Here is a 144,179-nt window from a genome sequence, read left to right as displayed (position 1 = left end):
CATCCCAGAGTGCTAAAAGAAATGGCTAGGGAAATTTCAGATGCACTAATGATGATTAACCAAAATTCACTAGACTCTGGGGTGGCCCCGGTGGATTGGAAATTAGCAAACGTGACACCACTGTTTAAAACAGGAGGTAGGCAGAGAGCAGTAAATTATAGGCCAGTGAGCTTAACTTCGATAGTAGGGAAGATGCTGCAATCTATCATCAAGGAAGAAATAGCGAGGCATCTGGATAAAAATTGTCCCATTGGGCAGACGCAGCATGGGTTCATAAAGGGCAGGTGGTGCCTAACTAATTTAGTGGAATTTTTTTAGGACATTACCAGTGCAGTAGATAACGGGGAGCCAATGGATGTGTTAGATCTGGATTTCCAGAAAGCCTTTGACAAGGTGCCACACAAAAGGTTGCTGCATAAGATAAAGATGCATGGCATTAAGGGTAAAGTAGTATCATGGATAGAGGATTGGTTAATTAATAGAAAGCAAAGAGTGGGGATTAATGGGTGTTTCTCTGGTTGGCAATCGGTAGCTAGTGGTGTCCCTCTGGGATCCGTGTTGTGCCCACAATTGTTCACAATTTACATAGATGATTTGGAGTTGGGGGACGAAGGGCAATGTGTCCAAGTTTGCAGATGACACTAAGATGAGTGGTGAAGCGAAAAGTGCAGAGGATACTGGAAGTCTGCAGAGGTATTTGGATAGGTTAAGTGAATGGGCTAGGGTCTGACAGATGGAATACAATGTCGACAAATGTGAGGTTATCCATTTTGGTAGGAATAACAGCAAACGGGAGTATTATTTAAACGATAAAATATTAAAGCATGCCGCTGTGCAGAGGGACTTGGTTGTGTTAGTGCATGGGTCACAGAAGGTTGGTTTACAGGTGCAACAGGTGATTAAGAAGGCAAATGGAATTTTGTCCTTCATTGCTAGAGGGCTGGAATTTAAGACTAGGGAGGTTATGTTGCAATTGTATAAGGTGTTAGTGAGGCCACACCTGGAGTATTGTGTTCAGTTTTGGTCCCCTTACTTGAGAAAGGACGTACTGGCACTGGATGGTGTGCAGAAGAGATTCACTAGGTTAATCGCAGAGCTGAAGGGGTTGGATTATGAGGAGAGGTTGAGTAGACTGGGACTGTACTCGCCGGAATTTAGAAGGATGAGGGGGGATCTTATAGAAACGTTTAAATTTATGAAGTGAATAGATAGGATAGATGCGGTCAGGTTGTTTCCACTGGCGGGTGAAAGCAGAACTAGGGGACATAGCCTCAAAATAAGGGGAAGTAGATTTAGGACTGAGTTTAGGAGGAACTTATTCACCCAAAGGGTTATGAATCTATGGAATTCCTTGCCCAGTGAAGCAGTTGAGGCTCCTTCATTACATGTTTTTAAGGTAAAGATAGATAGTTTTTTGAAGAATAAACGTATTAAGGGTTATGGTGTTCGGGCCGGAAAGTGGAGCTGGGTCCACAAAAGATCAGCCATGATCTCATTGAATGGCGGAGCGGGCTCGAGGAGCCAGATGGCCTACTCCTGCTCCTAGTTCTTATGTTCTTATGTTCTTATGTTCTTATTACTAATCCAGTACTGCGGACAGTATTTTATTAGACTATTGTCGTATATCTTATGCTAGAGTGTTTGTGAAGAACAACGTGGAGCTTCGCAAATGACACTCAGAGCTGTCCTCCTGGAATGTAGCTGTGATATTCTCCTAACCCAGTAGTACAACTCCCTCATACCTTTTAAAACCGCCTCTATCGCACCTGAAACATTTGTATGTTGGATTGTTCAACTGCCAACCCTCTCCTTCCCTCAACCAAGTATTTGTGATGGCAACAAAATCCTAGTTTCAAGTACTAATTGAAGCTCTAAATTCATCTCACTTACCTGTTACAATTCTCGATTTGAAACAAATGCACTTCAGTCCACCTCATCCTCTGAGCCTTACTGGCCCTACTCTCTTGGTCCCCTCCAGTTAATTAACTTTTGATTTACTTACCACCGCTGTCAATGTAGTTTAAATCCCCCCTTGTGGAAGTGCAGACCTCCCGTCAAGAAAATCTGTGGCCCTCCAGTTTAGATGCAACCCATCGTTATTATACTGCTACCATCTCCGCCGGACGACACCCCAGTGGTCCGGATATGTGAAATCGTTCCTCCTACCCCAACTGTTCAGCCACTTGTTGTGCTGTACTGTCTTCATATTTCTAGCCTCAGTGCATGTGTCACAACGAGCAGTTCTGACAAAACAGGGAGTAGATAGATAAATAGATAGATAGAGAAATACAGCACAGAACAGGCCCTTCGGCCCACGATGTTGCGCCGAACTTTTGTCCTACGTTAATCATAGAATTTTGGTCAATTTATCATGGCCAATCCACCCAACCTGCACATCTTTGGACTGTGGGAGGAAACCGGAGTACCCGGAGGAAACCCACGCAGTCACGGGGAGGATGTGCAGACTCCACACAGACAGTGACCCAAGTCGAAATCGAACTTGGGACCCTGGAGCTGTGAAGCAATTGTGCTATCCACAATGCTACCGTGCTGCCCTTAAGAAGTTAACCTACACTCCATTATTCTACCCTAATCCATGTACCTATCCAATAGCTGCTTGAAGGTCCCTAACGTTTCCGACTCAACTACTTCCACAGGCAGTGCATTCCATGCCCCCACTCCCCTCTGGGTAAAGAACCTACCTCTGACATCCCCTCTATATCTTCCACCATTTATCTTAAATTTATGTCCCCTTATAATGGTGTGTTCCACCCGGGGAAAAAGTCTCTTACTGTCTACTCTATCTAGTCCCCTAATCATCTTATAAACCTCCATCAAGTCACCCCTCATCCTTCTCCGTTCTAATGAGAAAAGGCCTAGCACCCTCAACCTTTCCTCGTATGACCTACTCTCCATTCCAGGCAACATCCTGGTAATTCTCCTTTATACCTTTTCCAAAGCTTCCTCGTCCTTCCAAAAATGAGGCGACCAGAACTGCACACAGTACAGGGCAGCACGATAGCATGGTGGTTAGCATAAATGCTTCACAGCTCCAGGGTCCCAGGTTCGGTTCCCGGCTGGGTCACTGTCTGTGTGGAGTCTGCACATCCTCCCCGTGTGTGCGTGGGTTTCCTCCGGGTGCTCCAGTTTCCTCCCACAGTCCAAAAATGTGCGGGTTAGGCGGATTGTTTATGCTAAATTGCACCTATCCCTCTCCATAACTAAAGTGAAAGTCACAGAATTGTGGCCACTGCCTCCAAAATGCTCCCCCACTAACAAATCTATTACCTGCCCTGGTTCATTACCAAGTACTAAATCCAATATGGCCTCCCCTCTGGTCGGACAATCTACATACTGTGTTAGAAATGCTTCCTGGACACACTGCACAAACACTACCCCATCCAAACTATTTGATCTAAAGAGTTTCCACTCAATGTTTGGGAAGTTGAAGTCACCCATGACTACTACCCTGTGACTTCTGCACCTTTCCAAAATCTGTTTCCCAATCTGTTCCACCACATCTCTGCTGCTATTGGGGGGCCTATAGAAAACTCCCTAATCAAGCAGTGATTATTTCTGACTTCAACCCATATTACCTCAGTAGGCAGATCCCCCTCGAACTGCCTTTCTGCAGCTGTTATACTATCTCTAATTAACAATGCCACCCCCCCCCCACCTCTTTTACCATCCTCCCTAAACTTGTTGAAACGTCTATAACCAGCGACTTCCAACAAGCATTTCTGCCCCTCTTCTATCCAAGTTTCCGTGATGGCCACCACATCATAGTCCCAAGTACCGATCCATGCCTTATGTTCACCCACCGTATTCCTGATGCTTCTTGCATTAAAGTATACACACCAACCCATCTCCTTACCGGCAAGTACTCTCCTTTGTCAGTGTTACCTTCCCCATTGCATCACTACGTGCTTTGGCATCCTGAATATCGGCTTCCTCAGTTGCTGGACTACAGATCCGGTTCCCATTCCCCTGCCAAATTAGTTTAAAACCTCCCGAAAAGTACTAGAAAACCTCCCCCCCCCCCCAAGATATTGGTGCCCCTCTGGTTCAGATGAAACCTGTCCTGCTTGTACAGGTCCCACCTTCCCCAGAATGCGCTCCAATTATCCAAATGCCTGAAGCCCTCCCTCCTACACCATTCCTGCAGCCACGTGTTCAACTGCACTCTCTCCCTATTCCTAGCCTCGCTTTCACGTGGTACCGGCAACAAACCAGAGATGACAACTCTGTCTGTCCTGGCCTTTAACTTCCAGCCTAACTCCCTAAACGTGTTTATTACCTCCACACCCTTTTTCCTACCTACGGCGTTGGTACCAATGTGCACCACGACTTCTGGCTGCTCACCCTCCCCCTTCAGGATCCTGAAGATACGATCCGAGACATCCCTGGCCCTGTCACCCGTGAGGCAGCATACCTTTCGGGAGTCTTGCTCGCGACCACAGAATCTCCTATCTATTCCACTAACCATTGAATCTCCTATTACTATTGCTTTTCTATGTTCCCCCCTTCCCTTCTGAGCCCCAGAGCCAGACTCAGTGCCAGAGACCTGGCCGCTGGGGCCTTCCCCCGGTAGGTCATCCCCCCCAACAGCATCCAAAACGGTATTCTTGTTTTGAAGGGGAACGGCCACGAGGAATCCCGGGATTATCACGATCAATCAACAGGATAAGACCCAGAGTGAATCTTGGGAAGATAAATGATATTGAATTAGATTGTTTGTTGTCACGTGTACCGAGCTACAGGGATAAGTATATTTTGGCCAGCAGCTCGAACAGATCATTTAGTACATGAAAATGAAATATTAAATAAAGAAAATAAATAACAGTGCAACACTGGGTCCACAATGGAAATGAATAGACACCGGCATCCCGTGAAGCATACAGGAGTGACCCAGCTCGGGTATCTGCACCTCTAAGTGAAGGTAAGAGTTTCATAAACGTTTTCCAATAATTTAATTGATGATAGAAATGTCGGTCAGTGGCGTTAAGTGCTGTAATTCTGAGATGTGGGAGATCCGTGGCACTTCCAGTGTCTTGGATGACTACATATACAGGAATTGCACACAATTGCATCTCCTCGCAGACCACAAGGATAAGTTGGAGCAGGACTTGTATAACATAGCAGCATGAAATGGCGTAAAGCGTCATAGGTAGGAGTTTTGGTGATTTGGTGACACCCAAGCTGCAGGCAGGTAGATGGGTGGCCGCTAGAATGACAGAGAGTCAGTGCAGGAATCCCCTGTGGTCGTCCCCCTCTCTGACATGTGTACCGTTTTGTATGCAGATTGGAGGGATGGGCTATTACGATATAAAAGCAGCAGCAGCCAGGGCAGTGGTCCCACGGCTGGCCCTGTTGTTCATAAGGAGGAACAAATACCACTAGAGCAATAGATATAGGAGACCCTATTGTTAGCGATACAGGCAGGCGCTCCTGTGGATGTGAAAGAGAATCCATGATAGCATGTTGCTTCCCTGCTGCCAGTGTCCACCATGTCTCTGAACGGGCAGTAAGTGTTCTGAAGGGAGAGGGTGACCAGCCAGAGTTCTTGGCACATGTCGGTACTAACGGAATAGTTAGACAGAGTTACGAGGTCCCACAGCAGCAGGTTCGGGTTAGGTTAAAAGTTAAAAAGCAGGAACACAGGAAATGATGCCATCTGAATCCACCCCTCGGGGCTTCCTTCCAACAACAAATAGAGTACGTGTTTGTCATACTTTGTAAGTGCCGATGTTTATTGTTTGATAAAATTGTTGAAACAAGTGAATTTGCCATTCTACACATCAAGTCTGCATTTTCTTCCTGCAAGAAAAAATAAAAAGCCCCATTCCATTTACTTGATGGAAGAATGAAGGGGTGGATTGAGATGGCAACATTTCTAATGGTTCAGCATAATCGTCTGTTCCGTGGGTGGGGGTGGGTAGAGCTCCGAACCCAGGGGGACAGGGCCCTCAGGTGGTAGCTCCAAGCCTCCTAACTTGTGCCTTCTAGATGGTGGGCAGGCTTTGGGCACTTTGGAACGTCCAATGCATGTAGGAACTAGACAGTAAATGGTAGAACTCTTGCGAGTACTGACCGGCAGAGAGATCTGGACGTGCATGTCGACCGATCACTGAAAGTGGGTACGGTGGTCAAGGCAGCATACGGCATGCTGGCATTCATCGGTCAGGGTCATTCAATATAAAAATTGGCAAGTCATGTTGCAGCTGTATAGAACCTTAGTTAGGCCCCATTTGGAATATTGTGCACAATTCTTGTTGCCACACTACCAGAGGATGCGGATGCTTTGGGGACTGTGCAGAAGCAGTTTACTGGGCTGTTGCCTGATTTTGGAGGGCATTAGCTATGAGATGAGGTTAGACAAACATAGTCTGTTCTCACTGGAACGGCAGAGGTTGAGAGGCGACCTAATCGAGGTCGACAAGACTAGGGGCAGCACAGTAGCGCAAGTGGCTAGCACTGTGGCTTCACAGCGCCAGGTACCCAGGTTCGATTCCTGGCTTGGTTCACTGTCTGTGCGGCGGCTGCATATTCTCCCCGTGTCTGCGTGGTTTTCCTCCGGGTGCTCCTGTTTCCTCCCACAGTCCAGGTAAGGTGCATTGGCCATGACAAACTGCCCTTGGTGACCAAAAAGGTTAGGATAGGTTATTGGGTTACGGGGATGGGGTGGAAGTGAGGGGTAAGTGTGTCGGTGCACTCGATGGGCCGAATGGCCTCCTTCTGCACTGTATGTTCTATGATGATCTATAAGTGGAATGGAGAGTGGACAGTCAGATATTCTTTCCTAGTGTAGGAGAGTCAAGCACGAGGGGGACATAGGGTTCAAAGTACGCGGGGTAAAGTTTAGAACAGTTGTGTGAGGCAAGTTTTTTAAACAGAGCGTGGTAAATATATGGAACACGCTGCCTGGGGAGGTGGTGGGAGCAGGTACGATAGTGGCATTTAAGGGGCATCTGGGCAAATATATGAATAGGATGGGAATGTAAAATACGGACTCTGTAAGTGCAGACGTTTTTATTTTAGGCAGGTACCATGGTCGGCGCAGGCTTGGATGGCCGAAGGGCCTGTTCTGTGCTGTATTGTGTCAAAGGGTTTCCCAGCCTCTGACCTGCTCTGGTAACAATCACTGCGGTATGTGGACAAGTCCATATTGAATTATTGGAAACATGTACAGTTACAGATTCCGACTGAACCCATTGGATTCTTTCTATTTTTTTAAATAATCTTTACTGTCACAAGTAGGCATAAACTGACACTGCAATGAAGTTCCAGCGAAAATCCCGTAGTCGCCGCATTCCGGCGGCTATTCAGGTACACACGGGGAGCATTTAGAATGTCCAAATTGCCTCATAGCCCGTTTTTCGGGATTTGTGGGAGGGATTTCCTCCCACAAAGCACCCGGAGGAAATGCACGGCAGACACGCGGAGAACGTAAGGACTCCGCACAGACAGTAACCCAAGCCGGGAATAGTACCTGGGATGCTAGTGCTGTGAAGCAATAGTGCTAAACACTGTGCTACGTTTCTATGTGATAATATCGCACCAAGTGGCCTTGGACGCAGAATATATTCCAGGTTCATGTGGTTGGTACGTGGTGCCGGTGCAAGGCTAGCTCTGGATAATGTTCAGGACTGATTTGCCGAAAGAAGAGAGAAGCCAAGCCCATTATGGATTGCAAGATATTTCCCCATTTTCAGATATTTCTTTCACCTAAGCTAGTAGAAAAGCTAAGCGGCTGAATGGCAATTTGATATAACATTGTCAGTGATCGGTGAGGTTGGAAACCAGTGTTCCTCTGGCAACGTCAACAATTTGCCTGGAGCCGATTCTTCACAAAATGCCTTCAAGTGAAGTCACGTCTTTTCATTCCTCAGGAAGGAATATATGTTTCCATTTTGACCAGTTACCAGAAATGGCTAAATGTAGCAGTGCGGGAGGACAAAATGGTTTTCTTTTTTTGGAAGAGAGCAGTGGATATTTTTTAACCATCGAACCGGCTGAATGGATGAGAATATTCCAGTTTCCAAAGCGCAGAGGTGAGTGGAAAAGAAAAATTGAAGTGAACTGATTGGTAAAAGAATCAGAGGAAAGTGAGGGTCCGAATCTCAATGTTTGTGACACAATTCCTGGACATATTTAAAGTCTCCCGACATATGAATCCAGAGCCCAGGAGCTGTAAATTTACTTTATCTGAAAAATGTCTCTTCAGATTGTCAAGAACATGAGGTGGCAAATGGCATCCTTTTGCGACTTAAATGTTTTCTTGTTTTTATTGTCGTTTTATATGGATAAAGTCTCTTCCGTTCTGACAGATTGTTTATTTGTTCGAAATAATGAAAAGAGTCTCAGTATTCAATGCAAATACTTACACACACATTACCACATAACATGACAATAAAGGTCGATTACCTGGCTGGTCACCTTGACAGTCCGCAGGTTTGCCTGAAACAAGATTTTAAAAATTAGAGTTCGCTGGCGCAAGTCACGATTGAAGCTTTCAAACAGTCAAGTCAAAAATGCAACAATATGTACGGATGGCAATGTCCATCAATTTGTGGAACGGATTCTAGACAAGGAATTGTGGTCGCATTTGCTTTACTATCTGTATAATTTCGACGATATGAAAACAATTTCAACTCTGACCTCCCGCAGAACCGGTTAAAATGCATGAGGAATCTATCCTGGGCGCGCTGCGTAACAAATATTGGACACGTTTTTCTAATTAGCTTCAACAGTTGGTGATCAGCGTGTTGCATCCAACACGTCAGAATATTTAATTTGCCTTACTTATTTTCTAATATGTGCAACATTTATAAAGGAGGGAGACAAAGTGTATAGACACACTTGATTATAATATATTCTGAAACGGACTTGATGGACCTGTCATGATTAATTAGAAACAGCATGAAATAATGGTTCTGATAATAAATCGGACAGAATAAATTAGACGGATTGGCATGCTTTGCTTTAGAGGTGATTTAGAGGGATGGATGCGATGTAGACTAGAATACTCATAGAAGTCGGGGCAAAATTAAACGATATTTTGCCCATCCGTTTCCAATCCTCAGGTAGTGCTGAGGAAGTGGGGAGGCTGCAGAAGGATCTAGACAGTTTGGGAGAGTGGTGCAGGAAATGGCTGATGCATTTCAACGTGAGAAAATGTGAGGTCTTGCACTTTGGAAAAAAGAATCCAAGCATAGACTACTTTCTAAACGGTGAGAAAATTCATAATGCCAAAGTACAAAGGGATCTGGGAGTGCTAGTCGAGGATTCCCTAAAGGTAAACATGCAGGTTGAATCCGTGATTAAGAAAGCGAATGCTATGTTGTCATTTATCTCAAGAGGGTTGGAATATAAAAGCAGCGATGTGCTACTGAGCCTTTATAAGGCTCTGGTTAGGCCCCATTTGGAGTACTGTGTCCAGTTTTGGGCCCCACATCTCAGGAAGGACATACTGGCACTGGAGCGTGTCCAGCGGAGATTCACACGGATGATCCCTGGAATGGCGGGTCTAGCATATGAGGAACGGCTGGCGTTCCTGGGATTGTATTCATTGGAGTTCAGAAGGTTAAGGGGAGATCTAATAGAAACTTACAAGATAATACATGGCTTAGAAAGGATGGACGCAAAGAAACTGTTTCCGTTAGGCGAGGAGTCGAGGACCCGTGGGCACAGCCTTAGAATTAGAGGGGGTAAATTCAAAACAGAAATGCGGAGACATTTCTTCAGCCAGAGAGTGGTGGGCCTGTGGAATTCATTGCCGCAGAGTGCAGTGGAGGCCGGGACGCTAAATGGCTTCAAGGCAGAGATAGATAAATTCTTGATGTCGCGAGGAATTAAGGGCTATGGGGAGAATGCTGGGAGGTGGAGTTGAAATGCCCATCAGCCATGATTGAATGGTGGAGTGGACTCGATGGGCCGAATGGCCTTACTTCCACTCCTATGTCTTATGGTCTTATGGTCTTAAATGCAAGTTCGGTGCGTCAGAGTGCCAGCTTTGTTTAAAAATATCGTGAGGGGAGTTCACAGAATTACAACCACCATAGCGAGCAAATAATTTCAATCAATTACGGGAGACAGGAAAAATTGTTTCTTTGAAGGAACGGCCAAAAAAAGACGGTCAGCAGAACTTTTTCTTTAGGAAAATAGTGACAGATTCACGACTGACGCTTTTAGGAGAAAATGAACAGGAATTTTAATGAGCTTAATGCAGGTTTTTTGAATTACTTGGGCGGTATCAAGGTTTTTTCAAACATCCGCATGGAATGCTGGTTGGAAACTATAAGTCAATGGGATGAAGAAGAATGTGCCAAGCTCGATAGAAGATTCACGTAGTGTCAGGAAAATACTGTAATTGCTGACGGATATGGCTAATACTTTTCTCTGTGTGATTCCACACAGTTGAATAACAGATCCCTAGCGTTTTCTTGCATAAATTAATTAAATGGACTTTAGTGTCGTGGCTTGATCAAGAGGTTTGTGGACAAGTCAAACTGTCGTAAGGTTCATGGTGAGGAATAGACATGCAGAATGAAATGAGATTCCTTTAAATGTCCCCGTGTGAAGGTAAGGGTGAATACAATTGAACGCGGAAAAGTGGGGTGTGATGCATTTAGGATGGTCGAGCTACGTTAAACAAATGCGCAGAAATGAGATAATACTGATGTTTAGGTGAGGTGTGGGACATTGAAGCTCAGGGCCAAGGAAGGTAGATTATGCGGTTAAGAAGGCATTTGCGATATTTTTCTTTGTAATCAATGGAAAATGTTGTAGATACTTAAAATCTGAAATGAGCAAGGAAAATGCCGGAAACGCATCGTGTGGCGGCATCTGTGAACCGAGAAATAGAATTAATTATCTCAGTCCAAAGTGACTCTAAAAGAGGGGAACAATATCCATTTTACTTCTTTAATCAAGGCATAAACCATAAGAATAAAGAGGTTATAATGGAGAGACATATAAACTTAAGGCCACAATGTCAAAACTGATTTCAGTATTTGTCACCTCATCACGAAAAAGTTGTCGTTGTGCAAGGGAGGGTCCAGATGAAATTTACGCGGTCCTCCAGAAGTAGAAAGTTGGAACTCTGATGAAAGGTTGCAGGGGCTGGTGCTGTTTTCCTTGGAATAGAGGATTCTATGATGGGTTTACATTGAGGTGGCTAAGGTTGCAAGTGGTGTGGATATAGTGAATGGGGTCCCTTTAAAGAACGTTAAACGATTATTGTCCATATATTTGAAAGTAATCCCCGAAGGATGATAGCAAAACGAAGCATTTTAATGTTTTAGAAACTGGGGGCTTTGAGCTCGACATAATTCCCTACATTAATTTAAATGTAGCCAGCACAAGGCGCTTAGCACAAAAAATACACATTGCTTGGCTCGGGGCTGGGAAATTGGATTATTCTGGCTGGCTCTTTGTTCTTCTTGCGCAGATAAATGTTTTCCACGTTATCAGATTTTCTAAACATTTGAACGCGAGGAACACGCAAGCATCTGTAGAGAGAGATGGGGACAGGCATTGCTGGAATATATTCTTAATAGAGATAGTAAGAGTACCATTTCCCGAATGGCCTTGAGCTCTACTGTACAAACTACATTATTCTATGATTCTGGAAAATGTGCATGGTGATAGTAGACCCGCAGTAAATATCTCACTGAACGTTATAGCACATCATACCACCGAAATGGGTTAAGTTTCAGGACACTGAAAAACTAATCGCCAATATGTGAGACTCTACATACACCGTTCCAAATTATTAAGCATAATGTAACTGACGAAATTGACTGATTAATAATGATGACGAAAAGCAACTAAACTAACAATTCAAAGGGTTCATGGCGACACAGGAATTTTCACTATAATTATTCATTGAAAGATAATATGCTGATAATTGCTAACAGGTAATATTAATTGAAGTATTTTGCCCCCAACGTAATCAATGATTAGCAATGCAATATTAACAAGGAAAGGTTTTACTTCGAATGTCTGCATAGACGGACAGAAAACACACTAACTGTGCCAAAACCGCCTGCTGGATTTTGTCGCCCAGGTTTGACGTTTGGTTTTGTGCGATCCATTCAGTGAATTCACTGAGACATACGAACTTGGCACACACTATTTTAAAAATGTGTAGATTTCAGATGAAACAAAGCCGGCTTAAGGGCTCAGATTAATGGTTAATTGCATGCGACTTTGTCCATGCAGGGCAACGTACTATATTAATGACCATCTTCATATTAATTTATGATTACATTTAGGGATTAAATATAAGCTTGAGACAAATACAAAGAAAGATGAGTTCAACAGATGCTAAAAGAACACAAACAACAAACGACATATGAATTTAATGACAGTTGTATTACTTCAGCTAACAATTTAAACGTTAACGTCAAAGTATACCCAGAATGCCCAGTTTTAATGTGTTAATTTGAATGTATCCATTGTATATGAGCTTTATTTTTGTGACGCTGTTTCGCGGAATGGCATACATATCACGTTTTGTGCACTGCAGTATGATTTGAAGTGAAACAAAACATGCTTTAAATGTTTAAAAACCAGAATATGAGCGTCAAAGTGGCTTTATGTAGTATACATAACAATTGTTAAAAGTATGAAGTATGCGAACTTGTTTCACCGTCAGTAAGCAACATAAAATCCTTGCCACCGATTAACATTCGTAAATATGACGAAAACGGAAATAATGACCCGAGACGTTAGAACACATTCAGATTACACTCTCGAGCAGGTCGAAGTACATTCAAAAAATACATCATAAAATCTCATTAAACGTTGCCGACTATTCAAGAAAGACTGTGGCATGTTTCAGGAGATCTATAAGCATTCATTCCTATATGATCTTCCACATAAAATGAATGGACATGTAATATTAATATGGCACCAATCAGCATATTGGGAACTTGGCGCTAATTATTAAAAAAAACTAACACAGCACGCGCGGATGTCTACTGGATTTCGGACACATGACTTATTTGGTGATTGTGCCTGACAACCATGATCGGAAAGCTTAATGTAAAATGAAGCATGTATTGTACAGTATTCTGTTCCTAATTATCTCGGGAAAAAATATTGCACATGTTCGACAACAAAATGGTGAATGAAGTTATTTTTTCCGGCTCAGCTGTCTGCATCAAACAAGGATCGGGCTGTGCATCAACTATTTCAGACAGAAATGTGTATGTGGGTTCTGCGAGTAGCAGGTGCAGCTTTGACTGATGTTCAGCTCTCAGGTTGTTGTTACATACAGACTTTAAACACTTTATGAAACAAAAACCGTACTCAACATGTAACCAGGAAGATTTCAACTTTCCGATTAAAATGTCACTCCAATGGGATTTGCCTCCGTAAGACAACAAGGGACTGTTTGAAACAAATTACTTTAGCTCTTGTCTAATTTTTGGGGAAATCAATTTCGGTAGGAACCTCAAACAGACATGTATAGGCAAGGCTGATCATAATCAAACCATTCATATTATGTTTACTGGCAGCATCAGAATGGACGGAGTAATCTGTTTTTGCACTGAATAGAATTAAAACGAAAACAATAACATCCAAAATATGTTTTAAGGAACGTGCACTTAAGCTAAACTCTGCTGGAAATCTCTTAGCGATTTAAATTACAGCCAAATGTGAATAAATTATATCTGTCTGCGAAAATTAATTTTGATCAATGCCCTATTGGCAAAAAATATTCATCCAGCAATATACATTTTATATGAATTCATTTATATACGATTTGGCAGAGCTGTTTCTGAAGTTGTCGACAAAGGCGCGACTTTATGACTGATCAGTTTCATATATTAAAAATACACGAATCACAGAAATATATAATCATAGAACTATATTAAAAAATCGCCGCTAAATACACAAAACTCTGGACATTTCAGAATTATTTCGAACAGCAAGTTGAACAATAATATTAATGATTAATACGAGAAGGAATGAAATGGATGTTCCGAAAAATAATAGTAAACAACCAGTTTCACAAGTAGCCTTACATTTACACTGCAATGGAGTAACTGTGAAAATCCCCTAGTCGCCACACTCTAGCGCCTGTTCGCTTACACTAAGGGAAATTCAGAATGTCCAAGTCACCTAAACGCACGTCTTTCGGGAGCTTTGCGTGGAAGCGGAGCACCCAGAGGAAGCCCAGATACGGGGAGAAGTGCAGACTCCGCACATACAGTGTCCCAAGCCGGAGTCGAACCTGGGTGCCTGCCGCTGTGAAGCAACAGTGCCACCGTACCTCAAGTTTGTATGTATTTATGTAATATTCTTTTGAGCTGTGCAACATCGGAACCGGTAACAAAGAATTTCGGCAATCGTCAGTTGTATTCGCTTAATCAACCGGGGTAACAAACAGTCCTTCTGTCAAATCCCAGGAGTACACAATTGTGCCAGATTCAGTCATTGGTTCACATTCAGGGGCTGGTTTAGCTCACTGAGCTAAATCGCTGGCTTTTCAAGCAGGCCAGCAACACGGACAGGCGCCGGAATGTGGAAACTAGGGGCTTTTCACAGTAACTTCATTGAAGCCGACTCGTGACAATAAGCAATTTTCATTTTAAATTTTCATTTCATCAGCAAGTAAATCTTGTCTGATGTTCCACACTCAGTGAGTTAACTAACAACCCATACTCTGCTGCAGGATTTCTCACACTGACAACTGCAATGATTAAAATTTGAAACTGCTCTGACTGCGAAATCGCCTCAGGGGACAGAATGAAGCCAAATGAGTCCGGATTTCCATTCCAGTTTCCAGGTTTTGCATATACCACATTTGGGAATATAAATTGTGTTAAACAGAGCGTGGTGAGGGCCTCGAGCGCGTTCCCGGGAGAGGTGTTGAAAGCAGATATGATCGTTGCATTTAAGAGATATCTTTTTAAAAAATAAATTTAGAGCACCCAATTCATTTTTTCCAATTAAGGGGCAATTTTGCGAGTTCAATCCACCTAACTTGCTCATCTTTGGGTTGTGGGGGCAAACCCCATGCAAACACGGGGAGAATGTGCAAACTCCACACGTACAGTGACCCAGAGCCGGGATCGAACCTTGTCTCAGCGCCATGAGACTGCAGTGCTACCACTGCGCCACCGTGCTGCCCCATTTAAGAGATATCTTGACGAATAAATAAAGGATGGGAATTGAGGACTCCGAAAGTTCAGAAAGTTTTTGTTTAGTCAGGTATCATAATCGACGAAGGCTTGGAGGATCGAAGGCCTTGTTCCTGTGCTGTACTGGTCATAGTTCTTTACGTGTTCAATGTTACTTATTTTTTTTACTGACAGAATTTCGGAATAATTTCGGCCCCCTTAGCGTCCAGCGATGTGCAGCTTCGGTTATAGAGATAGGGCGTGTTGCACAGGGAGTGGATCTGGGGAAAGTGCTTTTCGGAGGGTTGCTGCAAAATCCGATTCTATGTATCTAAAGCTCGATATAACTGCACAGAATGGGAAGTTGATTTAATAAATAAAATAACATTAAATCTATCATCACTAATGAAGATTTATCAAAACTAAAAAACATTTGTTTATAAAGTGTACGTGATAATCATGAGTCCACTAGTTAGTGCTTTTCAGACAATTTTGATTTTACCTTTAGCCGAGATCTTTTGAGAAAATATTGAAGAAAATACGCTATAATCTTTTTAATGATTTAAACTATGTTGTCTTTATTTGTGTTTGCCACATGGAGCAGACATTTGAAGAAAGATCTGTTAGTAAATTGAGTGCGTCTATCAGCAGCCAAAACAGATTTCATTGCTTTTCCACCGCCAGTCATTAACGTAGAGGATTACCAACCAATGCTGTTCTCGACGCAACCGTGCTCGGCTGCAAATGTACAAGTTGCCAGCTCGGCGAGAATTGAAAAACAAGTCTGATATCTCAATATATTCTGATGGACTGATTACAATTGCTGATTATGTTCATTGAACATTCTCCTGCACTTTCCTGTCTTCATACATAAACAACGTAAGACCATAAGACATAGGAGCCGAATTCGGCCACTCGGCCCATCGAATCTGCTCCGCCTTGCAATCATCCTCATTCTTCTGCCTTATCCACATTACCACTGATAACCTTATTAATCAAGACCTTATATATCTCTGTCTTAAAGACACTTAGTGATTTGGCCTCCACAGTCTTCTGTGGCAAAGCGTTCCACAGATTCACCGCCATGGCTGAAGAACTTCCTCCTTATCTCTGTTTTAAAGGATCGCCTGAGATGGTGTCCTCTTGTTCTAGTTTTTCTTACAAGTGGAAACATCCTCTCCACTTCCACTCAATCTAGGCCTCGCAGTATCCTTTAAGATTCAGTAAGATCGCCCTCCCCCCCCCCACCCTCATCGTTCTAACAACAATTAATTTAACGGTACATAAATTTTAACCGTAATCATCTTTTCAAAAGACAGCCATCCAGATTCAATGATACCACTCACAGTTTGGAAGTTGTAGAAGAAATAGGATCAGGAAGGAATGTGACATCATTCCGGACGCGGGTTACAGCGGACAGACCTGACCTTTAAACAAATTCGGCTAACTGATACTGAGCTGTCCTTCCAGCATCGTCCAAATGACCGACTGATGTGAGCGTTAGTTATATTTTTCGAATAGTTAGGGCAGAAACTGGCGTTTCCTCATCTCTAACCAATAGATTTTCACATGCATGAGTCACAGTCAGGTGAAATGCACCAACGAGAAATTATACGACCAGAAATAGATACATTGGACCATGTTCCAACCACCAGCCTACCATGAGAGGAAATTACTTTTGACACTGAAATAAGAATGAGTCCTCGATCTGGTTCGCAGATCAATGAGTCACTCAAACATAGGAGGAGGTTTTTTGATTTCATTTTTGAAATGTTTTTTAAGTTTTATTTAGTGCATGTTGCCTTCATTTGGGCAGCACGGTAGAATTGTGGATAGCACAATCGCTTCACAGCTCCAGGGTCCAAGGTTCGATTCCGGCTTGGGTCACTGTCTGTGCGGAGTCTGCACATCCTCCCCGTGTGTGCGTGGGTTTCCTCTGGGTGCTCTGGTTTCCCCCCACAGTCCAAAGATGTGCCGGTTAGGTGGATTGGCCATGATAAATTGCCCTGAGTGTCCAAAATTGCCCTTAGTGTTGGGTGGGGCTCCTGGGTTATGGGGATAGGGTGGAATTGTTGACCTTGGGTAGGGTGCTCTTTCCAAGAGCCGGTGCAGACTCGATGGGCCGAATGGCCTCCTTCTGCTCTGTAAATTCTATGAATTCTACTTAGACCAAATTCGACTTATTCAATTATCGGTCCAACTGCCTGGGAATATATGCTCTGGATCCTCCAGCACGTCTCCATCACCCCGCCTAAGAAGGGACAAACAAGGCTAGAAAAGAAACGGAAATAGGGCTACAGAGTGCCAAAATCAGGGTCTCGAAACAAGGAATCGCTGCAAGCATCCAACCAGTACGGTCTATGGGCGAAGGGAGATCTCAGAGTGCAGGGTGCCACACGTGGGGCGGACGCACAGTGGGCGGCCATGTCGGGTGCCTCCTGGGCAAATGGAAACCCCGGAGGACAGGGCCGTGTCCACCAGTTACGGTTAATCCCACAGGAGCGAGGTGACAGAAGCCTCCCACCACGACAGTCACCTGGAACGTAAGGGGACTCAACGGCCAAGTGAAAAGATCCAGAGTCCTCACCCACCAAAGAAATATGAAGGCCTATATAGTCTTCCTCCAAGAGGCACACCTGAAAGAGCAGGAACAACTGCGGTACCGAAAGGGCTGTGTGGGATAGACCTACTATTCCTGTTATGGGATGAGGGCCAGGGGGTGGCAATACTGATCAGCAAAAGGACAATGTTCAGGGCAACAAAGACGGTTGCAGACCTAGGGGTATAGTACTTCATGGTCAGCGCGGCCCTAAATGGGGCACCAGTAATATTAGTTAACGTGTACGCGCCCAACAGGGACCACACAAGCTTCATCAAGACGACTGTGGCAGAAATCGCAGACATAGCGACGCACCGGCTAATCATGAAGGCCGGGGGGTGGGGGGGTGAACCTTCAACTGTGTCCCGGATCTAACGACCGACAGATCAAACCCCAGCACGGGGAAAACCTCAAGCATGGCACGGGAGCTCGGTCACTTATGGAACACATGGGAGCGGTGGACCACTGGAGGTTCCCCCACCCAGGGGAGAAGGAGGTCTCCTTCTTCTCCCCAGCACACAATGTATACACAAGAATTGACTTCTTTCTGGTGGGGAAAATTATGCTTCCAGGGACAGCCAGAGTGGAATACTCCGCAATTGTGATATCAGACCATGCTCCACACTACATGGACGTGAGGCTGGAGATGGGCAAGGCCCAGCGCCCCACATGGAGGTTGGACGGTGCCTTACTAGCTGACAAGGCCTTCAACGAAAAGATATCGCGGGCTGTAGCGGAGCACACGCAGAACTACGAGAACGGGGAAGTCTCACCCTCCACGTTCTGGGAAGTGCTAAAGGCCGTACTAAGAGGGGAAATCATCGCTTTCAAAGCGAAGAGATAGGGAGCAAAGGGGGGCTGGGCAGCAGCTGGTCGACTCCATACTGGAGGTAGACGGTAAATACTCTGAGGCCCCGACCGTAGATCTGCTGGCTGAGAGGAAAGAGTAACAAAGGAACTTTGATCTGCTCTCCACTAGGAAAGCAGTGCACCAACTCCGCCAGGGACGTGGGAACCTATACGAACACGGAGGCAAAGCCAGCCGCCTGATGGCACACCAGCTGAGAAGGCAGGCAACCACCACAGAAATTGCACAAATCAGCGATACCAGAGGCATTTAGGAAACAGAACCAGAAAAGATCAACAAAACCTTCAAGGCCTTTGACCAAGGGCTGTACACCTCAGAGCCCCAATGGGGGAATCCGGGATGAACCGGTTCCCTGATGGATTGTACATACCAGTCGTGGGGGAGGGCAGAAAACGGGGCCTCGAAGCACCACGAGCTCTGGGAGAGATCATGGACAGCATTGGCTCCATGCAGGCGCGGAAGGCGCAGGGACCACACAGGTACCCAGCGGAATTCTACAAAACAATTGCGACGGCACTGGCCCCGCACCTGCAGGAGATGACCTGCTGGGTCACTGTCTGTGTGGAGTCTGCACGTTCTCCCCGTGTGTGCGTGGGTTTCCTCCGGGTGCTCCGGTTTCCTCCCACAGTCCAAAGATGTGCGGGTTAGGTGGATTGGCCATGCTAAATTGCCCGTAGTGTAAGGTTAATGGGGGGATTGTTGGGTTATGGGTATACGGGTTACGTGGGTTTAAGTAGGGTGATCATTGTTCGGCACAACATCGAGGGCCGAAGGGCCTGTTCTGTGCTGTACTGTTCTATGTTCTATGTTCTATGTTTACAGTCTCGCTGGCTCGAGGTGCACTGCCACCCACGCGAGCACAGGCCTCAATCCTGCTGATACCTAAGAAAGATAAATTCCAATGCAATGTGATTCATACAGACCCATCTCACTGCTGAACGCTGATGCCAAAATACTGGCCAAAGTTCGAGCCAAAAGGCTAGAAGACTGCATACCAGAGGTAGTCGCAGAGGACCAGACGGGCTTTTTCAAGGGTACACAGCTTACCTCGAACATCAGGCGCCTGCTGAACGTGATAATGACCCCCTCCGGGGAGAGAACACCAGAGGTGATCGTCTCCTTAGACACAGAAAAGGCCTTCGACAGAGTCGAATGGAAGTATCTCATAGAGGTTCAGGAGCGGTTCGAGCTTGGAACAGGATTCACTTCCTGGGTGAAACTCCTATATAACGCTCCGATGTCGAGCGTAAGGAACAATAACACCAACTCCCGATACTTCCAGCTGCACAGGGGCACGTTCTCCACTGCTGTTCGCTCTAGCGATCGAGCCACTGGCAATTGCGCTCAGAGCAGCAAAAAGCTGGAGGGGGATCCAAAGGGGTGGCAGAGAGCACAGTTTCACTCCATGCAGATGACCTGCTCCTCCACATGTCGGACTTACAAAGCAGCATGGACGGAATCATTGCGCTCCTGAATGAGTTTGGCACCTTCCCTGGCTATAAACTCAACATAAGCAAAAGCGAGATCTTCCCAGTACACCCACAAGTAGGGGTGTGGGGTGGGGGAGGGGGGTGGTGGCAGCACTAACGGGACAGCCGTTTAAACAAGCCCGACACAAATTCCGCTACCTGCGCACCCAAATAGCCCATGACTGGAAAGGGATCCAAAAATGGAACCTCATCAGTCTGACGGAGGAAGTAAAAAAGGACCTCACGAGGAGAGTTCAGACGATCAAATTTAACGTGCTGCCCAGGTACCTGTTCCTACTCAGATCCATACCGATCAACATAGAACATAGAACATAGAACAGTACAGGCCCTTCGGCCCTCGATGTTGTGCCGAGCCATGATCACCCTACTCAAACCCATGTATCCACCCTATACCTGTAACCCAACAACCCCCCCCCTTAACCTTACTTTTATTAGGACACTACGGGCAATTTAGCATGGCCAATCCACCTAACCCGCACATCTTTGGACTGTGGGAGGAAACCGGAGCACCCGGAGAAAACCCACGCACACAGGGGGAGGACGTGCAGACTCCACACAGACAGTGACCCAGCCGGGAATCGAACCTGGGACCCTGGAGCTGTGAAGCATTTATGCTAACCACCATGCTACCCTGCTGCCCAACATCCCCAAGGCCTTTTAAAAAGCACTAGAGAAACTAATCATGACGTTCGTATGTGGGTGGCTGGGGGGGGGGGGGGGGGAGAGAATGCTAGGATCCCGAAGAAGGTCTTACAAAATACAAAATCCGGGGGGGTGGGGGGGGGGGGGGCTAGCGCTCCCAAAGCTACAATTCTACCACTGGGCAGCGACGCCCCATCAAAAAAGGGGGTGGATCAAGGAGCTGGAAGCCGAATGTGTGCACGAGGAAGAGGCCTCCTGCATGGGGACTACCCTCCGGGCCCTCACAACGGCCGCACTCCCATCCCCACCCAAAAAGCACTCCAGTAGCCCACTGATGATAGCCACCATCCAGTACTGGAACCAACTACGGCAGCAATTTGGCCTGACGAAGATGCCGGTCAAAGCTCCCATCTGTAACAAACATATGTTACACCAGTGTTGACTGACGCCACCTTCAAAAGGTGTGGCAGGATGGACGAACACTGACAGTCAGGGACCTATACACGGACGGCAGAATCACAACACTGGACGTACTGACAGAGACATTCCAGCTGGCCAGGGGGAACGAGCTAAGGTACCTGCAACTCAGAAACTTCGTACAAAAGGAAACAAGGACGTACCCACAACCACCACGACAGAGATTTCTGGAGAGTTAAGGAAGCAAACATACTAGATTAAGGAAACAGTAGCGACATGTTTGACTGCTTGGTAGAAAGGGCTGACACCATACTGGATGCAACTAGAACAAAATGAGAGGAGTACCTGAGGATTGCAATAGGGTGTGGACTCTGGAGCGAAGCACTGCATCGTGTCACCTCAACCTCCACATGCGCAAGGCTCAACCTGACGCAGCTAAAAGTGGTACAAAGAGCCCGCTTAACAAGAGCCTGCATGAATAGGTTCTTCCCGGAGGTGGAGTACAGATGTGAACGGTGCCAAGGAGGCCTGGGCAACTATGCCCACATGTTCTGGTCTTGCCGCAGACCTGTGAGGTACTGGACAGCCTTCCTCGAGGTAATGTCCAAAGTGGTGGGGGTGAAGGTGGAGCCATGCCCGAAACTGGCGGTCTTCGGGTTTTCAGACCAGCCAGATCTATTCCTGGGGAGGAGGGCGGACGTCCTTGCCTTTGCCTCGGTGATCGCCCACCGCAGAATCCTGTTCGACTGGCGGTCAGCCGCACCACCCAGAGCTGCAGACTGGCTGTCCGAACTCTCAGAGTCTCACCAAATGGAGAAAATCAAATTCGCCATCCGAGGGTCAGACGACGGCTTCCACAGCACGTGGGAGCCATTCACCCAATTCTACTGGGACCTGTTTGTGGCCAACGAGCAAGCAGAAGAATAGCCAGGTAGCCAAGAATAAGGCGAAAGTAGCCAAAACATGAAGGGGAGAGATCGACCGGGAGAGGGTGGCGTGGGCGGAGAGCTAAAACTATGAGGAAAGAAAGGCGAACCACCGAAGCGGGGGAGGGGGCTGAAGCGAGAGCAGGTGGGAAGGGAGAAAAGCTAGGGAACAATAAAGGAGAACCAATGAGGCGGGGTGGGGGGGCATGGAAATGATAACAAACTTGGCATCCTTAGGAACAGAGAAAAAGGAGAATAAAGGCGGAAGACGGGAGGAATGGCTGAAGCGGAACTGCTTGCGAGACGACAACGGCATTGAAATTTGTCCGGGAGTAGCAAATGACAACAGGAGCACCAGACCCATTCGAGTATTGCCCTCTGTAATTGTTTCTCCCGCACCCAAATGTATTTCGACCCACCCAGTCTCCACCCACCACCCTGCCCACAAACAGATGCTTACTTCTGTATTGTAAATAATTTTGCTAAGTGTACAGAGTTGCTGCTGTTGAGCTGGTGCTTAATACCTTACCAGTTACTTTATTTCATTTTTTATTTCTTTCTTATTATTAGTTTGTTTTTTGTGATATGATTATGTGTGCCCTTCCCTTCTATATATATGTATCATGTCCTTTGTACATAACGGCAAATATACTTTGTTCAAAAACCCAATGAAAAACATTTTAAAACAAAGAATTTGAATGCTGAATACAGTGTTTAAGGCATGTTTCTTGGAAGTGTGAAGGAACAGAGGAATCTTGGGGTCCACGTCCAGAGATCCCTCAAAGTTGCCACCCAGGTTGATAGTGCTGTTAAGAAGCCATATGGCGTGTTGGCTTTCATTAACAGGAAGCTTTATAAAACCCTAGTTAGGCCACACTTGGAATATTGTGTCTAGTTCTGGTCGTCTCATTATAGAAAGTATGTGGATGCTTTGGAGAGGGCACAGAGGAGATTTACCAGGATGCTGCCTGGACTGTAGGGCGTGTCTTATGAATAAACATTAGGGAGCTAGGGCTTTTCGCACTGGAGCGAAGAAGGAAGACAGGTGACTTGATAGAGGTGTACAGGGTGATGAGAGGCATGGATAGAATGGATACCCAGAGAGTTTTCCCGAGGGCGGAAATGGATGTCAGGAGTGGAAATAGTTTTACGGTGATTGGACAAAGGTATAAGGGATATGTCAGAGGTAGGTTCTTTACACAGAGAGTGGTGGGTACGTGGAATGCACTGCCAGCTGAAGTGGTGAAGTCTGAGTCATTAGGGACATTTAAGCGACTCTTTGACAGGCACATCGGCTGCATTAAATTGAAGGGGTGTATAACAGTTAAGTTGACCTTAGATTAGGGTAAATGGTCGGCACAACATCGTGTGCCGAAGGGCTGATACTGTGCTGTACTGTTCTATGTTCTATGTTCTAACTGCCCCGCGAAACCACCATCCCCTTCCTCTCCCCCTCCATCCCACCAAAGGACATCTGCCCCATTCTTAGCCAGGTGTAGTTCGTCCAGTTTTTCCAGATCATACTTCACCCAGTACCGGTCCCAATATCGCAATAATCTGAAACCCTCTTCAGCCAGGTATTCATCCTATAGATCCTGCGGTTCACACTCTGACAAGCACGTGACAGAGGTATTAATCCAAGATAACTGACTTTTATGTCCGTCTTCTCGCCTTCCTTCCTATCTCCCCATGGAGTTAGGACCAGATCCTTTTTTATCTCCGTCGTTGATATCAACGGGTTGGTCCCCTTCCCCATCCAGACTATCTTGCATCTGCTCCGAGGCATGTTTGTCCCTAGCAGCAAGGACATGTGTATTTCCCTTCTCTGTTTTTGTCGCTCCCCTCCCGTCTCCTCTGTTCCTACTGTCTCGCAACTTCCCATTCCACTTTACTGCTTTACACCAAATAAACTACATCCATACCTTAGGAGGCAATCAACAAGTACATCTGTTTGTTCCCTGCGAATTTAATTTTTGCGCATTGTCATTATTTTCAACTAAATTTAGTCTATCATAACTTACTGTACTGTTATGTAATTCTTTGTTCCTTCTGTTCTCTGAAATGTTCTTGCTTTCGTATTAAGTTCTGCAGAACTGGTCTGCAATTGAAAGAATATTGAGAAAGGTTTTCCTGAGGTATTTAAAAGTTTTATGTTCTCTCACTCTCTCTATCTCTCTTCCTCTATGACCTATACTGTACTCACAGTCTTTCTGCCTCCCTCGCCGCTTTCACTCTTTCACATCTTATGCAGATGTTCGAGTTCGCTTCCCTCTCTCAGAGGTTCACTCTCACTGTGGCTTCTTATCCCTCCAAGATATGCATTCCTAATCTCTGCCGCCTCTGCTAGAACGTCCTGTGGTAATAATTACTCTTTCCTTCCTCGAAATTAACATTCTTTGAAATACCTTTCCGTGCGCCCACCTCGATTTCTTTCTCTTCATCTTCCACAGCCAACACATTTCCTTCTTTCCAACTCCCAGTGAGTATCTCACCGTTTCTATTTTCCTGACTGATGTTTTCCCTCTCTTTCTCATACTCACTCTCTCCCTCTCTCTTTTTCTCTCACGCTCTCTCTCCCCTCTCTTTTTTCTTTCCTTTTACCATTCCTTCAATCGGCAGATGTTTATCTTACCTCCCTCTCTTTAACTCTCATCCATACTTTTGCAATTGCTAATCCCATTACTCGTGCGGTGTCTCGCAATCTCGTTGTCTTCTGTCGTTTTGCACACCTGACGTCGATAAAGAGACATGTACTGATGCCATTCCCCTCGTTTCCACTGTGTTTTGCACGCCTCTCACTCTTAATCAACACCGCCTCCACATATATACATACCAACCTGTGCCATTGCTCCCTCTGGTTAGAGTTGTGTACAGGGACCCAGAAATCGAGAGGATATTCGTACTTCCTCAGCACGAAGACAAGTTTCGCCCATCCGAAGATCACACCCGTGAAGCCAAGACATTCGAAAAGCCCAATGGCAAAGTACAGATACCACGAGAACTTACATGCGAATTAAAAATGAACTCCATTCTCCCGAAGCCTAGACTATTCTGTTCAATACGTTAGGGCCTTCCTGCCGATGTGGTGAACATGCTTACAAGTTCTCACACCCTCAATCTTCCTCACAAATAAACCTCTCCAATTCACTTTCGAGAAAGGAAGTATAATTACATAGATTTTGCATGCAGAAGGAGGCCATTCGGCCCATCGAGTCTGCACGGGCTCTTGGAAAGAGCACCCTACCCCCTCCCAAGGTCAACACCTCCACCCTATCCCCATATCTCAGTAACCCCACCCAACACTAAGGGCAATTTTGGACACTAAGGGCAATTTATCATGGCCAATCCACCTAACCCTGCGGGAGGAGACCGGAGCATCCGTAGGAAACCCACGCACACACGAGGAGGATGTGCAGACTCCGCACAGACTGTGACCCAAGCCGGAATCGAACCTGGGACCCTGGAGCGGTGAAGCGATTGTGCTATCCACAATGCTACCGTGCTGCCTTTTAAGTTATTTTAAATTGTAGCTGTTATTGCACCGATGTAACACAGCCCGTGATTTGGGCAAAATAAATCCACACATGTCCCAATACTAATGGAATGGCACTATTTAATCGAAGCTCAATATGACATAGATCGTTGCCCCAGATTAGTTGTCGAACATTGACCTCCAGTACTGCAAGTTTTATCATCCAGTCCAGCTCAGCTATTACTAATGTCAGAGATATGTTGTCATGAGCATTGATGTTTTAACATTTCTTAAATCTAATGTACCAAATTCATTTTTATTCCAAATCAATGACGAGAGAGTGTTGCCTATCAATCTACCCTGCACATCTTTGCTTGTAGGGGTGAATGTGGAAACTCCTCCCGGGCAATGGCCCTGGGCCTTGATCGACCCCGTAACGGGTTCGAACATTGAAAAAATAACACTTCCAAGTTTGAAACCTTGCATCAGTTCTGAACATATATAAAAATATTATTTCCTCTGTGTAGAATAACGAACAAGTGAGCGTTTCTTCACTTCAGTGCTCCTTATTTATCGAACCTGAAGTAATGCTAAGTTCTCAGAATCCTGATGTTCAGCCCGTGCAGCACAAGCTGACGTGTGAGCATGTAACCATTGCGATTTCCCTGCGGAGTAACATTCTGCCAGTTCAGCTGCCGAACAGTCCTGATGCAGTTCAGGACAGCCTTCCCCCTGCCCTGAAAGAAAGGCTTTTCATATCTGCTTCTGTGCTGAATCGCACATGGGACTATTCTCTCTCAGTACACACATTCCAGTGTGTTGGGAATTTTAGGCTCTGAAAACTTGTCCAATCGTCAGGGTGGTCAATTTGCAGAAAGGAATGCAGTTTTTCTGGGTTTCTTAACTTCGTGTCAAAACCACTCCAGTATCACGCTGCAGGCCATGGGATGGGTTAAAATGTATTCAGGTATGTGAGGGGAATGGCACGAGAAGTACAGATCAACAAATGAGACAAGAAGAGGAGAGAAACATAAAAATAAGAACAAGAAAGTGAGATAGACACGCATTCAAAAGAATGTGTAATCAAATCAGTACGTCCAGAGGAGCTACACAGAATGATAACCACGTTGTGACGTGCACTCCCATTTGCAATGTAAAAAAGTGTCAGATAATTTACCTGCAGCATTTTAGCACAAACAACCATGAAGCAAAATCACCTCAACTGGTTGTAATTTCAAGGAGCTCCCGAAACGCTGCTGACTCGCCCGCCCACTCAGCCTGTAACTCTTCCTAACCTTAGGGCACTAAGGGACGAATTAGCATGGACTGTCCACCTATCTACACATCTTTGTATAATGTGAGGAATCCGGAGCACCCGGAGGAAATTACATAGATGATTTGGAGTTGGGGACCAAGGGCAATGTGTCCAAGTTTGCAGATGACACTAAGATGAGTGGTAAAGCGAAAAGTGCAGAGGATACTGGAAGTCTGCAGAGGGATTTGGATAGGTTAAGTGAAAGGGCTTGGGTCTGGCAGATGGAATACAATGTTTACAAACGTGAGGTTATCCATTTTGGTAGGAATAACAGCAAACGGGATTATTATTTAAACGATAAAATATTAAAGAATGCTGCTGTTCAGAGACACTTGGGTGTGCTAGTGCATGAGTCACCGAAGGCTGGTTTACAAGTGCAACAGGTGATTAAGAAGACAAATGGAATTTTGTCCTTCATTGCTAGAGGGATGGAGTTTAAGACTAGGGAGGTTATGTTGCAATTGTATAAGGTGTTAGTGCGGCCACACCTGGAGTATTGTGTTCAGTTTTGGTCTCCTTACTTGAGAAAGGACGTACTGGCGCTGGAGGGTGTGCAGAGGAGATTCACTAGGTTAATCCCAGAGCTGAAGGGGTTGGATTATGAGGAGAGGTTGAGTAGACTGGGACTGTACTCGTTGGAATTTAGAAGGACGAGTGGGGATTTTATAGAAACATTTAAAATCATGAAGGGAATAGATATGATACATGCGGGCAGGTTGTTTCCACTGGCGGGTGACAGCAGAACTAGGGGACATAGCCTCAAAATAAGGGGAAGTAGATTTAGGACTGAGTTTAGGAGGAACTTATTCACCCAAAGGGTTGTGAATCTATGGAATTCCTTGCCCAGTGAAGCAGTTGAGGCTCCTTCATTACATGTTTTTAAGGTAAAGATAGATAGTTTTTTGAAAAATAAAGGGATTAAGGGTTATGGTGTTCGGGCGGGAAAGTGGAGCTGAGTCCACAAAAGATCAGCCATGATCTAATTGAATGGCAGAGCAGGCTCGAGGGGCCAGATGGCCTACTCCTGCTCCTAGTTCTTATATTCTTATGTTCTTATGAAACCATTGGGCAGACGTGCAAGCTCCACACAGAGAGTCACGCGAAGCTGGAACCGATCCTGGGTTCGGGAGGTTGAGAGACAGCAACGCAAACCGCTGCGCCACCTTCTCACCCATCTGTGGTGGTATGACACAAATAAAAATCGCTGTAATTCTGCAGGCTGCCCATCTTACTCGGACATCCGTGCAGCAGGTCAGCAGGCTTTTGGGTCAAACGATCTTCAGCGGTTTCTTCAGAATTAAAAGTAAAATCTCAGATGTTCATCAATGCGAGTTTTGCTCATTGGAAAATGAAGCAGCCAATTCCTGCACGTGGAAAGACAAAGGGAACACAATGGCTTCTGCTGATGGACGGAGAAACCGAATTGCCTGACTGTCGACCTTTCTTAATGGCTCCAATTAAAGAGGAATTCAGCAGAGCCAAACCGCCACCCTGCAAATCTTTGCGTTGTGAGGTTGAGACACATGCCGAAAGAGGAAGGATGTGTCATCTCCACAGGGACAGTGATCTGGGGCCGGGATCGAACCCAAGTCCTCTGCGCTATGAGCCAGCAGTGCTAACCACTGCTCCACGTTGTAGCCCGACTCTCGACCTCATAGAAGCTCACACCGCATTGTGGCACGGGGGCAGAATTGTACACAAGAAACAGTGTAATAACGGACCAAGTGTCTTTCAGTAGTACACTCCAGTCTCTCTCTCTCCCGCTCATCCTCTCTTTCTCTCTCTCGCTATGTCTCTGCATCTGTCTATCTCATAGTTTACAATCAGAAGACAAAGATAGTGGACAGAGACAGAGAGAGAGGGGAAGGTGTTGGTGGGGAACAAAGAGACAGGGAAATTCTCCCACACCCCCTCAGATCTTCATAGATGCTGTTCATAGAATTTACAGTGCAGAATGAGGCCATTCGTCCCATTGAGTCTGAACAGGCGCTTGGAAAGAGCACCACGTCCCCGGAACCCACCAAAACTTGTTCGACACGAAGGGCAATTTCGAATGGCAATTTAGAGACTGCACCGGCCCTTACAAAGAGCACCCCAGTGAAGCCCACCTATCTACCCTATCCCCGTAACCCATTAACCCCCAGAACATTTTTTTGACACGAAGGGCAGTATCGCATGGCCAATCAGACCTAACTCAAACATCTTTGGACTGTGGGAGGGAACCGTAGCGCCCGTAGGAAACACACGCAGACATTGGGAGAACGGGCAGATTCTGCACATGCAGTGACCCAAGCCAGGAATCGAACCTGGGACCCTGGAGCTTTGAAGCAACTGTGCTAACCACAATACTACCGTGCTGCCCATCTGTCTCCATCTCTCTCAGGGTTTCATTCCCTCAGAAGGCATGTTCACGTCGACTGTCTAAGGATTGCAGTTTTGTGAGACAAAATGTAACTGGACAGTGGTTGCACACAGCGGATCGCCACCTCTAGGCCCTGAGCCTGGTGGCAAGACGTTTCAGCCCGGCAGTTCTGCATTGTTGCTTCGGTTAAGATGGGCTTCCGGACACGCGACAATGCAAAATTGCCGAGCAGAAAATTGTAGCCAAGTTCCGCACACATGAGTATGGCCTCAACTTTGGATTCATCTCACATCACATTTACCCCCACTATCTGGCCTGGATTTGCGAAATCCAACAACTGTCCAGGCTTGAGATAATTCAACCTCTTTAACCTGTGAGTATACCTCTCTCCAGTTGCTCCGGCTGGACCTGAAATACTTAATCACCTGCAAAGACTCGCATTCAAAATATCTTCTTGAATCATTGACTTTGTCTACAAATATGGTCCTGGAACCCAACTCTTCATTCACCTGAGTAATGATCATTTCTTCGAAAGCTACTGATTCAAAACAAACCTGTTGGACTTAAATCTGGTGTTGTCAGACTGCTTACTGTGCTCACCCCAGTCCAATGCCGGCATCTCCACATCTAAAAATGAAGTGAAACCTTTAAAAAAATATATTGGTACTCGCCAGCAGCGTTGAATGTCTTTTAAATTTGGGAACAGATTATACAGACAAATTGAACGAGGCAAAGAGAGGGGCTAAGCCAGTTAAATAAAGCCCCCCCCCCAAAAAAAAGCATCTCTATCCCCTCACCCGGGACACTGAGAATGACAATAACCTCTGTTATTTTGCATTCAAAAAATAAATTAGGCACCTTCAGATTTCACGTTCCACATCTTCCTCACTCTCATTCTCCTTCACATATTACAATGAAACCTGGTCAGGGTAATTCCAGACATACACTCATCCTGGATGAAGCCTGTGGAATAGGCCTCAGTCCAGATATCCATGCTCTGGAGAAAAGCCGTTCTCCAAGGATTCTTAATCACATTTCAGTCTTCAAAACTCAAATTTCTGGGGAAAAGAGGGAGACAATTAACTAAATCACTAGCAAATGATGAGCATAATTAACACAACAGAAACCAAATTCTCTTTTTCATTTAAACAAACTCAAAGCAACATCTAAATACAAAAATGTTACAGCTTTCCACCAGATGCTAAAAGAGATTGACAGACAGTTCCCCCTTCACTTGTATTTCTATCTGTACATCATTCATATTTCTTTCTCTGACTATCCCTCACTCACACACTCTTTATCCCTCAGATATCAAAACTAAACCTCGGTCAGTGTAATAACACATCCTGGCTGAAGCCTCTGCAATAGGCCTCAGCCAGCATCTCCTCTGGTTTAATTTATACTTACTCCACCTCGCCAACTTCCTGTCTTTGGATTCCCGGCCACCTATCAGTTTTACAAATAAAAATCCCTTGGGATCAAAATAGTTAAAATTGAATTGAGACAATAAGAGGGACATTTGAAAAAATACTCAAAACAGCATTTCCACTCTCCAGTCAAACTCAAGAAACATGCCAATACATACACTGCACAGGTGAAAAACAAACAGATTGAGACACACAACAACATAGTCAAACACACACTGACACACATACACTCTGAACCAGAGGTGCGATGTTTATAGTGTAGCTGGAGGAATGGTTTGTGAACTGGAGTCCCTCAGACACAGATTTATTCTCAGTGGACTTTTTGAAAACTCCACTACTGGTCTATGAGATGTGTGGATTACTGTCTCTGAGCAGAGGTCTCTTGAATTGGAAATGCCTTGACAAGAGATTCGGATCTCCTTAGTATTGACGAACGACATAGCAATCGACCCAGCAAGCTGCTGTCTTCATTTATTTATCTTATTTAACTTTTATATATATGTATTTCTCCCTTTGGTAATGTTCCTCTAGTTCAAACCATTGACCTCTACACAAGCTGTAAAATATTTCCAGCAAACTTGGATTGGAACAAAACCTCCTTTCTGCCTCAATTTTTAAAGAGATTCTGGTCTTTCTCACAGCAGTATTGTTCACTGAGCAGTCCTGACACATTTGGCTTGAATTTGATTATTAAACAGGGAAGTTCTTATTTTTCCTACTGAATTCGATAACCTCACATTTATGCACATTATACTATATCTGCCATGAATATATTCACTCACTCAGCCGGTCCAAATGACGTCCCCATACCACACGTCTAGCCCCCTCACATCCAGATCCCCGCACGTCCAGATTCCCTCTCGTCCCAACACTTCACTTCCAGATCCCCTCATGTCCAGATCCTCTCATGTCCAGATCTCCTGACGTCCACACACCTCACTTCCGGATCCCCTCATGTCCAGATCCCCTCTCCAGATATCCTCACGTCCCCACACCTCACTTCCAGATCCCCTCATGTCCAGATCCTCTCATGTCCAGATCGCCTCACGTCCGGATCCCGGCGTTTCCCGATCCCCTCACGATTAGATCCGGTAACGTCCAGATCTCATCACTTCCAGATCCCCTCATGACTAGATCCCCTCGCTTCCAGATCTCCTCACGACTAGATCCCCTCGCGTCCAGATCTCCTCATGACTGGATCACTTCACGTCCAGATCTCCTCATGACTTGATCCCCTCACGTCCAGATCCTCTCATGTACTGAACCCCTCATTTCTAGACCCCTTCGTATCCTGACACGCTCACCTCCTGAAACCGAAGCGTCCTGGCCCCCTCACATCATCTCACCCTTATGCAAACACACCCTCTCATCCGAACACCATCAGACCCTCAAGTCATCACACTCTCACTTCCTGACCCACTCAAGTCGTCACCCCCTCACATCAAAACGATCTCACGTCCTCACACTTTCTCGCCCTGACACCCTCCGGTCGTGATTCCCTCACAACCTGACACCCACACATCCTGACCCCTCATGCCCTGATCGTCTCATGTATTGAACCCAACAAAATCTGAGCCACTGACGTCGTGAGCCGCTCACGTCCAAAGGCCCTGGCCTCCTGGTCCCGCTCACGTCTGTCCCCATCACATAGTGAATCTCTCACATCATGACACCCTCACGTTCCCACGCCATCATATCCTGAGCCTCTCATTCAGAAATATTCTCACGTCCTGAGACCTTCATATCCTCACGCCCTGACACCTAACGAATGACAGCCTCATATCCTGACCCCGCTCACATCCTTACCCCCTCACATACTCATCCAACACATCCTCCGCTCCTCAACCGAGATACCTTAATCCATTCACACTCCCAGGTCCTCAGACGCTCAGGGCTCTCCCACCACACACTTATGCACTATACCCCTCACAGCTTTCCCCCTCAGGTCCTGACCCACCACACAAATTGAACCCCTAACCATGCCACATACTCATGCCATGACCCTCTATCATCCTGACCCCCTTACGGGTTTGTTCCCTTAACACTTCGCCCTTCACCCCCTCAGGTCCTAATCCAGCAAGTCGGCACCCTCTCACACCAGTAGGCCCTGACCTCCTCACATGTCAATTCGTCACACCCTCAGGTCCTCACACCCTTACGACCTCACAGAGCCACAACATTACGGGCTCCCCCTAACACCTTGACCGCTTCATGTTCTGATCCGCACACCTATTCAATCCCTTACCTGCCACATCATTACTACTGTCTCTCCCACATGTTAACCCCCCTCAGAGAACGTGCTGACTCCGCACAAACAGCGACCATAGCCGGGAATCGATTCTGGGACCCCGGCGCTGTGAAGCCACTGTGCTCCCGTGACAGTTCCATGTCCTTGATCCTCTCACGCACTGACTCCCTGATATATTGACACCCTCACTTCTTGACACACTCACTTGCTGAAACCCTACCCTCCTGACTCCCTCACGTCCTGACACCCTCCCGTCCTGACTCCCTCACGTCCTGACACCCTCCCGTCCTGCCTCCCTCACGTACTGACACGCTTACGTACTGACGCATTCACGTCCTGACACACTCACGTCCTGACGTCCTCCTTTTCTGACATGTCCTGGCGCAATCACGTCCTGTCACCCTCCCGTCCTGACTCCCTCACGTACTGACACCCTCACGATCTGAGCCTCTCCTTCAGCAATATCCCCACGTTTGAACCCCACACATCCTCACCTCTTCGCTACTCATATCATAACCACCGCTCACGTTCTGAGCCTCTCACGTCACACAGACACACAAGCAAACTCACGCAGACACACATTTTTAAAAAAAATCACCGGACCCAATTTTTTTTCCAGTTAATTTAGTGTGGCTAATCCACCTAACCTGCACGTCACTTGGGTTGTGGGGGTGAGACCCACGCATATATGAGGAGAATGTGCAACCGACACACGGACGAGGATCGAACCCGGATCTTCATCGTCGTGAGGAATCAGTGCTCACCACTGCGCCACCGCGCTGTCCTTAAACACAGTTTTTAATGGTAATTTGATAGAATATTGCACGTCCTAGCTTGCCAGTGACAAAAAGCATTAATCAGCATTGTAATCTGCATAGCTGGAATAATCAATTTTCAGAGGGATATTAATATCTTGTGCATTTATAAATGTGATGGATGAGTTTCAGATCAGGGTTATGTAAGTTGAAGCACTTTAGTCTAAGAACGCATACAACCGTGTTCTTTATCAACGATGATCAGACATAAACAGTGGATGTTCAAAATGTTAGGACCTGATGCTGTGAAAGGGGAGAAGATCTGACGGGTGAGGGGTAAGGACGTGAGGATTTGGGTGATTCGAAACAGACATGTTAGACGTTAACATGCCGTTGTAAGACTTTATACTACGCCCACCCCAGTCCAACGCCGTCATTTCCACAACATTGTAAAGTATGAAGTAAAGCATTGAAATTAGCGATGGCGTTATGGCCAAGCATCTCTTCAAACGGAAGCAGAGATGAAGTTGTGTTTAGCTCACATTCTGTGATTTTTTGCTGGTCTTTACTCATTCCATGGAAAATCATCCCAAGGGGCAGTCAAATCGACATCCAAAAGATGTCAGAAATTCAGAGTAAAATAAATGTCAGGCTAAAGGTAGTTAGGGCAACACGGTAGCATTGTGGATAGCACAATCGCTTCACAGCTCCAGTGTCCCAGGTTCGATTCCGGCTTAGGTCACTGTCTTTGCGGAGTCTGCACATCCTCCCCATGTGTGCGTGGGTTTCTTCCGGGTGCTCCCACAGTCCAAAGATGTGCAGGTTAGGTGGATTGGCCATGATAAATTGCCCTTAATGTCCGAAATTGTCCTTAGTGTTGGGTGGGTTACTGGTTTATGGGGATAGGGTGGAAGTGTTGACCTTGGGTAGGGTGCTCTTTCCAAGAGCCGGTGCAGATTCGATGGGCCGAATGGCCTCCTTCTGCACTTTGAAATCTATGAAATAAAGAGAGAAATAGGGACAGGATTTCGCTGGATCTGTCACTGTCCCCTGAATGTTTTTTTCTTTTTAAATGTTATTGTACCCAATTATTTTTTCCAATTAAGGGGAAATTGTGCTGGGCCAATCCACCTATCCTGCACATCTTTGGCTGTGGGGGTGACACCCATGCAAACACGGCGTGAATGTGCAAACTCCACACGGACAGAGAACCAGAGGCGGGATCGAATCTGGAAACAAGGTGCATTGAGGCTCCAGTGCTAACCACTGCGCCACCGTGCTGCCCCAGTCTCCCTTGAATTAACATAACAATAGACAGGACAAGTGTCATCCTTTACAGGCACACCTACAGAAAACACACCAAGGGTTACGTCAAAAGATGTGCCGGTTAGGTGGATTGGCCATGATAAATTGCCCTTAGTGTCCAAAATTGTCCTTAGTGTTTTGTGAGGTTACTGGGTTATGGGGATAGGTGGAGGTGTTGATCCTGTGTAGAGTTCTCTTTCCAAGAGCAGGTGCAGACTCGATGGGCCGAATGGCCTCCTTCTGCACTGTAAATTCAATGACATGACATGTTCATCACAGAAGGTGATGTTCGCGTCTCTACACAGATCAATGAGCACAAAGAACAAAGAACAAACTGAAGCACAGCACAGGAACAGGCCCTTCAGCCCTCCAAGCCCCTGCAGACCATATTGCCCGACAAAACTAAAATCTGCACTTCCTGGGTCCGTATCCCTCTATTCCCATCCTATTCATGTATTTGTTAAGATGCGCCTTAAACGTCACTATCGTCCCTGCTTCCACCATCTCCGGCAGCGAGTTCCAGGTACCCACTACCCTCTGTGTAAAAAACGTGCCTCATACACCTCCACTAAACCTTGCCCCTCGCACCTTAAACCTATGCCCCCTAGTAATTGACCGCAGGTCTCAGTCAAAACTGTTTCTAATCATTTCCCCATGCTATTTTAAATTTCGACTCAACCTATTGTACAGATATGTTGTCACTGGGATGATACTTTCTGAGTAACGTTGCAACATTGAGCTACCATAAGCACTGCGTGGTTTCAACATTTGCAGCAGTTCCAAAATTTGAGATGCATTCGTTTCTGTATTGTGTGAATCCAGCTCTGAAATATCAACACTTTTGGTACTTTAATTGTTTCTATCTTCTCGTCATTTATAAAGAACACGGTTCTATCCTGTTTAAGTCTAACGTGCTTCAACTTACATTTTCCTGCATTGAAACTTAACCACCAGTTTTCTATAATCACAAAATATTAATATCTCTCTGCAATTTGTCGATTCCAACAACGCTGCATACAATGCTCTCTAATGTTTTATATTATTGGCAAACCAGGATGTGTAGCATTCCATGAAATTGTCTTAAAAACCTATGTATCAGTGCGTGTGAATGTGTTTCCATGTCTTTGTGACGTGTGAGGGTCAGGAAATGAGGGCAGTCAGAACGTGAGGGGGTAATCAGGATGAGGGGTTCAGTAGGTGAGGTGTCAGATACTGAGGATGTGAAGGTCTCAGGACGTGATGATATTGCTGAATGAGGAACGCAGGGCATCAAGGTTTTCGGTCGTGAGAGGTCAAGACGTGAGGGGGTCAACACGTGATAAGCGACACGGTCGGATAGGGGTTAGCACTGTTGCTTCATACCGCCTGGAAATGGATTCCTTTCGAGGTTGGGTCACTGTCTGTGCGGAGTCTGCATTTTCTTCACGTGACTGTGTGGGTTTTCTCTGGGAGCTCCGGTTTCCACCCACAAATCCAGAAATACATGTTGTCAGGTGAATTGGACATTCTGACTTTTCCCTCAGTGCACCCGAATAGGTGCCGGAGTGTGCCGACTGTGGGATTTTCACAGTAACATCATTGCCGTGCTAATGTAAGTCTACTTTTGTCACATTAAAGCGATTATTGATGAAAAGAGAGGGTGAGGACGTAAGAAGGTCAGGACGTGAGGGATTCAGCACATGGGGAAGGCAGGACTTGAGGGCGTCATCCATGAGTGGTTCATGATGTGAGGGAGTCAGGACGTGAGGGAGTTAGGCTGCGAGGGGAACAGGACATAGAACATGCAGTGCAGAAGGAGGCCATTCGGCCCATCGAGTCTGCACCGACCCACTTAAGCCTTCACTTCCAACTTATCTAGCGTCCTAAAAAAGTAAGGTTAAGGGGGGGGGGTTGTTGGGTTACGGGTATAGGGTAGACACGTGGGTTTGAGTAGGCTGATCATTGCTCGGCACAACATCGAGGGCCGAAGGGTCTGTTCTGTGCTGTACTGTTCTATGTTCTATGTTATCTCCATAACGCAATAGACCCTCCGAACCTTTTTGGTCACTAAGGGCAATTTAGCATAGCCAATCCACCTAACCTGCACGTCTTTGGACTGTGGGAGGAAACCGGAGCACCCGGAGGAAACCCACGGACACACGGAGAACGTGCAGACTCCGCACAGGCAGCGACCCAGCGGGGAATCGAACCTGGGACCCTGGCGCTGTGAAGACCAGTGCTAATCACTTGTGCTACCGTGCAGCCCCTCACGTGAGGGGATCAGGACATGAGGGTCCATTGACTAACGTGTTCAGGAGGTCAGTGGCTCACGATATCACGATATCAGTGCATGAGGGAGTCAGTGCATCAGGGGACAGGATGGCAGGCCTCGATGGCTCAGGACGGGCAGCACGGTAGCATAGTAGTTAGTACTGTTGCTTCACAGCATATTGATGGTAGATGCAGGGTGATGTGAATAAATGTGAGGGTATGCATTTCCGTCACAGCAATAAGAACCTTCTTTTCTAATAATTACATTTAATCCAAATTTGTCAGGCCTGCTCAGTGAACAATACTGATGATAAGCCGAAAATCTCTCTTAAAATTGAGACAGAAAGGTGTTTGTTGAAATCACATTCTTTCTGTATGGGGCAGAGCAGCAAGTCTCAGCCGTGGAATTAGTTCTGAAAACAGACAGACAGACACAATGTGTGAGATTAGTAACATCTCCCCCATTTTTGTGCACACCCTGTGTTGTGGTGAGTAACAGAGAATGAGATAATTCTGGAAATAGATTATGGGCTTGTGTGTAGGTCAGTGTTTTAAACTAGACGAACATGACAAACAGGGTAAATAAAGATATGTGTGTTTAAATAAGTGAAATAAATATAGCTTAATGAATCGATTATTGTGTCATTAATCAATCGTAAGGAGATCAGCATCTTTTGTGGAGGAATTTACAGTTTAATAGAGAGCACTCCTCTGAGACACACATTGCACACATGTCAAAGACCAAGGATGGCGTTTGTTCACAGCTCACTGAGGATAAATCTGAGGCTGAGTAACTTCAGTTAACAAATAATTATGTGTGTGTGTGTGTGTGTGTGTGTGCTTGCTGAGTGTCCCAATCTGTTCGTTTTTCAATTTTGGATTGTGTGTGTTGGCATGTTGCTGAGAGATTGACTCGAGGGTGGAAATGCTTGACACCTGTTTTGTTATTTTCTGTATTTGTTTTAATGTCCTTATTAGAGAACAAAGAACAAAGAAAATTACAGCACAGGAACAGGCCCTTCGGCCCTCCCAGACTGCGCCGATCCAGATCCTTTATTTAAACCTGTCTCCTATTTTCCAAGGTCTACTTCCCTCTGTTGCCGCCCGTTTATATACCTGTATAGATGCCTCTTAACTGATGCTATCGTGCCCGCCTCTACCACCTCCGCTGGCAAAGCGTTCCAGGCACCCACCACTCTCTGCGTAAAAAACTTACCACACACATCTCCCTTAAACTTTCCGCCCCTCACCTTGAAATCGTGACCCTTGTAACTGACACCCCCACTATTGGAAAAAGCTTGTTGCTATCCACCCTGTCCATACCTCTCATAATTTTGTATACCTCAATCAGGTCCCCTCTCAACCTCCGGCTTTCCAACGAAAACAATCCTAATCTACTCAACCTTTCTTCATAGCTAGCACTCTCCATACCAGGCAACAACCTGGTGAACCTCCTCTGCACCCTCTCCAAAGCATCCACATCCTTCTGGTAATGTGGCGACCAGAACTGCACACAGTATTCCAAATGTGGCCGAACCAAAGTCCTATACAACTGTAACATGACCTGCCTACTCTTGTACTCAATACCCCGTCCGATGAAGGCAAGAATGCTGTATGCCTTCTTGACCACACTATCAACCAGCGTTTCCACCCTTCAGGATAAAATGTACCTGAACTCCTAGATCTCTCTGTACATCAATTTTCCCCAGGACCCTTCCATTGACAATATAGTCCGCTCTTGAATTTGATCTTCCAAAATGCATCACCTCGCATTTGCCTGGATTGAACTCCATCTGCCATTTCTCTGCCCAACTCTCCAATCTATTTATATTTTGTTGTATTCTCTGACAGTCCTCCTCGCTATCTGCAACTCCACCAATCTTAGTATCATCTGCAAACTTGCTAATCAGACTACCTATACCTTCCTCCAGGTCATTTATATAGGTCACAAACAACAGTGGTCCGAGCACGGATCCCTGTGGAACACCACTAGTCACCCTTCTTCATTTTGAGACACTCCCTTCCACCACTACTCTCTGTCTCCTGTTGCCCAGCCAGTTCTTTATCCATCTAGCTTGTGCACCCTGAACCCCATACGAGTTCACTTTTGCCATCAACCTGCCATGGTAAACCATTTCAAACGCCTTACTAAAGTCCATGTATATGACATCTACAGCCCTTCCCTCATCAATTAACTTTGCCTCTTCCTCAAATAATTCTATTAGGTTTGTAAGACATGACCTTCCCTGCACAAAACCATGCTGCCTATCACTGATAAGTCTATTTTCTTCCTGATGTGAATAGATCCTATCCCTCAGTATCTTCTCCAACAGTTTGCCTACCACTGACGTCAAGCTCACAGGTCTGTAATTCCCTGGATTTTCTCTGCAACCCTTCTTAAACAAAGGGACAAGATTAGCAATTCCCCAGTCCTCCGGGACCTCACCCGTGCTCAAGGATGCTGCAAAGAAATCTGTTGAGGCCCCAGCTATTTCGACCCTCGCTTCCCTCAGTAACCTGGGATAGATACCATCCGGTCCTGGGGACTTCTCCACCTTAATGTCTTTTAGAATACCCACAACTTCCCCTTTCCGTATGACAACTTGACCTAGAGTATTTAAACATCCATCCCTAGCCTTAACATCCGTCTTTTCCCTCTCCTTTGTGAATACCGATGCAAAGTACTCAGTAAGAGTCTCACCCATTTCCTCTGAGTCCACGCATAAATTCCCTCTCTTGTCTTTCAGTGGGCCAATCCTTTCCCTAGTTACCCTCTTGCTCCTTACAAATGAATAAATGGCTTTGGGATTTTCCTTCCTGTTAGCCAAAGATATTTCATGACCCCTTTTAACCCTTTTTATTGCGCATACGAGATTCGTCCTACTTTCCCCATGTTCCTCCAAAGCTTCATCAGTTTTGAGTCGCCTCGATCTTACATATGCTTCCTTTTTCATCTTAGCTAGTCTCACAATTTCACCCATCATCCATGGTTCCCTAATCGTGCCATTTCTATCTCTCATTTTCACAGGAACATGTCTGTTCTGCACTCTAATCAACATTTCTTTAAAAGACTCCCCCATTTCAAATGTGGATTTACCCTTAAACAGCTGCTCCCAATCCACATTCCCTAGCTTCTGCCGAATTTTGTTATTCTCTGCCTTTCCCCAATTTAGCACTCTTCCTTTCAGACCACTCTTGTCCTTGTCCATGAGTATTCTAAAACTTACGGAATTGTGATCGCTATTCCCAAAGTAATCACCGACTGAAACATCAACCACCTGGCCGGGATCATGCACTGCCTTCCTGCTCTTTCTCTGCCTTTTGGTCACCCATTCCCTGTCTCCCTTACTAATCCTTATCTGCGGTGTGACCAACTCACTGAACGTGCTATCCATGACCTCCTCAGCATCGGGGATGCTCTAAAGTGAGTCCACCCGCAGCTCCAGCGCCGTCCTGCGGTCTAACAGGCGCTGCAGCTGGACACGCCTTGCGCACATGAAGGAGTCAGGGACATTGGCCCCATCCCTAAACTCCCACATTGAGCATGAGGAGCATAACACGGGTCTGGGGTTCTCTGCCATTTTTACCCTTTGCCTTAACTGACTACAAAATATACTATCAAATAATTAATAAGTGAAAGGAACAAAGATTTTACTTACCAATTACAATACTTACCAACACACTAATCGTTAAATTTCTCCCAGCTGCTGCTAATTGGAGCACTTACCTTACCAGCCAATCAGATCTCTGCTTTGCTGTGATGTCGCTCTTCCAGGTAAGTTTTTAAAGTTTTAAAGAGGTAAACTTGCCTTCGCAAAGACCCCTCGCCACTGCTCCCGCCGAGAATTTGATGACCGCTGCTCCTTTTCAACACAGTCTTTTTTTTTGGTTAGAGGAGGAGGGCGGGTGGGAGACACTACACGTATAGTGTATCGAGTTTAGCCGCTGCACAAATATATCAATTCACTCACCTTCCCAGAGCGCATTCGGCTCCTCCCACTCACTGCAAAACTGCAAGTTACGTTTTTTTTTAAAGTAGGGAATCTTACCGCTCCCTTTCAGTTCTTCCCACGCACTGAAACTGCCAGATGAAATCAATTCACTCACCTTCCCAAAGCGCATTTCAGCTCCTCCCACTCACTCCAAAACTGCAAGTTACGTTTTTTTTAATGTGGGGAATCTTACCGCTCCCTTTCAGCTCCTCCCACGCACTGAAACTGCCAGGTGAAATCAATTATTGTGTTTTAAACCAAATGTATCTCTTGTTCTCCCAAGGGATTTTCATTTGGAAAACTGGGTGGATGGGAATCCAAAGAGGGGAAGTTAGTGAGGAGGTCTGGTGTGTGGAAATTCTCTGAGAGAGAACGCTGGCTGAGAGATGTTCCGCAGGCTTCACCCAGGGTGTGTTGGTTATGTTATTACCCTGATCGTGGTTGAGTTTGAATATCTGAGGGATAAATAGAGGGAGGGGCGAAGGAGACAGAAATATGCATGAGACATGGATCGGGAGACAGTGGGCAACACAAGGAAAGGGCTAACTCTCGCTCAATCCCTTTAAACATCTGGTTGAAAGTTGTGATATTTGTATGTTCCTGAGAGTTTATTCAAACGAAAGGATCGTCTGGGCTACTGCTGTGTTAATTATTTTAAACGTTTCCCAGTGTTTTAGTTAATTTTCTACCACTTTTCACCAGGAATTTGAGATTTGAAAATTCTAATGTGATCACGAACCCTTGGAAAATGCTTTTCTCCAGATGATGGATGTCTGGAATGAGGCCTGTTCAACAGGCTTCACCAGGGTGAGTGTGTGTCTGATTATTACCCTGACCGAGGATTAATTTTAATATCGTGAGGGGCAATGAGTGTGAGTGTGGGAAGGAGGAAGGGAGAGAGACAGAAATATGAATGAGACGGCTAGAGAGACAGATTGAGACAGGGAGATTGAGAAGCACAGAACAACCCAAAGGAAGTGGGAACTGTCTCAATCTTTTTATTCCCTGGTTTACAACTGAATTTTGTGTCGTTTTGATATTTCTGAGTTTGTGTAACCGTGAGAGGAAATCCTGGGCCTTTGCTGTGCTCCTAGCTTTTCTGTGCCTTAATTCAATGTCTCCCTCTTCTTTCCAGGAATTTGAATTTTGAAGAGTGCAATGTAAACATGAACCATTGGACAAGGGCTTTTCTCCAGAGGACGTATTGATGGACTGAAGCCGATTCCACATGCCGCACTCACGTGAGATGTCACTTTATTGCCGCCAGGGCCTCGCATACAGTCACAAACACGTTAATCTTGTTGGGCGCCGAAGAGTGAATTCAAAATCTGTCATAGGAAGCTGTATAATGTATGTTTAAGAATGCAAAATAACAGGGATTATTTTAATGCTGTGCATAGCGGGAGGAGGTTGTGGAGGCGGGAGGGTCGATTTCATGGTCTCAGGCCCTCTCTCGGCATCGTTCACTCTCTATGTATAACCTGTGACCAAATTTAAGAGACAGTTAGCTCTGCTTACTTCATATTCTGGGATCTTTCTGCGTACCAATGGATCACAAAAAAAATTATCAATATAAGAAGTATTAGAACACCAGGTTAAAGTTCAACAGGTTTGTTTCAAACACGCGCTTTCACGAGCTGGTGTTGTAAGACTTATTTCTGTCCCCACCCCAGTCCAACGCCGGCATCTCCACATCATAGCTTTTTCAAAGTATTGAAAGGAATCCTCCACACTGGCGGTCGGTAATAGTGGTGGGTAGGTTCGGGGGTGGGGGGGGGGGGTGGAAATGAGTGTGGAATTACAGATATTTAGCGTGTTCACTGTGATGGGGGCGTGTATTACACATGGGAAGGTCGGATATTTTCAGAGGACGTTTCATCCAGTGCTCACAAAGGGCCTGAATCGAGAAACGATGCGATTGGGGCATGCTTTCATTCGCCATTGCACGGTGCCCCTGTTTTACTGTCATTATTGTAGTGGTTCCGTGTGAAAGTACAGTGGAGCGTTTGAATCCACATTTACTGAGTTTCTGCTACTAAGATTCTCTCTCTCTCTTAAATACAGACATTGGTTGGGAAACATAAGAAATTACTACTGGGAGGGGAATTTTATATTGTGTGGCAACGTAATGGGCAGCTGTGTTCCCAGTTTGAGGAGGGGAGGATTTAGTGAGGACATATGGAATGTGCCTCCAGACTCCGCATACACATGGTGTTCCGGGGTGGGGGCTGACAGGGGGGTTTGGAGAGTGGGTGGGATAGGTAGGAGGGAGGATCACATCAGGCAGAGGAAGATAAGTGTGCTTCCCCATCCAAATAAAGGATCACATAGATGTCTGCGGTCCCCTGTCTTGCACAAATGGCCTGCAGACTTACCTAAACTGTCAACATAGTGACCACACACAATTTAAAATTAAATGAGATTACATACTGTAAAGCAGTGAAGTGGGGGAGAGGCGGGTATGGGTAGAGAGTTGAAGGAATAAATTGGTGCTGAATATAAATTCCCGTCCTGGATCCTGGTTAATAGCTTGTTTATCGATGCGAGGGTGGTGTTTGTGTTTCGCAAGGCGGTAGGATTGAAGGATTTCTGAAGAGTGGGGGATATGTGGAGGGAATGGGTCCCATTTCCATCTGCCTTGTAACCCTGTGTGTGGAAGTGTGCGGAGGGCTGGGGTGTGGGTGTTGCGCTGCAGATGGACAGCATTGTTATGTTTAACTCGGTGTATTGGAGATGAAGGTCTGTTCTTCTTTTCCTCAGACCAGGTTTAATGCAGCCTATCTGACTAGGCCGTAATTCAAGACCTAATCTCAGCTTCCCGATTAAGGTTTAAATTGATGTGAGAACGTGAGAGTTTGTGGATTCCAACCAGGCAGCAAGTCACAGAAACAGATAGAAAGAGAGACATTGCTGAAGGTGGCAGATGAAACTCAGAGGGACAGACACAGCCTGTTAGTGCTTGTAAGGATTCAATGGGCAACGGTCTCTAGTTTAAATCAATTTTCTGAGGAAGGAGGGAGGCTTTACTCTATCTGCCTCTCTGTCTGCATCTCTCGTTCATTCTCTGTCTGAACACTTGTCGAAATGTAAAAAGTGCTCAACACTGCTGACTTTCGACACAACAATGAATTGAGGCTTGAGCTAAATGTGGAGGAAATATTTTGAATTGAGGGACTAAATTGGCATGTGTGCCTTTTTTCATCTCTCTCAGTCTGTCTCTTCCTCTTTTTACCTCTCTCACGCTCTTTCTCTGTCTCTCTCACTCTCTCTCTCCCTCCCTCGACCTGCCTCCCTCTCTCTCTTTCCCTGTCTCTGCGCCCGTCTCTCCCTCTCAGCCTGCCTGGCTGTCTCCCTCTGAATAGGCAGTAAAGCGCTCTCTCCAGCCCTGTCTGGAAGGTTTCAGTCTGGGGCTGCTCCTGGGATGGTTGCACTGAGGCCTGATAAAAGATTGTGTTGATTAAGATTGTATTAGCTGCAGTTCATTAAAGTGAGTGTGGACCTCATAGAAACCTATATAATTCTAACAGGACTGGACAGGGTAGATGCAAGAAGGATATTTCCGATGGTGAGTTTCTTCAGGATCAGGGATCTGTCTGAAGATGCGAGGTATACCATTTACCTCAAAGATGGGGAGACATATCGTCTCTCCGAGAATGGTGAGCCTGTGGAATTCGTTACCAATGAACGCAGTTGAGGCAAAAAACATTGCATATTTTCAAGTAGTTATGTACAGCACATCCAGAATTGGAAAGATCATTTAAGACAAATGAAGCAGTTGTTCATTCATTTGAAAATGAGTCGGCGTGACTTGGATTGATATTGAGAAATTTAGCAAAGGTACATATTCTGGGACATGAAAAAATGGCACAACGGAATTCAAAGGAGCGAGCCATGTGGATCATTCCTTAACACCCCCCAGTTAAAAAGGACAGTGTGAGTATCTGAGTTTGCAATGAGTGCTGAGCTTGTTTCATTTGAGTGCTACAGTGAGAGTTTGGTGACTGAGGGAGTATAAGGGTTCATTTTTATTTAAAGTCTAGTATTTATTTTATTTAGTTAATTAACTTAAACGTTGGTGCTTGGTCAATAAGAAGGTGAATTTTGAAACAAGGTCCTACTTGTACTTACTTGCAGCTGGAGCTTGTTAATTAGTTAATTGGATTAGGCCAGTTTTCAGAGGCTTGAGTCACAGTATAAATATGAGCTAATTATAGTGCAGACTTAGTTTGCACTGGAGTGCTGAGCTTCTTGCATTTGAGTGTTACAGTGAGGGTTTGGTGACTGAGGGAGTTAGGTGAGTAGGGAGTAATGTGCTCCTTACATTTAATTTCCTATATTTATCAAAGAGCGTGAAGGGAGCCAGGAGTTTCGTGTACAGCTGACTGGAAGCTGAGTGGGAGGGCGGAGGTCCAGTTGGTCCACGGGGCAGAAAATTATGTTAAGTAAGAGGGGATGGAGGCTAGGGCAGTTGTATGCTCCTCCTGTAGGTGGTGAGGGATACCACTGGTGTCCCCGCTGACTATTCCTGCGGGAAGTGCACCCAACTCCAGCTCCTCAAAGACCGTGTTAAGGAACTGGAGCTGGATGAACTTCGGATCATCCGGGAGGCAGAGGGGGTTAGAGAGAAGAGTTACAGGGAAGTAGCCACACCCAAGGAACTGGACAAGAGTAGCTGGGTTACAGTCAGGGGAAAGAAAACTAAAAGGCAGACAGTGCAGGGATCCCTCGTGGCCGTTCCCCTTCAGAACAAGTATACCGTTTTGGATGCTGTTGGAGGGGATGACCTACCGGGGGAAGGCCCCAGCGGCTCTGGCACTGAGTCTGGCTCTGGGGCTCAGAAGGGAAGGGGGAGCAGAGAAAAGCAATAGTAATAGGAGATTCAATGGTTAGGGGAATAGATAGGAGATTATGTGGTCGCGAGAGAGACTCCCGAAAGGTATGTTGCCTCCCGGGTGCCAGGGCCAGGGATTCTCGGATCGTGTCATCAAGATCCTGAAGGCGGAGGGTGAGCAGCCAGAAGTCGTCGTGCACATTGGTACCAACGACGTAGGTAGGAAAAATGGTGTGGAGGTAATAAACAAGTTTAGGGAGTTAGGCTGGAAGTTAAAGGCCAGGACAGACAGAGTTGTCATCCCTGGTTTGCTGCCGGTGCCAATGATAGCGAGGCTAGGAATAGGGAGAGAGTGCCGTTGAACACGTGGCTGCAGGAATGGTGTAGGACGGAGGTCTTCAGGTATTTGGATAATTGGAGCGCATTCTGGGGAAGGTGGGACCTGTACAAGCAGGACGGGTTGCATCTGAACCTGAGGGGCACCAATATCCTGGGGGGAAGGTACTCTTCGGGAGGGTTAAAACTAATTTGGCAGGGTAATGGGAACCGGATTTGTAGTCCAGCAACTAAGGAAGCCGATATTCAGGAGGCCAAAGCACGTAGTGATGCAGTGGGGAAGTTAACACTGACAAAGGAGAGTACTTGCAGGCAAGGAGTTGGGTTGAAGTGTGTATACTTTAAAGAAAGAAGCATCAGGAATAAGGTGGGTAAACTTAAGGCATGGATCGGTACTTGGGACTACGATGTGGTGGCCATCACGGAAACTTGGATAGAAGAGGTCCCTGGTTATAGATGCTTCAATAAGATTAGGTAAAAGACGTGGGGGGTTTCATTGTTAATTAGAGATAGTATAACAGATGCAGAAAGGCAGTTCGAGGGGGATCTTCCTACTGAGGTAATATGGGTTGAAGTCAGAAATAGGAAAGGAGCAGTCACCTTGTTGGGAGTTTTCTATAGGCCCCCCAATAGCAGCAGAGATATGGATGAACAGATTGGGAAACAGATTTTGGAAAGGTGCAGAAGTCACAGGGTAGTAGTCATGGGTGACTTCAACTTTCCAAACATTGAGTGGAAACTCTTTAGATCAAATACTTTGGATGGGGTAGTGTTTGTGCAGTGTGTCTAGGAAGCTTTTCTAACACAGTATGTAGATTGTCCGATCAGAGGGGAGGCCATATTGGATTTAGTACTTGGTAATGAACCAGGGCAGGTGATAGCTGTGTTAGTGGTGGAGCATTTTGGAGGTAGTGACGACAATTCTCTGAATTTCACTTTAGTTATGGCGAGGGATAGGTGCGTGCAACAGGGCAAGGTTTACAATTGGGGGAAAGGTAAATACCATGCTGTCAGACAAGAATTGAAGTGCAGAAGTTGGGATCATAGGCTGTCAGGGAAGGACACAAGTGAAATGTGGAACTTGTTCAAAGAACAGGTACTGCGTGTCTTTGATATGTGTGTCCCTGTCAGGCAGGGAAGAGATGGTCGAGTGAGGGAACCATGGTTGACAAGAGAGGTTGAATATCTTGTTAAGAGGAAGAAGGAGACTTATGTAAGGCTGAAGAAACAAGGTTCATAGAACATAGAACAGTACAGCACAGAACAGGCCCTTCGGCCCTCGATGTTGTGCCGAGCAATGATCACCCTACTTAAAACCACGTAACCCGTATACCCGTAACCCAACAATCCCCCCATTAACCTTACACTACGGGCAATTTAGCATGGCCAATCCACCTAACGCCGCACATCTTTGGACTGTGGGAGGAAACCGGAGCACCCGGAGGAAACCCACGCACACACGGGGAGGACGTGCAGACTCCACACAGACAGTGACCCAGCCGGGAATCGAACCTGGGACCCTGGAGCTGTGAAGCATTGATGCTAACCACCATGCTACCGTGAGGCCCCTGTTCAGACAGGGCGCTGGATGGATACAAGATAGCCAGGAGGGAACTGAAGAAAGGGATTAGGAGAGCTAAGAGAGGGCATGAAAAGCTTTTAGCGGGTAGGATCAAGGAAAACCCCAAGGCCTTTTACACATATGTGAGAAATATGAGAATGACTAGAGCGAGGGTTGGTCCGATCAAGGACAGTCGCGGGAGATTGTGTATTGAGTCTGAAGAGATAGGAGAGGTCTTGAACAAGTATTTGTCTTCCGTCTTTACAAACGGGAGGGGCCATATTGTTGGAAGGACAGTGTGAAACAGACTGATAAACTCGAGGAGATACTTGTTAGGAAGGAAGATGTGTTGGATGTTTTAAAAAGACTTGAGGATAGACAAGTCCCCCGGCCCTGACGGGATATATCCAAGGATTCTATGGGAAGCAAGAAATGAAATTGCAGAGCCCTTGGCAATATTCTTTTCGTCCTCGCTGTCAACAGGGATGGTACAAGAGGATTGGAGTGGCGAATGTCGTGCCCCTGTTCAAAAAAGGGAAGAGGGATAACCTTGGGAATTATAGGCCAGTTAGTTTTACGTCGGTGGTAGGCAAAGTGATGGAAAGGGTACTGAGGGATAGGACTTCTGAGCATCTGGAAAGACACTGCTTGATTAGGGATAGTCAGCACGGATTTGTGAGGGGTAGGTCTTGCCTTACAAGTCTTATTGACTTCTTTGAGGAGGTGACCAAGCATGTGGATAAAGGTAAAGCGGTGGATGTAGTGTACATGGATTTTATTAAGGCATTTGAGAAGGTTCCCCATTGTAGGCGTGTGCAGAATGTAAGGAGGCATGGGGTAGTGGGACATTTGGCCAGTTGGATAACAAACTGGCTAACCGATAGAAGACAGAGAGTGGTGGTGGATGGTAAATATGGTAAATATTCAGCCTGGAGCCCAGTTACCAGTGGCGTACCACAGGGATCAGTTCTGTGTCCTCTGCTGTTTGAGATTTTAATTAACGACTTGGATGAGGGAGTTGAAGGGTGGGTCAGTAAATTTGCAGATGATACGAAGATTTCTGGAGTTGTGGATAGTGAGGAGGGCTGTTGTCGGCTTCAAAGGGACATAGATAGGATGCAGAGCTGGGCTGAGAAGTGGCAGATGGAGTTTAACCCTGACAAGTGTGAGGTTGTCCATTTTGGAAGGACAAATATGAATGCGGAATACAGGGTTAACTGTAGTATTCTTGGCAATGTGGAGGAGCAGAGAGATCTTTGGGTCTATGTTCATAGATCTTTGAAAGTTGCCAGTCAAGTGGATAGAGCTGTGAAGAAGGCCTATGGTGTGTCAGCGTTCATTAGCAGAGGGATTGAATTTAAGAGCCGTGAGGTGATGATGCAGCTGTACAAAACCTTGATCAGGCCACATTTGGAGCACTGTGTGCAGTTCTGGTCGCCTCATTTTAGGAAGGATATGGAAGCTTTGGAAAAGGTGCAAAGGAGATTTACCAGGATGTTGCCTGGAATGGAGAGTAGGTCATACGAGGAAAGGTTGAGGGTTCTATGCCTTTTCTCATTAGAACGGAGAACGGTGAGGGGCGACTTGATAGAGGTTTATAAGACGATCAGGGGAATAGATAGAGTAGACAGTCAGATACTTTTCCCCCGGGTGGAACACACCATTACAAGGGGACATATATTTAAGGTGAATGGTGGAAGATATAGGGGGGATGTCAGAGGTAGGTTCTTTGCACAGAGAGTAGTGGGGGCATGGAATGCACTGCCTGTGGAAGTAGTTGAGTCGGAAACGTTAGGGACCTTCAAGCGGCTATTAGATAGGTACATGGATTAGGGTAGAATAATGGAGTGTAGATTAGCTTCTTCTTAAGGGCAGCACGGTAGCATTGTGTATAGCACAATTGCTTCACAGCTCCAGGGTCCCAAGTTCGATTTCGAGTTGGGTCACTGTCTGTGTGGAGTCTGCACATACTCCCCGTGTGTGCGTGGGTTTCCTCCGGGTACTCCGGTTTTCTCCCACAGTCCAAAGATGTGCAGGTTGGGTGGATTGGCCATGAAACATTGCCCTTAGTGTCCAAAATTCTATGATTAACCTAGGACAAAAGTTCGGCACAACATCGTGGACTGAAGGGCATGTTCTGTGCTTATTTATCTATCTCTATCTGAGGAATCAGAAACCCTTATGGCAAATTTCAGTGAAATTCCAAACTTGTCGTATATCCACTCACCGAGAGGCTGAAAAATAACAAACCTGTAATATGGGCTCCCATCTGTAAAACAGTATTTTAACCCAGAGTGTGGTGGAAGACTCGAATTCACGTCCTGGGAGGGTACGAGAGGCGAGACCCCTCGCATACTCTGAAATGAACGGTGGATGAACTCTTGAAATGTCATAACGTTAAAAACTGCAGGCGGAGTGCTGGAAATTCGGATTAGTTCGAATTAGCATAGTTTTATCAGTAAATCCACCTCTTCTGCACTGAATGAAACTATAACTCCCCGACTCTCTCTTCCCGAATTGAAGGCCCTGTCTATGGAGTGGACTATATAGCGCCTTGGTCCGTTATTACGCTGCATCCTGTGTGCAGCAAGCAATTGTACCACGATGCGGAGTGAGTTTTGCTGAGGTCGAGAGTCGGGCTGCAAGGTGGAGCAGTGGTTAGCACTGCTGCCTCCTGGCGCAGACATAGAACATAGAACAGTACAGCACAGAACAGGCCCTTCGGCCCTTCAATGTTGTGCCGAACAATGATCACCCTACTTTAAACCCACGTAACCCGTATACCCGTAACCCAACAATCCCCCCATTAACCTTACACTACGGGCAATTTAGCATGGCCAATCCACCTAACCCGCACATCTTTGGACTGTGGGAGCAAACCGGAGCACCCGGAGGAAACCCACGCACACACAGGGAGGACGTGCAGACTCCACACAGACAGTGACCCAGCCGGGAATCGAACCTGGGACCCTGGAGCTGTGAAGCATTGATGCTAACCACCATGCTACCGTGAGGCCCCTGACGACACAGGTTTGGTCCCAGATCCGGATCACTGTCCCTGTGGACATTATACATCCTCCTTGTGTCTGTGTGGATCTCACACTTAGAGTACAAAGATTTACAGGGTAGGCGAATTGGCCGCTCTGAATTGCTCTTCAATTTGAGCCATTGAAAAGGGCATGAGTCAGGCAAGTTAGTTCATCAGCAAAAACCGTGTGTCCCTTTTGTTTATCAGATGCAGAAATGGTCGGCTTCATTTACAAATGAATGAATCTCACATTGGTGAACATACGAGATTCTTACCTTCAGTTTGAAATAAACCATTGAAGATACTTTAACTCGAAAAAGCCTGCTGACCTGCTGAACGGATGTCTGAGGAAGATGCACAGCCTGCGGAACAACAGTTATTTTCATTTGTGGCATACCACAACAGATGGGTGGGAAGGTGGCACAAATGCTCGCCATGCTGTCTCTCAGCCTCCCGAACCCGGGTTCGATTCCAGCCTCGTGTGACTCTGTGTGGTGTTTGCACGTTGTGCCCGGTGGTTTCCTCCGGGTGCCCTGGTTTCCTCACATAGAACACATATGTGCAGGTTAGGTGGATTGAAATTAGAATGAAAATCGCTTATTGTCGCAAGGAGGCATCAAATGAAGTTACTGTGAAAAGCGCCTAATCGGCACATTCCGGCGCCTGTTCGGGCCATGCTAATTAGTTCCTTAGTGTCCATAGATTAGCTAGAGTTACAGGGACGGGTGAGTGAGCAACGTTTCGGGTGCTATTTCAAACCACAACCAATTGATGGTGTTGTTCTTCATGGCTTCAATGCGAAATTGTTGCAGGCAAGTTATCTGTGACGTCATAACGTGGTCACCATTCTGTGCAGCGCCTCTGGACGTTCTTTATAAATGTAAGACTGTCTCACTTTCCTTCTTTTTTGACTTTATTTTCCTCTTCTTGTCTCATTTTTTAAAATCTCTACTTCTCGTGCCATTCCTTTCACCTACCTAAATATATTTTGACCCAGCCCATGGCCTGCGGCGTGTCCGGCTCCTTATTCTGGACTGGTTTTCACACGATGTTAAGAAAGCCAGAAAAAAATGCGTCCCTTTCTGTAAATTGACCAGCCTGACGATTGGACAAGATTTCAGAAGCTAAAATTCCCAACAGACTGGAATGTTGGTGCTGAGGGAGAATAGTCACGTGAGAGATTCAGCACAGAAGGAGCTGTGCAACGTCTTTCTTTAACCCCAGAGGGAAAGTTTCCCTGACGTAGATCAGTACTGTTGAAGGTTTTGGAGTCCAGTTGGCATATGAATACCCGTGAGATATTTGGTGAAATATCAAATAAGTAAATTATTCCGTTAGCGCAAGGACGTTTCATTAAATATAACTATTCTTGTGGGCGGATGTTCGCCGAAATGATAGAGGACAGAATATCATGTGGGAACGATGTTCTTCTCTTTCCGTGAAAGTAGTTCAGGATGGGGATTGATTCCAGAATAACTTTCCGGCACTTTTTTCAACATAAAATTTCCAAGTAGGCAGTGAAACGTGAAGCACAGGAATGAGTAAAAAAGAAATAAATGCATGAAAGTGGCCCGCTTCGGAGGACACAATGTACATCCTGAAATCATCAGACAGGGCAGCACAATTCATGGCGATTACATATCAAAGTCGCAGGTTGTGAGCGTTGATATGGAGAGGCAGGAATATTTGAATTATTTGTAGTGAGGTAACAGGAGATGGACATGAGATATTTGGCCACCTATTTTGGGGCGTAGTACGGGTGATACGAAGGAAAGATTTCAAGGAACGAATAGGTGAAGTCCGACACTTGTAAAAACCTGAGGAAAATTAGCTCTTAATATTCTTTGAATTGCAGGCCAGTTGTGCGGAATTCACACGCAGGCAAGAAGAAATTAGAGAACAGAAGGAACGAAGGTATGTACAAACTTAAGGGACTTATGATTGACAAATTTATTTCTGCAAAATGTTATAATGCGAATTAGAGACAAGTCCAAAAAATCATTCGCAGAAAGAAATGTGAATTTGTTTTATTTCGTGGCTGAAAGTAGAGAAATGGAGTTCAGGTTGTGAGAGGGAAGGAACATAGAATATGGAACATTAGAGCGCAGTACGGGCCCTTCGGCCCTAGATATTGCGCCGACCCGTGAAACCATCTGAAGCCTATCTGACCTACACTATTCCATTTTCATCCATATGTCTATCCAGTGACCACTTAAATGCCCTTAAATTTGGCGTCTACTACTGTTGCAGGCTGGGCGTTCCACACCCCTACTACTCTCTGAGTAAATAAACTGCCTCTGACATCTGTCCTATATCTACCACCCCGCAATTTAAAGCTATGTCCCCTCGTGTTGGTCATCACCATCCGAGGAAAAAGACTCTCACTGTCCACCCTATCTAACCCTCTGACTATCTTATATGTCTCTATTAAGTCACCTCTTAGCCTTCTCCTCTCTAACAAACACAACCTCAAGTCCCTGAGCCTTTCCTCGTAAGACCTTCCCTCCATACCAGGCAACATCCTAGTAAATCTTCTCTGAACCCCTTCCAAAGCTTCCACATCCTTCCTGTAATGTGGTGACCAGGACTGCACGCAGTACTCCAGGTGCGGCCGCACCAGAGTTTTGTACAGCTGCACCATGACCTCGTGGCTCCGAAACTCAATCCCCCTACTGATAAAGGCTCGCACACCATATGCCTTCTTAACAGCCCTATTAACCTGGGTGGCAACTTTCAGGGATTTATGTACCTGGATGCCGAGATCTCTCTGTTCATCTATACTACCAAGGATCTTGCCATTAGACCTGTACTCTCCATTCCTGTTACTCCTTCCAAAGTGAACCACCTCACACTTTTCCGCATTAAACTCCATCTGCCACCTCTCAGCCCAGCTCTGCAGCTTATCTATGTCCATCTGCAACTAAAATGACGAAGAAGGACACCATATATGACCTCCCTGCTGTTCGGGTCAAGAAAGTCTCGGAGCAGTTACAGGATAATCTGTGGGGGAAGTGCGATCAGCTCGTTGTTGTAGTACACATGGATACCAACGACATAGATAAACTGGTATGGTTCTAACAGCAGGTTATAGGGAGTTAGGAGGCAAGGTGAGGGTCGGACCTCAAAGTTAGTTATCTCAGGACTACTATCACGTGCTCGTCTGATTGTAAGTAGCAGGAGATGTAGGATGAATGCATGGCGTCGGAGTTGGCTTCACATTCCTGGGTTATTGGGACAAGTTCATGGGGAGCTGTGACCTGGACAATTTGGACCGCTTACACTGAGGTAGAACCGGGACTGATGTCATTGCGGAGGGGGGGGGGGGTGGGGGGGGAGAGGGGTGGGTGGGGAGCACTTGGAGAGGGTTCACACTAATCCAGGGGGATCGGAATCTATGTCAGGATTCAGGGAAGGGGGAAACAAGAACAGGAGAAAAAGACAGCAAGGAAAATAGGAAAAGTGATAGGTGGAGAAACCAAAGGTCTGTGTCAAATAATGACACAGTAAAATAAAATGGAGGGATACGATAAGGAACGTTATGAGGATAAGCGTTAAGGATTTATTTCTGAGTACACGGTGCATTCAAATAAAATAGATCAATTAATTGCACAGATAGATGTAAAGGTGTGTGGAATCAGTCGCATTTTGGAGGCATGTTTCCAAGATTACCAAGGATGGGAAGAAAATATTTAGGGCTAATCACTTTTTACGAAGAACACAATAGGAAGGAAAATGAGATGGAGTTGCGTTTGTGGCAGGAAGTCAAATATAAAGGAATATCTGGCATCACGGGTATACAGGGGCTGTTTAGCACACGGAGCTAAGTCGCTGGCTTTGATAGCAGACCAGCAGCACGGTTCGATTCCTGTTACAGCCTCCCCGAACAGGCAACGAAATTTGGCCACCAGGCACTTTTCACAGTAACTTCATTGACGTCTACTCGTGACAATAAGCGATTTTCATTTTTCATTTCATTTTATGGGTGCCTGAAATCTGGTGTGGCTACCAGCTGGTTTTCTTGACTATTACGTTGAGGAACCAACAAGGGAACGGGCCATCTTGGGCTTGGAATTCTACATTGAGAAATGATTAGTTGGCTGAGAGAACATTTGGGGATGAGTCACCATATAATTAGAGAATTCTTTATGAGGGTGGATAGTGAGCTAGTTGATTCTAGAGGGTATAAACCCTCAATAAAGGTAACTATGATGGTTTGAGCTGGGTCTGATGGAGTGGTAAACATTTCTGTAAAGGTAGGGAAAATGCGATCTCAGGCATTCAAGGACGGGTGAACTCGAAAAGTTGCATATTCCTTTTTGATACAAGATTAGCAAGGTAAGTGCTATCAAACCAAGGGTTACAAAGGAAAATTTATGTAGTATTAGATTCAAGTTAGAGGCATATAAATTAGCAAGAAAATCATTGGAACTAAGGATTTGGAACAGTTGATTATTCCGCAAAGGTAGAACAAGGGATTGGTTCAGAATGGAAATATAGAACATGAAAGTAAATTAGCGCGGAAAATGAAAACTGGCCATAAAAGTTTGTTTTGGAATGTAAAGAGAAAATTGATTGATAAAACGTGATTTCGGTGCATTACATTCACAAACATGGGGGGGGGGGGGGGGGGGGTCAAAACTGCGATAAAGAAATGCCTGAGGTTCTAAATTCGTACTTCTTCACAAAGGAAGACATGAATAATGTACCGGAAGTTCTAAGCTGCATAAGTTTTAGTGAGGAGCTGAAGGAAATTAGTATTAGGAAATGAATAGGTTGGAGGAAATTAATGGAAATGAAGGCGCATGACTTCCAATGCCTCATAATCTTCAACCAAGGTTACTGAAGACAATGGTTATAGAAATTGTACATCCATTGGTGATCATTTTCCAATGTGAATTAGACTCTGGAATGGTTTCTACAGACAGGTGGGTCGATTATATAACCCTGCTATTCAGACATGGAGGTAAAGAGAAAACAGGGAATTATAGACCCGTGAGCCTAACATCGGGAGGAGGAACGTTGCCCGAGTCCATTATCAATTAATTCACAGCATAACGCTTGGAAAACAGTAGTAACATCAGACAAAATCAGCATGGACTTCTGAAAGGAAAGTCATGATTGACAAATCTACCTGAATAATATGAAGCTGTGACAAGTAGAGCTGACCAGGGATACCTGGTGGACATGGTCAACTTAGACCTTAATCAGGCTGTCACGTTGTTAGAAAACATCTGAGCAAACAGCTGTCGATCAAACGTATCTTCACAGTGAGGCAAATTATCGGAATGAATTTATCATGGGCTTTTGTTCTGGGCAGAACATAGATGATAACTTTTCCTAATATCGACATGTCTGCCATGTGTTATTTAAACTACACACGTGGGCTACATTGAAACAAGAACGTCGGTTGTTCTCCCAGGCCATATTCTCCAGGGATCACCCTTGAAACGACAACATGACAGGCAAGATAAAATATCTGTGAGCAGATGGTGTGATCTTGCTTTGCAAACAATGACTACTACATTTCCATGTTGCAATCGCGACTATTCTTCGGAGAGGGAGAGGTGGCGCTATATTTACCGTCCACGTTTTTGAAGCCAGATACTATCGCAGGTTCTTCAGAAGAGCAAATATTCGTCACGCTCTTCTGTTCTATCATACTCTTTTACTATTCTTCTCTCTCATCTTGTGATGTGTCAGCCTCTGTTCTGAAACCCTTTGTTCCTCGACATCACATATCACAGCAACTCTGGTGCCCTATTGTCTGTTTTGCATTTATGCTTTGCTTTTATTTACTATATACAATTTATTTTTCCAATTAAGGGGCAATTTAGCGTGACCAATCCACATACTCTGCACATCTTTGGGTTCGGGGGCGCAACCCACTCAATCACGGGGAGAATGTGCAAAATCCACACGGACAGTGACTCAGGACAGGGATTCAACCTGGGACCTCGACGCCGTGAGGCAGCAGTGCTACCCACTATGCTACCGTGTTGCCCCTGTTTTATATTGATGTTGGCAAAGGTTTAAGTAAATCAGAATCCCAACTTTCCGTTCATGAGACTGATTTCTCATTGCGATTGGATTGCACTCCAGTGTCTGTGCCAACCAACGCTCAAGAATGCTTCTGCTGAAGTAATTTTACACAGATCGAAATTCAGAGCTCAGGAGGCTGAACTGTCGGTGGTTCAGCTCACAGGGAGAGCTGCGCTGTCCGCACCTCAGCAGCGTGTTGACGCTGTCCGAGTAGACTGTCAATACTTTAGTGACGTCTGTCGGGACATTGAAAAGAGCGCGAGAGGTAAGACAGCCGGGACATTCAAAACAGCGCGAGAGGTAAGACAGCCAGGACATTGAAAACAGCGCGAGAGGAGAGACAGCCGGGACATTGAAAAGAGCGCGAGAGGTAAGACAGCCGGGACATTGAAAACAGCGCGGGAGGAGAGACAGCCAGGACATTGAAAAGAGCGCGAGAGGTAAGACAGCCAGGACATTCAAAACAGCGCGAGAGGAGAGACAGTCGGGACATTGAAAAGAGCGCGAGAGGTAAGACAGCCGGGACATTCAAAACAGCGCGAGAGGTAAGACAGCCAGGACATTGAAAACAGCGCGAGAGGAGAGACAGCCGGGACATTGAAAAGAGCGCGAGAGGTAAGACAGCCGGGACATTGAAAACAGCGCGGGAGGAGAGACAGCCAGGACATTGAAAAGAGCGCGAGAGGTAAGACAGCCGGGACATTCAAAACAGCGCGAGAGGAGAGACAGTCGGGACATTGAAAAGAGCGCGAGAGGTAAGACAGCCGGGACATTCAAAACAGCGCGAGAGGTAAGACAGCCAGGACATTGAAAACAGCGCGAGAGGAGAGACAGCCGGGACATTGAAAAGAGCGCGAGAGGTAAGACAGCCGGGACATTGAAAACAGCGCGGGAGGAGAGACAGCCAGGACATTGAAAAGAGCGCGTGAGGTAAGACAGCTGGGACATTGAAAACAGCGCGGGAGGAGAGACAGCCAGGATATCGAAAAGAGCGCGAGAGGTAAGACAGCCGGGACATTGAAAAGAGCGGGAGGGGACACATTGAGAGCGGTGGGGTGCCAGTGGGAGCAAAGATAATATAAGGCGGGAACCGGACGTACGACCTGCGGACTTCTGGGAAGGATTTTCTCCTAGCCAATAAATTGTGGTGGAGAGGATACCCGAGACACTACACGTGTAGTGTCTCCCACCCGCCCTCCTCCTCTAACCTAATAATAAGACCAATTGGGGTGAGCAGGTAAGTGCTATATTATATTATTTATTTTTTTTATTTGTTTTATATTTGTTTACCAGAACTTGGTTGAAATTAAGTGGGATGGCAGGGAAGGTAGTGCAATGTTCCTCCTGCAGGATGTTTGAGGTGAGGGATGCTGTTAGTGTCCCTGCTGATTTTACCTGCAGGAAGTGCAGCCAGCTCCAGCTCCTACAAGACCGAGTTATGGTACTGGAGCTGGAGTTGGATGAACTTCGGATCATTCGGGAGGCAGAGGTGGTCATAGATAGAAGCTTCAGGGAAGTAGTTACACCAAAGACTGGAGATAGATGGGTAACTGTAAGAGGGACTGGGAAGAAGCAGACAGTGCAGACGACCCTGCGGTCGTTCCCCTGAGTAACAAGTATACCGTTTTGGATACTTGTGGGGGTGCGACTTACCAGGGGTAAGCCATGGGGTGCGGGACTCTAGCACGGAGTCTGTCCCTGTTGCTCAGAAGGGAAGGGGGGAGAGGAGCAGAGCATTAGTAATTGGGGACTCAATAGTCAGGGGCACAGATAGGAGATTTTGTGGGAGCGAGAGAGACTCACGTTTGGTATGTTGCCTCCCAGGTGCAAGGGTAAGTGATGTCTCGGATCGTGTTTTTCGGGTCCTTAAGGGGGAGGGGGAGCAGCCCCAAGTCGTAGTCCACATTGGCACTAACGATATAGGTAGGAAAGGGGACAAGGATGTCAGGCAGGCCTTTAGGGAGCTAGGATGGAAGCTCAGAGCGAGAACAAACAGAGTTGTTATCTCTGGGTTGTTGCCCGTGCCACGTGATAGTGAGACGAGGAATAGGGAGAGAGCAATTAAACACGTGGCTACAGGGATGGTGCAGGCGGGAGGGATTCAGATTTCTGGATAACTGGGGCTCTTTCTGGGGAAGGTGGGACCTCTATAGACAGGATGGTCTACATCTGAACCTAAGGGGCACCAATATCCTGGGGGGGAGATTTGTTAGTACTCTTTGGGGGGGTTTAAACTAATTCAGCAGGGGCATGGGAACCTGGATTGTAGTTTTGGGGTGCGAGAGATTGAGAGTAGAGAGGTCAGGAGCACAGATTTGACTTCGCAGGAAGGCGGCAGTGTTCAGGTAGGTGGTTTGAAGTGTGTCTATTTCAATGCCAGGAGTATACGAAATAAGGTAGGGGAACTGGCAGCATGGGTTGGGACCTGGGACTTCGATGTTGTGGCCATTTCAGAGACATGGATAGAGCAGGGACAGGAATGGTTGTTGCAGGTTCTGGGGTTTAGGTGCTTTAGTAAAGTCAGAGAAGGGGGCAAAAGAGGGGGAGGTGTGGCGCTGCTAGTCAAGGACAGTATTACGGTGGCAGAAAGGGTGCAAGATGGGGACTCTTCTTCCGAGGTAGTGTGGGCTGAGGTTAGAAACAGGAAAGGAGAGGTCACCCTGCTGGGAGTTTTCTATAGGCCACCTAATAGTTCTAGAGATGTAGAGGAAAGGATGGCGAAGATGATTCTGGAAAAGAGCGAAAGTAACAGGGTAGTTGTTATGGGAGACTTTAACTTTCCTAATATTGACTGGAAAATATATAGTTCGAGTACATTGGATGGGTCGTTCTTTGTACAATGTGTGCAGGAGGGTTTTCTGACACAATATGTTGACAGGCCAACAAGAGGTGAGGCCACTTTGGATTTGGTTTTGGGTAATGAACCAGGCCAGGTGTTAGATCTGGAGGTAAGTGAACACTTTGGAGACAGTGACCACAATTCGGTGACCTTTACATTAGTGATGGAAAGGGATAAGTGTACCCCGCAGGGCAAGAGTTATAGCTGGGGGAAGGGCAATTATGATGCCATTAGACATGACTTAGGATGTGTAGGTTGGAGAAGTAGGCTGCAAGGGTTGGGCACACTGGATATGTGGAGCTTGTTCAAGGAACAGCTATTGCGTGTTCTTGATCAGTACGTACCAGTCAGACAGGGAGGAAAGGGTAGAGCGAGGGAACCGTGGTTTACCAAAGAAGTGGAATCTCTTGTTAAGAGGAAAAAGGAGGCCTATGTGAAGATGAGGCGTGAAGTTTCAGTTGGGGCGCTTGATAGTTACAGGGAAGCGAGGAAGGATCTAATGAGAGAGCTAAGACGAGCAAGGAGGGGACATGAGAAGTCTTTGGCAGGTAGGATCAAGGAAAACCCAAAAGCTTTCTATAGGTATGTCAGGAATAAAAGAATGACTAGGGTAAGAGTAAGGCCAGTCAAGGACAGTGGTGGGAAGTTGTGTGTGGAGGCTGAGGAGATAAGCGAGATACTAAATGAATACTTTTTGTCAGTATTCACTCAGGAAAAAGATAATATTGTGGAGGAGAATGCTGAGACCCAGGCTATTAGAATAGATGGCATTGAGGTGAGTAGGGAAGAAGTGTTGGCAATTCTGGACAAGGTGAAAATAGATAAGTCCCCGGGGCCTGATGGGATTTATCCTAGGATTCTCTGGGAAGCCAGGGAAGAGATTTCTGAGCCTTTGGCTTTGATTTTTAGGTCATCATTGGCTACAGGAATAGTGCCAGAGGACTGGAGGATAGCAAATGTGGTCCCTTTGTTCAAGAAGGGGAGTAGAGATAACCCCGGTAACTATAGGCCGGTGAGCCTAACATCTGTGGTGGGTAAAGTCTTGGAGAGGATTATAAAAGATACGATTTATAATCATCTAGATAGGAATAATATGATTAGGGATAGTCAGCATGGTTTTGTGAAGGGTAGGTCATGCCTCACAAACCTTATCGAGTTCTTTGAGAAGGTGACTGAACAGGTGGACGAGGGTAAAGCAGTTGATGTGGTGTATATGGATTTCAGTAAAGCGTTTGATAAGGTTCCCCACGGTCGGCTATTGCAGAAAATACGGAGGCTGGGGATTGAGGGTGATTTAGAGATGTGGATCAGAAATTGGCTAGTTGAAAGAAGACAGAGAGTGGTGGTTGATGGGAAATGTTCAGAATGGAGTTCAGTTACGAGTGGCGTACCACAAGGATCTGTTCTGGGGCCGTTGCTGTTTGTCATTTTTATAAATGACCTCGAGGAGGGAGCAGAAGGATGGGTAAGTAAATTTGCAGACGACACTAAAGTCGGTGGAGTTGTAGACAGTGTGGAAGGATGTTGCAGGTTACAGAGGGACATAGATAAGCTGCAGAGCTGGGCTGAGAGGTGGCAAATGGAGTTTAATGTGGAGAAGTGTGATGTGATTCACTTTGGAAAGAATAACAGGAATGCGGAATATTTGGCTAATGGTAAAATTCTTGGTAGTGTGGATGAGCAGAGGGATCTCGGTGTCCATGTACATAGATCCCTGAAAGTTGCCACCCAGGTTGATAGGGTTGTGAAGAAGGCCTATGGTGTGATGGCCTTTATTGGTAGAGGGATTGAGTTCCGGAGCCATGAGGTCATGTTGCAGTTGTACAAAACTCTAGTACGGCCGCATTTGGAGTATTGCGTACAGTTCTGGTCGCCCCATTATAGGAAGGACGTAGAAGCTTTGGAACGGGTGCAGAGGAGATTTACCAGGATGTTGCCTGGTATGGAGGGAAAATCTTATGAGGAAAGGCTGATGGACTTGAGGTTGTTTTCGTTAGAGAGAAGAAGGTTAAGAGGTGACCTAATAGAGGCATACAAAATGATCAGAGGGTTAGATAGGGTGGACAGCGAGAGCCTTCTCCCGCAGATGGAGGTGGCTATCACGAGGGGACATAGCCTTAAATTGAAGGGTAATAGATATTTGACAGAGGTCAGAGGTGGGTTTTGTACGCAAAGAGTGGTGAGGCCGTGGTATGCCCTACCTTCAACAGTAGTGAACTCGCCAACATTGAGGGCATTTAAAAGTTTATTGGATAAGCATATGGATGATAAGGGCATAGTGTAGGTTAGATGGCCTTTAGTTTTTTTTTCCATGTCGGTGCAACATTGAGGGCCGAAGGGCCTGTACTGCGCTGTATCGTTCTATGTTCTATGTTCTATGTCTGGACTTTTGGTCACGGAGGTCTTCAGCCGACCTGCACAGTCTGAGCTCCAGAAATGAAGGATTACTGCCTGGATCAACGTTCAGGACAGGGGTGTTCAACGTTGCGAGGGATTCAGGGCTCAGGAAACGCTACTGTGGAGTACTTTCAAGGCCTAGTAGTGTCGCTTTGTCAGTAGGCCAGGCCTGAGGTATCCGCGGAACTTTTGTATATAGAGCGTGTGGGGAAGAGCGTGTGGGGAACAAGACATTTTAGCGGCTCATGGCTGATGGAGCGCTGCCCAAGCGAAAAAGCTCTCTTTTCAGAACTAATTAACCTTTAATCTCGAGTTTCCTCTGCTGTATTTTAAGATCCCACATTCTGAAATGAGGAGAGGAGCAATGGAGCTCTGTCCAGTTAATTTGGGCCCATTGTTCCTCACTTGTTTAGATTGATGTGAAGAGAATGATCGTGCACTTTATTATTGCAAATGTGTGGGATGGGGTTTTGTCCAAATTGCCTGCTCCAATAATAACTGCACTTGGCAAATGCGTGCACTCTCTGTTGAGCTATTTGCAATGTCCTGTCGTGGTGATAGATGTTGTGTAAGTGGAATTCCTGTTCCTATCAACCAGAGTAATGGAACGTTTCTATGTTATTGAAGGAATTTCACCAGGTGATCGGCCGAATGGAGTCCCTGGGAGATCGGTGCAGATTGTACTTTTGCTTTGCCACTGGGCTGTTCGAATGTCTCGGCTTCACGGGTGTGATCTACGGCTGGGCCTCACTGGTCTTCGTGCTGAGAAAGGAGGAATATTTCCTCGACGTCTGTGACACACTCCACAACACCAGCAGTGAAGGAGCGAGGAATGTCTCTAGTAAGTGTGTGAAACAAAGTGTGGGTGTATGGAATTTGGTTATGGCGTGGGTGGGATAGAGCGGGATACAGAGAGATAGGGAGGAGAGACCGAGGGAAAGAGAGACAAAGCTTGAAGTGTGCTGAGGCTGAGTCCATGTCATGCTCAGATAAAACTTGGGTTTAATTTAGCAAGGACCATTCGCTCAGTATCTGTGACTTCAAGTAATAGCCCATTCCACATCCATCCGTGTCAGAGATGTGCGTCCTGCTCTTTTTCAACGAGGACTTTAAGTACAATGAAGAACGTTAAAATAAACCGGCATAAAATACCATTTGGGCAATATTTGGAGGTTTTCTTTCTAATATCGGGCACCGCACTTGTGAAACAACGTGTTGCCCTTGATTAATATCATAAGAGATTTCGTTGGATTATGGCAGTGACAAACAGCCGCAATTAAATGCCGGTCGTTCTCCACGGTGCAGAGCCTGTTAAGAAGACGGTAGAAAGAGGTGTTCAAACGTTGTAGAGAGAAAGGAAGTGTAATCCGTGTCAGCAAGCAAAAATGGTCATTTATCAAAGGCGATGATTTGGACGATCAAGCCAAGCTCCAGACTTGGTAGAAACGAGGAAAACGTAACCCCAAAAGGAAGGGTGAGTTCGGAGAGAGAAAAATGGGAAAGAGACAGAGTGTACAAGCATCAGTACACTCCAGAACACAGGCCAGTCCAGCGGTGACATAGAAAGCAAGGTGGAAGGAAAGAGAGTTGGAGAAATCGCATCAATAGATCAGATCGTGGAGAGGAATGAAAGGAAGAGAGGGGCATCAAGGAGTACAGACAAAAACGAACAGACAGAGTAAGGAGACATGTGGGATGGGGAGGATGTGTATGAAGCAACGGAGAGTGTAACCGAGAGAAGGAAGTGGGGAGAGAGTACTGACTGAAGGCAGGTAGGCAAGTGGGAGATGTAGTAAAGAGGTCGAGAAGGTGGTGAAGAGGGAGAGACTGGGGGAGATTACAATGCACAATGTAGAAAGAGGGATCGATCAAGTTGATGACGGATATATAGACGAAGAACAGGTATCGAGAAATGATGGGGAATGTGGTAGGCGAGTAAGGGATGTCATTCGGAAGAGGCAGTGGGAACGGCAACTTGATAGATGAGATACATGCAGAGTAGAAGATACGGAATAAGAGCGAGGCATATAGAAGGGGACAGGGAGAAGAGACATAGAAGTAGCGGGTGAAAAAGGGTGATGCAGATAGGAAGAGAGGAGGAGGAAGAGGAGGAGAGATAAGGGGCGATTGAAAGACTGCAAATAGGTCAGATGGGAGAGGTGGACAAATCGAATAGATAGATAAATAGGAAGAGTGTGTTAGATGGAGAGGCTGGGGCCTTGAGAGACATGGAACGGCATGAGAAGTCTGAAGAGTGCACGGTGTTAAAGAAACCGAGAGCGCCAGTAGAAAGCGAGGAGATCATGGGGATGAATCAGATTGCAAAGGGGTCCCTATGGGATGGGAGAAAGGGGTCCCTATGGGATGGGAGAAACAGGAATGTGGAACACAAAAAAGGACAGCACAGGAACAGGCCCTTCGGTCCTCCAAGCCTGTGCCGACCATGCTGCCTGTCTGAATTAAAATCTTCTACACTTCATGGGTCCGTATCCCCTTGTGCACCACAATCTCTCTGACTGTCAATATTCTTGAGGGTTCCACCGTGCACTGTATATTCCCCACCTGCATTGAACCTTCCAAAATGCATGACCTCACATTTGTCCGGATTAAAAGCCATCTGCTATCCCTCCGCCAAAGTCTCCAAACGATCTAAATCGAGCTGTAACCTCTGACAGTCCTCATCGCTCTCCACAATTCCATCAACCTTTGTGTCATCTGCAAACTTACTAATCAGACCAGTTACATTTCTCTCCAAATCATTTATATATGCTACGAACAGCAACGGTCTCAGCACTGATCCCTGCGGAACACCACTAGTCACAGCCCGCCAATCAGAAAAGCACACCTCCATTGCTACTCTCTGCCTTCTATGACCCAGCCAGTTCTGCATCCATCGTGCCAGTTCATCCCTGATCGCGTGTGACTTCACCTTTTGTACCAGTTTCCCATGAGGGACCTTGTCAAAGGCCTTACTGAAGCCCAAATCGACAACATCCACTGCCTTACCTGTGTTAATCATCTTTGTGACAGCTTCGGAAAACTCTAACAAGTTAGTGAGACACGAACTCCCCTTCACAAAACCATGCTGCCTCTCGCAAATACGTCAATTTGCTTCCAAATGGGAGTATATCCTGTCTCGAAGAATTCTCTACAGTAATTTCCCTACCACTGACGTACGTCTCACCGGCCTGTAGTTTCCTGGATTACCCTTCCTACCCTTCTTAACCAAAGGAACAGAATTGGGCATTCTACAGTCCTCCAGGACATCACCTATATGCAGTGAGGATCCAAAGATTTTTGTCAAGGCCTCAGCAATTTCCTGTCTAGCCTTCAATATTCTGGGGTGGATCACATCAGGCACTGGGACATAACTACCTTAATATTTTTCAAGACGCCCAACACCTAGTCTTTTTGGATCTCAATGTAACCGAGGCTATCTACACACCCTTCTCCACACTCAACATCCGCCAATTCCTTCTCTTTGGTGAATACTGACGCAAAGTATTCATTTAGTTGCTCTCCCATTTCATCTCGCTCCACAAAGAGATTCCCTTGCCTGTCCTTCAGGTGGCCAACCGTTCCCATGGCTACCCTCTTGCCTTTTATGAACGTTTAAAAAGCTTTGGGATTTTCCTTAATCCCATTTGTCAATGACTTTTCGTGACCCCTTTTAGCCCTCCTGACTCCTTGCTTAAGCTCCTTCCTACATTCCTCATATTCCACACAGGCTTCGTCTGTTCCCAGCGTCAAAACCCTGACAAATACCTCCTTTTTCGTTTTCACGAGGCCTACAATATCTCTCATCATCCAAGGTTCCCTAAATTAGCCGTGTTTATCCTTCTTCCGCACAGGAACATGCCGGTCCTGAATTCCTTTCAACTGACTTTTGAAAGACTCCCAAATGGCAGATGTTGACTTACCCTCAAACATCCTCCCCCAATCTAGGTTCTTCAGCTCCCGTCTAATATTGTTATAATTAGCCTTCCCCCAATTTACCACATTCACCCTAGGATCATTCTTATCCTTGTCCGCAGCACTTAAAAACTTACTGAACCGTGCTCCCCTACTGAAACTTCCACCACCAGGTCAGGTACAGCCCCTTCCCTAGTTGGACTGTCTACATATTGTTTTAAGAAGCCCTCCTGGATGCTCCTTATAAACTTTGCCCCATCCAAGCCCCTCGCACTGAGTGAGTCCCAGTCAATATTGGGGAAGTTGAAGTCTCCCATCACAACAACCCTGTTGCGTTTACCCCTTTCCAAAGTCTGCCTACCTGTCTGCTACTCTATCTCCCGCTGGCTGTTGGAAGGCCTGCAGTAAACCCCCAACATTTTGACTGCACCCTTCTTATTCCTGATCTCTACCCATATAGCCTCGCAGCCCTCTGAGGTGTCGTCCGGTAGTACAGCTGTGACCTTCTTCCTAACCAGTACCGTAACTCCGCCAGCACATTTACATGCCCCTCTATCCCCCTGAAACATCTAATTCCTGAACGTTTAGCTGCCAATCCTGTCCTTCCCTCGACCAGGTCTCTGTAATGGCAACAACATCATAGATCCAAATACTAATCCAAGCTCTCAGTTCATCTGCCTTACCTGTTATAGTTCCTGCATTAAAACATATGCACATCAGGCCACCAGACCCGCTGTTTTCAGCAACATCTCCCTGTCGACTTTGAAAGCAGACCAAGCAGGCCAGCAGCACGGTTCGATTCCCGTAACAGCCTCCCAGAACAGGCGCCGGAATGTGGCGACTAGGGGCTGTTCAGAGTAATTTCATTGAAGTCTACTCGTGACAATAAGCGATTTTCATTTCATTTTTCATTTTCACTCAGTAAGCTTTGCGCAGGTGAAGGAGACACAGCCGGAGTGTGTGAGAAACATCCTGAGTGGGAATTCGAATTTGGTAATTTGGTGCAGTGAGGTAATTTGGTGAAGAGTGGAATAAGATGCCTTTTCCCGAACGTTTTTTCTCATTCTTCTGGCCTGTAACTGCTAATATGCAGGGAGAGAACCAGAGAACCAGAGGTGACATCACAGTAAAGCTGTGATCTGATTGGCTAGTTGGGAACCTGTTAAGTTTGAAACAAAAATAGCATTGCAAAACAAATCTAATTGATCAATTAGACAGTGGAGTATCTAAACCTGAGGACAGTGATCGATATTTAGCGTTTAAATTTACAGCAAAAATCATCGAGCGTCAGGGCCATACAGTTAATTGTAACTCAATCTAATAACAATTCAAGTGTTTATATTAAATTAATTAATTAGTGCTGAAATGTCACTCAGCGGGGTGCAGTGCTCGAACTGTGAGATGTGGCAGATCTGTGACGCTTCCAGCGTTCCGGTCGAATACATCTGCAGCAAGAATAGGCAGCTCCTCAGCAACCGCATGGTTCGTTTGGAGCAGCAATTGGATGCACTCAGGAGCATGCAGCTGGCGGAAAGCGTCACAGAAAGGAGTTAAAGAGACGTGGTCACACCCAAGGTGCAGGCCGAGAGATGGATACCCACCACAGGGGGCAGGCAGTCAGTGCAGGAATCCCCTGTGGTTATCCCCCTCTCGAACAGGTATACCGCATTGGATACTGTTGGGGGCAATAGCCGATCAGGATAAAGCAGCAGCAGCCAGAGCAGTGGCACCATGGCTGGCTCTGATGTTCAGCAGGGAGGGTCAAAGCGCAGAAGAGCAATAGTCACAGGGCACTCTATAGTCAAAAGCGATTTAGCCCAGTGTGCTTTCTGTCTCTCTTTTATACAGACCTCAGCTAACCAGGGTGACTCAGACTACTTTAGCTTCAAACAGTAGAATACAACGTACACCCTTTTGCCATTAAGCAGGCTTCAGGTGACTGACAGATAACTGCCTGCCAGCAATTATAGTGGGGCATCTTAGGCCAATCAGACACTAAGCTACACACTGCACTTTGTACTGAAAAACGGCAAAATTAGACTTACCACATACCTTTTCTGATTACCTCACTGCACCAAATTACCAAGTTCCAATTCTGATTCTGCATGTGTCTCACTCACTCAGGATGTGTCTCCTTCACCTGTGCAAAGCATGGGGAAAGGTAATTGTTGAAACTTAAATCTAAATAATGTGATGAAGACATTTAGAAAATAAAAATCAGAAGGGAAGCAAACATGAAAATGGGGAAGAAGAAGTAACGGGGTAAAATCACGGGCCCAATGAGAAATGGATAGATGGTTATGAACGGAGAGAAGGGATTCTAGGGGAGAGAGAGAATGAAAATTCAATGAATTATAGTTTTGAGGCAGTATGAGTGTGCTAAACAGAAACAGAGAGGGATATGATGGAGAGATGGCAGGGAATAAAGCCAGGAAGTTGAGAATTGGACAGGAGAGAGAAAGAACAACGGAGAGTCAAACAAACGTATATAAAGGAATTAGAGATTGAGAGGCGAAATGGAACAGCGTTCACAAAGAAAGAATATGGTGAAGGAGACAAGAAAAGAAAATTACGAGTGTCGTAGAGGAGATGGTGGAGCAATGAAGTGGTAGAGAATTAAGGAGAGTGAACAACGAACAGGGAAGAAGAGAGGTTGAAATGAATGAAAATCGCTTATTGTCACGAGTAGGCTTCAATGAAGTTACTGTGAAAAGCCCCTAGTCGCCACATTCCGGAGCCTGTCCGGGGAGGCTGATACGGGAATGGTTGGGGATGGTTGTGGGGAATGGTGGTAGTGAGAAGGGAGGGGAGTGGATGTAGTGGAGGTATTTAGAGGAAAATAGGGAGTAAGAGATAGAGGAAAGGTAAATAAGCAAGGAAATAGGAAGAAGAAATAATGCGATAGGCAGTTCAGAAATGGGGACAAAGCGGAGGAGTAGCGTGGTGCAAAAACAGAGACCGGATAGAGTGAAAGGAGTGAAGGTTGTTGAGCATTAAGGATAAAAGGGGGAACATTATATGGTGATAAAGAGAGAGATCACGGTAGACCAGGATGATTTTGGGCGGGGTGAAGAAATGAACAGAAATAGAGAAAATTAAAGCGAGGTATAGAGAGAGAAGGGAATAAAGCGGGTGGTGAAAGATAGTGAAAGTGATGGGCGTGTTGTGAGAAAGTTAGAATCGAGGAGCGGAGAGACAGGAGGAGGAAGAGAGTTGGAGCGAGAGAGAGAATGGGTGTATAGATTAGAGGGCGTGAGAAAGGAATGTCTTTGAGGAGTGGGATTGAGGTAGAGAGCTCTAAGAGGTTAAAGAAAGAGAGGAAGGAGCTAATTCAATCTCCAGACTCATGAACACAGGTCAAAAGTATTGCAACTGCAGTAAAGCCATTTGGGACATCCTTATGTGTTTTCTTCGTGGGCAGCACGGTGGCGCAGAGGTTAGCACTGTTTTTTAAAAATATATTTAGAGTCCCTAATTCATTTTTTTCCAAAAAAGGGGAAATTTAGTGTGGCCAATCCACCGAACTTGCGCACCTTTGGGTTGTGGGGGCGAAACCCACGCAAACACGGGGATAATGTGCAAACTTCACACGGATAGTGACCCACAGCCGGCATGGAACCTGGGACCTCTGCGCCATGAGAGAGCAGTGGTTAGCATTGCTGCCTTAAGGCGCCGAGGACCGGCATCTTTCCAGGTCCCTGATCACTGTCCGTGCGGAGCATGCACAGTTTATCCGCGTATGTGTTGATATATCCCCCCTCCCCCCCCCCCCCCCCCACAGCCCAAAGATATGCAGGATAGGTGGATTTCCCACGCTAAAATGCCCCTTAATTGAAAACAAAGAATTGGCTACTCTAAATATACTTCTTAAAATAATGTTTTCTTCGTCTTTCGATTGCTCTATCTCACTCCATCTCCTATTATTCTTCCCTCAGTTGGCTGCAATCTCCAGCACGATCGTTTCGCGCTGGTCTTCACCATCGCCGCCTTCGCCTATGGCTTCTCTGCTTTTCCCGGCGGTGCCCTCTTTGATTACCTCGGGACTATGGTAACCCGTCTCGTGGCCATGTAAGTTCTCGAGCTTTTCCTCATTATTACAGGTTCGAGGTCACCGGGTGGGAAGAAAGCACGGGCTGGATTTAGAGGTCTAGGAGTATGTGGATTAAGATCAGCAAGATAATGGGTGTGAAGGGAAATGAAGGAGATGGTCAAGGTGGAAGTCATAGAGTGGCAGGAAGAGGAAGGAGGACTGGTGGAGAAGAGGGGCAGGAGGCGGGCGAACATGGCGCAGTAGAGTCGGGACAGGAAGTTGGGGCAAAACAGTGCGAGGAAACGTAATGGCAGAAGCGAGACGTATGAAGGAAAGCATGGAAGGAAGGGGAAAGTGCAGGGAATGGCAGGGGTAACATGAAGGAGAACATGGCACCGAGAGATCTGAGAGAGGAAGAGGTCTCATTGATTTCCGAGGCCAAGCTTCCATCATGATTGTCATCAGGCCCTTGGTAGAAAACCACATAATTAAATTGTTCAGAAAGATGGAGCGCAGTTAACAGAAATATGTACCGTGGGTACAGAAGAGCGAAAGGATAGAATGCCAAGGAGAGTGGTGAAGAGAAGCATCATTGGGCGGAGTTGTAGAACATAGGATATAAAACATAGAACAGTACAGCACAGTACAGGCCCTTCAGCCAACGATGACCATTGATCCTAATCCAAGATCAAACCTCCACCCCTTCAATTTATTACTGTCCATGTTCCTGCCCAAGAGTCGCTTAAATGTCCCTAATGACTTTGACTCCACCTCCTCTGCTGGCAGTGCATTCCACACACCCACCACTGTCTGTGTAAAGAACCAACCTCTGACATCCCTATACCTTCGTCCATTCACCGTAAAACTATGTCCACTCGTGGCAGTCATTTCCTCCCTTGGAAAAAGTCACTAGCTATCCACTCTATCTATGCCTCTCTTCACCTTGTGCTCCCCTGTCTAGTCATCTCTTTCCCTTCTTCGCTTCAGTGAGAAAAGCCTCAACTCCCTCAACCTTTCTTCATAAGACATGCCCTCCAGTCCAGGCAGCATCCTGGTAAATGTCCTCTGCACCCTCTCCACGTCCTTCCTGAGGCGACCAGAACTGGACACAATATTCCAAGTGTGGTCTAACCAGTGTGGTCTATAAATGTGTAGCCTAACGTCGAGTCACTTATACTCAATCCCCCTGTAAATGAAAGCCAACACAGCATACCCCGTCGTGCGAAGCCTATGTCATGGGAGTGCCCCTTCAAGAAATGATTTTGTCTTATCACATGGCTTCAGTCATTCTGTGGCTGGAGCTAGGCTGTGGCTCTGAGTTTTAGTTTCCTTTGTTATGGTGGCTCTGAGTTTTTTGCTTTCGTTTTCACATTTGGCTGCTCTATTCAGACAGTCAGGTATCGTGAAGTGTCTCTCTGTAGCATCGGTTTAAAAGCTGTTTCCAGACTGCTTGATTAGTTGAAAATAAATAATTTGTTTCTGCAAAGAATTCAAAACTGCTGTTTTTGAAAAGGGTAAAAGAGCATTCAAACTAGGTCTTTGAGTGCTATGTGCTGGGCCACACCTTTGAAAGGGGGTTTCTGGTTTATGGGATCTTGTTATTAAACAGATTACCGGGGGAATTCATTGAGGTGCAAACATAGATTACTGTAGCTAAGTGGGGTGTTTATGTTTGTTGTTGATCAAAATGCTTCCTATGTGTGTTCATACAAATGTTAACAAAAGTCGCAGAATAAAGCTTGTTTTTGATTAAAAGTGTTGAAGGCCTCTGTTGAATAACACCTGAAAGGCTTGTGCTCCTCGTAACTAAAATCAATAACAGGTCAGTCGAACTCCATGATATACTTTGGCGTTTTCCAAACCCTGGCCCATAATGCCTATCAACCTGCGTGGAAACATTAAGGGATCTATATATGTGGACCCTAAGATCCCTCTGTTCCTCCACACTTCCAAGAATCCTTTAACCCTTTATTCAGCATTCAAATTTGACCTTGTAAAATGAATCACCACATTTATCTAGGTTAAACTCCATCTGCCACTTCCCAGCTCAGCTCTGCATCCTGTAAATTTCCTGTTTTAACCTGCAACAGCCCTCAACACTTTCTACAGCTCCACCAACCACGTGCCATCGGCACGCTTACTAACCCACCCTTCCATTTATGCGTTCATCCATCATCGCGTTCGGGTCTTTGCTTGTTTCGCCTTTAAAACACATACACTGTAGTTTGCCTGGGCAATTATAATGTTTGGTTTCGTTAAAAAACTTAGTAGTTAAATGAGAACTATAATCTTTGTTGTCACAAGTAGGCGTACATTAACAGTGTGATGAAGTTACTGTGAAAATACCCTAGTCGCCACATTCTGGCGCCCGTTCGGGTACACAGAGGGAGAATTCAGAAAGTCCAAATTGGCACGTCTTTCGGGACTTGTGGGAGGAAATGGGAGCATCCGGTGGAAACCCACAAAGACACGGGGAGAACGTGCAGACTCCGCACAAATAGTGACCATGCCGGGAATTAAACCTGGGACCCTGGAGCTGTGAAGACACAGTGCAAACCATACTGCTACCACGGTGCCCAAAGTTAGACGTCAGAATGACACGGTGTTCTCCTTTGCGCAACTGATATCTGGCAAATACAATTTAATGTTAACAATTAAGAAGAATGCAGTTTTGAGGATCAATATGGAACGGCAACAAATATGTTGACTTGACGAGATTGCAACAATAGAGAAATTTGACGGAATTAGTCAAAAGTCTTTAAACGTATCAGTATGAGTTCAAAGTGCAAATTAGAATGCATCTGGATCATATAGATTTTCGATGAAGAGATAATGATTAGAAAATAAAATCTTGCATGTCACAATAAACATCAACAAATCTTTGGATAGCACCCAGAGGCTGAAATTGACTGCAAAGTGTGTGGGTATGTCGGTGAGTGGGTGTGTCTGTGATTTGGTGTGTCTGTGATTTGGTGTGTCTGTGAGTGGTGGTGCCTGTGAGTGGGTGCGTCTGAGTGGGTGTGTCTGTGAGTGGGTGTGTCTGTGAGTGGGTGCGTCTGAGTGGGTATGTGTGAGTGGGTATGTGTGAGTGGGTATGTGTGAGTGGGTATGTGTGAGTGGCTCTGTCTGTGAGTGGGTCTGTCTGTGAGTGGGTCTGTCTGTGAGTGGGTCTGTCTGTGAGTGGGTGTGTCTGTGAGTGGGTGTGTCTGTGAGTGGGTGTGTCTGTGAGTGGGTGTGTCTGTGAGTGGGTGTGACTGTGAGTGGGTGTGTCAGTGAGTGGTGGTGCCTGAGTGGGTGTGAATGTGAGTGGGTGTCTGTGAGTGGGAGTGTCTGTGAGTGGGTGTGTCTGTGAGTGGGTGAGTCTGTGAGTGGGTGTGTCTGTGAGTGGGTATGTCTATGAGTGGGTATGTCTATGAGTGGGTATGTCTGTGAGTGGGTATGTCTGTGAGTGGGTGTGTCTGTGAGTGGGTGTGTCTGTGAGTAGGAGTTTATGTGAGTGGGTGTGTCTGTGAGTGGGTGTGTCTGTGATTGGGTGTGTCTGTGAGTGGGTCGGTCTGTGAGTGGGTCTGTCTGTCAGTGGGTCTGTCTATAAGTGGGTCTGTCTGTGATTGGTCAGTCTGTGAGTGGGTGTGTCGGTGAGTGGGTGTGTCGGTGAGCGGGTGTGTCTGCGAGCGGGTGTGTCTGCGAGCGGGATTGTCTGCGGGCGGGTGTGTCTGCGAGCGGTTGTGTATGCGAGCGGGTGTGTCTGCGAGCGGGTGTGCCTGCGAGCGGGTGTGCCTGCGAGCGGGGGTGCCTGCGAGCGGGGGTATCTGCGAGCGGGGGTGTCTGCGAGCGGGGGTGTCCGTGAGTGGGGGTGTCCGTGAGTGGGGGTGTCCGTGAGTGGGTGTGTCCGTGAGTGGGTGTGTCTGTGAGTGGGTGTGTCTGTGAGGGGATGTGCCTGTGAGTGGGTGTGCCTGTGAGTGGGTGTGACTGTGAGTGGGTGCGTCTGTGAGTGGGTGTGTCTGTGAGTGGGTGTGTCTGTGTGTGGGGGTGTCTGTGAGTGGGGGTGTCTGTGAGTGGGGTTGTCTGTGAGTGGGGTTGTCTGTGAGTGGGGGTGTCTGTGAGTGGCTGTGTCGGTGAGTGGGTGTGTCTGCGAGTGGGTGTGTCTGCGAGTGGGTGTCTGCGAGTGGGTGTGTCTGCGAGTGGGTGTGTCTGCGAGTGGGTGTGTCTGCGAGTGGGTGTGTCTGTGAGTGCGTGTGTCTGTGAGTTGGTGTGTCTATGAGTGGGTGTGTCTGTGAGTGGGTGGATACGAGTAGGTGGGTCCGTGAGTGGGTTTGTCTGTGAGTGGGTTTGTCTGTGAGTGGGTGTGTCTGTGAGTGGGTGTGCCTGTGAGTGGGTGTGCCTGTGAGTGGGTGTGCCTGTGAGTGGATGTGGATACGAGTATGTGGGTCTGTGAGTGGGTTTGTCTGTGAGTGGGTTTGTCTGTGAGTGGGTTTGTCGGTGAGTGGGTGTGTCGGTGAGTGGCTGTGCCTGTGAGTGGGTGTGCCTGTGAGTGGGTGTGTCTGTGAGTGGGTGACTGTAAGTGGATGTGAATACGAGTAGGTGGGTCTGTGAGTGGGTTTGTCTGTGAGTGGGTTTGTCTGTGAGATGTTGAATCTGTTAGGTGGTGTGTCTCTGTGTGAGTTTGTCTGTGAGTGGGTGTGACTGTGAGAGGGTGTGTCTGTGAGTGGGTGTGTCTGTGAGTGGGTGAGTCTGTGAGTGGGTGTGTCTGTGAATAGGGGTGTCTGTGAGTGGGTCTGTGAGTGGGTCTGTCTGTGAGTGGGTCTGTCTGTGAGTGGGCCTGTCTGTGAGTGGGCCTGTCTGTGAGTGGGTCTGTCTGTGAGTGGGTCTGTCTGTGAGTGGGTTTGTCTGTGAGCGGGTGCGCCTGTGAGTGGTGGTGCCTGTGAGTGGTGGTGCCTGTGAGTGGTGGTGCCTGTGAGTGGGTTTGTCTGTGAGTGGGTTTGTCTTGGAGCGGTTGAATCTGTTAGGTGGTGTGTCTCTGAGAGAGTATGTGCGAGTGGGTGTTTCTATGGGTGGGTGTGTCTTGAGCGGGTGTGTCTGTGGGTGGGTGTGTCTTGAGTGGGTGAGTCTGTGAGTGGGTGTGTCTGTGAGTAGGCGTTTCTGTGAATGGGTGTATCTGTGAGTGGGTCTGTCTGTGAGTGGGTCTGTCTGTGAGTTGGTCTGTCTGTGAGTGAGTCTGTCTGTGAGTGGGTCTGTCTGTGAGTGGGTCTGTCTGTGATTGGTCTGTCTGTGAGTGGGTGTGTCGGTGAGTGGGTGTGTCGTTGAATGGGTGTGTCGGTGAGTGGGTGTGTCGGTGAGTGGGTGTGTAGGTCAGTGGGTGTGTCGGTGAGTGGGTGTGTCTGCGATCGGGTGTGTCTGTGAGCGGGTGTGTCTGCGAGCGGGTGTGTCTGTGAGCGGGTGTGTCTGTGAGTGGGTGTGTCTGTGAGTGGGTGTGTCTGTAAGTGGGGGTGTCTGTGAGTGGGGGTGTCTGTGTGTGGGTGTGTCTTTGAGTAGGTATGTCTGTGAGTGGGTGTGTCTGTGAGTGGGGGTTTCTGTGAGTGGGGGTGTCCGTGAGTGGGGGTGTCCGTGAGTGGGGGTGTCCGTGAGTGGGGGTGTCCGTGAGTGGGGGTGCCCGTGAGTGGGTGTGTCTGTGAGTGGGTGTGTCTGTGAGTGGGTGTGTCTGTGAGTGTGTATGTCTGTGAGTGGGTGTGTCTGTGAGTGGGTGTGTCTGTGAGTGGGTGTCTGTGAGTGGGTGTGTCTGTGAGTGGGTGTGTCTGTGAGTGGGGGTGTCTGTGAGTGGGGGTGTCTGTGAGTGGGGGTGTCTGCGACTGGGTGTGTCTGCGACTGTGTGTGTCTGCGAGTGGGTGTGTCTGCGAGTGGGTGTGTCTGCGAGTGGGTGTGTCTGCGAGTGGGTGTGTCTGCGAGTGGGTGTGTCTGCGAGTGGGGGTGTCTGCGAGTGGGGGTGTCTGTGAGTGGGTGCGTCTGTGAGTGGGTGCGTCTGTGAGTGGGTGCGTCTGTGAGTGGGTATGTGCAAGTGGGTATGTGCGAGTGGGTATGTCTGTGTGTGGGTCTGTCTGTGAGAGGGTGTGGATACGAGTAGGTGGGTCTGTGAGTGGGTTTGTCTGTGAGTGGGTTTGTCTAGAGTGGGTTTGTCTGTGAGTGGGTTTGTCTGTGAGCGGTTGTATCTGTTAGGTGGTGTGTCTCTGAGAGAGTGTGTGTGCGAGTGGGTGTGTCTGTGGGTGGGTGTGTCTTGAGTGGGTGAGTCTGTGAGTGGGTGTGTCTGTGAGTAGGCGTTTCTGTGAATGGGTGTATCTGTGAGTGGGTCTGTCTGTGAGTGTGTCTGTCTGTGAGTGGGTCTGTGTGTGTGTGGGTCTGTCTGTGAGTGGTTCTGTCTGTGAGTGGGTCTGTCTGTGAGTGGGTCTGTCTGTGTGTGGGTGAGCCTGTGAGTGGGTGAGTCTGTGAGTGGGTGTCTGTAAGTGGGTCTGTCTGTTAGTGGGTCTGTCTGTGAGTGGGTCTCTGTGTGTGGGTGTGTCTGTGAGCGGGTGCGCCTGTGAGTGGTGGTGCCTGTGAGTGGTGGTGTCTGTGAGTGGGTGTGTCTGTGAGTGGGTGTGTCTGTGAGTGGGTGTGCCTGTGAGTGGGTGTGGATACGAGTAGATGGGTCTGCGAGTGGGTGTGTCTGCGAGTGTGTGTGTCTGCGAGTGGTTGTGTCTGCGAGTGGTTGTGTCTGCGAGTGGGGGTGTCTGCGAGTAGGGGTGTCTGCGAGTGGGGGTGTCTGCGAGTGGGGGTGTCTGCGAGTGGGGGTGTCTGCGAGTGGGGCTGTCTGCGAGTGGGGGTGCCTGCGAGTGGGGTGTCTGCGAGTGGGGGTGTCTGCGAGTGGGGGTGTCTGCGATTGGGGGTGTCTGTGAGTGGGGGTGTCTGTGAGTGGGGGTGTCTGTGAGTGGGGGTGTCTGTGAGTGGGTGTGTCTGTGAGTGGGGGTGTCTGTGAGTGGGTGCGTCTGTGAGTGGGTGCGTCTGTGAGTGGGTGCGTCTGTGAGTGGGTATGTGCGAGTGATTATGTGCGAGTGGGTATGTCTGTGTGTGGGTCTGTCTGTGAGAGGGTGTGGATACGAGTAGGTGGGTCTGTGAGTGGGTTTGTCTGTGAGTGGGTTTGTCTCTAAGTGGGTTTGTCTGTGAGTGGGTTTGTCTGTGAGCGGTTGTATCTGTTAGGTGGTGTGTCTCTGAGAGAGTGTGTGTGCGAGTGGGTGTGTCTGTGGGTGGGTGTGTCTTGAGTGGGTGAGTCTGTGAGTGGGTGTGTCTGTGAGTAGGCGTTTCTGTGAATGGGTGTATCTGTGAGTGGGTCTGTCTGTGAGTGCGTCTGTCTGTGAGTGCGTCTGTGTGTGTGTGGGTCTGTCTGTGAGTGGTTCTGTCTGTGAGTGGGTCTGTCTGTGAGTGGGTCTGTCTGTGTGTGGGTGAGCCTGTGAGTGGGTGAGTCTGTGAGTGGGTGTCTGTAAGTGGGTCTGTCAGTGGGTCTGTCTGTGAGTGGGTCTCTGTGTGTGGGTGTGTCTGTGAGAGGGTGCGCCTGTGAGTGGTGGTGCCTGTGAGTGGTGGTGCCTGTGAGTGGGTGTGTCTGTGAGTGGGTGTGTCTGTGAGTGGGTGTGTCTGGGAGTGGGTGTGCCTGTGAGTGGGTGTGGATACGAGTAGGTGGGTCTGCGAGTGGGTGTGTCTGCGAGTGGGTGTGTCTGCGAGTGGTTGTGTCTGCGAGTGGGTGTGTCTGCGATTGGGGGTGTCTGCGAGTGGGTGTCTGCGAGTGGGTGTGTCTGCGAGTGGGTGTGTCTGCGAGTGGGTGTGTCTGCGAGTGGGTGTGTCTGTGAGTGGGTGTGTCTGTGAGTGGGTGTGTCTGTGAGTGGGTGTGCCTGTGAGTGGGTGTGCCTGTGAGTGGGTGTGCCTGTGAGTGGGTGTGGATACGAGTATGTGGGTCTGTGAGTGGGTTTGTCTGTGAGTGGGTTTGTCTGTGAGTGGGTTTGTCGGTGAGTGGGTTTGTCGGTGAGTGGGTGTGTCGGTGAGTGGCTGTGCCTGTGAGTGGGTGTGCCTGTGAGTGGGTGTGTCTGTCAGTGGGTGACTGTAAGTGGATGTGAATACGAGTAGGTGGGTCTGTGAGTGGGTTTGTCTGTGAGTGGGTTTGTCTGTGAGATGTTGAATCTGTTAGGTGGTGTGTCTCTGTGTGAGTTTGTCTGTGAGTGGGTGTGACTGTGAGAGGGTGTGTCTGTGAGTGGGTGTGTCTGTGAGTGGGTGAGTCTGTGAGTGGGTGTGTCTGTGAATAGGGGTGTCTGTGAGTGGGTCTGTGAGTGGGTCTGTCTGTGAGTGGGTCTGTCTGTGAGTGGGCCTGTCTGTGAGTGGGCCTGTCTGTGAGTGGGTCTGTCTGTGAGTGGGTCTGTCTGTGAGTGGGTTTGTCTGTGAGCGGGTGCGCCTGTGAGTGGTGGTGCCTGTGAGTGGTGGTGCCTGTGAGTGGTGGTGCCTGTGAGTGGGTTTGTCTGTGAGTGGGTTTGTCTTGGAGCGTTTGAATCTGTTAGGTGGTGTGTCTCTGAGAGAGTATGTGCGAGTGGGTGTTTCTATGGGTGGGTGTGTCTTGAGCGGCTGTGTCTGTGGGTGGGTGTGTCTTGAGTGGGTGAGTCTGTGAGTGGGTGTGTCTGTGAGTAGGCGTTTCTGTGAATGGGTGTATCTGTGAGTGGGTCTGTCTGTGAGTGGGTCTGTCTGTGAGTTGGTCTGTCTGTGAGTGAGTCTGTCTGTGAGTGGGTCTGTCTGTGAGTGGGTCTGTCTGTGATTGGTCTGTCTGTGAGTGGGTGTGTCGGTGAGTGGGTGTGTCGTTGAATGGGTGTGACGGTGAGCGGGTGTGTCGGTGAGTGGGTGTGTAGGTCAGTGGGTGTGTCGGTGAGTGGGTGTGTCTGCGATCGGGTGTGTCTGCGAGCGGGTGTGTCTGCGAGCGGGTGTGTCTGCGAGCGGGTGTGTCTGCGAGTGGGTGTGTCTGTAAGTGGGGGTGTCTGTGAGTGGGGGTGTCTGTGTGTGGGTGTGTCTTTGAGTAGGTATGTCTGTGAGTGGGTGTGTCTGTGAGTGGGGGTTTCTGTGAGTGGGGGTGTCCGTGAGTGGGGGTGTCCGTGAGTGGGGGTGTCCGTGAGTGGGGGTGTCCGTGAGTGGGGGTGCCCGTGAGTGGGTGTGTCTGTGAGTGGGTGTGTCTGTGAGTGGGTGTGTCTGTGAGTGTGTATGTCTGTGAGTGGGTGTGTCTGTGAGTGGGTGTGTCTGTGAGTGGGTGTCTGTGAGTGGGTGTGTCTGTGAGTGGGTGTTTCTGTGAGTGGGGGTGTCTGTGAGTGGGGGTGTCTGCGACTGGGTGTGTCTGCGAGTGGGTGTGTCTGCGAGTGGGTGTGTCTGCGAGTGGGTGTGTCTGCGAGTGGGTGTGTCTGCGAGTGGGTGTGTCTGTGAGTGGGGGTGTCTGTGAGTGGGGGTGTCTGTGAGTGGGTGCGTCTGTGAGTGGGTGCGTCTGTGAGTGGGTGCGTCTGTGAGTGGGTATGTGCAAGTGGGTATGTGCGAGTGGGTATGTCTGTGTGTGGGTCTGTCTGTGAGAGGGTGTGGATACGAGTAGGTGGGTCTGTGAGTGGGTTTGTCTGTGAGTGGGTTTGTCTAGAGTGGGTTTGTCTGTGAGTGGGTTTGTCTGTGAGCGGTTGTATCTGTTAGGTGGTGTGTCTCTGAGAGAGTGTGTGTGCGAGTGGGTGTGTCTGTCGGTGGGTGTGTCTTGAGTGGGTGAGTCTGTGAGTGGGTGTGTCTGTGAGTAGGCGTTTCTGTGAATGGGTGTATCTGTGAGTGGGTCTGTCTGTGAGTGTGTCTGTCTGTGAGTGGGTCTGTGTGTGTGTGGGTCTGTCTGTGAGTGGTTCTGTCTGTGAGTGGGTCTGTCTGTGAGTGGGTCTGTCTGTGTGTGGGTGAGCCTGTGAGTGGGTGAGTCTGTGAGTGGGTGTCTGTAAGTGGGTCTGTCTGTTAGTGGGTCTGTCTGTGAGTGGGTCTCTGTGTGTGGGTGTGTCTGTGAGCGGGTGCGCCTGTGAGTGGTGGTGCCTGTGAGTGGTGGTGTCTGTGAGTGGGTGTGTCTGTGAGTGGGTGTGTCTGTGAGTGGTGGTGCCTGTGAGTGGGTGTGTCTGTGAGTGGGTGTGTCTGTGAGTGGGTGTGCCTGTGAGTGGGTGTGGATACGAGTAGGTGGGTCTGCGAGTGGGTGTGTCTGCGAGTGGGTGTGTCTGCGAGTGGTTGTGTCTGCGAGTGGGTGTGTCTGCGAGTGGGTGTGTCTGCGAGTGGGGGTGTCTGCGAGTGGGGGTGTCTGCGAGTGGGGGTGTCTGCGAGTGGGTGTGTCTGCGAGTGGGGGTGTCTGCGAGTGGGGTGCCTGCGAGTGGGGTGTCTGCGAGTGGGGGTGTCTGCGAGTGGGGGTGTCTGCGATTGGGGGTGTCTGTGAGTGGGGTTGTCTGTGAGTGGGGGTGTCTGTGAATGGGGGTGTCTGTGAGTGGGGTATCTGTGAGTGGGGGTGTCTGCGAGTGGGGGGGGGTGTCTGCGAGTGGGGGTGTGTCTGCGAGTGGGGGTGTGTCTGCGAGTGGGGGTGTGTCTGCGAGTGGGGGGGTGTGTCTGCGAGTGGGGGTGTGTCTGCGAGTGGGGGTGTGTCTGCGAGTGTGGGTGTGGTTGCGAGTGGCTGCGCCTGCGATCCTATTGTCATTATCTCTTCAAACTGGCAAATTTGATCATCTTAAATCAGGGAGGACATTTTGCAATAATTTCTACTTATTTAAATGACCCGTGAATGAATAACGCAAGGGCTCTTGGAGCTATTGTTCCGTTTCACATGAAATGTAACTGACATTTGAAGAAGCCAGGACATTGAGGGCAGCATAGTGGCGCAGTACCTTACGGCTCACGGCTGCCTCAGAGCAACGAAGCCCCAGGATCGATCTCGGCTCTAGGTCACTGCCCTTGTGGAGCTTGCACAGGAAACATTTGATCCTGGTGAACTATTTACACAATGTCAGGTGGTGATTGATCCCTTTCAAGAGGACGTTTGCCTTGAAATTTGGTGAGGAGGCATCAACTGCTTCCGTAAAGGACCTAATAAATTCCGACACTCGCACTCTCAAACACCACGAATTTGCAGTCGACAAAAACGTCGCTCATCCGTAAAATGGCGGAATAGTTCCCATTTGTTTCCCAGACAGGCAAACTCCATTTCAAGGACTCCACAATTTATATTTTTGTCTGAACGTTTGACTTTTCAACACTTGGCAGAACCCCTGTAGTGTATTGCATTTATTTGTGGCGTGTGGTTAAGGTTCTTCGAAAGAGCAATTGTTGGATGTTACTACCTCAAATTGCATCCCAATAGGCTGTGCCTTTCTACCTAGAACCATTTAAAATAGGAGCAGTATGTGCATCGTCCTTCGAGCCTGCTCCACCATTCTACATGACCATGGCTCATTTCAATCTCAAAGTCGTGCTCCACCTTTCACCTTGACACTTCTAGTGCCCACACATCTATGCATTTCCCTGCTTAAATATATTCATTGACCTGGCCTGCATATCCTCTGTAGTAGTTAATTCATATTTTCACCACACTCTGAGTGACAACACGTCTACTCTGCTCTGTCTGTATCCGGAAAGGGCGACTCCATCCTGTCCCCCTCTGAGCCAGAGTAAACAAGACTCCTACAGCCATTTGTTCAAGAACAGTCATTGTTATGTACTTGTCAATTAGATACCCTTTCAATGTTCTGTATTCCAGTGAAGTCAGACAGCATTGATTCAACTTCTCCTCAGGGGTCAATCCTACTATCCCAGGAATCAGTCTGGTGGGCATTGGACGCTTCTCTGAACTCATTATATTACACGTTATTCCTTTCTTAGATAAGGAGACTAGACCTGGACACAAAACTCTAGATGTGGTCTCATGGAGGCCCTGCACAGCTGCAGTAAGACATTCTTTATCCTGAACACAAGTCCCCTTATAATGAAGGGCAGCATGCCAGATTTCTTCTTAAATGTTTTCTTTACCTGCACAACTGCTTTTAGTGACTGGTGTACAGGGGCACCATGGTTCCGTATACGTCAACATTTTCACTCGACCACCATGGTTTAGCACAGGGCTAAATAGCTATCTTGCAATGCAGAACAATGCCAGCAGCGCGGGTTCAATTCCCCTACCAGCCTCTCCGAACAGACGCCGGAATGTGGCGACTGGGGGCTTTTAACAGTAACTTCATTGAAGTCTACTTGCGACAGTATGTGATTATCATTATTATTATTTTAATCACACTCTGCCGTTCCGTTCCCCATCCGAATATAACTTCACATTCACCCAAGTTATGCTATATAGGCGTCTTTACTCTATATATGTGTCAACGATGTGCAGAATTAATTGCCACTTGGTGTCCATAGGTTATAATGTGGTACAGCGACAGGGTGGGGGAATGGACCGAGGTACGTTGCTCTTTCTGAGGGTCGGTGCAGATTTGATGGGCCGAATGGTCTCCCTCCGCACTGCAGGAGTTTCATAGAATTTACAGTGCAGAAGGAGGCTATTCGGCCCATCGAGTCTGCACCGGCTCTTTGAAAGAGCACCCCTCCAACCCATAACTCCACCCCATAACCCAGTAACCCGACCCAACACGAAGGGCAATTTTGGACACTACTGGCAATTTGACATGACCAATCCACCTAACTTGCACATCGCTGGACTGTGGGAGGAAGCTGGAGCACCCGGAGGTAACCCACGCACACACGAGGAATGTGCAGACTCCGCACAGACAGTGAACCAAGCCGGGAATCGAACCTGGGACTCTGGAGCTGTGAAGCAATTGTGGTAACCACCATGCTACCGTGCTGCCCACCCATGCTACCGTGCTGCCCACCCATGCTACCGTGCTGCCCACCAATGCTACTGTCCTGCCCACCAATGCTACCGTGCTGCCCACCCATGGTACTGTGCTGCCCACCCATGCTACCGTGCTGCCCACCAATGCTACTGTCCTGCCCACCAATGCTACAGTGCTGCCCACCCATGCTACCATGTTGCCCACCCATGCTACCGTGCTGCCCACCAATGCTACTGTCCTGCCCACCAATGCTACCGTGCTGCCCACCCATGCTACCGTGCTTCCCACCCATGCTACAGTGCTGCCCACCCATGCTACCGTCCTGCCCACCCATGCTACCGTGCTGCCCACCCATGCTACTGTCCTGCCCACCAATGCTACCGTGCTGCCCACCCATGCTACCGTGCTTCCCACCCATGCTACAGTGCTGCCCACCCATGCTACCGTCCTGCCCACCCATGCTACCGTGCTGCCCACCCATGCTACTGTCCTGCCCACCAATGCTACCGTGCTGCCCACCCATGCTACCGTGCTACCCGCCCATGCTACCATGCTGCCCACCCATGCTACCGTGCTGCCCACCTATGCTACCGTGCGGCCTACCCATGCTACTGTGCTGCCCACGTTCTATGATTCTATGGTTCTGTGTATCATGTCGAAACGCCATGAAGCGTCTGAACACCCTCCTTATAATTCACCTTCCCCCAAGTGCTCTGTCACCGATACATGTAATGTTATCAAAGTAATTGTTGTATATCGTGAATAACTGGTTCCCGAACAGTCATCCTGGCGTTCACCGATTGGGCCCTACCTGCTAATTCGGAAGATGCGCCTCTCTTGTAAGTCTTTGTTTCCTGTCTACTTGGTCGGTCATTTTCTTTTATTGCACCTCAATCATTGTGTTGTTCATTGAATAAACCTGGAAATAACTGGTTGTTCTGAGATTCGCAGTTAAAAAACATAATTGGCCGTATAGTTAGCTGTGAAAAATGGTTAAGCATATGCTGTAATCAAAGATACAGGACATGCAGGAGGGCAGTGCACTCCTTCCACCATGGCTATAATACTTCGTGTCTCTGTCTGAGTGTGTCTTTCTCATTGTTATTGTGTGTGTTCGTGCGTGTGAGTTTGGATGCATGATTACATATGTGAGAGTCAATTCAAAAGTGTGTTTGTGTGTATGTGTGTGCGTGGGTGCATGATTGCATATGTATCTGTACATTTGTCTATGCATTAGTGAGAGTATATGTCAGTGTGCTTGGCAGGCGTATTGGCACGGCAATGTAATGGCAGAACTACACTGAATCCAACCGTCTAAGAATACGGAGCATGTGATGACATGAGATACAACGTATGGAATGCGCTGCCATGGTCATGTAATAGGCTCTCTGACAAATTTAGAACACATACTGTACGGATTGTGGTATCCCAGTAATGTCACACCCAGCATAACCTGGGGGACGCAAGTCAGCCTCAATGGCCGGTGATTGGATTAACGAAGTCTGCTGTGCACAACGAATCTATTTGGGCCTCTGTGTCTTTTCTGGTTCTTTGAAAGATGTTACTTGTTTTTTACGTCACTTGTAAACATTCCTTCCTCTAAAAAATATTCTTCCATCTATATATCCAATTATTTTATGCAATTCCCTATGCACTGGGTTTTATCACACTTTTATCACTCATTGTACACTTCCTTTTGTAACCTATTTATTTTCAATCCGCTCCTTTATTGACTTACCCTCCAACCAGGCAACAGCTTCTCTGTTCGTACATATATGAACTTCCTGGCTGCAGAGCCTCAGAACACACAGAACACAGAACAGTACAGGCCCTTCGGCCCTCGATGTTGTGCCGAGCAATGATCACCCTACTCAAACCCACGTATCCACCCTATACCCGTAACCCAACAACCCCCCCCCCCCCCTTACTTTTTAGGACACTACGGGCAATTTAGCATGGCCAATCCACCTAACCCGCACATCTTTGGACTGTGGGAGGAAACCGGAGCACCCGGAGGAAACCCACGCACACACGGGAAGGACGTGCAGACACTGCACAGACAGTGACCCAGCCGGGAATCGAACCTGGGACCTAAGCCTCCTTGAGAATATGTTTCGTGCCAGTGAGTTCAACGCTCTGATGAGTAACACTTGCTGTGGGGAGACACTCTGGCTGGGCAGATATTATCGTCTTCGCTGAAGAGGCACCTCGGAGACTCTGGTTTCCAGAATCCGTCACAGCCCCTTCTGCTTATTCCATCTATCCATATCCATCCATGTTCTAAGAATAAGTACCGACTGTCTCCGCGTCAAATAAAGTCCATCGTCCATAGCACAATTGTGGCAGGTCTCCTCTCACATCTCCCTAAAGCCTTCAGGAATAATTTCCTCACTCAGATGGCGGGAAAGGTTTGTAATTTCTAAACCCAGTGCTGTGGAAGATTAATCAATAAGTACGTTCAAGACAGAGGATTTCTATATAATTCCATCTGATGATATGGGGAGGGTGATGGAATATTGAATTCAAGAGTCGGCTGGAGGATTGGCTTATTCTGGCTCCTCACTCCTACATTTGAAATGTCTACGTTTCTACCAAAGAAATGGTCAGAGACAATACTCAAATAAAGATCGTCAATGACATTTACAAGTGATTGATCAGCTTGTTTCTGTATTACGTAGCCTAAGTCCTTGTTTCTAAATCCAATTGGCTGTGAAGAACTTCGGTAATCCCGGATGCGATAGGAGACACTAAATAAATAACAATTGGTATTCAGCAGGTGGGGTGGGGGCGTGATGGGAAGGTGAATGGAGTGCACAAATGATGAATTTTACAGCAAATTTCTTTTTAATTCTCCAGAACTCTTTATACCGCAGCCACACTGATGATGGCCCTCTCAAGTGAGTTTACATTCATCCTATGTTTCCCTGTAGGAAATGAGAAAATAATGAACTGATTTACTTAGGAGAGGAGATCGGAGATAGAGGGATTGACAAATTCAGAATGTTACATAACGAGACAGACAGATAGATAGATAGTTGGATAGATAGATAGATAGATAGATAGATAGATAGATAGATAGATAGATAGATAGATAGATAGATAGATAGATAGATAGATAGATAGATAGATAGATAGATAGATAGATAGATAGATAGATAGATAGATAGATAGATAGATAGATAGATAGATAGATAGATAGATAGATAGATAGATAGATAGATAGATAGATAGATAGATAGATAGATAGATAGATAGATAGATAGATAGATAGATAGATAGATAGATAGATAGATAGATAGATAGATCGATAGATCGATATTTGGTTTTATTTATTACCACATGCACCGAGGTACAGTGAAACGTATTATCCTGCGTACATTCCAGACAGATCATTCCACCAATCAAAAAGCAAAACCAGGGCATACATAAATATAAAATGGAAATCCATAGAAACATGCTGAAGCATAGAGGAGTGCAGTACAATGCAGTGGAGAAGATATGTGAAGTGATCAGATCAGTCCAGAAGAGAATAATTCAGCAGTCTGGTAAAAGCGGAGAAGAAGCTGTTTTTGAAGATGTTGTGCATTTTGTCGAACATTGTTCACCTCCTGTCCGATGGAAGAATTTTGAAGAGTGAATAAGCCGTGTGAGAGTAGTCTTTGATTATGCTGCCCGCTTCCCCAAGGCATTGGGCGGTACACATTGAGTCAATGGATGGTCGACTGGTTCGCGTGATGGGCTGGACGGTGTTCACGACTCTCTCTAGTTTCCTAAGGTCTTTGGCCAGGCTGTGATTCAGCCAGAAAGGATGTTTTCTATGGCGCATATGTAAAAGTTGACAAGACTCAATGTGGACATGCTGAGTTTCTTCATTTCCTGACAAAGTGAAATGAAATGAAAATGAAAATCGCTTATTGCCACGAGTAGGCTTCAATGAAGTAACTGTGAAAATCCCCTAGTCGCCACATTCCGGCGCCTGTCCGGGGAGGCTGGTACAGGAATCGAACCGTGCTGCTGGCCTGCTTGGTCTGCTTTAAAAGCCAGGGATTTAGCCGAGTGAGCTAAACCAGCCCCTAGGCGCTGTTGTGCTTTCTTGTTCGCAGTGTCGACGTGGCTGGACCAGAACAGATTTCTGGTTATGTGGACGCCAAGGAACTTGAAGCTGGTCAACCATCTCCGCCTCTGCATCATTGATGTGGATATTGCTTTGCTTCCAGAAGTCAATGACCAGCTCATTAGGTTTGCTGACATTGAGGGGGCGATCGCTGTCGTTCCAACACTCCTCTAGTTTTTCTATCTCCCTCCTGTATTTTGACTCCATGTTGTTGGAGGTCCGATCCACTGTGGTCGTGCCATTAGCAAACTTGTCGAGGGATTGGAGACAAATTTTGATGGTGGCACGACAGTGTGCGAGGAAGTTTAATGAATCACACAATATCCTGGTGTGCTTAATTAAATGCGGAGTGGGGTACAGAACAATGGAATTCATTTCCAACACATACAAAATACAGGTGCAGCCCTCAACTGCAATTCCGTCTCTAATTCTGAGCGATATACTTTTGGAAATATGTGAACGAGTGGCGATAAAGAAATTTACATCGATCATACAGTGCAGAAGGAGGCCATTCGACTCATCGAGTCTGCACCGACCCACTGAAGCCCTTACTCCCCCCCCCCCCATATAACAGGGGCGGTTTAGCACACTGGGCTAAATCGCTGGCTTTGAAAGCAGACCAAGCCTCTCCGAACAGGCGCCGGAATATGGCGACTAGGGGCTTTTCACAGTAACTTCATTTGAAGCTTACTCGTGACAATAAGCGATTTTCATTTCATTTTCGTTTCATAACCCAGTAACCTCTTCTAACCGTTTTACATCATTAAGGGCAATTTATCATGGCCAAACCACCTAACCCGCACATCTTTGACTGTGGGAGGAAACAGGAGCACCCGGAGGAAACCCACGCACACACACGGGGAGAACGTGCAGACTCCGCACAAACAGTAACCCAGCAGGGAATCGTAACTGGACCCTGGCGCTGTGAAGCCACAGTGCCAATCACTTGTGCTACCGTGTTGCCCTACACAAAAAGGGGTGAGAGAATTAGGAACTCCTCGCAAGTGAATCAATTGGAAAGGTCGGTGAAAAAATAGTTTTGTTGAGATTGTTCAGAGCTGTACAAAATCATGAGGGCCCTCATCATAGTACACAAAATAATTTTTTGTCAGTGGTGGAAGGATAGTGAAGATGCAGAGGGATTTGGATAGGTTAAGTGAATGGGCTCGGGTCTGGCAGATGGAATACAATGTTGACAAATGTGAGGTTATCCATTTTGGTAGGAATAACAGCAAACGGGATTATTATTTAAACGATAAAATATTAAAGCATGCCGCTGTTCAGAGAGACTTGGGTGTGCTAGTGCATGAGTCACAGAAGGTTGGTTTACAAGTGCAACAGGTGATTACGAAGGCAAATGGAATTTTGTCCTTCATTGCTAGAGGGATGGAGTTTAAGACTAGGGAGGTTATGTTGCAATTGTATAAGGTGTTAGTGCGGCCACACCTGGAGTATTGTGTTCAGTTTTGGTCTCCTTACTTGAGAAAGGACGTACTGGCGCTGGAGGGTGTGCAAAGGAGATTCACTAGGTTAATCCCAGAGCTGAAGGGGTTGGATTATGAGGAGAGGTTGAGTAGACTGGGACTGTACTCGTTGGAATTTAGAAGGATGAGGGGGGATCTTATAGAAACATTTAAAATTATGAAGGGAATAGATAGGATAGATGCGGAGAGGTTGTTTCCACTGGCGGGTGACAGCAGAACTAGGGGGCATAGCCTCAAAATAAGGGGAAGTAGATTTAGGACTGAGTTTAGGAGGAACTTCTTCACCCAAAGGGTTGTGAATCTATGGAATTCCTTGCCCAGTGATGCAGTTGAGGCTCCTTCATTACATGTTTTTAAGGTAAAGATAGATAGTTTTTTGAAGAATAAAGGGATTAAGGGTTATGGTGTTCGGGCCGGAAAGTGGAGCTGAGTCCACAAAAGATCAGCCATGATCTAATTGAATGGCGGAGCAGGCTCGAGGGGCCAGATGGCCTACTCCTGCTCCTAGTTCTTATGTTCTTATGTTCTTATGTTGGCATGGATAGGTGCATGGGACTGGGATATCATAGTTATTACTAAAACATGGTGAAGGGAGGGGAGGAACTGCCAGCTCAATGTTCCTGATGGTATAGAAATGATAGACCAGCAGATAGGAGAAGAGGCGGAGTTGTCTTTTTGAATTTGGACAACATCACAAAAGTACAGAGTGAGGATATATCCAAGGGTTCGCCCACAGTGTCTACATAGGTTGAACTGAAAAATAAGAATAGTGAGATCATAGTGATAGGACACAGAACATAGAACATAGAACAGTACAGCACAGAACAGGCCCTTCGGCCCTCAATGTTGTGCCGAGCAATGATCACCCTACTCAAACACACGTATCCACCCTATACCCGTAACCCAACAACCCCTCCCCCCCTTAACCTTACTTTTTAGGACACTACGGGCAATTTAGCAATTTTGGACTGTACTATTGGCCCCCAATTGGCCCCCAAATACAATTGGCCGGAAATCGAGAAGCAAAGATGTAAGGACATTACAGATGGCTACCGGAAAATAGGGGCTGGTTTAGCTCACAAGGCTTCCCAGAGAATCCTAAGATAAATCCCATCAGGACCCGGGGACTTATCTATTTTCACCTTGTCCAGAATTTCCAACACTTCTTCCCTACGCACCTCAATGCCATCTATTCTAATAGCCTGGGTCTCAGCATTCTGCTCCACAACATTATCTTTTTCCTGAGTGAATACTGACGAAAAGTATTTATTTAGTATCTCGCTTATCTCCTCAGCCTCCACACACAACTTCCCACCACTGTCCTTGACTGGCCCTACTCTTACCCTCGTCATTCTTCTATTCCTGACATACCTAGAGAAAGCTTTTGGGTTTTCCTTGATCCTACCTGCCAAAGACTTCTCATGCCCCCTCCTTGCTCGTCTTAGCTCTCTCTTCAGATCCTTCCTCGCTTCCTTGTAACTATCAAGCGCCCCAAATGGATCTTCATGCCTGATCTTCACATAGGCCTCCTTCTTCCTCTTAACAAGAGATTCCACTTATCTGGTAAACCACGGTTCCCTCGCACGACCCCTTCCTCCCTGCCTGACTGGTACGTACTTATCAAGAACACGCAATAGATGTTCCTTGAACAAGCTCCACATATCCAGTGTACTCAACCCTTGCAGCCTACTTCTCCAACCTACACATCCTAAGTCATGTCTAATGGCATCATAATTGCCCTTCTCCCAGCTATATCCCCAGCTTCGTGAAGGAATCTGGGCGGCAAGGACAAGCTGGACCGAATGGCCTATTTCCATGCTGTCATCATCTGTGACACTGTGACTCAGATTTAAGGCAGTACTTCTATTTAAGATTTAAGAGAGGAACTATGGCGATCTCAAGGAAAACATTCATGCAGTGGGCATATCCCATCTGGAATGACGTGTGTTCCAGTCCAATGGCTGCTGATGGGATCGATACATTCAAGATGGAATAGGATCATTATCTGAACAGGTCCCAAATAGTAAGGTGTCCCGTACTCCCCATCCGACGGTACTTGCCAGAACGCAGCCAATGTGGCACACATTTCCCGCCCTCGCATGCTCTACACTATACAACCACTTCATCCTACTCGGACTTTGGGGCAGCACGGTAGCATTGTGGTTAGAACAATTGCTTCACAGCACCAGGGTCCCAGGTTCGATGCCCGGTTTGGGTCACTGTCTGCGGAATCTGCATATTCTCCCTGTGTGTGCGTGGGTTTCCTCCGGGTGCTCCGGTTTCCTCCCACAGTCCAAAGATGTGCATGTTAGGTGGATTGACCATGATAATTTGCCCTTAGTGTACAAAATTGCCCTTTGTGATGGGTGGGGTTACTGGGTTATGGGGATAGGGTGGAGGTGTGGACCTTGGGGAGGGTGCTCTTTCCAAGAGCCGATGCAGGCTCGATGGGCCGAATGGCCTCCTTCGGCACTGTCGCTTCTATGAAATCTATGGCAATGCTCACACTGCACATTGGAACGATCATCATTATCCCGACCAATACTTATGTACGATGAATTATATCTGTCCTTCATAACCCTGACAACGTTCACCTGATTTCGGCCTTTGAAGAATGAACAATAACTTATCAAACCCACACCATTATCAATTCTCCATCACAAATTAATAAAGTAATACAAAATTTAAATATCAATTAGTTAACAATTAAACTTACAATCTTGAAAAAAAAACGGACGTTAAGTCAGCAAGCATGGTGAAGGTTAAGGAAGCTATTGGAGCTCAGCACATCAAGTGGTTTGTCGACCTCACTACTCCGTTCCCTTGCTAATCGTACTCGTAGATGCATGTGAGGATGGCTGTCGCTGTCCGCTTGCTTTGCGACAAAATGCTTCGGTTGGAAAGGCTGAAGAAAGGTTAATGCACTGCCTTGAACATACCTGTGGCTACCCCCGTGGTCTAATCATTGATAGTAGCACCTGCACAATTAATGGTCTGGGCCTTCTTTTCGATAAATATTTGATATGACCCCCTTACTCTCCCGAAACGGTCTGCTTTGCTTCTCGTTTTTAACGAAGATATTTTTAAAAGCACACTACACAGTTTGCGGTGAATGCATTTGGGATGGTTTGAATTGCTGAATGTCAATGTGTAAATACAACTTTGTTCGCCACATAATAACAAATATTCAATTGCATTGGAAGGTGTGCAGAGGAGATTCATCAGGACGCTGCCTAGAATGGGCATTTAAGTTATGGAAAGAAGATGGAGAGGTTCGGCTTTTTTTCGCTGCAGCAGAGAAGCCGGAGGGACGACCTGATTGAGGTGTACAAGATAATGAGGGGCGTGGACAGGAAGCAACTGTTCGTCTTAGTTGGAAGGACAGTCACGAGGAGACAAAGTCAAGAGGAGGGCCAGAAGGCTTTGCAGGGTGTGGGGAGGGGAGGGGGGGGGGGGGGTTGAGGAATACCCTTCATACCCAGAGGGTGGCGATGTTCTGGAATACATTGTCAGAGATCCAGAGATGGTGGGAGAGGCGGGTTGCTCAACAATGTTAATCTAAGAAGTCTTACAACACCAGGTTAAAGTCCAAGAGGTTTGTTTCAAACACTATTTTTCGGAGCACAGCTCCTTCCTCGGGTGAGGAAGGAGCTGTGCCCCGAAAGCTCGTGTTTGAAACAAACGTGTCGGACTTTACCCTGGTGTTGTAAGACTTCATAGTGTGCTCACCCTATTCCAATGCCGGCATCTCGACATCATAATATTCAAGGCAATAGACCAAGTGTTGGAAAATGGGATAAGGTAAGCAGATCAGATGCTTTTCATCTGTCGGTGTAGATACCATGGGCCGAACTGTCTCTTTCGCACTCTGTTATTTTGTGAGTTTGAAGTTGACTCAGATTGACTCGCTCTTTTTTGCAGCCTCCGCAGCGCTGGTGTTCCCTGCATTGACTCTCATGGCAACTGGTGGATCAATTCTCTTCCTGACAAACATCCAGGTATTTATAGCACGGCCTGTGAGTGAGAAATAGACTGAGGGAGCGCTGCACTGCCCGAGAGCTCCATAGTGAATGCTGCAATTGCCTCGAAGCAAAAACAATCTAAAAGCCAAAGATCAACTCTGTGAGGAAATAGCAAGCAATATAGCACAAAACTGCAGAATTGGACAAGAGTGTGCATTAAATTTGATCTATCTGAGACTAGCGCACTCAGGGAAACGACTGAATGAACACATACATTGGAAGGGTACTAGAGAGCACTGCCACAGTCAGAGATTTCGGTTGGAACTTTAAAGCGAGTCTTAATTCGTCACTGAGAGGAATATGAAAATTCGCCACTGCTATTCGGTAAAAAATGCTCTACAGAGTAAGGATGTTTATATTGAACCTCAGTCAGCATCAGACAAGCAGTTAATTTAATTCTTAATCAAGTCGTTTGTCAAAGAGTGTGCAGAAATTAGCTACACTGATTTCAACATGCCTTCAGTGAATATATTTCAAATTCTCCTCCCCTGGATGTGAGCGCTTTAGCAAGTCCTGAAACGATGAATAAAGCTCTGCTTGGACATGTCATTGTAATGTGGGGCTGAGTCTGCGCGATATCCAAACGCTTTATCTAAATTTAGTAGAAAGTCCTGGGGGAGTGTAAAATTATATAATAGAAACCCGGGAGGTTCCAACTTCAAGCTGAAACAAGCTCCTCGCAGTCCTGGGATTCCACATCAGAGCTGGTGTATTCCAGCAGACGGCAGCACGGTAGCCTTGTGGATAGCACAATCGCTTCACAGCTCCAGGGTCCCAGGTTCGATTCCGGCTTGGGTCACTGTCTGTGCGGAGTCTGCACATCCTCCCCGTGTGTGCGTGGGTTTCCTCCGGGTGCTCCGGTTTCCTCCCACAGTCCAAAGATGTGCGGGTTAGGTGGATTGGCCGATAAATTGCCCTTCGTATCCAAAATTGCCCTTAGTGTTGGGGGGAGGGGTTACTGGGTAATGGGGATAGGGTGGAGGTGTTGACCTTGGATAGGGGGTAGGGTGCTCTTTCCAAGAGCCGGTGCAGACTCGATGGGCCGAATGGCCTCCCTCTGCACTGTAAATTCTATGTAATCTATTCAGGGCAACATACGACAGGCCGGAAATGGAGCCAATTCTTCTATTGCTCCGTTTCTGCCTGATGTTTCAGTGGGACAACGTGAGTTTAGTCGAAAGGGACACAGGCGGCATTCAAGTCCGGGGACAGGGGATTTGTTGATCATTGTTTGAAGCTCAGTATTTCAAACATCCCATCCGTTTATGGCACTGCGGGTTGACTTTAGAGCCTTGGTTATTCCTCCTCAGTACATGTGCAGGTCACTGGCGCACAGGCTGTGAACAGACTATGTATGCACTGGGGGAGATTGGGTAATAGAGTGGGCAATTGAAATCAATCTCTATAAATGCATATTGGCGGGGCATCACTGTATGGGGGCACGCTATGGATTTTTCATCCTCAGGCACACCTTTCCTTCTCTTTGCGGCTGTGGAGCCGCAGTGTTAGCAGACCGATTATCAATCTGTCGGAAGCACTCTTTCATGCCCTAGGTAACAACGTTTCTACCACTTAATAATGTGACGTCTCTGGCTCTGAGCAACGCGTTGTTTTGGGCTCACACTCAGAAATTGATGTTTCGAGAATGTTGGTTTATGCTTCAGAGAGGCATATGGATTTAACTTAATTGATAGAATAATTAGAGGGAAGCTCTTGGAAGCTCTTCGTCAAATCAGGAACACCAGTTCCGCAACACCAGCCCGTGTAGGGCAACACGGTAGCATTGTGGATAGCAGAACCGCTTCAGCGCTCCAGGGTTCCAGGTTCAATTCCGGCTTGGGTCGCTGTCTGTGTGGCGTCTGCACATCCTCCCCCTGTGTGCATGGGTTCCCTCCGGGTGCTCCGGTTTCCTTCCACAGTCCAAAGATGTGCAGGTTAGGTGGATTGACCATGCTAAATTGCCCTTAGTGTTCAAAATTGCCCTTAGTGTTGGGTGGGGTTACTGGGTTATGGGGATAGGGTCGGGTGCTCTTTTCAGGAGCCGGTGCAGACTCGATGGGCTGAATGGCTTCCTTCTGCACTGTAAATTCTATGAAAATGGTCTCTATCGGAACGATCGAAACATATGCTAAATATATGATTCTCTGATCTGATTCGCAGATTGCAAACTTGTTTGCAAACAGACGCTCTACAGTTATCACTCTCTATTCTGGAGCACTCGGTTCATCAACAGTCGTGTTTTTGCTGGTTAAGGTGAGATGGAAGCGGTTCGGATTCAGGTTTCATAATTCTCACGTGTACCTAGGAGCAGTGAAAAGTTTGTATCTGCAAGTATCGCCAACAGATAATTTAGCACATGAAAAGAATGGAAAATAAAGGAAAAACATAATAGGGAAAGGTAACTAATGTTAGTGATATAATTAAATTGTAAAAGATTAGTACGGTTATAAGAGATCTATAAAGAGGATCTGTGTGGGATAGTGTAGCCACGCTCCGTCGCCATCTTACTGCTGCATCACAATGTTACACCATGTCTGTGTCGGCAATTTCACACGTTAATATGTGCTGTACATTCTTTCAAGGGGCAGTAAACTGTTCCAGAAAACAGATTGTGGAAGGTAATTCAATAATATTGTAAAATAGCTCAGCGGGCGTCGAACACATAGATCTATCGACTTCCTAAGGTGCAAGAGGAGGCAATTCGGCCCATTGAGTCTACACCGATCCTCTAAAAGAGCACCTATGGAGGGCCGGTCCACGACCAACTCAAGAAAGAATGTGCAACGGTCGATGATGGGAAGGGATTGCTCTTTCAAATTTCCGATACAGACACGTTGGGTCAGATGGCATTTTCTATGTGCTGTTGGATACTGTTCCAAAAATCAGATTGAGGAAGATAATTCAATAATCTTTTAAAAATAACTCTTCGGGCGTAGAACACATAGAACGAGAGAGTTCCTGCAGTGCAAAAGGAGACAGTTCGGCCCATCGAGTCTGCACTGATCCTCTAAAAGTGCACTAACGTAGGCCTGGTGCTCTGCAACTTCCTCCTAACCCCAGAACTACACGTAACCTGCACACATCTCAACATTGGGTGGACACCGTAACCCCCAAAGGAAAGCCACGCAGACACGGAGAGAATAAAGAAACTCTACACAGTCAATCACTGAAGGCCTTAATTGTATCCGGTCCCTGGCGTTGTAAGGCAACAGTGCTAACCACTGGGCCACTGTGCCTTCCATCCTCATTACGTGAAAGGTCAAAGTCTGACCCCACGCAGGTTACACGTTGGAGAAAAGAACTCTTTCTGTCATCCATATCGGTGGGTCAGGGTTTCCATTATAGAGAATCCTTTGTTTGGAGACAGAGACACCATAGGGTTCATCGCGCATGGGAGGGAAGGAGTGAATAGACTGGCACGGAGATAGCGGCACCGAGATAGCTTTTAAGAACAGAGAACAAAGAAAATTACAGCACAGGAACAGGCCCTTCGGCCCTCCCAGCCGGCGCCGATCCAGATCCTTTATCTAAACCTGTCTCCTATTTTCCAAGGTCTACTTCCCTCTGTTGCCGCCCGTTCATATACCTGTCTAGATGCCTCTTAAATGATGCTATCGTGCCCACCTCTACAACCTCCGCTGGTAAAGCGTTCCAGGCACCCACCACCCTCTGCGTAAAAAACTTTCCACACACGTCTCCCTTAAACTTTCCCCCTCTCACCTTGAAATTGTGACCCCTTGTAATTGACACCCCCACTCTTGGAAAAAAGCTTGTTGCTATCCACCGTGTCCATACCTCTCATAATTTTGTATACCTCAATCAGGTCCCCCCTCAACCTCCGTCTTTCCAACGAAAAGAATCCTAATCTACTCAACCTTTCTTCATAGCTAGCACCCTCCATACCAGGCAACATCCTGGTGAACCTCCTCTGCTCCCTCTCCAAGGCATCCACATCCTTCTGGTAATGTGGCGACCAGAACTGCTCGCAGTATTCCAAATGTGGCCGAACCAAAGTCCTATACAACTGTAACATGACCTGCCTACTCTTGTACTCAATACCCCGTCCGATGAAGGCAAGCATGCTTTATGCCTTCTTGACCACTCTATCAACCTGCGTTGCCACCTTCAGGGTACAATGGACCTGAACTCCCAGATCTCTCTGTACATCAATTTTCCCCAGGACCCTTCCATTGACCATATAGTCCACTCTTGAATTTGATCTTCCAAAATGCATCACCTCACATTTGCCTGGATTGAACTCCATCTGCCATTTCTCTGCCCAACTCTCCAATCTATCTATATTTTGTTGTATTCTCTGACAGTCCTCCTCGCTATCTGCAACTCCACCAATCTTAGTATCATCTGCAAACTTGCTAATCAGACCACCTATACCTTCCTCCAGGTCATTTATGTAGATCACAAACAACAGTGGTCCGAGCACGGATCCCTGTGGAACACCACGAGTCACCCTTCTCCATTTTCAGACACTCCCTTCCACCACTACTCTCTGTCTCCTGTTGCCCAGCCAGTTCTTTATCCATCTAACTAGTACACCCTGAACCCCATACCGGGGAAAGAGATGCAATTCGGAAACGGTATCGACAAAGGGGGAGAAGGGAAGGGCAAATTCTAGCTCAGAACGGAGAATGGGAAGAACGGAAAAGGAAATGAGGAACAGTTCAGCGTGCAACAGAGTATTGCAGAGTGAGTGAAGGGATCGAAAGAGAGAGGGTGAAGAGTTTTAAAGGGGGAAAGATAGACAGCGCAAGTGTTAGATACCCGAGTATAGGTAACGATGGAAACAGCAGCATCGAGACTAGCGTAACGGCGGTTGGACGAAGAATAATAGAAATTAAAATGTGCATGGTTGGGGTCAGACATGATTAGTTAACACACACTCTTGTTTAATTTCGCCCCGAATCCCTCCTTTTGTAGGTTTTGCACGAGGTTGGTTTTTCCCTACTGTCCATGTTCATGTTCATCAGTTCGCTCAGCACCATTCACATCCTGCGGACATTCCTTCTGCTTCCAAGGACACGCATTCCCTACCCGCTACCGGAGCGATACACCTATGGGTAAGCAGGACCAGGAGTTTTCGATTGCAGTAAATCCAGGCATTCATCTGGCTTCGATATAGAATAAAATATTCTTAAAAGCGAACTCCAAGTGATGATATCCCGAAACAGAAACAGGAAACACTGGACAATCTCAGTGGGTCAGGCAGCATCTGTGCGGAGAAAACGAAGCAAACGTTTCGAGTCTGGTGGACTCTTTGCCAAAGCTTTAATAAAGCGGTAACAAAGAGTTTCTTTCACAAGGATTCAACCAGATGTTTCAGATTGCAGCATCCGCAGAAATTATCTGTACTCTCCCGAGATGTTTGGGGGGTCTACCCTGAACAAGACATACCCAGGATCAAGTTATGGAATGGGGATTAGTTAAATGTTACGGCGTGGATGCGAGATCATTTTGGAAGATTAATTGCGCAGGAACGATTTACAATCCTACCATTGGTTTAAATCAATGATAGGATTTACCAATCCTATCACTGGTTTAAAAAATGCTTTGAACTTTGAATAGCAGTTGCCTGGACCTAGTTACAGGCTGGAATCTAATTGTGAGCTTTCAGTTATTTGCTTCGGTAATGGGGCAGCACGGTAGCATAGTGGTGAGCACAATTGCTTCACAATTGATCGATTCCGGCTTGGGTCACTGTCTGTACAGAGTCTGCACATCCTCCCCATGTGTGCGTGGGTTTCCTCCGGGTGATCCGGTTTCCTCCCACAGTTGAAAGATGTGCAGGTTAGGTGGATTGGCCATGATAAATTGCCCCAGTGTCCAAATTGCCCTTAGTGTTGGGTGGGGTTACTGGGTTATGGGGATAGGGTGGAGGTGTGGACCTTGGGGAGGGTGCTCTTTCCAGGAGCTGGTGCAGATTCGATGGGCCAAATGGCCTCCTTCTGCACTGTAAATTCTATGATAATGAGTTAATTTATGGTATGGTTGATATACCCAGGGCAATATATTCCGGATAACAATTAAAAAAATGATGAATGCAGTTTATGATTTGATGCGAGTAAAATAAAGACCCGACGAGTGCGCTGTGGCCTTGAATGAAGATCATGGGGTGAGGTTGTGAACTACATTATCATAAATGAAGATAATTAGTAAAAGGCCAGTACCTGATCGAATTCTTCGAGTGGGTACACTTCGATGACCATATAACTAAGATTAAGTGAGAAACTGGAGTCGAATACACGATAAGATCTGCGTAATAAAAAGAAATAGACCATTGTGGCAGTGATCATCGTTTACATAAGTTGGTTTGTCTGCCGGCCATCTGCCATGGATTCAAACTTTATTTTTAATGGAATGCAGACTGGTATTCAACACACGATTCGGGAGTTGGCAGGTGGTTATGGGGTGAAAATATATCGAGCAACAGAGACACATACAGAATTGCAATCGAGGAATTGCGTTTTCCTTCTATCGGAATTAATGTTAGCAACTGGCTCGTTACAGACTGGAATGTAGTCGAGGATGTAGAACATAGAACATAGAATGATACAGCGCAGTACAGGCCCTTCGGCCCTCGATGTTTCACCGACATGGAAAAAACTAAAGGCCATCTAACCTACACTATGCCCTTATCATCCATATGCTTATCCAATAAACCTTTAAATGCCCTCAATGTTGGCGAGTTCACTACTGTTGCAGGTAGGGCATTCCACGGCCTCACCACTCTTTGTGTAAAAAACCCACCTCTGACCTCTGTCCTATATCTATTACCCCTCAATTTAAGGCTATGTCCTCTCGTGCTAGCCACCTCCATCTCGCTGTCCACCCTATCTAACCCTCCGATCATTTTGTATGCCTCTATTAGGTCACCTCTTAACCTTCTTCTCTCTAACGAAAACCACCTCAAGTCCATCAGCCCTTCCTCATAAGATTTTCCCTCCATACCAGGCAACATCCTGATAAATCTCCTCTGCACCCGTTCCAAAGCTTCCACGTCCTTCCTATAATGAGGCAACCAGAACTGTACGCAATACTCCAAATGCGGCTGTACTAGAGTTTTGTACAACTACAACATGACCTCATGGCTCCGGAACTCAATCCCTCTACCAATAAAGGCTATCACAACATAGGCCTTCTTCACAACTCTATTAACCGAGGTGGAAACTTTCAGGGATCTATGTACATGGACACCGAGATCCCTCTGCTCACCCACACTACCAAGAATTTTACCATTAGCCAAATATTCCTCATTCCTGTTATTCTTTCCAAAGTGAATCACCTCACACTTCTCCACATTAAACTCCATTTGCCACCTCTCAGCCCAGCTCTGCAGCTTATCTATGTCCCTCTGTAACCTGCAACATACTTCCACCCTGTCTACAACTCCACCGACTTTAGTGTTGTCTGCAAATTTACTCACCCATCCGTCTGCGCCCTCCTCTAGGTCATTTATAAAAATGACAAACAGCAACGGCCCCAGAACAGATCCTTGTGGTACGCCACTCGTAACTGAACTCCATTCTGAACATTTCCCATCAACCACCACTCTCTGTCTTCTTTCAACTAGCCAATTTCTGATCCACATCTCTAAATCACCCTCAATCCCCAGCCTCCGTATTTTCTGCAATAGACGACCGTGGGGAACCTTATCAAACGCTTTACTGAAATCCATATACACCACATCAACTGCTCTACCCTCGTCCACCTGTTCAGTCACCTTCTCAAAGAACTCAATAAGATTTGTGAGGCATGACCTACCCTTCACAAAACCATGCTGATTATACCTAATCATATTATTCCTATCTAGATGATTATAAATCGTATCTTTTATAATCCTCTCCAAGACTTTACCCACCACAGACGTTAGGCTCACCGACCTATTTTTGCTGGGGTTATCTCTACTCCCCTTCTTGAACAAAGGGACCACATTTGCTATCCTCCAGTCCTCTGGCACTATTCCTGTAGCCAATGATGACCTAAAAATCAAAGCCAAAGGCTCAGCAATCTCTTCCCTGGCTTCCAAGAGAATCCTAGGATAAATCCCATCCGGCCCCGGGGACTTATCTATTTTCACCTTGTCCAGAATTGCCAATATTAATGGGCTCATCGTCTATGTCGAGAGTAACCGATAACTCGGTGAAGTTTACGGGTTGGAATCACATCGGTGAGTTTGGAAATTCTTTCCATCCAGCTTAGCCGACAGACCAGTGTGAGTTACAAATTGGAATTTATTGAAGAGTTCGGTTGGTTTACAAGTGGAGAGCAATAACTGAGAAACAACATACAGACTGGAATCTAATCTGTGGATTGAGAGATTATGTGTATGTGGACAAAAAGATACAGAGGTAATATTTTCAATTTTCCAGCCGAATGGAACTTTATCATAATCCAGGGAAGTTAGGAAAATGAACAACTCATCTACGGTCTCATTAGCCGCCTGTTTTATGACCTGCAAATTAACTACATCTGGGCCTGGAGTTCCATCAGTTTTCTCAGCACCACATATATTGTGATTAGAATTTCAATAAATTGATCTCTCCACATCTGATTTACAGCTATTGCTGTACTGATTTTCATACCATCAACAGTGAAAATGAAAAAAAAATCGCTTATTGTCACGAGTAGGCTTCAATGAAGTTACTGGGGAAAGCCCCTCATCGCCACATTCCAGCGCCTGTTCGGGTAGGCTGTTACGGGAATCGAACCGTGCTGCTGGCCTGCCTTCATCTGCTTTCAAAGCTGGCGATTTAGCACAGTGTGCTAAACAGCCCCTGTGGTTAATGTGCAAAGCCCCTAGTCGCCACATTCCGGCGCCTGGTACGGGAATCGAACTGTGCTGCTGGCCTGCTTGGTCTGCTTTAAAAGCCAGCGATTTAGCCCAGTAAGCTAAACCAGCCCCGTGATGCTGTAAGCAAAATACGTGTTAATTCTCTTTGTCATATCTGTATTTTCGCTCATTAAAATGGATTTCTCCCTCTCTGCGGAACCAAAATAACCTTTAGCTGCCAGTTTCCAATTCACCACCTGGAAAAAGCTGGAGCTATCAATTTGTACATGCCGATAAAGTTTCCTCTCATACTTTACCACATGAGAGGGGCTGGTTTAGCACACTGGGCTAAATAGCTGGCTTTGAAAGCAGACCAAGGCAGGCCAGCAGCAGGGTTCAATTCCCGTACCAGCCTCCCCAAACAAGCGCCAGAATGTGGCGACTAGGGGCTTTTCACAATAACTTCATTTGAAGCCTACTTGTGACAATAAGCGATTTTCATTTTTTTTCCTTCCATATTTCTCCTCAGAATTCACTGAGTCATAATATGTTATTCTTTCTATTGGGAGAATGCATCAGATGAGCCACTCACATTTGCCCAGTTATTCGCTTTTTCGTTCATTTTAATATTGTAACTGACGTCTGTACCTAAATACAGATGATCGGTCATCCACGAACCTTTTTCTTCAGTTTATGAACACACTTTCTCTGAGTATTATGAGTATTATGAAATATCCAGTCTGAGCATGAAATGAAATGAAAATTGGTTATTGTCGCAAGTAGACTTCAATGAAGTTACTGTGAAAAGCCCCTAGTCGCCACATTCTGGCGCCTGTCCGGGGAGGCTGGTACGGGAACCGTGCTGCTGGCATACTTGGTCTGCTTTAAAAGCCAGCGACTTACCTGAGTGAGCTAAACCATTTCATACAGGCGAGACCAGCATCGTGTGATGCATGGTTTTCTTCCCATTATTGCTTAGCAGTGTGTAAACTAATACCCTCCCCTGACCGCATGTGTCTATTTGCGCTCTGTGTGCCTGACGGCAAATTACTTGCTCTAGTTGTTTCTGCTGTTGAAACTCCTCCTCTTGCTGCCTCTCAGCTTCATACTCTCTGATGCTTGTTTAATTCCCTCTGCTACCTTTTCTGTGAATTCATTATTTCTAAATAGATTTAGAGAACCCAATCTATGTTTTCTAATTAAGGGGCAATTTAGCGCGGCTAATTCACTTAGCCTGCACGTGGTTGGGTTGTGGGGGAGAAACCCACGCAAACACGGGGACAATGAGCAAACTCCACACGGACAGTGACCCAGAGCCAGGATAGAACATTGAACCTGGGCCCCAGCAGCGCTAACCCACTGCGCCACCGTGCTGCACTTTTCTGAGAACTCATGACTGATCTCCTGTATATCTTGCTTTCTTAATAAAAAAAACCATCGTGCCATAGTTGCATCAGAACCTGTGGTTAACCAGGATTTTTTGTTTTGCCTTTGTCGGACAGCATCAGCTGCCATACATTGACACTACCATCATTCAGCCGTGAAGGAACCACGCCAAGCCAGATAGAACAAGACCACGAAAATGAAAGATATATGGGCGAGGGGGGCGGGACACATGATGAAACAGAAGGGGATATTGGACACGGACAGGAGAATATTGATGGTGACAGCGTAGAGAGGACGGAAGTGAAGGAAGGAGACACTGGAGGGGTACAGAAAAACACTGGTGGAGGAAATGGTGAGATGCAGGAAGAGATGGGCGTGATTGGTGCTGTGATCCCCAATGAATACGAAGGTAAGATTGCCTCCTCCCCGTCCTGCCTTGTGGCATGGCGCGCGATTTGCCTCCCCTTCAATTCGTTCTATCCCTTTGTCTCCTAAAGAATCTAGTATCCGGCCTATCCGTTCTTCATTCCCCTCTACCCGGTGTTCCTCCACAATTCCTACACCTTTTCCTATGTTCCTATTTTGTTCAACAACCTTGTGTCCGAAACTTTATTAATGCGTTCTCAGAATATAAATATGCCACGTGCACTGGTACACATCGGCTATTCTGTTACTTATTTACTCAACTGTCTCCAATCGTTTGGTTAATCATGATTTTCCTTTAAAATACCCACGTTGACTCTGTCAAATCCTACCGTTATTTTGTACGTTTCTTGTTTAAACTTTCTTTAATATAGACTCAAGCAAGTTTCTTTCTCATGAATTCAAGCGAACAAACGTGTTCACTTTTTTCTCTTTTCCCTCTTTCTCAAAATTAATCTGACTTTCAATCAGCAGATACCATTCCAGACTAAGTTGAACTCAGAAATATTACCAGCAATACATCTGTTCTGTCTGAACCCATTACATACAACACCCACGCCGTAGATATTCAAATTCCGTGGTCTTATCCATTTTAGTAAGTCGTCTTGCAACACTAGGTTAAAGTCCAACATGTTTGTTTCGCATCACTGGTTTCAGAGCGCAGTTCCTTCCTCAGCTGCTTTCCGAAAGCCAGTGACTCGAAACAAAACTGTTGGACTTCACGTTGCTTTTGTAAGATGTCCTACTGTGCGCACCCCAGTCCAACGCCGACATCTCCACATCTTCTTTAACCTCAAGAATTTCCACGGTAATTTGAAACTTGTCTTTTTGTTCCTCATTGACACCAACTTGTTTGGTTTTTCCCTTGTCAGTTACCTGCTTCACCAAGATTTCTGGATGGTTGTCCATATTTCCCCCAAATCGACAGACACCAAAGATGCGACTCGTGTCTTTGTCATTTCCCTTCATCATTAGAAGTTCGCGAGAATCCGCTTGTGAAAGTGCCACATTTCCCTTTGTTCATCACTTACTTTTTTCCAAGCTCAAATACGCTTTTATATCCTTTCATGTGCTTCTCCCTACCATCATCGAATAGTCGAATTTCTGTGTATTTTTATATCACACTCCGGAAATATATCAGAAAGATGTTGGACACAGGCAAATGAAATTCAGGAGGTGAAATTGTCGCCGCAGAATCCCAGCCTCTGATCTGATTGTGTCGGGTAATTATTCATATGACTGAAGCAATTCAGTATCTGCTGTTAAATAATGGGTTAAGAGACATTGCAATTAGTTGTCTCATTTATGTTAAGTGTTCAATGATTGTCTCATTTATGTTAAGTGTTCAATGATTGACACTGATATGTAAAGGGGCTTTAGGTGGCCTCTAGTTCTGGTGATGTGATGATAGAGTTTAGTGCAGAGTCTGTTAAAGTGAAATAAAGGTGTTTGTGAAAAGGAGCTGGACTTTTGTCTCTTCATACCACAGCATCGATTACGTCGAACATCTGCCATTGGTAACACCAGAGGTGCTGAAAGTGGTGGAGGTTTGGTCACACACTTCTCTTCTTTATTGTTTCACCCCTACCGCTGCAGGTTCAGCAGGACACGAGGAACAGATTCCCACCTTCAGAAGCTGCATCTTCTCCAAGATCTTCTTCAGCCAGATGCTCCGACTGGTTATATTCATTGGTAACCTGAACCCCATGCTCACACACGCTGCCAACGGCGACACTCTACAAGGTACGAGGCATACAGAAGTAAATGAGCTTTTATGAGAGTGAAGGGGGTACCAGGCCGGCCGAGTCAGGGCAAAGGGCAGAGGAAGTCTGAGTGAATGGGAGGCAATAAGAGCGAGAGGTCAGTGACATTTAGAGACGGAAGAAACTGATGTTGATGAAGGGTCTCGGCTTGGGAAGGACAGAGGGATGGATAGGGCGATGGGGGATCAATTTATGTAGAGTTTGGATGGAAGGCATTGGGGCAGATACAATGGCGGATATAGTGGCAGCGAGGGAGAGTGGTTAAAGGAATAGGCATGAAGTAAGAACGATTATAAGGGAGAGGCAGAGGGTCATGCATAACATGAGTGAAATTAAGGAAATCCGTGCATGGGAAACAGCAAGGTGGCTGATTACGAGACAGTTGGAGATCGAGGCAGAGAGATTGAAAGCAATGGGCTGTGTGCAAAGAAAGTTGCTTAGTGAATCGTCTTAGGTGAAGAGTAAATATCAGGTGGAGAATGTTTGTGCAAAGGGAAACATCGGGAAATAATTAAGGAGAATAGTTTTCGCCATGGAAATCGTGGAAAAGGGTTAGAAAGTCCAATGACATTTCGATGAGTGGAAAAGGACGAAAATGTTGGGAATCAGAGGGTGAAGATGGGAATTAAAGAATAGTAAGGAACGGGAGAGAAGACACGAGATGGGATGGCGGAATAAATGCTGAGGGATTTAGGGAAAGAGAGAGAGAGGGAGATGGAAAAATAACGGAGTGGAGGCAAGAAGGGGACAGAGTTGAAGGGAGATAAAGTTGGTGCAGAGGAGATCAATGGGAGAGCGCGAAACGAGAAGAGTGCAAAGGACGTGCTTAAGGTTAGAGAGGGAGAACGAAGAGAAACTACGTAGGGGCCGACAAAACAGCAGTATGGGACAGTAATCGGCTGCAGAGATTTGGCTGGTGAAGCCCCAGATGTGGGAAGGGAAAGAGTCATTGGGGAAAAAGGGGCACATCTTTTCAGAATTTAAGTGGGGAGAGAAAGAAGGTAAAGTACAGAAAAAGAGATAACGAGGTTCTGGGGTAAAGGACAATGGGTAACGAGAGAGTGCTAGCAACAGAAAAGATCCAACGTGAGTATAAAGAGCATGGAAAGAGGGTTTTCGTGCAAGGAGACATATACAGGATGTTTGGGAGGGAGAGCGAATGCTGATAAACAGGAAATGTGGAGATAGATCGCGGATGCAGTGAACGAGAGAGAAGACGTGTGAGAGAAAGTGGGGTGAAGGGAGAATGATTCGTGAGAGAGTTAGGATTGAAATGCAGGGCGTTCTGGAGAACATATAGTCTGACAGGCGAGTGACGAAACGGAGGAGAGTTGGAGAGGAGAGAGGGTAGCCAGTTAGGATGTAAAAACAAAGAGTGAGTGGAACGAGAAAATGATGTGGGAGAAGTAGAGATCAGAGGCAAAGTGAGAGTTGGGCCTGAAGAGAGGGGATGGAATGGTAACAGAACTCATAGAGACAGAGAAGCAGAGACAGGAGGAGGAATGGACATTAAGATTAAAGAAGATATTGGACGATGTACTGGAGAGAAGAGAGTGAGGGATTGTGGCAGTGAATGGAGGGTTGTGGGTGCATGAAGAGAGTGCAATTCGGCTTTGTGGAGAGGATGAGAAAAAGAGCGAAGAGGAGATAAAGGTTGCAGATAATGGAGATTGAGGTGTAGTCGGGGAAATGAATAGTTGATAAAGCGCATGATGATGAGGGAAGGAATGAGAGGGAAGTGATGGAGCTTCGGCTGAAGAGCGGATGGTTTGCTTAATTGGGTGCAGCGATCAACCTCGACATTTGCTCCGTCACATCCGCATTCTACTGAAGTAGAAATTGTCCTTCTCTGACCGTTGCTGCACTACCATGATTGGGAATTTATTCCATTCTTTGTCTGTTCTTCCAGGATGACCCGATGTAGTGATGTCAAAGAATATATCAATCAACATATTGAAACAAAACTAACCTATTATTACACTACTAATTATATGAATTTCGAACACCATAATAAGCTATAGATGAGAATACATTTTTTTATTTATAAAAAAAATTAGAGTATCCAATTAATTTTTTCCAATTAAGGGGAAATTTAGCGTGCTCAGTCCTCCTGGCTTGCACGTTTTTGGGTTGTGGAGGCGAAATCCACGCAAACACAGGAGAATGTGCAATCTCCACATGGACAGTGACCCAGAGCTGGGATCGATCCTGGGACCTCGGTGCCGTGAGGCTGCCGTGCCGTGCCATTGCGCCACTGTGCTGCTCATCGATGATAAAACATGATATTTAATCTGTAATACAGTATTCAATATTCTATATCGTCACTAACTACATTATGATTTGACTTCGTGCTATCTATCTCTAATTAGCCTTCAATCTACCCATCGCTTTCTCCTTGTGCTTCTCACCATGCTTGTCCCAGAATTCCCTGAGAGACTGCCTTAAATACAGAGAATTAGTAACGCCCTCTTTGGCAGCACGGTAGCACAAGTGGATAGCACTATGGCTACACAATGCCTGGGTCCCAGGTTCGATTCCCCGCTGGGTCACTGCATGTGCGGAGTCTGCATGTTCTCCCCGTGTCTGCGTGGGTGCCCCGATTTTGTTCCACAGTCCAAAGACTTGCAGGTTAGGTGGATTGGCCATTATAAAATTTCCCTTCGTGACTCAAAATGGTAGGAGGGGTTATTGGGTTACGAGATGAGGTGGAAGTAAGGGCTTAGGTGGGTCGGTGCAGACGCAATGGCCCGAATGGCCTCCTTCTGCATTGTATGTTCTATGTTCTGTAGTGTTTGATTCACACATATATGTGATTATTAACCTGACTATATACATATCAATACAACGGTCAGATTAGGAAATGATTTAGTGATTCCCGATGTATGCAGCAATGTGCATCTTTGTAGTTGTCTTTCTGTTGGTTCATTATCTGTCTGAAATATGTGTGAATGTGTGTTTTCTGATGTCATATATATATATAACTTCTCTCATCGCCTAGTCTGTATGTTTTTTCAAGCTTGTGTCTGCGAACTGGTGGCTGGTGGTCTGCTTATGTACCGATCTTCTCATTTGTTGGTTTTCTGTCTCTGTGCGACGTGGGGATGCTGGTGTTGGACTGGGGTGGGCACAGTAAGAAGTGTCACAACACCAGGTTAAAGTTTCGAATCACCAGCTTTCGGAGCAGCTCATGAGGTAATGAAGGAGCTGCGCTCCGAACGCTAGTAATACGAAACAAACATGTTGGACTTTAACCTGGTGTTGTAACATCTATTACTGTACATTTGTGTTTGCCTATGTATTTTATTCTGCATTTCTGTTTGCCAGACTGTTTGTGTATGAACCTGTGTATCATTTTGTTCTATGCATGTGTAGGTCTGCCAGCATGTCCATGTATCCACATTTCAGTGCACAGTTCTACGTGTCTGTGAGTCTGTATGCTGTGTATATAATGTTATGCCTTCTATCAGCTGCGTCTGCATACTTGTGTTTCCTGCATTTGTCTCTCTGTCTTTTTATATGCTCGTGTACTTCTGTGTGCTGGTCAACAGCTCTTCACATCTACCACCTGAGTTAGTATTTCTCTGCGACAAGTTATTTTTATGGAGATACCAATCTTCAACGACATCCGTCTTCCAGTTTCCACCAAATTGAATCTCGATTCACACGTACGTAGGAAGTCAAGTCCTCATAGCACCGCTGGATCAGTACATACGGAGATCCATGTTGCATTACACAAAGGGACCCACATGGTAATGCACACAGAGATCCATATCCCAGCCCACATCAAGATTCATACATCATATATTAACAATCTTCATAGTCGTAAGTATACTTATATTGACACTGCAATGGAGTGCAAAGAAAATCACACAGCTGACAGATTCCGGCGCCTGTTCGGTACACAGAAGGAGAATTCAGAATTTCCAAATCACCAAACAAGTACGTGTTGAGGGGTGGAACCGGAGCACCCGGAGCAAACCCACGCAAATTCGGGGAGAATATGCATACTCTGCACCGGCAGTGACTAAATCCGGGATTCGAACCGGGTTTTCCGGCGCTATGAAGTAACAGTGCTAACCATTGTACCACAATTGCCCTACAGAGTTCGCACCAAGAGCCATGGAACAGGACACACAGAGAAACATACCCCAAACAAGACCATGACCCATATCCCTGCCACATTGAGACATGCCACCATTCCACACTGAGACACGTACACCATCCAACAAGACCCATACAGCAGCCCACGGCGAGGCTCACACAGCGGCTTGCACAGACAGAGAGCTTAATGCAAAGTGACTCATATCCCAATCGCAACCAGCTTGAAGGGAAGACCAAAGTGGATCTCAAATCAAAATTTCAAACTAATCTCTCTCTTTTTCTCTCTCTTTCTCTCTCTCTCTGTCTCTTCTCTATGTATCTCCTCTCTCCGTGTCTCTCCTCTCAATATCTCCTCTCTCTCCTTTCTATCTCTCTCTTTCTCTCTTGCTCCTTCCTCTCTCTCTCTCTCTCTCTCTCTTCCGGGCAGCACGGCAGCATGGTGGGTAGCATAAATGCTTCACAGCTCCAGGGTCCCAGGTTCGATTCCCGGCTGGGTCACTGTCTGTGCGGAGTCCGCACGTCCTCCCCGTGTGTGCGTGAGTTTCCTCCGGGTGCTCCGGTTTCCTCCCACCGTCCAAAGATGTGCGGGTAAGGTGTCTTGGCCATGCTAAATTGCCCGTAGTGTCCTAAAAAAGTAAGGTTAAGGTTAAGGGGGAGGGGGGGGGGGTTGTTGGGTTACGGGTATAGGGTGGATACGTTGCTCGGCACAACATCGAGGGCCGAAGGGCCTGTTCTGCACTGTACTGTTCTATAAGAACTAGGAGCAGGAGTAGGCCATCTGTCCCCTCGAGCCTGCTCCGCCATTCAATTAGATCATGGTTGATCTTTTGTGGACTCAGCTCCACTTTCCGGCCCGAACACCCTTAATCCCTTTATTCTTCAAAAAACTATCTATCTTTACCTTAAAAACATGTAATGCAGGAGCCTCAACTGCTTCACTGGGCAAGGAATTCCATAGATTCACAACCCTTTGGGTGAAGAAGTTCCTCCTAAACTCAGTCCTAAATCTACTTCCCCTTATTTTCAGGCTATGTCCCCTAGTTCTGCTGTCACCCGCCAGTGGAAACAACCTGCCCACATCTATCCTATCTATTCCCTTCATAATTTTAAATGTTTCTATAAGATCCCCCCTCATCCTTCTAAATTCCAACGAGTACAGTCCCAGTCTACTCAACCTCTCCTCATAATCCAAACCCTTCAGCTCTGGGATTAACCTAGTGAATCTCCTCGGCACACCCTCCAGCGCCAGTACGTCCTTTCTCAAGTAAGGAGACCAAAACTGAACACAAGACTCCAGGTGTGGCCGCACGACCACTTTATACAATTGCAACATAACCTCCCTAGTCTTAAACTCCATCCCTCTAGTAATGAAGGACAAAATTCCATTTGCCTTCTTAATCACCTGTTGCACTTGTAAACCAACCTTCTGTGACTCATGCACTAGCACACCCAAGTCTCTCTGAACAGCGGCATGCTTTAATATTTTATCGTTTTAATAATAATCCCATTTGCTGTTATTCCTACCAAAATGGATAACCTCACATTTGTCAACATTGTATTCCATCTGCCAGATCCTAGCCCATTCACTGAACCTATCCAAATCCCTCTGCAGACTTCCAATATCCTCTGCACTTTTCGCTTTACCACTCATCTGCAAACTTCGACAAATTGCCCTTGGTCCCCTACTCCAAATCATCTATGTAAATTGTGAACAATTGTGGGCCCAACACGGATCCCTGAGGGACACCACTAGCTACTGATTGCCAACCAGAGAAACACCCATTTATCCCAACTCTTTGCTTTCTATTAATTAACCAAAATGTTCTATGTTCTATGTTCTCTCTCAGTTAGCAGGTTTACCAATGCCTTCGCTTTCACTCAGCTGTTTGCCATTTTTACTGCTCCATGGAACGGGTTGATCATGGACCGGCACAGACGCAGAACAATATCGTCAGTTACTGTCACAGGTAATCCAAATGCTTTCATTCAGCTCTCTGTCAACCACAGATTATTCAATTGTGATCCCTCGTCTGTCTCCCGCTCTCAGATAATCCAATATGGTCGGTCAGTTATCTCACAGCAAGAGGTATCTTTCACCCTCTCAATTCCCCGTTTTCCCGCTGCTAACAAGCCGCTTCAGCCCAGTCACACATAATCTAGTAGTGAACACTAAATCATTGGTAATCCGATAACGAATACTCAGCTCCCTCGCCTGATAGGTGACCCGCTGTAAACAATCAGTTCCCTACATGTTGCATGTAATCCAGTTATGAACACAATTCCCTGTAGTCATTGGTAATCCAGCCTTGAACACTCAACTCCCTCCCCGCTGTATGCTAACCAATTGAGAAGGCTCAATTCACTCCCAGTCACTTTCTGTATTCGTGTGAACACCCTGGTCAATCCCTATCACGTTAAATCATGGCAGTTCATTAATCTACCGACCAGTCATTTTTAATCTGGAGATTATTAACCATCTCCCGCACAATCACATGAAATGTACATATGGACGCTCCTCGTCATATGTAATTCAGACATGAAGACTCAGATCGCTACCAGTCACAGCTAACCTGGTTAAACACACAGCCACATGTAACCAGTGTTTATAGTCAGCTTCCTCCCTGTCACAGTTCATCCGAATATGAATATTAAATTACATCCCAGTATCAGAAAATGCAGTGTGAGACCTCAGTGGCTTCTGAGACTACATGAATGACAGTAAACTTACTCCTAGTCCCGCTTTTACAGTGTGAACGAAAAGTTTCCTTCCTCTTCTGGCAAATGTTGTCGAAATTCTGTGCTCCCCACAGAACCCGTATTCTGCAGATGGTCACATGGTTCTTCTCCGGTTTTCAAAATCAAAGGTTTAAGACACGTCTTCTCCTAATCGCACCTAGTCCACACGTCATCGTTCAGCGCGAAATCAGAAACAAATTAGGTAAATTCCGCCACCTCCCCACCCCCAGCGGCACTCCTGGAGTCAGTATTCAGCACTCCGGGGGGAGCGGTTGAGCACTCTGGGTCTGTACTCGTTGGAGTACAGAAGGATGACGGGGATCTTACTGAATCTTACAGGATACCGAGAGGACTAGATGGTAATTATAGACCTGTGAGCCTTACTTCGGTTCTGGGTAACATGTTGGAAAAGGTTATAAGAGATAGGGTTTATAATCATCTTGAAAAGAACAAGTTGATTACCGATAGTCAACACGGTTTTGTGAAGGGTAGGTCATGCCTCACAAACCTTATTGAGTTTTTTGAGAAGGTGACCAAACAGGTGGATCAGGGTAAAGCTGTTGATGTGGTGTATATGGATTTCAGTAAGGCGTTTAGAACATAGAACAGTACAGCACAGAACAGGCCCTTCGGCCCTCAATGTTGTGCCGAGCCATGATCACCCTACTCAAACCCACATATCCGCCCTATACCCGTAACCCAACAACCCCCCCCCCCCCCCCCCCCTAACCTTACATTTTTATTAGGACACTACGGGCAATTTAACATGGCCAATCCACCTAACCCGCACATCTTTGGACTGTGGGAGGAAACCGGAGCACTCAGAGGAAACCCACGCTCACAGGGGGAGGACGTGCAGACTCCACACAGACAGTGATCCAGCCGGGAATCGAACCTGGGACCCTGGAGCTGCGAAGCATTTATGCTAACCACCATGCTACCCTGCTGCCTTGATGAGGTTCCCCACGGTAGGCGATTGCAGAAAATCAGGAAGTATGGAATTGAAGGTGATTTAGCGGTTTGGATCAGTAATTGGCTATCTGAAAGAAGACAGAGGGTGGTAGTTGATGGCAAATGTTCATCCTGGAGTTCAGTTACTAGTGGTGTACCGCAAGGATCTGTGTGGGGCCACTGCTGTTTGTCATTTTTATAAATGACCTGGAAGAGGGTGTAAAAGGATGGGTTAGTAAATTTGCAGATGACACAAAGGTCGGTGGAGGTGTGGATAGTGCTGAAGGATGTTATAGGATACAGAGGGACATAGATAAGCTGCAGAGCTGGGCTGAGAGGTGGCAGATGGAGTTTAATGCGGAAAAGTGTGAGGTGGTTCACTTTGGAAGGAGTAACAGGAATGCAGAGTACTGGGCTAATGGCAACATTCTTGGTAGTGCAGATAAACAGAGAGATCTCGGCATCCAGGTACATAAATCCCTGAAAGTTGCCACCCAGGTTAATAGGGCTGTTAAGAAGGCATATGGTGTGCTAGCCTTTATCAGTAGGGGGATTGAGTTTCTGAGCCACGAGGTCATGCTGCAGCTGTACAAAACTCTGGTGCGGCCGCACCTGGAGTACTGCGTGCAGTTCTGGTCACCACATTATAGGAAGGATGTGGAAGCTTTGGAAAGGGTTCAGAGGAGATTTACTAGGATGTTGCCTGGTATGGAGGGAAGGTCTTACGAGGAAATGCTCAGGGAATTGAGGTTGTTTTCGTTAGAGAGGAGAAGGCTGAGAGGTGACTTAATAGAGACATATAAGATAGTCAGAGGGTTAGATAGGGTGGACAGTGAGAGTCTTTTTCCTCGGATGGTGATGACCAACACGAGGGGACATAGCTTTAAATTGAGGGGTGATAGATAGAGGACAGATATCAGAGGCAGTTTCTTTACTCAGAGAGTAGTCGGGGTGTGGAATGCCCTGCCTGCAACAGTAGTAGACTCGCCAACTTTAAGGGCATTTAAGTGGTCACTGGATAGACATATGGATGAAAATGGAATAGTGTAGGTCAGATAGGCTTCAGATGGTTTCACAGGTCGGCGCAACATCGAGGGCCGAAGGGCCCGTACTGCGCTGTAATGTTCTATGTTCTATGTTCTATAGTGCGGGCATGAAAAGAATATTCGGTTAGTAGGATCAATTGAAACCCGCCGGCAGAGCCAAAGGCTGTGGAGGCCGAGTCACTGAATGTCTTTAACTGAGGGAATGATAAAAGACGCACGTGGGTTGCTAGTGAAAGACTGAGCTCAAGAGGTAATACAGATCCTGACGCTGAAAACTAGCAGTAAATCCCATGCAAAGAGAATTTTACAGGACTCTGAAAGAAAACTGCCCAAGTACAGGGGGGTTTAAACTAATTCAGCAGGGGCATGGGAACCTGGATTGTAGTTTTGGGGTAAGGGTGATTGAGAGTATAGAGATCAGGAGCACAGATTTGACTTCGCAGGAGGGTGCCAGTTTTCAGGTAGGTGGTTTGAAGTGTGTCTACTTCAATGCGAGGAGTATACGAAATAAGGTAGGGGAACTGGCAGCATGGGTTGGTACCTGGGACTTCGATGTTGTGGCCACTTCAGAGACATGGATAGAGCAGGGACAGGAATTGTTGTTGCAGGTTCCGGGGTTTAGGTGTTTTAGTAAGCTCAGAGAAGGGGGCAAAAGAGGGGGAGGTGTGGCGCTGCTCGTCAAGGACAGTATTACGGTGGCGGAAAGGATGCTAGATGGGGACTCTTCTTCCGAGGTAGTATGAGCTGAGGTTAGAAACAGAAAAGGAGAGGTCACCCTGTTGGGAGTTTTCTATAGGCCACCTAATAGTTCCAGGGATGTAGAGGAAAGGATGGCGAAGATGATTCTTGAAAAGAGCAAAAGTAACAGGGTAGTTGTTATGAGAGACATTAACTTTCCAAATATTGACTGGAAAATGTATAGTTCGAGTATATTAGATGGGTCGTTCTTTGTACAATGTGTGCAGGAGGGTTTCCTGACATAATATGTTGACAGGCCAACAAGAGGCGAGGCCACATTGGATTTGGTTTTGGGTAATGAACCAGGCCAGGTGTTAGATCTGGAGGTAGGTGAGCACTTTGGAAACAGTGACCACAATTCGGTGACCTTTATGTTAGTGATGGAAAGGGATAAGTATACCCCGCCGGGCAAGAGTTATAGCTGGGGGAAGGGCAATTATGATGCCATTAGACATGACTTAGGATGTGTAGGTTGGAGAAGTAGGCTGCAAGGGTTGGGCACACTGGATATGTGGAGCTTGTTCAAGGAACAGCTTTTGCATGTTCTTGATAAGTACGTACTAGTCAGGCAGGGAGGATGGGTCGAGCGAGGGAACCGTGGTTTACCAAAGAAGTGGAATCTCTTGCTAAGAGGAAGAAAGAGGCCTATGTGAAGATGAGACGTGAAGTTTCAGTTGGGGCGCTTGATAGTTACAAGGAAGCGAGGAAGGATCTAAAGAGAGAGCTAAGACGAGCAAGGAGGGGACATGAGAAGTCTTTGGCAGGTAGGATCAAGGAAAACCCAAAAGCTTTCTATAGGTATGTCAGGAATAAAATAATGACGAGGGTAAGAGTAGGGCCAGTCAAGGACAGTGGTGGGAAGTTGTGTGTGGAGGCTGAGGAGATAAGCGAGATACTAAATGAATTATTTTCGTCAGTACTCACTCAAGAAAAAGATAATGTTGTGGAGGAGAATGCTGAGACCCAGGCTATTAGAATAGATGGCATTGAGGTTCGTAGGGAAGAAGTGTTGGCAATTCTGGACAAGGTGAAAATAGATAAGTCCCCGGGGCCTGATGGGACTTATCCTAGGATTCTCTGGGAAGCCAGGGAAGAGATTGCTGAGCCTTTGGCTTTGATTTTTATGTCATCATTGGCTACAGGAATAGTGCCAGATGACTGGAGGATAGCAAATGTGGTCCCTTTGTTCAAGAAGGGGAGTAGAGATAACCCCGGTAACTATAGGCCGGTGAGCCTCACGTCTGTTGTGGGTAAAGTCTTGGAGAGGATTATAAGAGATACAATTTATAATCATCTAGATACGAAGAATAATATGATTAGGGATAGTCAGCATGGTTTTGTGAAGGGTAGGTCATGCCTCACAAACCTTATCGAGTTCTTTGAGAAGGTGACTGAACAGGTAGACGAGGGTAGAGCAGTTGATGTGGTGTATATGGATTTCAGTAAAGCGTTTGATAAGGTTCCCCACGGTCGTCTATTGCAGAAAATACGGAGGCTGGGGATTGAGGGTGATTTAGAGATGTGGATCAGAAATTGGCTAGTTGGAAGTAGACAGAGGGTGGTGGTTGATGGCAAATGTTCAGAATGGAGTTTAGTTACGAGTGGCATACCACAAGGATCTGTTCTGGGGCCGTTGCTGTTTGTCATTTTTATAAATGACCTAGAGGAGGGCACAGAAGGTTGGGTGAGTAAATTTGCAGACGACACTAAAGTCGGTGGAGTTGTAGACAGTGTGGAAGGATGTTGCAGGTTACAGAGGGACATAGATAAGCTGCAGAGCTGGGCTGAGAGGTGGCAAATGGAGTTTAATGTAGAGAAGTGTGAGGTGATTCACTTTGGAAAGAATAACAGGAATGCGGAATATTTGGCTAATGGTAAAATTCTTAGCAGTGTGGATGAGCAGAGGGATCTCGGTGTCCATGTACATAGATCCCTGAAAGTTGCCACCCAGGTTGATAGGGTTGTGAAGAAGGTCTTCTGGTGTGTTGGCCTTTATTGATAGAGGGATTGAGTTCGGGAGCCATGAGGTCATGTTGCAGCTGTACAAAACTCTGGTACGGCCGCATTTGGAGTATTGCGTACAGTTCTGGTCGCCTCATTATAGGAAGGCCGTGGAAGCTTTGGAACGGGTGCAGAGGAGATTTACCAGGATGTTGCCTGGTATGGAGGGAAAATCTTATGAGGAAAGGCTGATGGACTTGAGGTTGTTTTCGTTAGAGAGAAGAAGGTTAAGAGGTGACTTAATAGAGGCATACAAGATGATCAGAGGGTTAGATAGGGTGGACAGTGAGAGCCTTCTCCCGCGGATGGAGGTGGCTTGCACGAGGGCACATAGCCTTAAATTGAGGGGTAATAGATATGGGACAGACGTCAGAGGTAGGTTTTTTACGCAAAGAGTGGTGAGGCCGTGGAATGCCCTACCTGCAACAGTAGTGAACTCGCCAACATTGAGGGCATTTAAAAGTTTATTGGATAAGCATATGGATGATAATGGCATAGTGTAGGTTAGATGTCCTTTAGTTTTTGACTTCCCATATCGGTGCAACATCGTGGGCCGAAGGGCCTGTACTGCGCTGTATCGTTCTATGTTCTATGTTCTATGTACACTATGTCCCAGTGAGGCAAGGAAGTCCACTGCAGCGGCTTCTACGTCAGCCTCATATGGTCATACACTGTACTACAGTGAGATTTTACCCAGAGAGAAAACGGAATAAAATGGTTAGGCGATCTTAGTGAAGAGTTTTCGCGATCCCCAACTTTGAACATTCCTGCATTAATGCACAACAATGAACACACTGGAATTTCCCATTGACCAGACACTAAAAGAAACAGCCTTATGAATATTGCAGCTCACAACTTTACCCCCGAGTATGTCCACCCAGTCTCATGGGATTGTCTCAACTTGACGAGTAAAACGAAATTACTGCGGATGCTGGAATCTGAAACGAAAGAGAAAATGCTGGAAAATCTCAGCAAGTCTGGCAGCATCTGTCGGGAGAGAAAAGAGCTAACGTTTCGAGTCCAATTACGTTGACAGAGAGTCATCGGACTCGAAACGTTAGCTCTTTTTTCTCCCTACAGATGCTGCCAGACTTGCTGAGATTTTCCAGCATTTTCTCTTGACTGGACGAGTGTTTGTTCAGCAATATTCACAACCTGGATACAATGCTCGGTCAGATCAGTGCAGTTGAACAGGGACACACCCACCACTTCAGTGATTAAGTTCCTCGACCGCATAATTGAATGTGAGCTTTACTCTCTGGAGTTGAGGTGGTTGATTACACATCCAGATCCGCACCCTCATAAACCGCCCCTTCAAATCCCCCTTCTACACCACAGCTTCTCTGTGGAATTATTGGGCCAATGAGTTTTGATGGGCCCTCAAGTAGGGGCTGTTTAACACTGGGCTAAATCGCTGGCTTTGAAAGCAGACCAAGCAGGCCAGCAGCACGGTTCGATTCCCGAAACAGCATCACCGAACAGGCGCCGGAATGTGGCGACTAGGGGCTTTTCACAGTAACTTCATAGAAGTCTACTCGTGACAATAAGCGATTGTCAACATTTTCAACTCAGATTGAATATTTTAAATCAGGAATATTTCTTCTTCATCTTCAGCTACTGCCAATTCCCAAAGATTGGCTGACATGAACTCTGCCGTATTGTCTCTCGCCATCACCGTAACTCTGGCTGTCCTGTTCTCAATCTTCGCTACAGTCCCTGTCCTGGAAGTGCAGTACCTAACCTTCGTCATGCAAGTGATCACCCGCTCTTTCCTGTTTGGAGGACTGTCCGCATTCACCACCATTGCGCAAGTCAATCAATGGCAGCAGGTTTGGGTTTCGGCAATATTTATCGAAATGTAAACTTTCTGTGAGGAATTCTGTGACCCAGAGCCCACATGGACCGATGTAACCCATTGCATTGATATTGTGGGAAACGGCGTATTTTGATATTGCCAAATACACGCTGATGCCGTCACGATTCCCGCACCAGCCTCCCCGAACAGGCGCCGGAATGTGGTGACTAGGGACATTTCACAGTAACGTCATTAAAGCCTCCTCGTGACAATAAGCGATTTTCATTTCATTTAATTTTACATTTCATTTCACGAGTGCTGATAATTTGCAAATCTTTTGCCCAAAAACTGTTGGATGGATTATCATAGATCCATTTCATGAAACTCTGGAGTAATTCCTGATGTAAGGCAGGAAATGTTGATATGAAAAGCAGTTGTGTCTGTTTTTACAATTGTCAGCCGTCCGCTCTGTAATGCAGTGAATTATTTTCTCTGCTTGTTATCTGCAGATTCCCTCCATGCCATTTTGGAAAGATTCGTGGTCTGTCATTTGCAGTTATAGCATGTGTATCTCTCCTCGTGTACCCATGTATGGCTCTGGTCCAGGGACCTCTACAACAGCGTCCTTTATATGTGAGTATCAGCTGGGAGGTTCATGCCAGAGCGAGAGAGAGAGAGTGTGCGTGCTTGAGGTTCAAACCAGATCATATTCAGTTTCAACGAGAGGGAGTGAGTGACGGTCAATCAGTCACTGTATGGAAATGCATGAAGTACCAAATTTCACATCCACAGAGACGATTGAAGTTTTTGACCTCTTTAGAAATTAATGCATTTCATACAATGAAGGAAGTTATTACTAATGCGAAATAAGATACCATTGCTGCAAACTTTGAAGTCGTTGTTTGATTTCAATAATGTGCAGGATTCTTCTGAGGAAGGAGCTATACTCCGAAAGCTAGTGATTCGAGACACACCTGATGGACTTCAAACTGGTGTTGTAAAACTGCTTACTATGCTCACCCCAGTCTAACGCCGGCATGTCCACATCTTTGTTATATTAGGCAAGGCGATGGCTGAATATTGAAAGTGGGAAATGCTGGAATATTGGGAAATCACTTGGTTTAGAGATACAAAGCGTCAGCTCAGAACCAGAGCTTTAGCTTAAGAAAAACTAACAAAGAAAAGTACAGCAAAGGACAGGCCCTTCGGCCCTCCAAGCCTGTGCAGATCATGTTGCCCGTCTGAACCAAAATCTTCTGCACTTCCGGGGTCCGTATCCCTCTATTCCCATCCTATTCATGTATTTTTCAAGAAATCCCTTAAACGTCACTATCGTCCCTGCTTCCACCACCTCCTCCGGTAGCGAGTTCCACGCACCCACTACCCTCTGCTTCTATGACCTAGCCAGCTCTGTATCCATCTTGCCCGCACACCCCTGATCCCTTGTGACTTCACCTTTTGTAGCAGTCTGCCATGAGGGACCTTGTAAAAAGCCTCACTGAAGTCCATATGGACAACATCCACTGCCCTACCTGCATCAATCATTTTTGTGACCTCCTCGAAAAACTCTATCATGTTAGGGAGACACGACCTCCCTTCACAAAACCGCGCTGCCTCTCGCTAATGCATCCATTTGCTTCCAAATATGAGTAGGTCCTCTCTCGAAGAATTCTCTCCAGTAATTTCCGTACAACTGACATAAGGCTCACTGGCCTGTAGTTCCCTGGATTATCCTTGCTACCCTTCTTAAACAAAGGAACAACATTGGCTATTCTCCAGTCCTCCGGGATGACTTGCCAATTTTATACTCAATACCCCAGCCAATGAATGAAGGCATGCCGTATGCCTTCTTGACAGAGGACAGTGAGGATCGAAAGATTTCTGTCAAGGCCTCAGCAATATCCTCTCAGCCTCCTTCAGTATTCTGGTGTAGATCCATCAGGCACTGGGGACTTATCTAACTTAATATTTTTCGAGACGCCCAATGCCTTGTCTTTTTGGATCTCAATGTGACACAGGCTATCTACACACACTTCTCTAGCCTCAACATCCACCAATTCCTTCATTTTGGTGAATACTGATTCAAAGTATTCATTTAGTACCTCGCCTATTTCCTCTGGCCCAACCACATGGATTCCATCGCTTGTCCTTCTGTGGGCCCACCCTTTTCTCTCTACCCTCTTGCTTTTTATGTACGTGTAAAAAACCTTGGGATTTTCCTTAACCCTATTTGCCAATGACTTCTCGTGACTCCTTTTCGCCCTCCTGACTCCTTGCTTAAGTTCCTTCCTACTTTCCTTATATTCCTCACAGGCTTCGTCTGTTCTCAGCCTTCTAGCCCTGGCAAATGCCTCCTTTTTCTTTTTGACGAGGCCTACACTATCTCTCGTTGCCCAAAGTTTCCGAAACTTGCCGTATGTATCATTCTTCCTCACAGGAACATACCGGTCCTGAATTCCTTTCAACTGACAGTTGAAAGCCTCCCACATGTCAGATGTTGATTTACCCTCAAACATCCGCCCCCAATCGAGGTTCTTCAGTTCCCGCCTAATATTGTTATAATTAGCCTTTCCCCAATGTAGCACATTCACCCTAGGCCCACTCTTATCCTTGTCCACTACCACTTTAAAACTTAATGAAATGTGGTCACTGTTCCCGAAATGCTCCCCTACTGAAACTTCTACCACCTGGCCGGCATAATCCAGTACCAGTTCGAGTACAGCCCCTTCTCTCGTTGGACTATCTAGAGATTATATAAAGAAGCCCTCCTGGATGCTCCTTACAAACTCTGCCCAGTCCAAGCCCCAGCATTAAGTGAGTCCCAGTCAATATTGGGGAATTTAACATCTCCCATCAAAACAACCCTGTTGCTTTTGCTCCTTTCCAAAATCTGCTTAACTATCTGCTCCGCTGGCTGTTGAGTGGTCTGTAGTAAACCCCCAACATTGTGACTGCACCCTTCTTATTCCTGATCTCTACCCATATAGCCTCAGTGCCCTCGCAGGTGTCCTCCCGCAGTACAGCTATGATATTCTCTCTAACCAGTAGCGCAACTCGTCCACCACTTTTACATCCCCCTCTATCATAGAATTTACAGTTCAGAAGGAGGCCATTCGGCCCATCGAGTCTGCAGCGGCTCCTGGAAAGAGAACCCTACCAAAGGTCAACACCTCCATCCTATCCCTATAACCCAGTAACCCCACCCAGCATTAAGGGCAATTTATCATGGCCAATCCACCTAACCTGCACATCTTTGGACTGTGGGAGGAAACCGGGGCACCCTGAGGAAAACCACGCACACACGGGGAGGATGTGCAGACTCCGCACAGACATTAACCCAAGCCATAATCTATCCTGGGACCCTGGAGCTGTGAAGCAATTATGCTATCCACAATGCTACCATGCTGCCCAAACTTCCCGCCTGAAACTTCTAATCCCTGGAACATTTATCTGCCAATCCTGTCCTTCCCTCAACCAGGTCTCTGTAATGGTAACAACACCATAGTTCCAAGTACTAATCCAAACTCTAAGTTAATCTGCATTACCTGCTATACTTGCATTAAAACATATGCAGTTCAGGCCCTGCTGTTTTTGGCACGATCTCTCTGTCTGCTCTTCCTCTGCTGGCCCTATTCCCTCGATCTTCCTCAATTTATTTTCCTTCTGAGCTATTGCTCCGGTACCCACCCCCTGCCATACGCGTTTATACTCCTGTGTGACACTAGCAAACCTAGATTGTGTAAAGGGGAATTAGAGAATAAAAATACAGAACAACATCACCTTTAGGCAGAGCAAAATATGTGACAAGTGTGAGAAGAGAGTTGGACAATGTGGGACTGAGGGTTTTCTACTGAAATGTGCGCAGTATATGGAACAAGAAAAGAGCTTGTTGCGCACATTTAAATTGGCTGGTCCAATGTTGTGGGCATCACAGGGACGTGGCTACAAGTGGATCAGGGCTGCGAACTGAATATACAAGAATGTGTTCTGTGGAAAGGACCGGCAGATGGGCTTGTATTGTTCGTAAGAATGAACTTGATCTATAGCGATATAGGATCAAATGACATAAAATCTCTATTGGTAGTATTGAGGAATCGCAAAGGTAAAAGCAACGTGATTGAGGTTATCGCCAGGCCCCTAGCAGTGGTAAAGATGTGGGGCAGAAAATCAGGAGATAGAAAAGACATGTAAAAACGCATATTACAATAATCATGGAGGAATTTCATATGCAGATGGACTTGTAAAATCAGGTTGGTAGTGGATCCCAAGTAAACGAATTATGGAATGTCTAAGAGATGTTTTTTGAGCAGTTTGTCTATTGGTAACAGGCAATTGTGGATTTAGTGATGTGTAACGAGACAGAATTGATTCGGGAACTTTAGGTGAAGGAACCCTTACGGAGCAGTGAACACAATATGATAGAGTTTACCCTGCAGTTTGAGAGGGAGCAGCTGGAATCGGATGTAACAGTATTACAATTAATTAAATGTAACTACAAAGACATGAGAGAGGAGCTGGTCAGTGTTGATTGGAAAAGGAGACTAGCGGGGAAGAATTGGAACAGCAATGGCAGGTTCTTTTTTTTGGGGGGGGGGGGTATTCTGGAGACACAACATAAACTCATCGCATTAGCAGGAAATATGCTAAATGGAGGACAAGGCATCCATGGATATGAGGGAAGTCAAGAACAGCTCTAAAGCAAAAGAAAAAGCATACAAAGTGGCGTGTATTAGTGGGAACCCTTTGAAAACGAGCAGGAGACCACTAAAAAAGTAATAAAGGGTTAGAAATATGAATGCAAGCTAGTTTGCAATATGAAGATTATTTTTCAATATAGAAAAGGTAAGAAAGAGGCACAAATATTCATTGGACCACTGGAAAATGTGACTGGAGAAGTAATAATAAGAAACAAAGACATGGCAGAGGAACTGAATAGTTACTTTACATCAGTCCTCACGATGGAAGATGCCAGTGGGACGCTAGAGCTCCAGAAGTATAAGGGGAAAGATATGGCATCACTACGGAGAAGGTTCTGGGGAAACTGAATGTGGATAACTCAACTGACCGGATGGACTACAGCCCAGTGTTCAAAAAGTGATAGCTGATGAAATGGTGGAGGCATTGGAGGCGTTCTTTCAGGAATCTCTGGAGGTGGGGGAGGGGGGGGGGCAGAGGACTGGGAATTGGGTGATGTAACATCCTTGTTTAAGAAAGGAGGAAGGCAGAAACCGGGAAATTATACACGAGTTAGCCTGACTTTGGTCATTGGTAAGATTTTAGAGACCAATATTAATGATGAGATCGCACAGTATTTGGAAGTGAATGATAAAACAGGACTGAGTCAGCAGGGCTTCGTTAAGGGGAGGTCATGTCTGACAATTCTGTTAGAATTCTTTGAGGAGGTAACAAGGAAGTTAGATAAAGTAGTACACAATTTAACCAGTGGACATAATTTATTTAGATTTCCATAAGACATTTGACAAGGTGCCACGTTGGAGACTGTCAAATAAGATAAAAGGCCATGGTGTAAATGGTAAGATCCTGGCATGGATAAAGGATTGGCTGACTGGCAGAGGGCAGAGAGTGGGGACCAAGTGGTCTTTTTCAGGATGGCAGCAGGTGACTTGTGGTGTGCCTCAGGGGTCGGTGCTGGGACCACAATTGTTCACGATATACATTAATGATCTGAAAGAAGGAACTGAAGGCACTGTTGCAAAGTTTGCAGATGATACTGTAGAAGGGCAGGTAGCATTGAGGAAGCAGGGGGGCTGCAGAAGGACATAGGCAGGCTAGGAGAGAGGGCAATGAAGTGACAGATCGTATACAACGTGTAAAAGTACCAGGTTTTGCACTTTAGAAGGAGGGATGGAGGCACAGACTATTTTGAAAATGGACCACTTCTTAGGAAAACAGAAGCACAGAGGGATCTGGGAGTTGTTGTTTACGATTCTCTTCAGGTTAAGGTGCAGGTGCTGTCGGCAGTTAAGAAGGCAAATGCAATGTTTGCATTCATGTCGAGAGGGCTAAAATACTAGACCAGGGATGTACTTCTGAGGCTGGCTTTGGTCAGACCCCAGTTGGAGTACTGCGAGCAGTTTCAGGCACCGTATCTAAGGGCGGGTGTTTGGCTTGGAAAGAATCCTGAGGAGGTTCACAGATATGATCCCTGGAATGAAGAGCTTGTCGTAAGAGGAACGGCTGGGGCCTCTGGCTCTGTACTTACTGTAGTTAAGAAAGATAATACGGGCTTATTGAAACGTACAGGATACTGTGAGGTCTGGTTAGAGTGGACGTGAGAGGATGTTTCCACTTGTTGAAAAAACTGGAACCCGAGGACACAATCTCAGACTAAGAGGACTATCCTTTAAATCAGAGATGAAGAGGAATGTGTTCAACCAGAGGTTGGTGAATCTGTGGAACTCTGCCGCAGAAGGCTGTGGAGGCCAAATCACTCCGCCTATTTAAGACAGAGATAGATAGATTCGTGATCAATAAGAGCATCAGGGGTGATGGGGAGAAGGCAGGAGAATGAGGATGAGAAAAATATCAGCCATGATTGAATGGCGGAGCAGACTCGATGGGCCGAGCGACCTAATTCGCTCCTGTGTCTTATGGTCTGATGCAAAACCTAAAGGTGTTAACTTGGAGATTTACGGGACTAGAAATATGGGCAGAGAGGCTGATTCTGCGCTGTTCCTTCATTGATTGGATGAGAAGATTTTCGGGAAAGATTTTGCCTGTATAGCAACTCTCCATTTTCTTCTGTTCCCTTTTGATGCAGTTGAACATCGGTTTAATCGTCCTCGTAACCCTGACCTACGTCCATCCGATCACCGTCTATCTTCACTGCCGACGGGAAATTGGGAACAGAGGTTTGGAAAATCCCTCCCAAGTCGAAGTGTCGGAACTGGAGCAGTAGTACGATTGGCCGATAAGACATACCTGAGGACTATAATGGTGGGTTGGAGTGTAGAACTACTGAAACATAGAAGATAGAAACAAGAAGAAACCATGCTGCACGTCTAGTCTACACCATCATGCATTATGATCATGGCGGATCTCGCCTTCCCCCAATATCCTTTGATCCCCTTCTCCCCAATTGCAATATCTGACTGCTTCTTGAACACAAACAGTGTTTAGGCTCAGATGATTGCTGTAACAGCGAATTGCTCATGCCGAACACTCTCTGGGTAGAGGTTCTCTTCATTCCTGTCCTAAATTACCGTACTGTTGGTACTGGACTACCCCACCATTGAATACAGCCTTCTTGTATCTACTCTGTCCAGCTCTGTTAGCATGGTAGTATGGTGGTTAGCACAATTGCTTCACAGCTGCAGAGTCCCAGGTTCGATTCCCGGCTTGGGTCACTTTCTGTGTGGAGTCTGCATGTTCGCCCCGTATGTGCGTAGGTTTCCTCCGGATGCTCCGGATTCCTCCCACAGTCCAAAGATGTGCACGTTAGGTGGATTGGCCATGTTAAATTGCACTTAGTGTCCAAAATTGCCCTAAGCGTTGGGTTGGGTTACTGGGTCATGGGGATAGGGTGGAGGTGTGGGCTTGGGTAGGGTGCTCTTTCAAAGAGCCGGTCAGACTCGATGGGGCGAATGGCCTCCTTTTGAACTGTAAATTCTATAATTGTATGGCTTTCTCTGGCGTGCCACGCATCCCCTCTGAACTGTTTCGAAGACAACACAAACCAATTCAATATCTCTTCATACGTCAGTCCTGCCAACCTGTAAATCAGCCTGATAATTCTTCTCCGCACTCCCCCTATCGCAAAAACATCCTTCCTCAGATAAGTGGAACAAAACTGTACAGAAAAGTCCAGTTGTAGAATATAGAACAGTACAGCACAGAACAGGCCCTTCGGCCCTCAATGTTGTGCCGAGCCATGATCACCCTACTCAAACCCACGTATCCACCCTAGACCCGTAACCCAACAACCCCCCTTAACCTTACTTTTATTAGGACACTACGGGCAATTTAGCATGGCCAATCCACCTAACCCGCACATCTTTGGACTGTGGGAGGAAACCGGAGCACCCGGAGGAAACCCACGCACACAGGGGGAGGACGTGCAGACTCCACACAGACAGTGACTCAGCCGGGAATCGAACCTGGGACGCTGGAGCTGTGAAGCATTTATGCTAACCACCATGCTACCCTGCTGTCCCTTAGTGGCCTCGCAAAATTGCAGCAAGATATCTTGGCTCCTTTACTCGAACCATTTCGCTCTGAAGGTGAGCATGCCAGACCCCTTTGTGTCCTCCTGCTGTATCTGCATGCTTACCTTCATTGACTAGTGTATTATGACACACAGGTCTCATTACACATTCCCCTCTCCTAATTCGGTGAAGTTCCCTAATACTTTTCTAATTTTAAGAAAGTGCAATTTGTGCTGCTTCAGCAGGCGGCTGTGTGTTATGGCGGTCAAGGTTGGTTCTGTGCGGGGCTGACGTTTGAGAGCCGGACCGATGAGGAACACTACGAGTGTTGTTGTAGAAAACGTTGGTTAGACCAGAGCTGGAGTAAATTTATTTTCTCCTCACTACAGCAAGGAGTTGATTGCATTTGCGGGGGTAGACAGCAGATTCACCAGGGTGTTGATTGTGTGGAGCATCTGAGCTATAAGGAGAAGATGAATAGGCTTGGATTCTTTTCTTGAGGGCAGAGATGTCTGAGGGGCGATATGACTGATGTGTGTAAGATTATGCAGGATTTGAGCAGGGAAAATAGCACTAACTCTCATACCCTTGGTTGAGCGGTCAGTCACACGTGCATATAGTTTTAGGTTGTGGGGCAGGTGAATCCAAGGAGACATTATCATTCTTTTTCTTTAATTCGGAAGGTTGTAAGAATTTGGAATGTACGGGCTGGGAAGGTAGTGGAGGCTGGAAACCTTGCAATCTTTAAAAAGTACCTGGGTGAACGCATCAAATACCATCACATTTAAGGATATTAAGGCTAAACTAACAAGTTTTTTTTTTAGTTTTTAGTTTCCAGTAGTTGGGAAGTTAGTTCAGTGGGAATGGAGGCTAGGGCAGTTGAATGTTCCTCCTGCAGAATGTGGGAGGAAAGGGTCACCTCGAGTGTTCCTGCTGACTTCATCTGAAATGAAATGAAATGAAAATCGCTTATTGTCACGAGTAGGCTTCAATGAAGTTACTGTGAAAAGCCCCTAGTCGCCACATTCCGGCGCCTGTCCGGGGAGGCTGGTACGGGAATTGAACTGTGCTGCTGGCCTGCTTGGTCTGCTTTAAAAGCCAGCAATTTAGCCCAGTGAGCTAAACCAGCCCCTGCGGGAAGTGCACCCAACTCCAGCTCCTCGAGAACCGCGTTAGGGACCTGGAGCTGGAGCTGGATGAACTTCGGATCATTCGGGAGGCGGAGGGGGTTATTGAGAGGAGTTATAGGGAGGTCGTCATACCTCAGGTAAAAGAAGAAGGTAGATGGGTTACCGTCAGGGGAGGGAGAGGGAACCGGCAGGCAGTGCAAGGATCCCTGTGGTCGTTCCCCTGTATAACAAGCATACCGTTTTGGATACTGTTGCGGGGGACGACTTACCAGGGGTAAGCAATGGGGCACAGGTCTCTGGCACAGAGTCTGTCCCTGTTGCTCAGAAGGGAAGGGAGAAAAGGAGCAGAGCACTTGTCATTGGGGACTCCATAGTTAGAGGAACAGACAGGAGGTTCTGTGGGAACGAAAGAGACTCACGGTTGGTGTGTTGCCTCCCAGCTGCCAGGGTTCGTGATGTCTCTGATCGTGTTTTTGGGATCCTTAAGGGGAGGGGGAGCAGCCCCAAGTCATGGTCCACATAGGTACCAACGATATAGGTAGGAAGAGAGATGGGGATTTGAGACAGAAATTCAGGGAGCTAGGGTGGAAGCTGAGAGCTAGAACAAACAGTGTTGTTATCTCTGGGTTGTTACCCGTGCCACATGCTAGCGAAGTGAGAAATAAGGAGAGAGAGGAGTTGAACACGTGGCTACAGGGATTTGCAGGAGGGAGGGTTTTGGTTTCCTGGATAATTGGGGCTCATTCTGGGGTAGGTGGTACCTCTACCAACAGGATGGTCTTCACCTGAACCAGAGGGGTACCAATATCCTGGGGGGGGGGGTTTGCTAGTGCTCTTCGGGGGGTTTACACTAATTCAGCAGGGGGATGGGAACCTAAATTGTAGTCCCAGTGTACAGGATGTTGAGAGTAGTGAGGTCAGGGATAGAGTTAAAAGTTCGAAAGAGGGCACTGGCAAGCAAGACGCTGTATTGAATTGTGTCTACTTCAATGCCAGGAGCATCCGGAATAAGGTGGGTGAGCTTGCAGCATGGGTTGGTACCTGGCATCTCGATGTTGTGGCGATTTCGGAGACATGGGTAGAGCAGGGACAGGAATGGTTATTGCAGGTTCCAGGATTTAGATGTTTCTGAAAGAACAGAGAAGATGGTAAAAGAGGGGGGGGGGGGGTGGCATTGTTAATCAAGGAAAGTATTATGGCGGTAGAAAGGACGTTTGAGGACTCGTCTACTGAGGTAGTATGGACGAGGTTAGGAACAGGAGAGGAGAGGTCACCCTGTTGGGAGTTGTCTATAGACCTCTGAATAGTTCCAGAGATGTAGAGGAAAGGATTGCAAAGATGATTCTCGACAGGAGCGAGAGTAACAGGGTAATTGTTATGGGGGACTAACTTTCCAAATATTGACAGGAAATACTATAGTTCGAGTTCTATAGATGGGTCAGTTTTTGTGCAGTGTGTGCAGGAGGGTTTTCTGACGCAGTATGTAGACAGGCCAACAAGGGGCGAGGCCACATTGGATTTGGTACTGGGTAATGAACCCGGCCAGGTGTTAGATTTAGGTGAGCACTTTGGTAATAGTGATCACACTTTAGTTATGTTTACTTTAGCAATGGGCAGGGATAGGTATATACTGCAAGGCAAGAATTATAGCTGGGAGAAAGGCAATTATGATGGTATTCGGCAAGATTTAGGACGGGGAAGGAAACTGCAGGGGATGGGTACAATCGAAATGTGGAGCTTTTTCAAGGAACAGCTACTGCGTGTCCTTGATTAGTATGTACCTGTCAGGCAGGGAGGAAGTTGTCCAGTAAGGGAACCGTGATTTACTAAGGAAGTTGAAGCACTTGTCAAGAGGAAGAAGAAGGTTTATGTTAGGATGAGACATGAAGGCTCAGTTAGGACACTTGAGAGTTACAAGTTAGCCAGGAAGGACCTAAAGGAAGAGTTAAGAAGAGCGAGGAGAGGACACGAAAAGTCATTGGTGGAGGGGATCAAGGAAATCCCTAAGGCTTTATATAGGTGTATCAGGAACAAAAGAATGAATAGAGTAAGATTAGGGCCAATCAAGGATAGTAGTGGAAAGTTGTGTGTGGATTCAGAGGCGATAGGAGAAGCGTTAAATGGATATTTTTCGTCAGTGTTTACACTGGAGAAAGACAATGTTGTTGAGGAGAATACTCAGGTTCATTTGATCAGGCTAGATGGAATTGAGGTTCACAAGGAGGAGGTGTTAGCAATTCTGGAAAGTGTAAAAATAGATAAGTCCCCTGGGTCAGATAGGATTTATCCTAGGATTATCTGGGAATCCAGGGAGGAGATTGCAGAGCCTTTGTCCTTGATCTTTATGTCGTCTTTGTCGACAGGAATAGTGCCGTAAGACAGGAGGATAGCAAATGTTGTCCCGTTGTTCAAGAAGGGGAGTAGAGACAATCCTGGTAATTATAGACCCGTGAGCCTTACTTCGGTTGTGGGTAAAATGTTGGAAAAGGTTATAAGAGATAGGGTTTATAATCATCTTGAAAAGAACAAGTTGATTAGCGATAGTAAACACGGTTTTGTGAAGGGTAGGTCATGCCTCACAAACGTTATTGAGTTTTTTGAGAAGGTGACCAAACAGATGGATGACGGTAAAGCGGTTGATGTGGTGTATTTGGATTTCAGTAAGGCGTTTGATAAGGTTCCACACGGTAGGCTATTGCAGAAAATAAGGAAGTATAGGATTGAAGGTGATTTAGCGGTTTGGATCAGTAATTAGCTAGATGAAAGAAGACAGAGGGTGGTGGTTGATGGCAAATGTTCATCCTGGAGTTCCGTTACTAGTGGTGTACCGCAAGGATCTGTTTTGGGGCCACTGCTGTTTGTCATTTTTATAAATGACCTGGAAGAGGGTGCAGAAGGATGGGTTAGTAAATTTGCAGACACGAAGGTTGGTAGAGTTGTGGATAGTGCTGAAGGATGTTATAGGATACAAAGAGACATAGATAAGCTGCAGAGCTGGGCTGAGAGGTGGCAGATGGAGTTTTATGCGGAAAAGTGTGAGGTGGTTCTCTTTGGAAGGAGTAACAGGAATGCAGAGTACTGGGCTAATGGCAAGATTCTTGGTAGTGTTGATGAACAGAGAGATCTCGGCATCCAGGTACATAAATCCCTGAAAGTTGCCACCCAGGTTAATAGGGCTGTTAAGAAGGCATATGGTGTGCTAGCCTTTATTAGTAGGGGGATTGAGTTTCGGAGCCACAAGGTCATGCTGCAGCTATACATAACTCTGGTGCGGCCGCTCCTGGAGTACTGCGTGCTGTTCTGGTCACCACATTATAGGAAGGATGTGGAAGCTTTGGAAAGGGTTCAGAGGAGATTTACTAGGATGTTGGCTGGTATGGAGGGAAGGTCTTACGAGGAAAGGCTCAGGGACGTGAGGTTGTTTTCGTTAGAGAGGAGAAGGCTGAGAGGTGAGTTAATAGAGACATATAAGATAGTCAGAGGATTAGATAGAGTGGACAGTGAGAGTCTCTTTCCTCGGATGGTGATGACCAACACGAGGGGATATAGCTTTAAATTGAGGGGTAGTAGCTATCGGACAGATGTCAGAGGCAGTTTATTTATTCAGAGTGTAGTAGGGGTGTGGAACGCCCTGCCTGCAACAGTAGTAGACTCGCCAACTTTAAGAGCATTTAAGTGGTCGCTGGATAGACATATGGATGTAAATGGAATGCTGTAGTTCAGATAGGCTTCAGATGGTTTCACAGGTCGGCGCAACATCGAGGGCCGAAGAGCCCGTACTGCGTTGTAATGTTCTATGTTCTATGTTCTATGTTATGAATGGTCCTGAGTGGAAATAGCGCAAGATTAGGGGCAGTTATTGTCAGTGCATACTCGATGGGCCGAAGGGCCTTTTCTTTGCTGATACACTGTATCACTCTATGAGGTAGTGTTTAGTGTGATTCCCTAGAAAACTATGCAATTAATAATTAGAAGTACTATATATTACAATATCTGTAATTATTATTATGTTTATTATTCGTGTTTCCCAGGAACCCGAAAGCTGTGCCCTGCTCTTTGCTAGTTCTTTCTGTCGGCCTGTTTAAAGTGGAAACAGAACCCTGAACTAATGCTTCTTTCGCACATCTTTTGAATTAATCAAAGGTTTTATCCATCATTCTTTTGCTCCTATTTCTCTTCCTGCTCGATCACATTTATATTTCACCTTTGTGTTCCTTCTATCCCAGACTACCGTTTCTTGCCTTTGCTAGAATTCACCTACTCTTCAATCTCGTTGTTCTTCCACGTATACTCTCTAATTCTTATCTGCTGTGTCTATCCAATTCTGCTTCAGTTCCTCTTTGTGTGCACTTACTACATCCCTTAAGGTTTTTTCCTTCTCTCCCAACGACTCTATCATTCTGAACTGCTCTAGCTTCCAAGGCCCCTCATTCTAGAAGGATGGGTGAGTAAATTTGCAGATGACACGAAGATTGGTGGAGTTGTGGATAGTGCTGAAGGATGTTATAGGTTACAGAGGGACATAGATCAGCTGCAGAGCTGGGCTGAGAGGTGGCAGATGGAGTTTAATGCGGAAAAGTGTGAGGTGGTTCACTTTGGAAAGAGTAACAGGAATGCAGAGTACTGGGCTGATGGCAAGATTCTTGGTAGTGTTGATGAACAGAAAGATCTCGGCATCCGGGTACATAAATCCCTGAAAGTTGCCACCCAGGTTAATAGAGCTGTTAAGAAGGCATATGGAATGCTAGCTTTTATCAGTAGGGAGATTGAGATTCGGAGCCACGAGGACATGCTGCAGCTGTACAAAACTCTGGTGCGGCCGCACCTGGAGTACTGCGTGTAGTCCTGGTCACCACATTACAGGAAGGATGTGGAAGCTTTGGAAAGGGTTCAGAGGAGATTTACTAGGATGTTGCCTGGTATGGAGGGAAGGTCTTACGAGAAAAGGCTCAGGGACTTGAGGTTGTTTTCGTTAGAGAGGAGAAGGCTGAGAGGTGACTTAATAGAGACATATAAGATAATCAGAGGGTTAGATAGGGTGGACAGTGAGAGTCTTTTTCCTCGGATGGTGATGACCAACACGAGGGGACATATCTTTAACTTGAGGGGTGGTAGATATAGGACAGATGTCAGAGGCAGTTTCTTTACTCAGAGAGTAGTAGGGGTGTGGAACGCCCTGCCTGCAACAGTAGTAGACTCGCCAAATTTAAGGGGATTTAAGTGGTCACTGGATAGACATATGGATGAAAATGGAATTGTGTAGGTCAGATAGGCTTCAGATGGTTTCACGGGTCGGCGCAACATCGAGGGCTGAAGGGCCTGTACTGCGCTGTAATGTTCTATGTTCTATGTTCTATTCTTAATCGCTGTCCCTTTATCCACATTTTCACTATCAGCATGTTGACCCTCTCTACTTCCTTCCATTCCAATTTCTGAACTTTTCCAATCTTCTCTCTCATTCTCACAGAAGCCAGAGGTTAGCATTAGAAGGGTGTATTTATGAATGGAAGGTTAGACTAGTGGTGTTCCACAGGGATGGTGCTAGGGCCTCTGTCATTTTCAGCATACATAAACGATTTGTAGAAAAAACGTAGCTGGTCTGATTTATAAATTTGCGGATGGCACCAAGGTTTGCGGAGTGGCAGATAGTGTTGTGGAGTATCGGGATACAGCAGGACTTAGATAGGTAGGACATTTATGCAGATAAAAGGCAAATGGATTGCAAACCAGACAAATGTGAGGTAATGCATTTTGGTATGTCCAACATAGAGGGGATATATACAGTAATTGGAAACACTCGTACAAATATAGGTGAGAGAGATCTGGGTGTACAAGTCCACAGATCATTGAAAGTGGCAACACAATTGGGCAGCAGGGTAGCATGGTGGTTAGCATAAATGCTTCACAGCTCCAGGGTCCCAGGTTCGATTCCCGGCTGGGTCACTGTCTGTGTGGAGTCTGCACGTCCTCCCCCTGTGTGCGTGGGTTTCCTCCGGGTGCTCCGGTTTCCTCCCACAGTCCAAAGATGTGCGGGTTAGGTGGATTGGCCATGCTAAATTGCCCGTAGTATCATAATAAAAGTAAGGTTAAGGGGGGGGGGGGGGTTGTTGGGTTACAGGTATAGGGTGGATACGTGCGTTTGAGTAGGGTAATCATGGCTCGGCACAACATTGAGGGCCGAAGGGCCTGTTCTGTGCTGTACTGTTCTATGTTCTATGTAAGTGGACAAGGTAGTCAAGAAAGCATACAGAATGCTTGGCTTCATTGCCACAAATTCGCAAATCATTCTATAGTTGTATAGGTAAGGCCGCACCAATAATGCGACCAATTCTGGTAGCCACACTACTGGAAGGCTTTGGAGTGTGTGCAGATGAGATGTTCCTCGTCTGGAGTTTGTTAGCTATACGGAGAGGCTGAGTAGCCTCAGACTGTTTTCATTAGAGCGACAGAGGTTTAGGGTGACCTGATAGAGGTATGCAGGATTATGAGGGACATGGGTAGAATGGAGGGGCAGGCACTCTTTCCCAGGGTAGAGGGGTAAGTCATCGGGTGGCATAGGTTTAACCTCAACCTGACACCTATTGTAGCTTTGAGTTCTGCATTAGCAGGGCCCTCAATCCAATGTGATTGTTCTACATAATCAGTTCAACATTTACAAACGATGGACGTGCCAATGACTCCGGTGTTGAAACGTCTGGCATTTTAAAGCTGCTGAATTGCACTGTGGTTGGAAGTAACGTAGCGCTGTTTACTAAGTTGAGACACTGAGATTTTACTAGGGATACCTGTAAACTATGAAGGACACACAGCCCATGCTCGACAATCAGGGTGATTATGATTAATTAGAATTAGAATTAGAATCAGAACAGTACAGCACAGAACAGGCCCTTCGGCCCTCAATGTTGTGGCGAGCAATGATCACCCTACTCAAGCCCACGTATCCACCCTATACCAGTAACCCAACAACCCCCATTAACATTATTTTTTTTTAGGACACAGGGCAATTTAGCCTGGCCAATCCACCTAACCCGCACATCTTTGGACTGTGGGAGGAAACCGGAGCACCCGGAGGAAACCCACGCACACACGGGGAGGATGTGCAGACTCCGCACAGACAGTGCCCCAGCCGAGAATCGAACCTGGGACCCTGGAGCTGTGAAGCATTGATGCTAACCACCATGCTACTGTGCTGCCCCTAAATAAAATCTTTGATTGTTTAGGAAGAAGTAAGATTAACATTTCATTTGATAATGTTTCGGGATACAAATTTCAAAGATGTATAAAATAAATGTTTGGCTGTTGTCTCTGTTTCAGATGCCTCTTCGGTTGGTAATAAAATAACCAATTTATCAAACACATAAATGTCTGTTATTGAATGAATAATTTTTCAGGGAAATGAGGGTACGAGACAATAGATGCAGTTTTGGGAAGCACATGAAAGTCCTTCAAACAACAATAAGATCAGTGACCAGAACGACTGTGTTCCCTTTTTATGTTACGTTCCTTGAGGAATGTGCATTGGGGGGCAGGAAACCGGGAATTGCTTCCCTGTTCTCCTTGTAATCTGACAGGGAATGGTTTATCTACAATTACCAGAGCAAGCCAAAGATTCAGCTGGAAAATGTGACCAGAAATGTGGAAATAGGTCTGATAAAATAAGCTGTTCCATGCTCTTGATCACCTACGAGCGCTGAATCATTCACAAGGTGTTTTAAAGTTTTCTCAAGATTATTTTGGTGGTACTGTATTATATTTCCCACCGTTTGGAATTTGCGGCTCAATCCATCAGGGATTAATGCATTCCCCCTGAAATTAGAGTTTCCGAATTGCTAGTTCCCTCCACTGCCGTCTCTGCCGTTTGTCTGATTCTGCTGCATGATTCAAAATTCATCCAGACACACAGTCATTGCAGTTGCCTTCAAGTCAGCTATTCTGCTGCACTGCGCACTAATCGCCCACTGTTCCCCAAAACTGCACAGACTGACACCGGATGTCTGGGCACGCCCCCCAACCCACCAAAACCGACTGCTGGGCGGGGCATCACGAGGCCCTCCCAAGGAGATCACACGCAGTAAATGCTACCGGATGGCGCTAGACAAGGTTTGCAAGGCGTTCCGCTCGCATGGGCAGGGCCAGCCACCGGTAACACTGTTGGCAGGGATGGGGCCAGAGACCTCCCCGGTGCCAGACACTGACTGGACCAAGGGTGTGTGGTGGAAGGCAGAGTGCCCGGGGCTACGGCGCACTGTGGGTGTACAAATGGGACTGGAGAGGCGGGAACTGCGGATGCAGAGGCCGCAGCTGAAACCACGGCCGCTATGATGTCCTTGGGGTCTGGTTGGAACTGGACATGTTACCGATCCGCACTTTACCCCCTGCAGACAATGGAATTCCTATCCAGCAGGGTATGATTGCCATCGTGCCAGCCACCCGCCATGGCGGGTACATGGAGACTGTAGGAGCAGCTTTGGGGGTGCACTGCAGAACTGGAGCCTACCCCAGAAGGACAGAGGCCATCCAGTGTGGGTGTGGATCTGGCCGCAAAAAGGGCCCAGGTGGAGTTGGGAAGGAGTCGCCACATCACACCTTGTGTATATTGGCAGCGCATGCCATTCGTGGACAAGCCTGAACGAGCACGGTAGCATTGTGGATAGCACAATTGCTTCTCAGCTCCAGGGTCCCAGGTTCGATTCCGGCTTGGGTCACTGTCTGTGCGGAGTCTGCACATCCTCCCCGTGTGTGCGTGGGTTTCCTCAGGTGCTCCGGTTTCCTCCCACAGTCCAAAGATGTGCAGGTCAGATGGATTGGCCATGATAAATTGCCCTTGGTGTCCAAAATTGCCCTTAGTGTTGGGTGGGGTTACTGGGTTATGGGGATAGGGTGGATGTGTTGGCCTTGGGTAGGGTGCTCTTTCCACGAGCCGGTGCAGACTCGATGGGCCGAATGGCCTCCTTCTGCACTGTAAATTCTATGATAGTATATCACCAAAGATGCCAGCTGAACAGGGGGCCCATTCGACATCTTTGCCAGATAACGGCACATCTGGCACGGCAAGGATCTTGGGGAGGACACCCGCTCCAGATGGCCGACCAGGTAACGGTCGCCCTGAACCTTTACACCACACATTTCTTCCAGGTGGCGAGTGGGGACCTGCCAGGGATCTCACAGGCCTTTGTGCACATGTATATCTGCACGGGAATGTGCCGTGAATCATCAGTTTGCAAAATATATTGGTTTGGGCATAGACCGAGCCCACCAGGTTTCCCAGGCAGCGGAATACGCCACAATCGTCGTCTGTCCTTGGTCCAGGGCTGATCATCAGGAGGCATGTCTCACTTCGAGCACGGGTGATGTTGCCCAACTGGAGCTCCAATCCATGAACCAGCATCTGGTGTGGAGGCACAAGATGCACATTATGCCCATCAATGTTGGATACCTAGACAGCCTGCATGACGCTTTCATCCGAACACATTTGATGGTTCCAAATACCTTTGAGGCGGGCCTCCAGGTCAAGGGCTGGTACCTGCACGATAGGGGATATGTGCTGTGTTCGAGGATGATGATACCTATGTTGAGGGCACAGACCCACGCAGTGAATCGCTACAACTGCGCTCATTGAGTTACCAGGTGTGTGATCGACCGGCGCTGCAGCTACCTGAAGAGGCTCAGGTGCATGGAACGCTCTGGACTGGCCCTCCAGTATCGTGCGGGATGAGTCTCGAAAATCTGAGGTGATCTGTTGTCTTGTCCACAACATCGCGTTGCAGACGAGTGACATTCTGGAGGAGGAGGACGAACGCCAATTCTCGGCAACACGGACCCTGTATTGGGGGTTCATGATGGGCACGGCATGGGCAGCCCCATGAGGCCGCACATCGAGCATGCCAGGACGGCTGCTGATGAGATGCTGCAGTTGCCACCAGGTTCAGCGACTAGGGTACATGGCCGTTAGAATTCTGCCAGAACCCCTTCTCACATTCAGCACTCCAAACGCCTCCTCTGCTGTCAAATCACCCTGCACATCCCCCATCTTCTGTGCACACACCACTCACCCAACAACACCGCACCAGTCAATCCTAAATGCACGTACCACTCTCGCCAAGGTCCCAATCCATGCTCCAGGGATGGTGGGGCTGTCAGATGAGGGGAGGTTGACCAGGTTGTAGTTGTTCTCGCTGGAGTTCAGAAGAACGAGGCGGAATCTCATAGAGAGTGTGATCAAAGTCTATGGGGAGAAATCAGGATTAGGCTATTGTGTTGGATAATCAGCCATGATCGTGATGAATGGAGGAGCAGACTCGAAGGCTATCTTCTGCTATCTTTTTCGTATCTAGATGTCTGCAGACCTGCCTAACCACATTGTGCTGGCCCTGGTCTGTCAGAACCAGCGGGTCTCATCCTTGAGTTGGAGAAAGTTCCACTCTGTGTTTTAGCTCCAGTGCTCCCGAATTTCTCGACAATGTCAACTCCTACCCATGGTAATACATCCCACCGTCCACCTTGCTGATCCCTGCTGTAAGCTGGGTATTCCATCACACAGTTACAACAAACCATTCAGGTGGGAAGGTTGGGGATGGACGGCGGTTGTGGTGGGGAGCGGTGTGGGAGGGGGCGTGGCTGGGCAACCGGACGGTGTTCCGTGGCTGCCATGGAGTCCCTGAAACGTGCCCACCTCCGACGCCCGCGCTGCCTACTAGTGGCCAAACAGACACCGACCTCCGCGATCTGGCACATAATCTGCTCCCAGCCCATCCCATCGCTCACGTCTGAAGACTCATCATCGAGGCAGTTAGGAACGTTTGTTTGCAGAGGTTTTTGTTGTCATGATTGCGTGTGTACGAGGGCATCTCACTCTCCTATCCACTCCACCCGTGCTAAATTAACTGGTTTCCAGATTCTTGGCCTTATGGGCACTAACACGGTAGCATGGTAGCATTGTGGATAGCACAATTGCTTCACAACTCCAGGGTCCCAGGTTCCATTCCGGCTTGGGTCACTGTCTGTGCTGAGTCTGCTCGTCCTCCCCGTGTCTGCGTGGGTTTCCTCCGGGTGCTCCGGTTTCCTCCCACAGTCCAAAGATATGCAGGTTAGGTGGATTGGCCATGATAAATTGCCCTTAGTGTCCAAAATTGCCCTTAGTGTTGGGTGGGGTTACTGGGTTATGGGGATAGGGTGGATGTGTTGACCTTGGGTAGGGTGTTCTTTCCAAGAGCCGGTGCAGACTCGATAGACCGAATGGCCTCCTTCTGCACTGTAAATTCTATGATAGTATATCACCAAAGATGCCAGCTGAACAGGGGCATGCCAGATGCCAGATGCCCATTCGACATCTTTGCCAGATAACGGCACATCTGGCATGGCAAGGATCTTGGGGAGGACACCCGCTCCAGATGGCCGACCAGGTAACGGTCGCCCTGAACCTTTACACCACGGATTTCTTCCAGGTGGCGAGTGGGGACCTGTCAGGGATCTCACAGGCCTTTGTACACAGGTATATCTGCACGGGAATAAGTGCCGTGATTGGGTGGAGTTACTGGTTTATGGGGATAGGGTGGAGGTGTTTACCTTGGTTAGGGTGCTCTTTCCAAGAGCCAGTGCAGTCTCGATGGGCCGAAAAGCCTCCTTCTGCACTGTAAAATATATTAATTCTATGAAACACATTGTGTAGTTGTTTCTGCAGATGGTACAGCCGGTGTGGAATACTGCCTTATGACCAGTGTCCCCTTTGGCGAACACACTCTGGAGCGAGTGTGGTTGGAGGGGCCTGGCAATCTTTCCGGTGTCCCAGGTGGTGTGGTGTCACCCAGTTCTTCCTGCTACCCTCACTTGCACCAGGGACAGCATGGGAGGATTCACGGGCACTGCAGTGCTCCGGCCCAACTCCTTGGGAGTCACCAGCACAGGCCGCAGAAAGTCCTCCTCACTCACAGTGGCCGATGACCCCTGGGTACATCAGCCTTGGGTCAGAGGTGCGGCCAACGTGAGGTCCAGGGCCTCCCGCGCCACCTTGTGCTGCCAGTCCTGAAGGCCAATCTTCATCACCTCCAGGATCTCAAAATTCAGGTCTGCGACTGGTTCCCGTACCTGTGGAACTGGACCACGTCACTCACGGATTCTGCCAGCTCACTCTGTGATTGGCTCATGACAGTCAGCGCCAGGTCAGTGCTGCCAACGTTCGCAGTCCTGGTCCATGGTGATTGGGCCAAGATCTGGAGTGCAGCAACAATGCCCAGGTGGCCATGGTACTTTGCTGACTGTGACACGCCTGTCAGGTCCTGTCCCTTGGACATCTTTACCCATGGCTGATATATGCGCAACCAACGCCTCCACCTTGGACACCACCCATGCATTCTGGCCCAGGTGGCACCACCTCAGGACCTAGCAGGCAGCTGGATGATTGATGACAGCACGTCCCCTAGTCCCTGATTTTGTGTCGGGACCTCTACTGTCGATTGGGCCGCCAATTCCAAACGCCTGAGGCCCGTCTGGCCGGCACCTAATCCCGGGGATCTGGCAATGCTCTGAATCCGCCCTACCCAGACTTCCTACTTCAGCCTGATGCACTGCAGCATTACTAACTTTCCCAAACGAGCTGATTGCCTCTGACATGGTGCAGTGCGATGCTGAGAGCAGTGCCAAAGAGTCAGAGAGGTCCACAGACGCGCTCTCGGGGTTGTTGCTGGGTTGCAGCTGGGTGCTCACGACCCCCTGTAGTTCCAGTCTCGGTATTGGATATGTCGTGGGATTGGGGATGGGGCGAGTGCACCGGATGGGTCTGCCAAGTCGCCACGTGATTCTGCGAGTCAGAAGGCCAGTGGTCTGGTTCAGCACACTGGGCTAAATCGCTGGCTTTTAAACCAAGGCAGGCCAGCAGCACGGTTCAATTCCCGCACCAGCGCCCCCCCCCCCCCCCCCCCCGCCCCCCAACAGGCGCCAGAATGTGGCGATTTGGGGCTTTCACAGTAACTTCATTGAAACATACTCGTGACAATAATCAATTTCCATTGTGTGTTGGTGGTGGTGGTGGGGGCGAAGGGATGTAGTTGTGGTAGTGGGTGTGGGGGGGGGGGGGGGGGTTGGTGGAGGGTACTTGATTCTGTGGGATGTGGCAGGGGATGGGCTGGGTGTTGGATATGGTGGTTGGGGATAATACTCGTTCCATAAGGATATGGCGATCCATCGGCCTCCCTTGCTACCTCAATGCGGTCATCCGCCTCGGCGACTCTCCACTTTCTTACCCCACCGACTCGGTCCAATCAGTGATGGAAATAGGCCGTTGGATTGGCGGACCACTTCCTTTCTGCTCTCTCTACGGTTGAGAGCCGCCCACCTTGGGGATGGACAATGTACAGTGTGGGACACAGGAACATGGGTCCACGATGGTGGCATGCGAGTGCAGGGTACCTGGAAATGTCAGGCATTATGGTTGTCGGCATGTCGTGCAGGGTGGGATGTTGGCATCCTGCCGGTGGGCGGGAATGAATTGTCCTCTTGGTGTGGGTTACTGATGTGTCTCGAATGGGTTAATGCCAGGAGAACCCTGGTACTGTAGTAGCTGCCCACCCTGGATGGAGTGGGGGTTGCCCATCCGAGCCCACCGCTGCCTACCGGTCTCCCTGATGTGATCTGCCTGGAAGGGGGATCTATGGCTGTGAGGGAGTGGATGGATTTGAGGCTGGTCACTCACCCTGGCCTCCATGAGAAGGTCGTGCTTTTTCTTGTGGCGCTCTTGGCCATTCCTGACAGTGGTGCCCATGGTGCTCACAGCCTCTGCCATCTGTGACCAGGCCCGGTCGCCTTCCCACTGCGGGGAACAAGGTGACCCGTATCTCCTCCATGGCACACAACAGGGTCTCCAGCTGCATCAGCGAAACTGGGTTGCCATATGTTTGGCTGCAATATGTGTATGTGGAGGTGTGCGGCCGCAGCTTGTCAGGCTCTCGGGTGCCGGTCCTGACTTCAGCGCATCAGACCCCGTCAGGCACTGAAATTGCACTTGATCCATTTGGCGCTGAATCTGGCCCATTAACCTGTCCTGAATTGCTCTGGGACCTGCACAACTTCTGTCTGCTCAGAACATTGGCAATTCAATACCCACCACACGATTGAGACTCTGACATGAAGAAATGGCCACTAATTATGTTCATTTGGACTGTTTATTGCACTCTTCATTAATGACGCAATTATTGCGTTGATTGATAGAGCATAAAATGGGTGTGGTTTAGCACACAGGGCTAAATCGTTGGCTTTTAAAGCAGACCAAGGCAGGCCAGCAGCACGGTTCAAGTCTGGCACCAGCCTCCCCGAATAGGCGCTGGAATATGGCGACTAAGGGCTTTTCACAGTAACTCAATTTGAAGCCTACCTGTCACAAGAAGCGATTTTCATTTCATTGTGCCAATGGGTTGTGTTTCTCTCTTCTCAGGCTCTCCCCAGTCAAGGTACACTGAAGCGTGATTCTCCGCTCCTTGTTGGTTGAGACCAACAAATCCTGAGAACCCTGGATATGGAAGGATATACAACATTCGACAGGAGAAAATGGAGGAACCGGAAGGCGTATGCCAGAGATGGAGGATTCAAAATAGCAGAATCCCGAAAGGTGTATAGAACGTGGAAACAGGAACTTAAAAAGGATGCAAGGAGAGCGACAGGGCACATGCAAAGAAACTGAAAGCTAAAATAAAGGAAGTTACTAACTAACCTGTTTTACAAATTCATTAAAGCTAAAAGGACAATCAGGGAATAAGTCATGGCCATTGTGGTAATTTGTGTGCAGACAGATGACATAGGTAGGGTTCAAAATGGATATTTTGCATCTGTGTTTCCTCGTGAATGGGATTATAAATCAGGGAGAAGGACCATGATCAATTTGAAGAGATTAAAGTTTAGATTCAGCGTGGTTTGACAGACTTTAATCTATACAAACCTTCAGGGTAAGATGGAATCTGAAGCTGTTGTGTGAGACAAGGGAAGAAATGACACAGACAATACTTTTCAATTGCACTCTGGCCACAGGGTATGTGCAGAAGGAGTGGAGGATAGTTAATGTGGTATCATTGTTCAAGGAGTCAGGAAGGGATGAACTGGGAAACTGCATGACAAGCAGGCTCAACTCAGTTGTGAGGAAACTACGGAAAGCAATTCAGAAATACACAAGTAATCTGCATTTCGGGAGACTAAGAACAAAGAAATAGATTCATAGAATTTACAGTGCAGAAGGAGGCCATTCGGCCTATCGAGTCTGCACCGGCTCGTGGAAAGAGCACCCTACCCAAGGTCAACACCTCCACCCTATCCCCATAACCCAGTAACCCCACCCAACACTAAGGGCAATTTGGACACGAAGGGCAATTTATCATGTCCAATCCACCTAACTTGCACATCTTTGGACTGTGGGAGGAAACCGGAGCACCAGGAGGAAACCCACGCACACACGGGGAGGATGTGCAGACTCTGCACAGACAGTGACCCAAGCCGGAATCGAACCTGGAACCCTGGTGCTGTGAAGCGATTGTGCTATCCACAATGCTACTGTGCTGAAAGGTACAGGACAGGAAGAGGCCTTTTGGACCTGCAAGATTGTGACGATCATGGGTCCCGAACTAAAACAAAACCTTCTGCCCTTTCTCGATCCGTATCCCTGTATTTCCTCCCTATTCATGTACATATCCAGATGCCACTCAAAAGTTTTCAATGTGCCTGCTTCCACCACATCCTCTAGCAACGTGTTCCAGGCACCGACCACTCTAGGAGTGACAAGACCAACCCAGCACGTATCCCTTTAAATATCCCCCTCTCACCTTGAACCTGTGTCCCCTTGTAATTAACACTTTCACACTTCGATAAAGCCTCTGATTATCCACCATCTCTATGCCTCATAATTTTGTAGACCTCTATCATGTCTCGCCTCAGCCTTTGTCTTTCCAGTGAGAACAGTCCTAGTTAATTCAACCTCTCCTCATAGCCAACACGCTCAAAACCGGTCAACATCCTGGTGAACCTTCTCTGCACATCTCCAAAGCCTCCACGTCCTTCTGACACTGTGGTGACCAGAACTGCAGCCAATACCTCCAATGCTTACTAACCAAGGTTTTATTCGCAGACAACATGATTTCCCAACTACAGTACTCAATGCTCCAGCTGATGAAGACAAGGATGGCATTTGCCTTCTTAATCAAATTTGCCACCTGTGATGCTAATTTTCAGGGAAATGTGCACCTGCAGGCCAAGATCACTCTATATGTTAATGGTGCTAAGGGTTCTACCATTTACAGACTATTGATATCTATATTTGATCGTCCAAAATCGGGGCTTGTTTAGCACAAGGCTAAATAGCTGGCTTTCAAAGCAGACCAACAGCATGGGTTCAATTCCCGCACCAGCCTCCTCGAACAGGCACCGGAATGTGGCGAGTAGGGGCTTTTCACAGCAACTTCATTTGAAGCCTACCTGTGACAATAAGCGATTTTCATTTCATTTTCGT

The 144,179-nt window shown here is 46.9% G+C and overlaps 1 protein-coding gene across 1 annotated transcript; it reads left to right on the top strand.

Moving 5' to 3' along the window:
* Positions 1–53,880: 53,880 nt before the first annotated feature.
* Positions 53,881–125,320, top strand: LOC119957568 (solute carrier family 43 member 3-like). The gene is made up of 14 exons (XM_038785734.1): positions 53,881–54,021; positions 68,267–68,303; positions 70,078–70,210; positions 85,913–85,953; positions 92,576–92,652; positions 94,837–94,929; positions 97,612–97,751; positions 102,964–103,256; positions 104,867–105,013; positions 110,982–111,084; positions 113,742–113,746; positions 118,221–118,413; positions 118,911–119,034; positions 125,183–125,320. Exons 1-14 carry the CDS (start codon positions 53,881–53,883, stop codon positions 125,318–125,320), a joined length of 1,665 nt encoding a protein of 554 aa, XP_038641662.1.
* The last annotated feature ends 18,859 nt before the right edge of the window (positions 125,321–144,179 follow it).

The sequence above is a fragment of the Scyliorhinus canicula genome, chromosome 26 (assembly GCF_902713615.1).
Source record: "Scyliorhinus canicula chromosome 26, sScyCan1.1, whole genome shotgun sequence".
NCBI lineage: Eukaryota > Metazoa > Chordata > Chondrichthyes > Carcharhiniformes > Scyliorhinidae > Scyliorhinus > Scyliorhinus canicula.
This window is presented reverse-complemented; position numbering and strand designations above follow the sequence as displayed.

Bases quoted from the DNA above. Each gene is read 5' to 3' on its own strand.
- LOC119957568 (XM_038785734.1), top strand. From the start codon at position 53,881: ATGACGAAGAAGGACACCATATATGACCTCCCTGCTGTTCGGGTCAAG. The intron at 68,304-70,077 runs GTAATTGTTGAA...TTCTTCCCTCAG, and splicing joins TGTGCAAAGCATGGGGAAAG to TTGGCTGCAATCTCCAGCAC. The intron at 85,954-92,575 runs GTGAGTTTACAT...TCTTTTTTGCAG, and splicing joins ACTGATGATGGCCCTCTCAA to CCTCCGCAGCGCTGGTGTTC.